Source organism: Pan paniscus, chromosome 1 (assembly GCF_029289425.2).
Source record: "Pan paniscus chromosome 1, NHGRI_mPanPan1-v2.0_pri, whole genome shotgun sequence".
Lineage (NCBI taxonomy): Eukaryota > Metazoa > Chordata > Mammalia > Primates > Hominidae > Pan > Pan paniscus.
This window is the reverse complement of record NC_073249.2, coordinates 191773580-191887871: the sequence shown is the minus strand read 5'-3', so window position 1 is coordinate 191887871 and position 114292 is coordinate 191773580. Positions and strand designations below refer to the sequence as shown.

General features: G+C 41.4%; 2 protein-coding genes and 1 long non-coding RNA gene across 13 annotated transcripts; 1 reads left to right on the top strand and 2 right to left on the bottom strand.

Moving 5' to 3' along the window:
• Window positions 1-15993: 15993 nt before the first annotated feature.
• Window positions 15994-25466, bottom strand: TMEM35B (transmembrane protein 35B). The gene is made up of 3 exons (XM_008965012.6): window positions 25153-25466; window positions 23722-23902; window positions 15994-22077 (listed from the first exon to the last, which is right to left on the bottom strand). The coding sequence occupies exons 1-3, from the start codon at window positions 25258-25260 to the stop codon at window positions 21902-21904; spliced, it is 465 nt and encodes a 154-aa protein (XP_008963260.1). The 5' UTR covers window positions 25261-25466; the 3' UTR covers window positions 15994-21901.
• LOC134728427 (uncharacterized) lies at window positions 25246-64773 on the top strand. Its single transcript, XR_010108794.1, has 3 exons — window positions 25246-25429; window positions 60265-60386; window positions 63318-64773. It is a non-coding gene; the product is annotated as an uncharacterized LOC134728427 (long non-coding RNA).
• On the bottom strand, window positions 26121-71639 carry ZMYM6 (zinc finger MYM-type containing 6). Of its 11 annotated transcripts, none has more exons than XM_063592957.1 (17): window positions 71313-71437; window positions 70227-70393; window positions 60057-60141; window positions 59025-59274; window positions 54611-54785; window positions 54320-54511; window positions 52053-52203; window positions 51512-51627; window positions 50380-50658; window positions 50070-50220; window positions 48520-48692; window positions 46717-46864; window positions 44897-45037; window positions 43730-43767; window positions 32202-32355; window positions 30173-30268; window positions 28764-28890 (listed from the first exon to the last, which is right to left on the bottom strand). In XM_063592957.1, the coding sequence occupies exons 2-16, from the start codon at window positions 70317-70319 to the stop codon at window positions 30213-30215; spliced, it is 2202 nt and encodes a 733-aa protein (XP_063449027.1). In that variant the 5' UTR covers window positions 70320-70393; window positions 71313-71437; the 3' UTR covers window positions 28764-28890; window positions 30173-30212. The 11 variants fall into 11 exon arrangements, with proteins under 11 accessions (XP_008963261.1, XP_008963262.1, XP_054951573.1 ...); XM_063592960.1 differs by having other exon boundaries at window positions 30173-30265; XM_008965013.4 differs by lacking the exons at window positions 30173-30268; window positions 71313-71437 and adding an exon at window positions 71497-71639 and having other exon boundaries at window positions 26121-28890.
• Between the last annotated feature and the right edge of the window lie 42653 nt (window positions 71640-114292).

The following is a 114292-nucleotide window of genomic DNA, read 5'->3' as shown; positions in this document are numbered from 1 at the left end:
ACACCGCATGTTCTCACTCATAGGTGGGAATTGAACAATGAGATCACATGGACACAGGAAGGGGAACATGACACTCTGGGGACTGTTGTGGGGTGGGGGGAGGGGGGAGGGATAGCATTGGGAGATATACCTAATGCTAGATGACGAGTTAATGGGTGCAGCGCACCAGCATGGCACATGTATACATATGTAACTAACCTGCACAATGTGCACATGTACCCTAAAACTTAAAGTATAATAATAAAAGAAAAAATAAATAAAATAAAATAAAATGAGTGGCACTTACATATACACCATGGAATACTTTGCAGCCATAAAAAAGGATGAGTCCATGTCCTTTGTAGGGACATGGATGAAGCTGGAAACCATCATTATCAGCAAACTATCGCAAGGACAAAAAACCAAGCACCACATGTTCTCACTCATAGGTGGGAATTGAACAATGAGAACACCTGGACACAGCAAGGGGAACATCACACACCGGGGCCTGTCGTGGGGTGGGGGAGGGGGGAGGGATAGCAGTAGAAGATATACCTAATGTAAATGACAAGTTAATGGGTGTAGCACACCAACATGGCACATGTATACATATGTAACAAACCTGCACGTTGTGCACATGTACCCTAGAACTTAAAGTATAATAAATAAAATAAAATAATAAAATAATAAAAGAAAAGAAAAAAAGCAATATGGTAAATTTAAAATCAACCATGTCAATAATTACATTAATTGTAAATAGTCAAAACACTCCAATAAAGTGCCAGAGATTGTCCACTTTATTTTTATTTTATTTATTCTTTATTTATTTATTTTTGGAGAGAGAATCTTGCTCTGTCACCCAGGCTGGAGTGCAGTGGTGTGATCTCGGTTCACTGCAACCTCCATCTCCTGGGTTCATGTGATTCTTGTGTCTCGGCCTCGAGTAGCTGGGACTACAGGCAGGCACCACCACTCCCTGCTATTTATTTTTATTTATTTATTTATTGTATTTTTAGTAGAAATGGGGTTTTGCCACGTTGCCCAGGGTGGTCTTGAACTCCTGAACTCAGGCAATCTGCCCGCCTTGGCCCCCCAAAGTGCTAGGATTACAGGCGTGAGCCATATTTATTTATTTATTGGAGCTTTGTCATCCAAGCTGGAGTGCAGTGGCACAATCATGGCTCACTGCAGCCTCAACTTTCCGAGGCTCAAGTGATCCTCCCATCTCAGCCTCCTGAGTAGCTGGGACTACAGGCACACGCCACCACACCTAGCTAGTTTTTGTATTTTTTGTAGAGATGAGTTTTGCCATGTTGCTGAGCCTGGTCTTGAACCCCTGGCCTCAAGTGATCCTCCCACCTCGGCCTCCCAAAGTGTGGGGATTACAGATGTGAGCCACTGAGCCCAGCCAATTGTCCATGCCTGGCGCAGTGGCTCATGCCTGTTAATTCCAACACTTTGGGAGGCCCAGGTGGGCAGATCACTTAAGGCTAGAAGTTTGGGACCAGCCTGGCTAACATGGCAAAACCCCATCTCTACTAAAAATACAAAAATTAGCCAGACATGGTGGTGACATCTGTAGTCTCAGCTACTTGGGAGGCTGAGGCACAAGAATCGCTTGAACCTGGGAGGCGGAAGCTGCAGTGAGCCGAGATCATACCACTATACTCCAGAAAGCGAGATCCTGTCTCAAAAAAAAAAAAAAAAAAAAAAAAAAGACAGGCTAAAAGTCAAAGGATTGAAAAGATACAGCATGCAACAAAATAAAGTGAAGTGACTATATTAGTATCTAACAAAGTAGACTTCAAAACAAGGACTATTACCAGCAATAAAGAGCTACATTTCATAATAGTAAGGAGTTGATTAAACAAGAGGGCATAATAACTCTAAATTTACATTCATCTAATAAAAGAGCTTTAAGCAGGATAAAGCAAAAACGGAGAGAAGAGAAAAACAATAGACATATCTGCAATTATAGTTAGAAATTTCAATACTCCTCTCTCAGTAATTGATAGAACAAGGAGACAAAAATTAGTAAATACGTAGAAGACTTGAAAATTATCAACCAACCTGACCTAATTAGCATTAATAGAAGACTCTACCAACACAGAAGAATAAATATTTTTCTCAAGTGCATAGGGAACGTACACCAAAATAAGACCATACACTGAGCCACAAAATAAATCTCAATAAATTCAAAAGGATTTCAATCATACAGAATGTGTTCTCTGGCCATAACAAAATTACATTAAAAGTAAAAAACAGCCATATATGAAAATAACTTGTGTCTAGGAATTAACATAGTTTTAAATAATTCATGGTCAAAGAAAATATCACAAGAGAAATTAGAAAATACTTAAAACTGAATAAAAATGAAAGCACAACATATCAAAATGTATAAGGGTATGGCTAAAGTAGTGCTTAGCAAAGAATGTGTACTTTTTTTTTTTTTTTGAGACAGAGTCTTGCCCTGCTGCCCAGGCTGGAGTGCAATGGCGTGATCTCAGCTCACTGCAACTTCCACCTCCTGGGTTCAAGCAATTCTCCTGCTTCAGTGCCTGGGATTACAGGCACCTGCCACCACGCCTGGCTAATTTTTGTATTTTTAGTACAGACAGGGTTTCACCATGCTGGCCAGGCTGCTATCGAACTCCCGACCTCAGGCGATCTGCCCGCCTCGGCCTCCCCAAGTGCTGGGATTACAGGCATGAGCCACCGAGCCCGGCCAAGGTATACTTCTAAACGCTTATATTAGAAAAGAATACAGGTCAAAAATCAATAATCTAAGACTCCACCTTCAGAAAAAAAAAGAAGCATATATTAAACTCAAAGAGAGTTTCCTTCTACTTATTAGTAGAAAGAAAGAAATAATGAAGATAAGAGTAAAATTTAAAAAGTAGAAAACAAATAATAGAAAAATCGCCGGGCACGGTGGCATGTGCCTGTAATCCCAGCTACTCGGGAGGCTGAGGCAGGAGAATTATTTGAACTCAGGAGGCAGAGGTTGCAGTGAGCCGAGGCCAGCCACTCCAGCCTGGGTGACAGAGCAAGACTCTGTCTCAAAAAAAGGAAAAAGAAAAAAATCAATGAAATTTAAAGCTGTTCTTTAAAAGGTCAATAAAATTTATAAACCTTAATTACAAAAAGAAGACACAATTTATTGATGTCAAATATGAAAGGGGAAACATCATGATCCTACAGGGATTAAAATGATAACAAGATAATCTTATGGCGATTTTGTCTAATAAATTCAACAATTTGGACGTAATTGACAAATTCCATGGAAGAAACAAATAGCTAATACTGACTGGAGAAAAAATGGAAAACTTCAATAGCTCTATATTCTTGAAGCATTGGGCCAGGCACGGTGGCTCACACCTGTAATCCCAGCACCTTTGGGAGGCTGAGGTGGGAGAATCACTTGAGTTTGAGACCAGCCTGGGCAACACAGGGAGACCTCATCGCTACAAAAAATAAAAATAAAAATAAAAAAAAATCCAGGTGTGGTGACACATGCCTGTGGTCCCAGCTACTCAGGAGGCTGAGGTGGGAGCATCGCTTGAGCCTGGGGGTGTCGAGGCTGCAGTGAGCCATGATCGCAACACTGCACTCCAACCTGGGCAACAAAATGAGATCCCATTTAAAAAAAAAAAATTGATTTTCTAATTAAAAACCTTCCCACAAAGAAACCTCTCAACCCAGATGAATTCTGGTGAATTCTATCATTGTTCCATCCAGCTGAACCCATAGCTAGAGTTTCCCCAAAAGCAATGGCAGGGGAATTCCTTCAAGGGTCTACTCCAGACCTTCTGGATATGGGGCTGGTTCGAATTCCAAAGAAAAAGGCACTAAACACCAAGGTGATCAGTCCAAAACATGTATTAGGGCAATTTATAGCCTGATGCAGTGATCATTGCATTGAACAGTGAGAGAAAGAGAGGTTCTGCCTAAGTATGTCTGCAAGGAAGGGGATCAGGTTATGGAGTTGATATGAGGGTTTAAGGAATTTGGCTCAGAGTAAGAGCTAGTTTTTTCTACATGTTTAGCAATGTGTATTTCAGGCAACAACCTAAACAAGTTTATCAGTGTCTGGGCATATTCAAGACCCAGGTTTGGGTTCAAGCCTGCATATGATAAAACATGCAGCTGGCCAGGGCACAGAGCAGTCAAGGCACTCTGTGTTTCTCTGTCCGAACAAGAGGAAAAATGGGAAGAACTGAGGGACCCTAGAAATATCAAATAAGAAATAATACCTTCTACACAAAACATTTTCAGAAAATAGATAAAAACATTTCCCAACTTGTTTATAAGATCAGCATTACTGTATTACCAAGGTCATACAAAAACCTCTCAAGAACAGAAAGCTATTGGTCAATATACCTCATGAATATAAATACAAAAAGTCTACAACAAATATTAGCAAACTGAATCAAGCATGAAATTTAAAATATGTCTTGATACCTGAAGTGTAAGTATTCCAAATTAGTTCTACTGTCAAGACTGCCTTGGCTATTCTAGGTCTTTTATATTTCTAATATGAATTTTCGAATCGGCTTGTCAATTTCCACAAAAATAACCCTGTTTGGATTGTTACTGGATTGTATTAAATCTATGGATCAATTTGAGGGGCACTGGCATTTTAAAAACATTGAGACTTCCAATTCATGAGCATGGTATACCCCTTCATTTATATAAATCTTCTTTAAGAATATCTTAAACATTTTGTAGTTTGCAGTTTATAAGTCAAGAACATCTTTCATTGGCTTTGTTCATAGGATTTGTGTGTGTGTGTGTGTGTTTGTGCGTATGAGTGTATACACTATAGTGACTGATACTATTTTATTTTATTTCCTAATTATATGCTTCAATACCATTGTTTTTGCACATTGATCTTATATCCAGTGGCCTTGGTAAATTCATTTTTAAATTCTAATAGTCAATTCTTTGGATTTGTACACAATTATCTACAAGTATTGATAGTTTTATTTCTTCCTTTCCAATCTTTTTAATATTTATTTCTTTTTCTTTCTTTATTGCACCAAGCAACGAAACTAAACCTCATAGGCACATAATAGTCAAACAGCTGAAATCCAAAGACAGTAGGAAGTCTTAAAATCATACAGAAGAAAAGACGCATTTCAGTCAAAGGAGTAATAAGACTGACAAATATTTTTCCAAAGGAAATATGCAAGCTAGAAGACAATATAATGACATCTTTAAAGTGTTGGGGGGGGGGGAAACTGGAAACCTAGAAAAAATTCTTCAAAAATAAAGGTAAAAATGTCAGGTGAGATGGTTCATGCTTGTAATCCCAACACTCTGGGAGGCTGAGGCAGGAGGACTGCTTGAGGCCAGGAGTTCAAGATCAATCTGGGAAACATAATGAGACCTCATCTCTATAGAAAATTTAAAAATTAGCCAGGGGGATAACATATACCTGTAGTCCCAGCTGCTCAGGAGGCTGAGGCAGAAGGATTGCTCCTGCCCAGGAGTTTGGGTGGGATTGGGCAATGATCACACCACTGCACTCCAGCCTGGGTAACACAGTGAGACTCTGTCTCTAAATAAATAAATAATTAAGGTGAAATAAGAAATTTTTCAGAGCTAGGCTGGGTGCTGTGGCTCACGCCTGTAATCCCAGCACTTTGGGAGGCTGAGGCAGGTGGATCACTTGAGGTCAGGGGTTCGAGACCAGCCTGGCCAACATGGTGAAACCCGCCTCTACTAAAAATACAAAAATTAGTCAGGCGTGGTGGCTCACACATAATCTCCACGACTCGGGAGGCGGAGGCAGGAGAATTGCTTGAACCAGGGAGGTTGCAGTGAGCTGAGATCGCACCACTGCAGCCCAGCCTGGGCAACAGACTCCGTCTCAAAACAAAAACAACAAACAAGCCACTCTCATGGTAATGGATCCAGTCCTGAGAGAGCTGCAGAGTCCCCAGGACCAAAACACCTCTTAAAGGTCCCACCACTTCTCAACACTGTTACACTGGGAACTAGGTCTTCAATACATACATTTTGGGAGACAAATCATATTAAACCATAGCAATGCCTTTTATCAGTTTTGAAAAGTTCTTGGCTTTCATTTCTTTAAATATGCCGTCTGCCCCATCTCTCCTCTCTTCTGGCACTACATTTACAAGCATAATGGCATTTTGATTGATCCCACATGTCTTTTATGACCTATTCTTTTAAAAAAATAATAATAATAATGCTTGGCTTGGCACGGTGGCTCACGCCTGTAATCCCAGCACTTTGGGAGGCCACAGCAGGCAGATCACTTGAGGCCAGGAGTTGGAGACCAGCCTGAACAACATGGCCAAACTCATCTATACAAACAATTAGCCAGTATTGGGTACTAGGCTTAATACCTGAATGATGAAGTAATCTGTACAACAAACTCCCGTGACATGAGTTTACCTATATAACAAACCTTCACATGTACCTCCAAACCTAAAATAAAAGTTAAAAAAAGAAATTAGCTGGGCATGGTAGCTCACACCTGTAGTCCCAGCTGCTCAGGAGGCTGAAGTGGGAGGATCGCCTGAGCCAGGAGGTCAAAGCTGCAGTGAGCTGTGATCGCACCACTGCACTCCAGCTAGGGGACCAGAGTGAGACCCTGTCTCAATAAATTAAATCAATAAATATAAAATAAACAAACAAATAAATAAATTTATTCTTAATTCTCTTTACATTCTGTTTGGATATTTTCTAATGACCCGTCTTCAAGTTGGCTAATTTTATTATTATCTACATTGAGTCCTCTCTTATATCCATTCAAGGAATTCCTAATTTCAGATATTGTACTTTTTAGTTCGAAATGTCCATTTGGTCCTTTTTTTTTTTTTTTTTTTTTTGGAAAAAGGAGAAACTCAGTCTTATTTTTTGTTTTCTTGGCAAATGGTGATACCTGGGGAGTTTAATCAGAGTTGGGCTGTAGGCTCAGTTTGGAAGCCCAACTCTGACCAGTCATTGCCAATCACAGTCTTTGCTAAGAAGTAGTGTTAGAAGGGGACCCTTCTGGCAAACACCATTCTCTGTTCCATTTGCAGTGGAAATCTGTAAGCATTTCTTTTAGCAGGGGTATAAGCTGCTGTTCCCATTTGCTCAAGTTTGTCCCACCTTGTGATAACAGCAGGCTTTTCAGAATGGTCATTCCTCTGAATTAGCCAGAGGAATCTATTTTTTCAGCACAGCCTCTTGTTTTAGTTAAAATTCACAATGCAGAAGATAAATTATAGCACAGAATTTCAAACGTCTCCGCTTCTGACATTTGTGCTGCTAATTAGTTTCTGCTCATTGTTACATTCCATCTTCTCTGTTTTACTTTGGAAAAAAATACATAAATGTAAATACATTTTCACATATTCAAATTTCCATTTCAATATTCAGAAGTAGATGTATAGTTTCAGAGTCTGTTCAGAGCATGTGACATGTGTTTAGATGCCACATTTCATATTCAATCATATTGTATTTTATTTATACCGCACCATAGAAGCAAATCTGCTCAAACAAAGCCCAATTAAAAACAAAATCTTACTTGGGAGGCTGAGGTGGGAGGATTGCTTGAGCCCAGGAGGTCAAGGCTGCAGTGAGCCATGATCACACACACCACTGTGCTCTGGCCTGGGCAACAGAGCGAGACAAAAAAAAAAAAAAATCCAGCATTCCATAACCTCCATTTTTTAACTGGAGGTTAAAAAAAAAACTCAAAATAATGAGTATTTTATCTCCAAATATCAGTTGCATCCCACTTGTAAGAATTATCACCACTACCAATTGACCCCTGATATATCCAAGCACTATATGAAATGTCTTATGGATGCTGCCTCCTCCTTTACACCTGGGAAAAACTGGGCATGTGGAAGGGCAACATTTTGCTAAGAGTCTATAGTTGGAGCATGATGGAGCTGAGATTTTATCCTAGGTCTCTCTAACTCCAGATCCCATGCTTTTTCCCATCTGTATTCCAGGCTTTCATCATGCCTTAATTTCCAAGCAGAATTTGACAATCCAAGCAAAATGATTTTAATTAATTGGAATATTAGACTTTCCATTTTCTTTCAAACCAAAATGATATCTAATTTTTTCTCAGCTGACATTTTTACAAAGACAGTTTTCTCCTGTGATTCCCCCTTGCCTCCGAAAACTGCTGCTGTACTTAGAGTGTTCAAGGGTAACCTACCCCACCTCTAACTTCCTCTAATGCCCCAGGATAAAAGCCCTGGCAGCTTACAGGATGTCGGGAGGACCTGGAACACTCATCCTCCTGAATGGCTGAAGCCAATAAAATATTTCATAGCAGACTTTTCTTACTTTGTTTCCATCAGTGTTGAAATGCTAGTGATTCCTTCTTCCCAGATATCTCTGGTGAAATTTTACCATGTAACATAAATTACTAATGTTTATTGATAGATTTGCTTCTGGCAAGAGGTCAATTAATTTGTTGTACTTTATAGGGTTTGGACTGAGAGAAATTATACAACATCGAATTCTGTTTATTAGCTGTTATTCTATTGTAAAAGAATCCCACATCCTGCTAATGTTATCTATAGTTGTCAAATCAATAATTTTATTCCTTTTTATGAATTCCAATTGTTAAAAAATATCCATTTTTCACTCATTTGTTAATATTTTCCTCTATTTTAAAATCACTTTAATTATCATTATATCATTACATTATTATAATTATTTAATTATAGTTTGGGTTTTTTTTTAATAGTTTGGGTTTTTTTTTTTTTTTTTTTTTTTTGGAGACTGTCTCTGTCTGTTGCCCAGGCTGGGGTGCCATGGTGCAACCCACCTCAGCTTCCTGAGTGGCTGGGACCACAGGCATGCACCACCACCACACCCAGCTAATTTTTAGATGTTTTTCATAGTGACAGGGATCTCACCATATCGCCCAGGCTGGTCTCAAACTCCTGGGTTCAAGTGATCCTCCCACCTTGGCCTCCTAAAGTGCTGGGATTATAGGTGTGAGCCACCACACCCAGCCTATAATTATTTAATTACAGTTACTGAAAGTCCGTGTCTTATTACTTCAACATCTGGATCATTTATGGGTCTATTTCTATTGTCTCTCTATTCTCTTGATTATCAGCCACATTTTCCTGCTTCTTTGGATATCTAGTGGCTTTTTATTTAAAAAGAGCTGCAGAGACCCGTATATGAAAGACCTGTAGAGGTTCTGCATGGTATCTCCCACCAAGTTCCACCTTTCTGTTAGGCAGATAGGTTGAGGGACTGATCACCTCAATCCAATCAGGAGTTAACTGAGGCAGAGCTGGGCTGCAGTTTTAATATGATGCAGTCCATGGCTGGGCGTGGTGGCTCACGCCTGTAATCCCAGCACTTTGGGAGGCCGAGGTGGGAGGATATCTTGAAGTCAGGAGTTCGAGACCAGCCTGGCCAACATGGTGAAGCCCTGTCTCTACAAAAAATACAAAAATTAGCCAGGCATGGTGGCGCACGCCTGCAGTCCCAACTCGAGAGGCTGAGGCAGGAGAACTGCTTGAATTGCTTGAACCCGGGAGACAGAGGTTGCAGAGTCAAGATCACACCACTGCATTCCATTCCAACCTGGGCAACAGAACGAGACTCTGTCTCAAAAAAAGATAGATAGATAGATAGATAGATAGATAGATAGATAGATAGATAGATAGATGCAGTCCACCTGCAATACATTCCTGTTTTCATGTGAGGGCTTCCTAGGCTTTTGATTAAAAGTCTTGTGGCTCTCTGTCTCCTCAGCCCTGTTAGACACAGGAGATTCCCTTGGAAGTTTCTGAGCTTAGCACTTTAGCCTTTTTCCCAAACTCCTCTTCACCCTCGGAGCTATAAACTGGCTACTTTTTTGAAGGGGATACCATCATGTTTTTGTATCAGGCCTCATTCCTCTAGTGGGACTTTGTGTTCTAAGCATTTCAAGATTAGTGGGGATATCACCCCAGCTTTTAGAAGCCCTCAACCTAGCTTCCCAGCCTTCCACACTCAATCTCAGGACCTGGAAAATGTCATACGGCTACAACCAGCTGTGTTGTTGTTGTTGTTGTTGTTGTTGTTGTTGTTGTTGTTGTTGCTGTTGCTGTTGTTGTTGTTTGAGATGGAGTTTCGCTCTCGTCTCCCAGGCTGGAGTACAATGGTGTGATCTCGGCTCACTGCAACCTCCGCCTCCCAGGTTCAAGCAATTCTCCTGCCTCAGCCTCCCAAGTAGCTGGGATTACAGGCATGTGCCACCACGTCTGGCTAATTTTTGTATTTTTAGTAGAGATGGGGTTTCGCCATGTTGCCCAGGCTGGTCTTGAACTCCTGACATCAATTGATCTGCCTGCCTCGGCCTCTCAAAGTGCTGGAATTACAGGCATGAACCACCATGCCCAGCAAGCTGTGTTTTTTGAGACCCCAACTTTTCGCAAAAGCCCCACTTAACTACCAAAAGTCTTGCAATTGTAGAAGCCCTCTGTACGAATTAAGCCCAATACTCAGTTCATACACAGAACAAGCAAATGTTCCCAGGAAGAAAACATCCCATGACCATCAGCTCAACTCAGAAGGGATACTCCCTGTCTGAATTCAAATTCTAGTCATTGTTGCTTCCACAGCTCTCCAGTATCTTAAACATATGATTTTTGTCATTTATTTGGCTTTTTCTCGTTATTGCAAACAAGAGTGCAGTGTTAGGGTGCTACCTCCTATACAAATCAGAATCTCAAAGTACAAGTATGATTTGAATGAGGAACTGAAAAAAAAAAAAACCCAGCTTTCAATTGTCAGCAATGATTTAAAGGATTGCCAATGACAAGCCTACAGTCATGATGCTAATGTGACGAACAAAGAAAGGTATGCCGGGCAAAATTCCGGCCAAAATTCTAGAAGTATTCTTTGGCCATGAAGACATAGTTTCAACTGTGCTAATACCAATGACATTTTTGGGTGTAATCCAGATTATACACAATATTTTCTGGATATACCCAAAGATGGAACATATTGATGAAACACATCAAATCTGACCTCGGAACTACTCTCAGACACATTATGGCAATTCCAACTAAATGCTGCTAAATAAATTAAATTGAATGTATTTAAGATATGAGATGTACTGAAAAAGTTAAATGAGACAACCAACATTCTCAAATAACAAATTATGGTCTTTGATGGAAAAACATATTAATTTTAGAGATGTATTATTGTTAGTTGATTTGCACTATTGTTTGCTATTTAAAATGTTAGTAAAAGCTTATGTAAACAATTGACTAATGCTGTCATTTGGATGTTTGTCCCCTAAGCCTCCTGTTGAAATTTGATCCCCAGTGTTGGAGGTGGGGCCTAATGGAAGGTATCTGGATCACGAGGGCAAATCCCTCATGAAAGGCTTGGTGCTGACCTTGCAATTACGAGTGAGTTCTCACTCTGTTAGCTCCTGCAACTGCTCGTTACAATGAGCCTGGCACCTCCCTGCTTCTCTCTCTTGCTTCTCCTCTCACCATGGGATATCTGCACAGCCAGCTCCCCTTCACCTGCCGCCATGAGTGGAAGCAGCCTGAGGCTTTCACCAGATGCCCTATCTTGAACCTTCTAGGCAGCAGAATCATAACCCAAATAAGCCTTTTTTCTTTATAAATCACTCAGTCTCAGATATTCCTTTATAGCAAAACAAACAGACTTAGACAACTAAGTTTAACTACTTTACTTTTAAAATTAAAAAATATTTCTGTAGGTATCAGAACATGGTTTTTCTAGTTTGGAAGAAAACTGCATATGAAATATACAACCAAAGTGAAATTTCAATGAAATATAAGGCAATTAGGACAATGAAAGGAAAATGTTTGCAAGACAGTGACTGAGTTCACAGTCAAATAGTCTCAAAACTAATTTCTACAGAGACTATTTTTTGACTGTTACAGATTAAGGTATTAATTGATTGAAGAGAAATTTGAACAAGTTTAACAACAAACTGTCATTATACAACAGTGAATTTCTGTTTTTTAAATTAATAGACCATCATTGAAGATTTTGAAAAAAATAAGAAATACTGTATGAATATAAATATGGCTTGAAGAAATAGTAAAAAAAATCACATTACGGATGATAGTAATTTATATGATGAAATTCAAATATTTTATATTTTCTGTGATAATCATGTATCATACATGACCCAAACACAAAGTTTAAACACAATATGTAAAATTGAAGGTAGTCGTCTTTGATAATTTGCTTACTTTCAGTCCTGAAAACCACAGCTTCCCACATATTTTTCTATTTTGTCATCACAAAGGTAGATTTGTCAATGCAGAAGGATGAAATGCATTTTATTCAGCAATGTGTTAGCTTGACTTATAATTTTTAAATATATAGACATAGAGTATGTGGGCCACCATTCATACTCTTGCCACAGATGCTACAGGTCAACATGAGTCCAGCATCCCAACCACAAATACATTTCAGAACTAGGCTGGTGAGCACTGAGAATAAGGGGTGAGGAAGCCTGATTTAATGACAATAGTTCCCTGTCAGGGCTAGGTGATTGGCACGTGCCATACCAAAGGCAAGAAAGGGCAGGCCTAAGAGAGGCCTAGGAATGGTTGATCAAGAAAGGAGGCTGCTGTCCCTGAAGCTGGAATATAGTTCAAGGAGGTGGTTTCAAGGTCAGCAAAGGACAGCTGCAGCCCAAGGGAGATCTGCAGGACCCAGAGGGGCAAACACTATCCTCCTCCTACGGCCAGAGGAGAGGGAGACAGATGTCAAGCAAAGAATCAGTTGCAGAGAATGCCTTGAGGCCCCAAGACAGAGATCAAGCTTGACTCTGGCAGGCTTCCCTACAGAGGCCTGGGGAGCAGGTGGCACGGGGGCTGGAAGTGAAGGTCCCAGCAGGAGCAGGCAGGGTCACAGAGGATGCATGGCTGGTGGAAGGGCCCAGGGGGGTGTGTGCACAGCCAAGGACCTGGGACAGTCCTGGCCAAGGTCAAGAACTGGGTTGGGCTGGGTTCAGAGACCTGGACTGTGACTGAGCTGAGGGAAAGAGTAGAGTCCAGTAGAGAAAGGGAATTTTGTTCTTTGTGTGCCAGGAGCAGCTTCCCTGGACCATGTCTGCACTTCACAGCCACAAGGTGTGGCCTGGGTGGGTAGGAGCATGGATAGGGTATTTCTGGCCCTGCAAGACTGTGGGGGAGTCTGGGGCAGACTAATTGGTAGCTACTGAGAACAGCTGCAGATGAGTTTTCCCTGAATCCTTGGAGAAAGTGGGTGTCCAGCATCTATCTAGTCAAGCTCCTTTCTTTTCTTTACTAGAGGAAGGGAGCTCCCTTCTCCAACCAACCTGAACAACCTGGACTCCATTCTCTTCCTTGCTAGATTGAGGAAGGATCTTAGGTCAAATTCGTGATGGTTTGAAATAAGTATAAAGACTGAGAGTACAAAAGGACTGCCAGTGCAAGGCAGTCTGTTCTCTCTCATTCCTCGGGTTCTTCACCTTTAGGTCCTCACCCAAGGTTCCTCCTTCCCTGAGTCAACGCAGAGGGAGGAGGGGACCCCCACACACTGTCACTCTAGACAGAGGCTTCTTTCCATCGTGTCTGACCTGCCAGAAGCAATCGACTCTCAGGCTCTTTTTCCCCAGGTAAGACACAAAAGACTAAGTTAGACATTTCCCAAAGGAAACTGACTACTAGGGGAAAAGTCACATCAAAAGCATGATAGTACAAGACTGCAGGGATGGGATGCGGCCATAAGGAATTATTTTTTATTTGGGTAGAACCAAATTCCGCCTCAGGAGATTCAGCTGGCTCTAGTGTGGATGCCAGGTTATTTCTCAAAGACCCAACCTTGCATGGCCCCTGGAGCTGAGCGACTCATTCCACCACAGCAAATGAATTCATGATGTGGGCCCAGGCTGCCTCCTGGCCTTGGGCTGAGATGCTGGTCAGTGCTGCATGGCATGAGCCAGCCTAATTCCCAATGAAGGGGAGGGAATTAATTATTAAGGACCTACCAGTTTGCATTTGGGTTTTCATTTAATCCCTTCAACAAGCAAGACAGCTAAGATTTGGCTGGTATGATATCTTAGTTTGACCCAGTCAGGTTTCAAATAGCTATGGAGGAAACTGAGAAGTCTTCTAGGAAAAAGAAACAAATTGACCATGCTCACAATTAGAATGCAGATATATTCAGATACATCTAGAGGAACTAGGGCACCAACAGAAGTCCAGACTCAAGAAGGGGCAGGTGATAATGCCCAGTGCTGGTGAGGGACCATTACATGCTTTTGATGTGTATAATTTGGTGCAGTGTTTTTTTTGCTATTGTTGTTGTTTGTTTGTTTGTTTTGAGACGGAGTCTTGCTCTGTCGCCCGGGTTAGAGTGCAGTGACACGATCTTGGCTCACTGCAACCTCTGCCTCCTGGGTTCAAGCGACCCCAGCCTCCCGAGTAGCTGGGATTACAGGTGCCTGCCACCGTGCCCGGGTAATTTTTTTGTACTTTTAGTAGAGATGAGGTTTCACCATCTTGGCCAGGCTGGTCTTGAACTCCTGACCTCGTAATCTACCCACCTCGGCCTCCCAAAGTGCTGGGATTACAGGCATGAGCCACCGTGCCTGGCCTGGTGCAGTGTTCTTGAAGGCAATTTGCTGTCATTAAACATTTGCACACAGATACTCTTTGACAGCAGTTTCGTTGCCAGGAATTTATTCTACAGATTTACAAGTACGCAAACATTTGTGAACAAGAGCATTCACTGAAGCATTGTTTATAACAGTAAAATAATGGCAACAAATGCCCATCAGTAGGGGACCAATTGAGTAAAATGAATACTCTGCATCTATTGAAAAAACGAGATGAATCTATCTATATGTGCTAATATGGAACGATATATAAGAAACAATGAGAAAAGTAAATTGCAGAAGAACCTTGCAATACTATCCCATTTGTAGGTTTTTAAAGAAAACTGATGACATGTGGACTTACAGTGGAATCGAAAATATCTGGAAAGCTACACAAATGAGAAGCTGTGAATAGTGGCTATCACTAGGGGACTTTTATTTTCTTTTTATTTCTTTTTTGACATAGGGTCTCCCCTGTCTCCAAGGCTGAAGTGCAGTGGCGCCATCACAGCTCACTGCAGCCTTGACCTCCTGGGCTCAAGCAAGTCTTCCACTTCAGTCTCCCGAGTAGCTAGGACCACGCCCGGCTAATTTTTGTATTTTTTGTAGAGACAGGGTTTCGCCACGTTGCCCAGGCTAGTACTTCCTATCTTACATTTTTCTCTACTGCTTTGAATTTACTTTTATGAACCTATATTGCTTTTAAAATGGAAAAGAAAAAAGTTAAAGAAGGAATTAGGGACCAATAAGACGTAATTCATCAAGAAAAAAAGGAATTTACCAAATGTATCCTTAGAAGTCAAACTCAGCAACAGGACCTAAAGGCAGGTAAGACATGGTGGCTGATTGATGGACCCTTCCTGACAGGCTGACATGGCCAAATGAAGAGGGTTTGCTCTCATTCATTAAGCTCGATTTCCTTGAGACCCAAGCAGTCTTGCTGTGGGGCCCCAATAATGTGGCTGAGGAGAGTGGTGCCCTTTCCCATTAGAAGCAGACTGCAGAGTTGTCAAAGCACAGAAGGGGAAGCACTGGTAGCCGGAGCCCCTGGCAGAGATTGGCGCTCATGAAAGAGTCTGGAGGCAGCAGGCATTGGATATCCAGCAGCCTGGATCTCCAGCTTACTTCCCACCAAGTCTTGGTACAGTGGAGGTGATGGCAGAACTGCAAGTATCCAGCAACAGCAGAAGGAGACAGTCATCAGGACTGGGCTAGGAATGCATGGTCGGGGGTGGGTAAGACAAGCTTGGAGAATCTCAGAAACACTTGAGGAAAAGCTATCAGAGACTGGAATGTCTGAGTGAGTACTTAAGCAATTTAAATTAATGATATTCAGTTTTCACTCACGCATCTGATACACTGAGCTCTTATTATATGCAAGGCACAGTACCAACCACAGGAGATACAGCAGTGAGCAAGGTAAACACAGAATTTATTAAGTTGAATTGGGTGGAAATAAAATTTCCAATATTCAACTTTTGGGGACTTATAAAAATGATAATGTCTTATGGGTCAACATGAATACATTCTGGCAAGAGAGAAAGAAAACAACAACAACGCATTACCCAATTAATTGCTTGATTACAATTATGAAAAGAGCTATCAAAGAGCAATCCGATCTGATTCAGTCGTGTGTGTATGTGTGTGTGTGTGTGTGTTGCCAGCCAAGAAAGGCTTCCCTATAAGGAGTTACTTTAGAGGAAGTGAGGGTGAAGAAGAACTAACTTAGTGAAAGAGAGGAACAGAGATCATTCCTGGCCAAGTCAGGTACAAAGGCCGTGAAGAGTAGGAGACCGGCATTTTCCCGGGCCTAAGAAGGTGACTGCCTGCAGGGAGACGCAGGGGTGGTGGGTTAAGGTCTGGAGAGAAAGGGGAGCCAAATCAGACAGGGCCTTGTAGGCCATGATAAGGACTTTGGGTTTTATCCCAAGAGGTTTAAAAAAAACACAGTGGTATATTATTTGTATCCAAAAGCTGGCAACATCCAGGGAACATTCGGGTTACAAAGAATGTTCTATGTCCTTGGTACAGATGAGCCCGGAGGTTCACAGCTACAGAGGTAGTATGTGGTTGCGTCAGGATTAGAATCTAGGTCTTTCCAAAGAGCTTTCTCCACCCTGGATGCCACTGGGAGGGTGACAGGGGGGTGACACAGGAGGGGAGGCCAGGAGACTCTCCAAGAGGAGGCCAAGGAGGCCCCATGCGCCCTGGGCGCCCCCTTCACCAGGCGGCAGCTCAGTGCCCAGCAGCAGTCCTGGTGGAAGCGGCGCACGAAGAAGCAGCAGATGAGTGGGTCCAGGCAGCTGTTGAGGCTCAGCAGCGCCAGGCTGAGGGTGTGCAGGATGTCGAGCGTGGAGGCGGCGCGACACCGGTCTCCGTTGTCTTCCCCCCTAGCCACCTAGGGCGCCAGCAGCAGGTGGTAGGGCGCCAGACTGAGGGCGAAGACCAGCAGGAACCCCAGGACCATGGTCTTGGCCGCGCGCCGGTGCGCGCCGGCGGTTGCAGGGCCCGGGCCCGGGCCCGGGCCAGAGGGCGCCTTGAGCGCCCGCGCCAGGCTCACGTTGGCCGCGAGCACCAGCAGGAAGGCGGCCGCGAAGGCCACCGTGGCGGAGGCCAGCCCCGAGCTTGCCCAGCGGTGCTCCAGGCAGGGAGGGGCCAGGCCCCCAGCCAGGCGAAGGCGCAGGCAGCGCGCGCGGGGCGCCGTAGGCACCCGGCCAGGCGGGCAGCCGCCCTGGGCCCGGAGCCGCGTACGAAGCCGCAGCGGCACACGCTGATGAGCGCGGCGAAGACCACCGCCGCATAGGTGGACACGTAGTAGGTGGCCCCGGCCGCGTGGCAGGCGGCCTCCGGGCCAGGCCCAGGTAGTAGGTGAGCCACAGCTGCAGCGTGAGCGTGAAGAACTCATCAACCAGAGCCAGGTTGAACAGGTAGAGAAGCAGGGCCTGGCCCAGGCGCCCGCCGCTGCGGATGAACATTGCCAGGGCCGCCACGTTGGCTGGCAGCCCCAGGCCCAGTGCCAAGGCATAGGCCGCGGGCACCACGATGAAGCGAGCAGGGTCATCCCAGAGGCTGCAGGCGCCAACACCCAGGTCCCCAACACTGCTGTTCATCTCTGACCTTGAAGTGGCAGAAGAAAGTTTACTGCGGAGGCTAGAGACAAAGGCAGCCCCCATTCCACCTTCTCCCACCCCAGTCTCCTCTTCTTCAGCCCTTGCTGGGAGGGGACACTAGAGGCAGAGTCCATGTGAGAGGGAATGAAGACCGAACCTGGCCAGCAGCTGCTGAGAGGAGGGTATGGACTCCAGAGTTTTTGGTGACAAGCTGTGGGAAGCGAGGAAGAGGCAGGAGTCCTAGATAACTTGGAAATTTCCAACCTTAGTGACTGAGAGGGTAGAGATGCCCCTCACAGATGGAGTATGGTTCATACATGTTGGGCCACAGACCTGTGCAGTAAACCCACATAGGACTGAGCCAACAGGGAGTTCTGGAGAAACAGGCTGAAATATAAAGAAGAGGCCTTTCCAGAAAAAGCCCCAACACCCGCCCCCCCCTCCCCGCCCCCATCCCTGTGCCACCCAGATGAGAAGCATGGATGGAGGAATGGGCTTGCGGTGCAGTGCCTATGCACACTGACCTCGGACTTGCCTTGGTGAAGGTCCTCTCCCAGAGAGGTGCCCCAGCGCTTGCCTGGAGCACCCTTGGCTGGGCTGAAAAGCTTTTGCCACTCTCAAGCCTTTCATCCTGTTTCCTCCCCCCTCACTTTTTGACCACAAAGAGGTCCTGGGTCAGACTCAAACCTCTGGACAGAAAAGCAAAAAGTGCACAGACCCAGCAATCAGGCAGATTCTAGATAACACACATCTATTTGCCATGTGACCTTGGGCAAATTACTCAGCTTCACTGAGCCTGTCTTTGCTGCAGTAAAATGGAGATGAAAATACCTACCTCACAGGGTTGTTGGGAGGATTATGAGAAAACCTAAGTAAAACTGAGCCCTGTGGCTGACACTGGGGAGATACTTCATTACTGTTAGTTCCCTTCCCTTCTAGGCAGCACATAGATAAATGTGTACACTCACACAGGCACACACAGTGTGTCAGAGACACAGACACCCCAGGCACACAAAACAACACAAAAACATCTGGGCATATTCCTACCCTCTTCCCAAGGGAGTAAGTGCACAAACCAATGTCCTGTTACTATTTGTGACACACTTACACACTCCTATGATGTCCTAAAACTCAGTTCTTCCAAAATCTGCATTTTTGCCTTTGAGCATCTCAGGCTCCAATCCTTTCTGAGACCCTGGGTAACTGTATTTCCTTTCCCACCTTCTTCTATTCTGTTCTCCATGCCTGTAGCCCCACCCTGACCCATCCCCTGCCATCCTACCAGACTGTTCCTTTCTTGCCTCTTGCTATAATGGCTGCTGGAGTTCTCTCTGGGGTCCTGACTTTAAGGATCTGAGACAGGGGAGAATCCCCTCCCACCCACACATCCCAGACCCTCCTATCGCCAGCTAATCCCAAGAAACGACATGAAGAATGGGTCCGACAGCTGGAAGGGCTGGAGCCCACCTGTGGCAGCTATGAGCTGGGTTTTTGGGGCTGCAGTAGGGCCCCAAGGGAAGGGAGTGTCATCGGAGGACAAGAAAGCCTTCAGCACAGGGAGGGAGATAAAAATGTATTAGGAAGGGCAGGCAGCTGAACGTCATCGTGCTGAGCTGACCTAGATTTAGGCTGTAGTTTGGGGGGCACGTTTCCTGAGGCCTGGCTTCTCCTTGGGCTGCTAAGGAGGCACTGCTTGGGCTCAAGATCCTCCTGCTGCTGTCAATCCCAACTGCTCGTACACACCAGCTGCCCAGCCTACTCCTCTAGCACCCTGACTTTCCTGCAGCTGCTGGGCAGTCCTACAGCCAAGCTTGGGGGGCCCAGTAGCTGCTTATCAGCCTACAGACCCAGACTTGGTAAACAGGAGCCCTCAATCTAATGCTAGCTGCGAGAGGTTTTACTCAAAGTCCATCCTGGCAGGAGACGGGCTGGCGGTGGCATCCTGGAAGGGGTGGAGAAAGAATAAGGCCAGGATCCTCGGGGCTCCAGGCTCTACTTTCAGGGTCTTCAAAATTTTCAAGCAAGATGGGCACAGTGGCTAATGCCTGTAACCCCAGCACTTTGGGAGGCCAAGGCAGGTGGATCACCTGAGGTCAGGAGTTCGAGACCAGCCTGGCCAACATGGTGAAACCCCATCTCAAAAAAAAAAAAATTCCAATCAGAGGGGAAATGCTGGGAAAGCAGGGCAGATTTCATCACCCCAGACAGGTCATCCCATCTACCCTCAGATTGAAGAGAGCAGGGGTGCCATGCCTGTCCATTTTCAGCTTTGGCAGCTGGTGCAGTGAAAAGTTTGAGTTCTGGAATCAATTAGGACTTAGTTCTAGTTCCAGGTCTGATATATAGGCACTCAAGCTTTCCAAATGCATTTTCTCATCTGTAAAACAAATCAATATTTAATAATGACTAGCATTTACTGAACATTTACTATGTGCCAGGCTATGAAATAGTTACTATCATTATCCATAGTTTTCAAATAAGCTAGTAAGTGACAGAAACCATTGTCTACCCCCTCTTCTTCCTTGCTGACCAGTGTGGGTAAATCTTAGTCTAAGTCCATCATGGGAATTTCATTCTCCTGCCAGTCATTAGTCTAGGAATGGAAATGGGACATAGCTCTGCCCAGTGAGATCTATGTGAAAATCTAGGGTCTTCTAAGGCACCCTTCCTCTCTTTTCACCTTTCAATATTATAGCAAATGCACTGTCTGGAGCTGCTGCAGCTATTTCGCAATTCTGAGGGCAATAGCCAATACACTGAAAGCAGCAGAGCAGAAAGTTTAAAGAATGTTGATTCTTGATGCCATCATTAGGCAAACTGACCAACACTGAAACTGAAGTGGTTATCTCTGGACCTCTTACATGAGAGAAAAGGTTTCCTTATTGTTTTGACACTACCATTTATTTAGTGTAATCTATCTATCCTTACTATAGGCAGACTACACCACTATGCTTTCAGACTCAGAAGAAAAAAATCCAACTGAGAGTGTCACCTTGCCTGAGGTTCACACTAGTCAGAATGGGAATTAGCATTTTGTAGTGAACATGAAATGGAGTAACAGAGACTTCTTTTCCACCCTCAAAGCAATCTGTAGGCTGATAGCTAGAATATTTGCATAAATAAGTGAACTGTTTCTCACTATAGTCCCTCATGGGAGGTACATCACTTCCCAAAAGCCCACAGCCCTGCCAACCTAAGATAAAGATGGTGGTGACATAATAGCAGGTGCCCTAACGTGTTGTCCACTTTTCCCCCGAGAACTGTCACACATATGCACCCTTCCTACCCCCAAGGACCTCTGGGATTCCTCCCAGGCTTTGGGCCCTGCTGTACCATTCAGCATTTCATGGAGTTGGCTGTCCCTCATCTCCACGTAGGTGTCAAGGAGCACTGGACTGGGTGCCACAGATCACCACCAGAGCTTGATTTCAGGTCCTGTCAAATGACTCAATGCCTACCTGTTAGCTCTGCACATCTAATATGTCAGAGAAAAAAAGGAGTGGGAGGGAATCTCTAATGTGTCTCAAAGGGCATAGGCAGAAGCAAGTACTTAAGCTCTGCATACAGAACCTGTACGTTTTAATTATGTATTAAAAACCTTAAAAACATGCATGTGTTTTGAACCAGCACCCTCACTTCTAGGGGAAGAAAATAAGTATGCAAAAGTGATTTACTGTGAGGCTTACAAGAGCAAAAAATTGAGAATAACCCAAATGTTCCTCATGGGGGATTAAATACATTATAGTACATCCTTGCAATGGAATACTATGCAGCCATTAACAGCAATGAGGCAAAAGAGACATGAAACAGCGTTATAGTTTATAAGGTTTTAAAAGGAGGAAATAAAATAGGATATATGGTTTTATTTTCATTTAAAAAAATATATATCTGTTTAAAGGCACAGAAAAAAGTTCAGAGGTATACTTACACCAAGGCATTAAAAGTGGTTATTTGGGGCATCAGAATTTTGGTTGATTTAAATTTCTTTTCTGCTTATTTTGTATTTTCATATGACATGAGGAATGTTAATATGCATAACATGTACTCCTCACAAGAGTAGTAAAGCTAAAAAGAGAAAGCAGTGCCAGGTAGACAAACTGTCTCTTTCAACACTGGCTGACCCTGGATATTATACTGGTAACAAGATGATAGACTCTGTGTTCTACCATGTTCCTGCTGTGACAGCTGCATGGCATAAAGAGACAGAGATGCTCTACTTCCAGGATTCCTTGAATGTACTTAGAGTCTTCTTCCTAGTGGGTCTGACCACCTTCTTAGTCTGGGCTAAGAGCTGGCCGACATTCAGCAGCAGCAGGAACCCCAGGCAGACAATGGCCGGGATACAGGTGCTTAGTGACTCTTTCAGAGCTGCCAAGGTGAAGATAGCCCCTGGAATGGAAAGTGAGGTCCCTGAGGCTCCTTGGAAGAACCCAGGAGATCCAGGAGCTCAGGGCTCTCTAGTTTAGGCTGACCCACTCCAGCCCAAGCCCTCCCATTAAACACCCCCACCACTCCTAACGCACATTCCCAAAACTAGCGGCATTCATCTCTAGCCTCCTGGAGAAAGCAGGACCAGGAAATTAGAAGCCTCTTGAACAACAGCAGCAGTGGCAACAGTTGCCCCTCTCAGAGGACAAGAAAGAAACGGGAATGACCCAGCCAAATAGGGCAGTGGCTAGAGTGGATAGATTTTAGAAAAAAAAATCTCCCTGATCCTTCTCCTTTCCTTTTTTTTTTTTTTTTTTGAGGCAGAGGCTTGCTCTGTCACCCAGGCTGGAGTGCAATGGCGTGATCTCCTGCCAGCCTTCTGAGTAGCTGGGCTACTGGGTTCTGGGTACTGGCTTCAAGCGATTCTCCTGCCTCAGCCTCCTGAGTAGCTGGGATTACAGGCGCGCACCACCACGCCTGGCTAATGTTTGTATTTTTAGTAGAGACGGGGTTTCATCATGTTGGTCAGGCTGGTCTTGAACTCCTGACCTTGTGATCCGCCCGCCTCGGCCTCCCAAAGTGCTGGGATTACAGGCGTGAGCCACCGTGTCTGGCCCCTTCTCCTTTCTTAATCCTACATCTACTAAGATTAAGATGGAGGGAAGGACTAGCCCAGGGGCTGTTGGTTGGAGGTATGGGAAAGATCTGAAAATGGGAGAAGCTCCAGAGATGGAAGCAAGCCTGGTAGCAGTGGCAGCAATGGTAACAGATGCCAGGGCATATAGAAGAGCCTGAAGATATCTGGCCTTTGAAGCAACAGCTGTCTTTGTACATCAGCAGTTCCTGTGGGCAGAGCTACTTGAGGGGGACTCCCTAGGGAAATTCTCTGCCTTCCTGTTCAAGGTTCTCCAGCTTCCCTGCTCTCTACACCAATCTGCCAGACACATGCATCAAATGGCAGCTGCTCCTCCATCCCCTCATCCCAGGAGTGGATGTGTGGAGGAAGGAGCAGAGGCGCTGAGCTTGCAATATATCTTCACAAGGCAATACTATGCAGCCATTAGAATTGAGGAGGTAGAAGGTACACTTAACATGTGATAATGTTCTAGCACATTAAGTTTAAAAAGTACCTGTGCTAGGCCGGGCACAGTGGCTCACGCCTGCAATCCTAGCACTTTGGGAGGCCAAGGCGGGCAGATCACGAGTTCAGGAGATCGAGACCATCCTGGCTAACATGGTGAAACCCTGTCTCTATTAAAAATACAAAAAAATCAGTCGGGCGCTGTGGCAGGCGCCTGTAGTCCCAGCTACTCGGGAGGCTGAGGCAGGAGAATGGTGTGAACCCAGGAGGCGGAGGTTGCAGTGAGCAGAGATAGTGCCACTGCAGTCCAGCCTGGGCGAAAGAGCGAGACTCCATCTCAAAATAAATAAATAAATAAATAAATACCTGTGCTAGTTTGAAGACCATGGAAACTGTGGTAGAGCAGGAAGTGCTCTTGATCCCAGAGAAAAAAGAAGGGTGGCAACAGTAAGGGGGAACAGCCAGGTCTTTCCATAATCCTCCCCCAGAAGACCCCATTTTCTCAAGCCAGTTGGCCCCCTTACCCATCATGAGCAGAATCAAGAACAAGTTACTGATCTCTTGCAGCATCGGTGGGCCCATGACCAGCAGCAACCCAGCCAGCAGTTCCAGAAAGCCCACAGCTATTTGGTAGTTCAGGGGATCTGGCTGGTAGCCAAATACCTTCAGCGGGAACACCTCAGCAAACTGCACGAACAGGGCATTCTAGGGGTGGCAAGGAATGCCTGTTAGCCTCATTGTTCAACAAGGATGAGCTCCCCAGATGCTCCATGGCATATCTATGCGTGTGCCCTCAACTTCCCAGAGAAAAGAACTACTACTCTAGGTCAGGTCCAGGGCTGAGGTCAGCCTGAAGAGGAGAGGGCTGCCCTGTGGCGCTGAGCTTTGGAATCAGGAAACAGGCTCCATGCTCCAAGTGGTACAGAGATTGATTTTCTCACTAGACCTCTCAAGAGATTACAACCCAGCCCCAAATCCCAGGAGGAGGGGGCTGGGCTTGGCTCCCTAGTGCCAAGGCCTGGGGAATTCCACAGTTTCCTTCTTTGTGCCTGGCCTGGTTTCTCTTAAGGCTGCTGTACAGGGAATATTTGGAGGTGAGGCAGAGTTAGGTGGGCTCAAAGTGACTCTTCTTGTCAAGGCAGGCCCTCCCCTGAGTCAAATGACAACTTCATCCTTACTTTCGGGGATACTTTTTCCTGTTCCCACTCCTCAGCTCTACCTCCCCTCCTCAGCTCTGCTGGGAAGCAGCTCTAAGCTGTCTGTCTCTGGGGATTTATCCAGGCCTTGGAGAGAGATGCCAGCAGAGGTCTACAAGTCTGGCTCTTTTGAGGGACTGGGGAGATTGGTGAACAGGATATGAAAGCTTTCCCATGAGTCTGGAACTAGACAGAAGGCTGAAAGACGACTTCAGGGCATCCCTCTCAGGCTTCCGAGAGAGGCTTCCCTCTCTGGGTTCCGAGTTAGGAGTGTCTAGCTTGTGTCCTGCTTCCTGACTAGATGTGCAATCTTTAGCAGATATACCTGCCCTTCAGGGCGGGCTTCCTTCCCTGCAAAGCCAGGATTACTACACCCCAACCCCACGAACCTCCCAAAAACTGAAGCAAACGGCGAAAAGAGGGAAGAGAGCGGGGAGTGAGCTCATTTTCCCACCGCATCATCCTCCCCCAGGGTCCGGGGGGGTGGGAGGGACCTCCTAAGGCTCTAGATTTGCCTGGGGCCACCAATATTCTGCAGGAAGGGGAGGTTCTGTCCCCTTCCGTCTAGGGAAGATCCAGAGAACTCGAGGAACTCCCCAGGCAGGACCTGCGCCTCAGTCGAAAGCCAGGCGCGTTCCCCCAGCTCCAGCTGAGCCTCGGAAGCCCGAAGGCTGCCTGCCGGGCCGGGGGCGAGGAGCGGCAGGGCGGAGCACACGCCGCCGCGGGCCCGATCCCCTGCCGCCCGCCCGCGCCGCTCACCATCCGCTCCGAAACTGGAGCCGAGATCTCCTCCGAGAGCTTGGCCAACCCCACGAGCGCGAAGAAGCCGCCCAGCAGTACACGCAGCACCGAAAGCAGGAGCGCCATGGCCGCGCTCCCCCCACCGTGGGTTGGCCCCGCCGAAAACCCGCCCCTGCCGCCGGCTCATTTCCTCCCTCCCCGGGGCAGCCGGAAGACTCTCGCCTGAGCTACCGTCCCCCACCCTCCAGGGGGTCGCGAGGCTGCAGTACTGGGGCAGGGCGCCCCCATCTTACAGGTGGGGACACTTGAGGACCACTGGCTGGTAACTGACTAAACCGGCACCTTTGGATTCAGGGAGTGTTTCCCAGCCAATACGGAGTGCTAGCAGACACGGGTGGGTGTCTGGGTGCGGTTCAGCTACCATCAAAAGACCCCGGGCTTCGTTCCTGCCTGTGCCACACTAGCTGTGGGATCTGAGCTGTCACCCACCCCAAAGGGCCTCAGTATCTGCATCTGTATATGGGGATAACTCAGTTCTCCAGAGTTTGTAACAGGCCTAGCACAGTGCCTGCACATGTTAAGAGCTCAGAAAGTTATTTGTAAATTAGTAAATTAATTTATAAAATTGTAATAAATCAATAACCATTAATTATTAAATAAGTCTCTTTGCCTGAGATATCTTTTCCCTCTAATTTATCTCGGCTGACAATGAAATGTGAAAGGTGTTTGAAAATTCAGATACTTGCATGGATAGAGAGGCTTTCACTGAACCAAGCCCTACAGTCCACTCCTGGCCCATTTGCTCTTACCTGGAAATCTGTCTAAAGCTGGGATGGGCAAACCATGGGCCAAATTTGGCCAGATGTCTGATTTTTTTCCATGCTTCTCCCCTTCCCCCAAGCTAATAATGTTTGTTTACATTTTTTATGATAAAAACATTTTTTAAAGAAGCTTGTGTGACATAGGAAAATTATATGAAATTCATATTTCAGTGTTCACGAATAAGTTTTATTTAAAAACAGCCACACTTATCTGCATATTGTCTATGGCTGCTTTTGCACTGCAACTGCAGAATTGAGTAGTTGTGACAGTATGGCCTGCAAAGCTGAAAATATTTACTATCTGGCTCTTTATTTAAAAAGTTTGCTAAGCCCTGGTATATTGGGCCAGAAAGCCCCAAGCAGGGGTCTCAAATCCCCCTGCTGCTTCCATTTATAGTTACCCAAGCTGCTTAGATCTATCTTTTTCCAGCTGGGCACGGTGGCTCACACTTGTAATCCCAGCACTTTGGGAGGCCGAGGCAGGTGGATCACTTGAGGTCAGGAGATAGAGACCAGCCTGACCAATATGGTGAAACCCCGTCTCTACTAAAAAAAAATACAATAGACGGGCATGGTGGCACATGCCTGTAACCCCAGCTACTTGGAAGGCTGAGGCAGGAGAATTGTTTGAACCTAGGAGGCAGAGGTTCCAGTGAGCCGAGATCACGCCATTGCACTCCAGCCTGGGCAACAAGAGCAAAACTCCATCTCAAAAAAAAGATCTATTTTTCCACCTACTCACAACCTTGCAGGGGTAAGTAGCTGGTTGGCTAGAAGACTGAAATGTTCCACTTGCTTCTAAAGGCCAAGCTGTTTCAACATCCAGGTTGTGCTGTTACATTATAAACTGGGCTTCTCATTACCTGCAGTCTTTGTCACTAATCCAAATTTAATGAAATAACTAAATTTTCTACCCTAGATTATAATTATACATAATTATTTATAACAATCATAATTATTAAATTCCTCAACAAAAAGGGAAAAATTATTAAAACATTTAATAACTGAAAACACAAATCCACATTAGGAAATTATCTTTTAGGATACTTATACAAAACTTAACACAAGATTATTGACTTCACTGTTAAGCAATGTGCATATTGCTACTCTTTCTCCTTCACTAATTTTTCTATCCTTGGAATTAAAGATGTGACTGCAAGTCTTAGGGCAGGGCCAGAACCCAACAGATTTTTTTGTTTTGACTCAGTCAAAGCTGAAAAGGCAGCATCACATAAATAAACAGTTGAAAAGGGTAATAAAAATTTCATTGCCCTTTCATGGAGTTCTGGGTAACTTGTCTTTGCATTTATCCAAAACTGAGTTACAGACACTGATTTAAATAGTGCTTGTAATCCTAAATCTGAAGATAGCTGTGTTAGCTTTTCTTCTTCGAAGTCGGTGAGATTATTATTTTGGTGATTCATAAAAGGGTGAATTATCCACAAATTTCCTGAACGCAAGTCTTGTTCTGGTGGAAAACAGTCACTGAACACTTGAGAAAGTCCTTCCAGGTGCTCAAAAATAATCCTTGTGATGTCTGTCATATTTAAGCCTGATGAATTTGAGAATTCAGAAAATGAAGGGAACATGTCATAATCATTCTCTTGTGTGCGCTTCAACCACATTTTTAACTTTCTCTTAAATACATCAATTTTATTACACAAATTGAAGAAAGTAGTCAAAGTTCCTTGGAGACTTAAATTTAATTCATTTATAAGTGAAAATATATCTGATAAGTAGGCCAGCTTTCCAACCCATTCCTCATCATGAAAATACTTGGCCAAATCTGAATGCTTTTGACTTAAAAATATTTCAATCTCATGTCGTAATTCAAATAATCTTTTTAACATCCTCCCTCTTGATATCCAACGTACTTCAGCATGAAGCGGTAAACTCACATGCTCAGATCCCATCTCTTCACACAAAATTGTTAACATACGTGAATTTAATGCATTGCTCTTTATAAAACTTAAAATTTGTGCTGACTGCAAAAGAATTTTATGTAAACATGGAGACAACTTTTCTGCCACTAAACGTTCACGGTGAATAAAACAATGTGTAAATGCCGCTGTATTCATGGCAACTTCTTGAATTTTTGCTTTTAAACCAGAATACCTGCCAGTCATGCTTGCAGCCCCATCGGTACAGAGACCAACACAATGTTTCCAATTCAGAGATTTACTATCAATATATTTATTTATTAGTTCAAATATTTCAAAGCCAGTTATTTGAGTAGGCATTTCAATGCAAAATAATAATTCTTCTTTTACATCACGACAATCATAATCAATGAAACGAATATAGCACAAAAGAAGTGTGATATTTGAGATTTCTGATGACTCATCTATCTGAAGGGCAAACCACTTTGACTCTCTGACCTTTTGAATCAGCTGGTCTTCAATGTCTGCAGATAGTTCATCAATCCTGTGTTGAATTGTAACATTAGAAAGTGGAATAGTTTTCATTTTGTCTCCAGCACTTGAACCCAAAACTTCTGAACACATTTCTACTAAATATGGTTTAATTAATTCTTCAGCAATGGAGAATGGCTTCTTGCTTGCAGCAGTTTGGAAAGCAATTAAATAAGAAGCTTTCACAAGTGACTTTTCAACTAGTAAACACTTTTTTAAAGAACTATTTTGACATTCCATTTCTAAAGATTTTTGTTCAAAAAAATCTACTGGTTTGTTTTCTAATTCTGAATGTTTTGTCTTCAAATGATGAGAAAGATTTGCTGGCTTCATGTTTTCACTGGATAAGATCTCTCCACAAATGACACACTGTGGCCTTGGTGAACTTTCTTTTGATCCAGGACAGATAATAAAACCAACTTTTAAATATTCTGTATCATAAGTCTGGAAAAAACCTAATCTTTTTTTCTTTGAAGGTGGAGAATCAAGTTCTGCATCATTTTTTTCATTAGGCATAGGTAAATCTAAATGAAATATTTGAATCACTGTTATTTTCAAGAACAAATAAGCAATGTTCTTTATGTATCTCCCCACATATTTAAAATTCATATTTTGTTACTATTTCTATTTATCAAAAGAATGCACTGGTAAAAGTTTAAGCACAAGTCATAATACTTCCAATGATGCTACTGAAAACTGAATTTCTCCTTTGCCCAAAGCTTGATCACTAGGTATAATAAAACTGTAGGATGTGGTACATGTACAAGTAATCCCAAGCACCCAATAGGTTATTGAAATTAGGGCTGAAGACCATGATACACATCAAATTAACAATAAACTTTTTGGCTGAGCAGGGTGGCTCACACCTATAATCCCAGTGCTTTGGGACGCCAAGGTGGGTGGGTCACTTGAGCCCTGGAGTTAGAGACCAGCCTGGGCAACATGGCGAAACTCCATCTCTACATTTTAAAAAAAAAAAAGAAGAAAAAAAATTGGCTGGATGCAATGGCACACACCTATAGTCCCAGCTACGTGGGAAGCTAAAGCAAGAGGATTGCCTGAGCCCAGGAGGTTAAGCCTGCAGAGAGCCATGATCACACCACTGCACTCTTGAGACTACGTCTCAAAAAAAACAAAAAGAATAAATTTTTTATTGGTGAGTGACACTGGTGTCAAAAAAATTTTTTAAAGAAAAAGAAAAAAAAGGCCAGGCATGGGGCTCACACCTGTAATCCGAGCACTTTGGGAGGCCAAGGCAGGCAGATCACCTGAGGTCAGGAGTTCGAGACCAGCCAGGCCAACGTGGTGAAACCCCGTCTCTACTAAAAACACAAAATTAGCCAGGCATGGTGGTACATGCCTATAATCTCAGCTACTTGAGAGGCTGAGGCAGGAGAATCGCTTGAACCCGGGAGGCGGAGGTTGCAATGTGCCGAGATCATGTCATTGCACTCCGGCCTGGGAGACAAGAGTGAAACTCCATCTCAAAAAAAAAAGAAAGAAAAGGAAGAAAAAGAGACAGAAAAATAATGTTTTACTTTCAAACAATCCAGAAAAAAAAAGAAAATAAATATTGCAAAAAGTTAACATTTCATTAATCTGGATGAAGAGTATACTAGTGTTGACTGTACTGTATATTCAACCTTTCTGAATTTTGATACTCAGTGTCAGTGAGGTTGTAGAGAAATGGATCCTCCTGAACACTGCTGGTTGGAGCATACATTGATGTAACTTTTCAGGAGGGCAATTTAGGCAACAGGTATCAAAATACTTAAGAATAGATGATAGGCCGGCGCGGTGGCTCACGCTTGTAATCCCAGCACTTTGGGAGGCTGAGGCGGGCGGATCATGAGGTCACGAGTTCGAGACCAGCGCTGCCAACACTGTGAAATCCCGTCTCTACTAAAAATACAAAAGAAAATTAGCTGGGCATGGTGGCGGATGCCTGTAATCCCAGCTACTCAGGAGGCTGAGGTAGGAGAATCGCTTGAACCTGGCAGGTGGAGGTTGCAGTGAGCCAAGATCGCGCCACTACACTCTAGCCTGGGCGACAGAGATAGACTCTGTCTCAAAAAAAAAAACAAACAAACAAACAAAAAAAAACGATGATAGTCTTTGAATCAATACTTCCACTGATTAGGATTTATCCTAAGGACATAATTAGGCAAGTGGACAAAGATCCATTAACATAGCTTAACCCAACATTGCTTATAATGCAAATATCTAAATTTCCAATCTTACGGAGTTGGTTATATTATATACACTGAAATCTATGTTAAGAATCTCATACCCAGGTAACAAATCTGCACATGTACCCCCTGAATAAAATAAAATAAACATAATAAAATAAAAATTGGAAAAAAATAATCTCAATGTATATTTAAATTTATATTGTTGTGGAATAATGTTTCCAATGCAATGTCAAATGAAAAAGTAATTTCGATTGTTAGAAAACAATTCGAGATTTATTCTTTTAAAAGAGACGGAGTTTCACTCTTGTTGCCCAGGTTGGAGCACAATGGCGCGATCTCAGCTCACCGCAACCTCTACCTCCCAGGTTCAAGCGATTCTCCTTCCTCAGCCTCCTGAGTGGCTGGGATTACAGTCCTGTGCCACCATGCCCAGCTAATTTTGTATTTTTAGTAGAGATGGGGTTTCACCATATTGGTCAGGCTGGTCTCAAACTCCTGACCTCAGGTGATCCGCCCATGTTGGCTTGCCAAAGTGCTGGGATTATAGGCATGAGCCACCGCGTCTGACCAACAATTCAATATTTAATCTAGAACTCAAAACATAAGCACACACACACACACAAACATACACACACACATACACACATATAGATGCCCACAGATCCTTTAGTACTCTCCATGTGTGAACGTGTATATAATATAAATTCAGGTACAAATAATATATTGTTTTAATAGGAATATAAAATAAATTTCCTGAGGATGGAAAACAGGATTCTGCTTGACTTCTACCAAAATAAAGGTACCCTACATAAAAACTTACTACTTGTTGACAGACTAAGCTTTTAAATATAGTGTATTCTATGAAGTAAAATTATTATTAAAAACAAAAATCAGGCCAGGGGCGGTGGCTCATGCCTGTAATCCCAGCACTTTGGGAGGCCGAGGCAGGCAGATCACCTGAGGTCAGGAGTTCAAAACCAGCCTGGTCAAAGTGATGAAACCCCGTCTCTACTAAAAATACAAAAATTAGCCGGGCATGGTGGCAGGCACCGGTAATCCCAGCTGCTCAGGAGGCTGAGACAGGAGAATCGCTTGAACCCAAGAGGCAGAGGTTATAGGGAGCCAAGATCACGCTATTGCACTCCAGCCTGGGCAACAAGAGTGAAACTCCATCTCAAAAAAAACAAACAAACAAACAAACAAAAAAAAAACCAATGCTTTAGGCACAGTAGACTATTAAAGCAATTGAAAATCTAAGGGTAGTGGGATTAAAAGTAATACTTCACAACTTTTTCAAGTAAAGCTCAAACAATTTTCATCGTCACCAATACCTCAGGTAAATTAATTGTACTGTTAGCAACTGACAACTGAATTCGCAGTATTTAAAAAAAAAAACAGGTTAAATCATTAATGCTTTTAACTAAAACTGTATGTTAGTAATTATAATAGCTTGTTATGATAGCTGGTTATTAGTGTTAATAATTATGAAAGCAATAAATTAAGTATTCAAAGCATGTGATCCAAGAAAAGGAATGTTTTCACATTTAAGAATCTGTCAATTATTTTCTTTTCCTTTCTTAAAAAACAAAAACAAACAAGCCAGAAAACAAGCTTTGTACATGGGAACGCACAAGGATACTTACCTGTCTGACATTCTTTGTGCTGTGTATGTGGTTTGCAAGAAGTGGCCTTGGTCTGTGTGACGGGTTTGCATGATATGCCTTTGTTCTTTAAAAGCCTGGAAGGCTGGGAAGATTGGGAAGATGGAAATTTCATAGCATCTGCCTGTGTACTTTCCTAGTTAAAAGCAAATTCAGAAACCAAAGAAAGATTTTTTTTAGTACCTTATCACTGACTATAATTGCTATCAATTGAAAGTTCATATACATCAAGAGAAATATAATTCCTCTGAAAGAGTGGTTGCAATAAAAAAGTCACCTTGGAAAATACACAGATTCCTACTTCTCCCAATCAGTATTAGTTTAATTTACTGATTTTAAAAAACATTTATAAATATAAATATAAAAATATATGTATAAACTATAAATATAAAAATATATGTATAAACTATAAATATAAAAATATATTTATAAACTATATAAAAATTATACATATAATATATATTTTTAAAATAAGTATGATCAAAACAATGAAAACAATTGTTAATCTTGCTGATTAGGACAACTGGCTACTCAGAAAAATTAGATCCAACCTCAGACCATACACAAAAATATATTCCACATCAATTAAAGATCTCAGGAAAAAAAAAAAGAACTAAAGTCACTAGAGAACTTTCAAATAAACAGATCACAAAGTATTCTTTTCTTTTTTCTTTTTTTTTTTTTGAGACGGAGTCTCACTCTGTCAACTCAGGCTGGAGTACAGTGACACAATCTCAGCTCACTGCAACCTTCACCTCCCAGGTTCAAGCAATTCTTGTGCCTCAGCCTCCTGAGTAGCTGGGACCACAGGCGTGCGCCACCACGCCTGGCTAATTTTTTATATTTTTAGTAGAGATGGTGTTTCACCATGTTGGCCAGGCTGGTCTCAAACTCCTGACCTCGTGATCCGCCCACCTCGGCCTCCCAAAGTGCTGGGATTACAGGCGTGAGCCACCACTCCCGGCTGGGATCACAAAGTATTCTTAAATAAAACACAAAAGAGTAAATCAAAGTAGAAAAGACTGATACATTTGACTACCTCAAAATTTAAAACTGCTCAGATGATCCAGGATAATCTCCCTATTTTAAGGTTAGCTGATTAGGAACCCTAATGCCACTTGCCACCTTAATTCACCTTTGCCATGTAATGTAACATATTCACAGATTCTGTGGACAAGGACATGGACATCTTTGGGGGGCTACTATTCTGCCTATCATAATAAAGCTCTTAAAAAGTAAATTAATTTTTTTTTTTTTTTTGAGACGGAGTCTCGCTCTGTCACCCAGGCTGGAATGCAGTGGCATGATCTCAGCTCACTGCAACCTCTGCCTCCTGGGTTCATGCCATTCTCCTGCCTCAGCCTCCCGAGTAGCTGGGACTACAAGCACCCGCCACCACGCCCGGCTAATTTTTTTTGCATTTTTAGTAGAGATGGGATTTCACCGTGTTAGCCAGGATGGTCTCAATCTCCTGACCTCGTGATCCGCCCACCTTGGCCTCCCAAAGTGCTGGGATTACAGGCGTAAGCCACCGCGCCCGGCCAAAAAGTAAAGTTTTTTAATCCAAAAAAAAAAACTTCTGTAAACAAAGGTCTTTATAAAACAAAGTTATAGGGCAAACAACAGAGTGGAGGAATGTACTTAAAACATGTGTATTCACTCAATATTTATTTCCTGAATGTTTACTACAAGCCAGGCACTGTTCTAAGCCCTGGAGATACCGCAGAAAACAAGACAAAGTTCTGCTCGTATGAGCCTTACATTCTAGAGGAAGACACAAAAAATAAACAAGTAAAACAAATAATATATAATTCTAGGTAGTGATAAGTGCGATGAAGAAAATAAAGCAGCGTACAGGAATGGAGAGTGATGGCATGGAGGAGGGGCAATTCTGAAGTAAACATCTGAGCAGAGACCTTTTGAATTATTCAAAAGAGTAAGCCATGCAAAGGTCTAAGGTCTGAAGAGTCCAGGCAGGCAGACTATAGGTGCAAAAACCCTGAAGTGGGAGAAAGCTTGGCATGCTTTAGGAACATCAACAAGAACAAGGCTGAAAGACAGTAAGCAAGGGGAGAATGATACATTTGGAGAGGTAGGCAGAAACTAAATTGTATAGGATCTGGAAGGTCTCAGTCAAAAACAAAATTAGGATTGTATTTTAAATGTGATGGGAAGCCATTGGAGGTTATATTTAAATTTAATTTAAACAAAAGTAATACATGAACTCAGTGCAAAATTCAAAATGTATAGAAGTATTGCATTGGTACAAAAATAATTGTGGTTTTTGCAATTAAAGTAATATATACATGAATGACTGCCGTCCACCCAGACTCAACCTTGAACACAACCACTGTTCCCAGTTTCTTAGACAGTTGTTCCCCCTTATCTGCCGGGAATATGTTCCAAGACCCCCAGTGGTTACCTGAAACCATGGATCATACCAAACCCTATATACACATGTATATATGTGTGTATATATAGACATATATATATATGTATACATATATCCATAATATATCATAATATGGATATATACATATCTATATGTATATATGTATACATACTTACATACGTATATATAATATGTAATATATATACTTACGTATATATAATATGTAATATATATACTTATGTATATATGTATATACGTAAGTATATATGTATACATATACATATATACACACACACACACATACACACACACATATGTATGTGTGTATATATATATATAATTCCAGGTAGTGGTAAGTGCTAAGTGCTCTCTCTCTATATATATACATATGTATATATGTATATAGGGTTTGGTATGATTCATGGTTTCAGGCAACCACTGTGTTGCCTGAAATATGTCTACAGGATTGTATACACATATACAATATATGTATATACGTTGTATATGTATATATGTTGCCTATATATATATAGGGTTCTATATATATATACACACACACACTGTTTTTTCTATACATATATACCTATGATAAAGTTTTATTTATAAATTAGGCATAAGAGGTTAACAGTAACTACTAAATAGAACAATTATAACAATATACTATAATAAAAGTTATGTGAAGGTACTCTCTCTCAAAATATTTTAATGTGCTGTACTCATCCTTCTTCTTGTGACCTGATAACTGAGATGGCTACTGACTAGTGATGGGTAGTATACACAGTGTGGATATGCTAGACAGAGATGATTTACATCCCAGGCAGAATGGCATGAGATTTCATCGTGCTACTCAGAATGGCACACAATTTAAAACTTACGAATTGTTTATTTCCGGAATTTTCCATTTAATATTTTCAAGCCACAGATAAGTGGCACTACTATATATCCTTCTAGAGATGGTGTATGTAATTAAACAAAGTTGCTTCTGACTACAAAGTGTAGCCTATTATTACCAAGATTCAGAACCTTGCTCTTGTCACTTAGCAAACTATCTTGGAGGTCCATTTACATAACATTGTATAAAGCTGCCTAATAACAGCTTGAATAGTATTCCATTATTAAATGTACCATAAGTAATCTGAAGAATCCCTGATGAACATATCTAGGATGTTATAAATATTTTACTATTATAAACAATGCTACAATGAGTATATTTAGACATAAATTAATTCTACATGTGCTAGTTTATCTACAGAATAAAGTCTTAGAAGTGTTGTTGGTGGGTCCCAAATATATAATTTTAATTCTGATGGTACTGATAGACATTATATCAAATTATGTGACCATTATCAATAGATGTAGGCCTTTCCCAGTATCCTAGTCAATAGAGTATTACCATTTTGTTATTTCTCAATGAGTGAAAAATTATTTTACTTTAGTGTAGTTAGATATTTTTCACATGTAAGCATTATTTGTAGTCCCTCTTCTGTGAACTCTCTATTCATATTCATTACCACTTTCCTTTATCTTTTGAAAAAAAAATTCTATGAATGTTTCTTTAACAGATGTGCCAAAAAATTCAAAGATTCACGTAATACACAATGAAAAAATAATTTTCCCTTTTAAAATTCTCCCCTAGTCATTCAATTATCCTTAGAGGCAACCACTATTACCCATTTATTAGTTGTCTTCCAGGGATAGTCTATACATATATACAAGTGTGTGTGTGTGTGTGTGTGTGTGTAGCACAAATGGCACCATGTTACACAATTTTGTGTCTTTTTTCACTTATGATATTTGAGACTGCTCTATGTCTGTATATACTGAGCTGCCACATTCTTTTTTAACAACTGTGTAATATTCCATTGTTATGGATATATACCTTGTTCAGTTTTAACTACAGCCTGAACAAGGCCACTGTGTATGCCTGCACAGCAACTCTACTTGCCAGGCCATATAAATAGGTGTGAAATTCAAAAAGGGTACATTTCAGACCCTGCCCATGTAGAGCTATTTTTTTCTAATTCACACAATAACTCAGAGTGAATGCACCATGGCCCTGACCACTGGTGAAATTTTAATTAGGTTGTTTTCAAGCTTCTGCTACTATAAACAATGCTATGATTAAAATCCTTGTACATGCTTCATTTCATAAATGTACAAAATGTATCTGGAAGATAAATTCCTAAAAATGGAGTTCCTGGGTAAATGGAAGTTAAAATTTTAACAGGTTCTACTAAATTGCCCTCTGCAGCACTTTTATCAATTTACACTCCTACTGGCAATAAGAATACCTTAGCAGTGTTATCCATCGTTTTTCTTTGCCAATCTAATTAAGCCATAGTTCTAACCAGCATTTCTCTCATTTTGAAGTTAAATATCTTTGCATATGTTACTTTTGCCCATTTTCCTACTGGCATTTAAAATGATTCATAGAAGCTCCTTGGGGATTTTTTGTTTTTGTTTTGTTTTTTGAGACAGTCTCACTCTGTCACCCAGACTGGAGTGCAGTGGCGTGATCTCGGCTCACTGCAACCTCCGCCTCCCGGGATCAAGCAATTCCTCGTGCCTTAGCCACCTGAGTAGCTGGGATTACAGGCATGTGCCAACACATTCGGCTAATTTTTGTATTTTTAGTAGAGAGAGGGTTTCACCATGTTGGCCAGGCTGGTCTTGAACTCCTGCCCTTAAGAGATTTGCCCACCTCGGCCTCCCAAAGTGTTGGGATTACAGGCATGAGCCACCGCACCTGGCCCATAGAAGCTCTTTACATATTAAAAAACACTAGATTTTTGTAACATGAGTTGTATGTAACCTTTTCATTTTGTCATTTGTCTTTTGATTTTGAAATATGGTTGAATTTCCCCATTGATTCTTTTATGGCTTCCGGGTTTTGTGACATATTTAGAAAGACCTCTACACTGTTAAAATTTTTTTCTATATTTTTCTGAGTACATACTTACAATTTCTTAAGTCTTTCTCCATCTGAACTTTATTTTGGTCTAAATTGTGAGGTGCAAATCTATATTTTCTTCCATATGTCTACTCAGTTGTCACAGCATTATTTATTAAATAATCCATATTTTTCCTACTGATCTGAAATGCCACCTCTATCATTACTAAATTCCCATATATTAAATATATATTTGGGCCAGGTGCTGTGGCTCATGCCTGTAATCCCAGCACTTTGGGACACCGAGGCAGGCGGATCACAAGGTCAGGAGTTCAAGACCAACCTGGCCAAGATGGTGAAACCCTGTCTCTACTAAAAATACAAAAATTAGCCAGGCGTGGTGGCACGTGCCTGTAATCCCAGCTACTCAGGAGGCTGAGGCAGAGAACTGCTTGAACCCAGGAGGCGGAGGTTGAAATGAGCTGAGATTGTACCACTGCACTCCAGTCTGGGCAAGACTCCGTCTCAAAAATATATATATATGTTTGGACCTATTTCTGGATTTCTTTTCTACTGGGTTGTCTGTCTATTCGTGCACCAGTACCAATTGTTTTAACTACGTAGCTTTATATCTGTAGTTTTCCTATAATTTCAATATGTGGAAACTTGCTCTTTGCCTCCCTTATTCTTTTCAGAATGTCATTGAAGGTTTTTGAGTGGAGGAATGACATGATCTGATTTGGGTTTTTAAAAGATCATTCTGGTAACAGTGTAGAGAAAAAACTGCAAAGGACAAAAATGGAAGCAGGAAGACAGATAGGTCACTGCAATAATCCAAAAGAATGATGATGCTCAGACTAAGGAGGTGGTAATGGAGGTGGTAAGAAGTAGGGATCACTGAAGAGAAGTCTGGAGGGATAAAAGGGTTCTGTTTTAGATATATTATTTGAGATGGCTGTTAATCATATAAGTGTAAATGTCAAGTTGGCAGCTGGATACAGGAATCTGGAGCTCAAAGGTCAGGGTAAGAGAAATAAATCTAAATAAATCTAGAAGGAATCAATCACCATCTAGGTGGTATTTAAAACCACAGGACTGGGCCAAGAGAAATGGCTCACACCTGTATCCTAGCATTTTGGGAGGCTGAGGCGGGAGGATGGCTTGAGTCCAGAAGTTTGAGACCAGCCTGGGCAACACAGCGAGACCTCATCTCTACTAAAAATGTACAAAGTTAGCCAGACATAGTGGCGTGCCGCTGTGGTCCCAACTACCAGAAGGCTGAGGTGGGAGGGTCTCTCAATCCCAGAAGGTGGAGGTTGCAGTGAGCTGAGATCATGCCACTGCACTCAAGACCCTGTCTCAATCAGTAAATAAATAAAACCACAGGACTGCATGAATTCACTAAAAGTAATGTAGACTGAGAAAAGGGCCAAGTATGATGTCCTGGAAGTTGAATGAAGAAAGTATTTCAAGAAAGGAGGAAAGAGTGACTGTGTTAAATACAGTAAATTGACTACCAGATTTGGCAATATAAAGACTGATAGCAATATTGACAAGAACAGTTTCAATGCAGTGGTGCAGACAAAAGCCTGACTGGAATGACCTAAGGAGAGATTACAGATAAGGAGACAGAGGTGGCAAGAACAGGCTACCTTTAGAGGAGTTTTTCCATAAAGAGAGCAGAGAAAAGGGATAGTTGCTGGAGGGCCATGGTGTTAAAAAAGGATTATTCTCAGATAAGATGTAGGACTGCATATTTTTGTGTTGATGAAAATAATGAGTTGAAAAGGGGGAAAATCCAGATTATAGAGAGACCACCTAAAAATCATTAAGAAAAAGATAATTCAACACAAAAATAGGGAAAAATTAAAAACAGGAAATTCAAACAAAATTCAAATGACCAAAAAACAGAAATATAAGCAAACCTACTGGTAATCAGTGACACATAAAATAAGATAACAGTAAGATACCACCAAACAGATTAGCAAAAAAAGTTTAAATTTGACAACACTAAATGATGGTGAGGCTGTAATATATGGGTACAGTCATAACTGTTGGTAGGGATAAAAGTTGGAACAGCCCTAAAAATGAAAATGCTCTTTGACCTAACAATTCTACTCTCCCATTTCTACACATCTACACACACAGGAGACATATACAAGGATATTCACTGTAGCGGATATTTTTATTTATTTATTTATTTAGAGACAGGGTCTCACTCTGTCACCCAGGTTGGAGTGCAATGGTGTGATCTCAGCTCACCGCGGCCTTGACCTACCTTCTAGGCTCAAGCAACCCTCCCACCTCAGCCTCCCAAGTAGCTGAGACTATAGGCGTGCACCACCATACCCAGCTAATTTTTTGGTATTTTTTTATAGAGATGAGGTTTCATCATGTTGCCCAGGCTGGTCTCAAACTCCTGGACTCAAGTGATCCTTGGCGTCCCAAAGTGCTGGGATTACAGGCGTGAGCCACCACACTTCGCCCCAGAGATTTTTTTTTTCTTTTTTTTGTTTTTGAGACAGGGTCTCTGTCACCCAAGCTGGAGTGCAGTGGTGCAATCAAGGCTCACTACAGCCTTGAACTCCTGGATTCAGGTGATTCTCTCATCTCAGCCTCCCAAGTAGCTGGGACTAGAGGCACTTGCCACCACCTAGCTAATTTTTTGTATTTTCAGTAGAGATGGGGTTTTGCCATGTTGTCTAGGCTGGTCTCAAACCCCTGAGCTCAAGAGATCTACCTACCTTGGCCTCCCAAAGTGCTGGGATTACAGACGTGAGCCACCGCGCCTAACTGCAAAGATTTTTAATAGCAAAAACCTGGAAACGATCTAATGTTCATCAGTAGGACAATGGATAAATAAAATGTGGTACCTATAGGCAAAACATTACTATAATCAACAGGAATGTACCAAACCTACTCAGTATCAACATGGATAGATATTTTTTAAAACAATATTAAATATTTTCCATTTAATATTAAATATTAAAGATTGTCTAAAAGAACACATGCTAAACTCATAATAGCAGTTGCTTCCAGGGATGTAAAAGGGAAACTAACTGGTAGTAGTGGTTAATTTTTTTAAAAAGAAGAAAAAGGTAGGGGAAAGAAACTGAGCAAATAAACCAAATCTAACAATGGTTAATTCTGGATAGTGGGAATATCATAGAGCAGGGGTTGCCAAACTATGGCCTGTGCACCACGTCCAGCCCACCATCTGTTTTTGTAAATAAAATTTTACTGGAACACAGCCACACTCACTCTTTCATGTATTATTTATGGCAGCTTTTCACTACAATGGCAGAGGTGACAGAGTCTACAATTGCAACCATAGAGCCTGCAAAGCTTAAAATATTTACTATCTAGACTTTTATAGAAAAAGTTTGCTGAGTTTTACAGATTTTCCTCTTTGTAATTTTCTGTATTTTTCACCTTTCCCAAAAATTTAAAATCATTTAAGTAACTTGAGGGAGATTCACAACAAAGTTCTCAGAGAAACCAAGAAAAGATTCTAAAACTGTCAGGTGTTTTTTTTTTTTTTCACATTGTAAGAGCACTACATTATTTATTATACTTTTTATAGACTAAAGTAAAAATATTAATCAAAACTATTCTGTAACATAGTTTAAATGACTGGTGAATTATAGAAATACTCCACATAGGGAAAACATATATAGGGCAGCTACATGAAATATGAGGTATATGTTCCTAAAGAACTAAATAATTCAAAACTAACATAATTCAAGACTAATTATCTCATATATACAGAGGAAAGAAGCATTCTCAGAGTACATAAATCTACAACTAATATAGAATGTTTTTATGAATACATGTTAATACTTACTAATATATAATAATACATTAATACCTTGATTATACAATTGTGTGGTTAATAATTAATGTACAACACAGTGATTTATTATGTAATTTTAAAATATAATTTAATGCACAATACATAATATTCAAATAAATACCAAGTTAACTTAATGACAGTTAATTATCTAATGTGGTATACTGCTTGAAAATAATTAAGGAGAAATTACTATCATCTTTCAATAACACAAATAATGAGAGAGTTACGAGACACTAAATTAGGATAAGCTACCTCTCCACATTACAGTGAAGGCTGGTCTGATTCCTTGGAAGATTTTTGCTAAAGAATGACTCTAATGTGGTTTGAGAGCTTTTTCTTTCTTTTTTTTATCACTGAGGATTTCTTGGTATGCAGACACATTTTTCATCTTTAGACTTGCCACCACGAACAGCAATCCACATTTAGATCACCTTCAAAAATAGTAATTGCTGCTAAAATATGGTCAAAAGCCTATGGCAGTCACTTTACTGTTAGTTGTGCCCAAGGCCCGGATTGACTGCAAAGCAACTCTTCCAGCTGCTTTTGTTCTTCTAATTCTAGCAAGACTTCCTTTATTAATCCATGGGGGACAACCCAAGCAAATATTCAATATCCTCTTCAGGAACTCTGTGCAAATCTACCTTCTGTTCTACTTACACAGATTCCCTATTAGCAGGTGTTATGTTGTCTTCCAAGTTAAAGCCTCTTTAAATTATGGTAAAGCTGAAATGTTTTCATAGCTTTGGAGTTAGCAGATACAGCTTGCCAGCGCATTTTTATATTCCTAAAACCTTGGTGGGCTTTAAAATTGGAGAACCAGCCATAACTTGTAGTAAACCTTTTGTCTCATTGTCATCTCTTTTCAAATCAAAATCAAAATACTGATGCCTTAGCATAGATGATAGATTGCCCTCAGGGGTGCATTATGGCAGCACTGATCTTGCAACTTGTGTTACCAGAATTTTTTTCCATTTATTCCATTATCATTGCCTGGTTATAATTTTTGTGAACTAAGAGGCATACCTGCTTTAATACTGCTTTCAGTTTTTTGAGCACTACTGCTAATATTCTGCTGGGTACACTCTCCTAAATTAATAGCATGAGATATCACAGCAGTGGTTTGGTCATCTTCATAGATTTTTTTATCACATCTAACTTTTGTTCTAAAGTTATTAAATTTGGGGCACATTTTTTAGCACTAGCACCACCACTTAATATAACACTTAAATGGCATTGTTCTACGATATAAAAAAAGTTTTAATTATATCAAGAGCAAATGTTAGGACAGCAGCACAAGCTGGGCGCCATCGGCTCATGCCTGTAATCACAACAGCTTGGGAGGTTGAGGCGGGAGGATCACTTGAGGCTAGGAGTTTGAGACTAGCCTGGGCAACATAGCAAGACTGAGACCCTATCTCAACAAAAGAAAAAAAAACAAAATAAGCTGTGTGTGGTGGCAGACACCTGTGGTCCTAGCTCCTCAGGAAGCTGAGGTAGGGGACTGCTTGAGCCCAGGATTTCGAGGTTGCAGTGAGCTATGATCATGCCACCGCACTCCAGCCTGGGCAACAGAGCAAGACCCTGTCTCAAAAAAAAAAAAAAAAAAAAAAGGCATAACAGTCATCAAAAACATTAACCCAAGACCTGATACAGTATCATGTGATACTAATAAAGGATGATGGGAATTTTGTTTTCCTGCTAAAGTGATGCTGATACAGGGCAACAATGCCATAATTTGCAATCAGCCGGCCAGACTTGGAAGTATGCATTTCTTGAACGTTTCTTTTAATTTTGAGAAGTCTCACAATATTTCAAATTTGAGACATAAAGTGAAAGTCTAAATATATTTTTACTTTGCACTATTTTCAGTCTCACATAATTCAAAGTTGCATAAAACAGGACTACACTGAACTTTCAAAACTTAAAGGAAAATACTTGAATATAGTAAAAGAGAAAAATAATGTAGTTTTGTTATTTCCAACCAGGTGGAATTAACAAGAATTTAAATAAATTAAAGAACCTGAATACAAATAATAAAATAAATCAAGAATGCATTCTTACTAATGATCTAAGATTAAACTGTAAGATTCAAAACAAAAGCACACCATCTATTACTCCACTTTTTTAAAGACTAAGCTTGCCACTATGAACAGCAATCCACATTTACGTCATCTTCAAAAACAGTAATTGCTGCCGAAATATGGTCAAAAGCCTATGCCAGTCACTTTACTGTTAGTTGTGCCCAAGACCTAGATTAATGACTAGGACCCTCTTCCAGCAAAAAGAAAAGTATTCAGATATATAAGAATGCCATATCCAAAGTGAAAATAAGCCCAAGTGGCATTATCAAGAAAAGTATTAACAATTAAACTCACATCTTGAATGATCTTTGCTGCCTCTTTAGTAACTGCACCTGTTGTAAATTAAAACAAATATTATTATCCTTAGAATATACAGAAGTAAACACTGAAATCAAGAAGTTACTTTCCTCCCATTAAGCTGGGCTAGAGTCTAAATCAGAGTTTCTCAGAAAAATGGTACAAGGAAACTGCATCAGTATCACCCAGGGTGCTTAATAACGGTAAGGATTCCTGGGCCCCAATCCCATCCAACTGTATTAGAATCTCTGGCAGTAAAGGAGTAGGTATATTAAAATCATGTGGGCTCCTAAAAAAATATCACTTCCCAGGGAGTATCTCTGAGCCTTCTATGGCTCAAGAGCCTGCCTGATTAAAAAGAAAACAAACAAATTAGCCCAGTGTGGTGGCCTGTAATCCCAGCACTTTGGGAGGCCAAGGCGGGAGGCCAGGAGCTCTAGACCAGCCTGGCCAACATGGTGAAACCGCATCTCTACCAAAAATATAAAATTAGCTGAGTGTAGTGGCAGGCACTTGTAAACCCAACTATTCAAGAGGCTGAGACAGAAGAATCGCTTGAACTCGGGAGGCGGAGGTTGCAGTGAGCCCAGATTGCGCCACTGCACTCCAGCCTGGGTGACACAGTGAGACTCCGTCTCAAAAAAAAAAAATTTAAAATTGAAAAAACAAAAATAAAAACACTTCCTTTCCCATCCACACCACCTTGCTTGCTACCCACTCCCCTGAGGCGGGGGTGGGGAGGCGGTGGGAGGGGGTGCATGTTCCCCTACATCACGTAAAGAAAGATATTACCAGTAAGAACTACTGGCCAGGCACGGTGGCTCACACCTGTAATCCCAGCACTTTGGGAGGCCGAGGCAGGTGGATCACCTGAGGTCAGGAGTTTGAGATCACCCTAGCCAACACGGTGAAATCCCGTCTCTACTAAAAATATCAAAATTAGCTGGGCGTGGTGGCAGGCACCTGTAATCCCAGCTACTCGGGAGGCTGAGGCAGGAGAATTGCTTGAACCCAGGAGGCGGTGGTTGCAGTGAGTTGAGATCACGCCATTGCACTCCAGCCTGGGCAACAAGAGTGAAACTCTGTCTCAAAAAGAGAGAACTACTTAGGCTAGACAACACTCACTTCTATGGCTTAGCCAAATGCCATTATATCAAGTCATACCTTTTAAAACACTGTTAGTGTTCCCTGTAGATAAGGTAGCAGGTATTTTTGCCAATGACATCACACTGGTTATAACTGGTGTTGTATCTGTCCTTGCAGAAGGGAGCTCCGTCACAGCAGTTTTTGCTTTAGAAATATTTACTGATTAAAATAAAAAGTTAAGATCTGGAATAAGCAAAAGGGTCTCTCTCTCATACACACTCACACTCACACACAAAACCCTGTTTAGTAACTAGGTTTTCAAGAAGCAATATAAATATCTGATTCTGTATCATGTTAGGTTGGGTGACTCTGGTCAGATTAGTGTTCTTTAGGACTTAAAGAGAGTCCAATTATATAAAGTCATAAACCTCAAATGACATTTAACAGGTAAAAATACAGGTGTTGGATACAGTGGCACCAGCCTGTAATCCCAGCTACTTGTGAGGCTGAAACAGGGGGATCACTTAAGCCCAGGAGTTCAAGACCAACCTGGGCAACATAGCAAAACCTAGTCTCAAAAAAAAAAAAAAAAAAAAAAAGACAGGTATTAGCTTCAGGATTCACTGGACTGTTCTATTAGTGACTATTAAAACTCCTAGACCTAAGCATGCATCGGATAAAAACTTAACATGACAATTTTTATAAATAAGTTAATGAGGGAGCTGTCCAACCCCATAACACTAGTTTTCTTAACCCATATTATAAAATGAATATTCTACTACCAGCCTGACTGGTTCTGGGGAATGGAGGGCTAACACGAAAGATTAGCACAAGGCATTTATAATTAAGGTAATCATTAATAAGACTGCAGAGGTAGGCAATGGCCAGACTGCAAAGAGCCAAAGCTCTGTCAATCAGGTAGCACTCCAGGCTTTGATCAGAGAACATAATAGCAAGTGGCTTTTTTTTCTGAGAGAGAGAATATCGTTCTGTAGTCCAGGCTGGAGTGCCATGGCACGATCTCGGCTCACTGTAACCTCCATCTCTTGGGTTCCAGTAATTCTCGTGCCTCAGCCTCCTGAGCAGCTGAGCTTACAGGCACACACCACCACACCTGGCTAATTTTTGTATTTTTAGTAGAGATGGGGTTTCACCATGTTTACCAGTCTGGTCTCGAACTCCTGGCCTCAAGTAATTTGCCCATCTCAGCCTTCCAAAGTGCTGGGATTACAGGTGCGAGCTACTGCACCCGGCTACCAAATGTTTTTAATCTAATACTTAGAAAGAAATACTTAGGAGAGCTACTTTATGAATATATCATGGATCTATCTACTCACCTGGATATTCTGACCACATTAGCTGTCCTACTTGCAAAATTATTTTATTCTTAGCTAGGATAAACTTTGCTACCCATGAAGAACTGTTCCATTTTATATTTTCTGAGATAATTAACGTGTTGTCCTTTTCTCCTTGCCTATAAGCAAGCTCTGAAACAAATTTTACACTAGTCACAGCAACTATATTAACTATACTCTCCCTTTGTTTGCCCTGATTTTCTGTTTTTATTTCTGGTTTATTAACTAAATAGTATATATCCCTAGTTTAAGTTATTTATGTACAGATACATTCAATCAAAAAGCAATCAAATCTAAGTTTCCTATAAAAATTAGTGCATATACATTATTGGCCTTTTGGTGTGCTTGACTATCAGAGCAAAAAGTATTAGAATTACTTTTCCCTCAAGGGGAAATCTTAAAGACTTCTTAAAGAAAAATTTAAGGAAATTCAGGCTATTTGAATCCAATGAAATTTTGTTTTTATTATATTATTTATAACTGTATATGCTGATAGTGTCCTAGCACTGACATAAAAATCCCATTAGCTAAGTTTAATTTTACCTTTATTTTGTGGAAGACAGTCATTCATAATTTGCTGATGACAAAACTCCAAGACACAAAATAGGTTACAGAAATGTTTAATGTTGCCTCGCCACTTTATGGACTCGCTTAGTTTACCCTGTCGTTTACAACCATCACACTTGGCCATCTGAGAAAGAAATGTTAGACAAGATAGGCTTAAAACTATAAAATAATGAAAAGATAACATTAATCATAAAAAGAGGCACTACGAAAACAGGATATATGAGTCAGTTGAGACTACAAAATGTAAGGTTCTTACCTTAAAATACTGATTTTATTTAATTATTTGTTTTATATAGATGCCCTAAATCAAGATAATATAAAAATTGTGGCCAGGCACAGTAATTGTGGGATCACGCCTGTAATCCCAGCATTTTAGGAGGCTGAGGTGGGCGGATCATGAGGTCAGGAGTTCAAGACCAGCCTGACCAACATGGTGAAACCCCGTATCTACTAAAGTACAAAAATTAGCCAGGTGTGGTGGCGCACGCCTGTAATCCCAGCTACTTAGAAGGCTGAGGTAAGAGAATCGCTTGAATCCAGGAGGCAGAGGTTGCAGTGAGCCGAGATCGCGTCACTGCACTCCAGCCTGGGTGACAGAGTAAGACTCTGTCTCAATAGAAAAAAAAAAAAAAATGCTCTTCTGTTTTCAAAATTACCAATAAGGGAATCTATCTAAAGATAGGTTCATAACTGGGCATGGTGGTGCCCACCTCTCCTGGTTACTTGGGAGGCTGAGGCAGGAGAATCACTTGAACCCAGGAGGCGGAGGCTACAGGGAGCCAACATCGCCCACTGATCACGCCACTGCACACCAGCCTGAGCAATAGAACAAGATTCTGTCTGGCTGGGGGATGGGGGGTGGGCAGGTGGGATGGGGGAAGAAAAGATACACAATGAAAAAAATAAGTAAAAAAAAAATAAAGATAGGTTCAACTTCTAAAAAATTAAGAAGCAGCTTACAGTAGTTGATATAATATGGGCTTTGGAGTCATAAAGATTTTGATTCATTCAGCAAATATTTAATTAGACATCCTTTGTCTTAAGCACTGTGATTGGCCCTAATTGTATAATCATGAAAAATATATGACCCTCCCCCAACAATAAAATTCTATTTTTTTAGAGGTAGAAAAACAAACAGTGATTTACCAGAGTGTTATAGATGCTGTCTTGCTGTCACCTACCAGCTTCCTCAAGAGCATATTACTTAACTTCCCTGGACCTCTCTCCTTTTCCTTATTTATAAAATGGCAGTAATATACTTACCTCTTGGGACTATGGTAAGGATTAAATGAAATGACACTTACAGAGCACCAGACATGTATTAGTGGTTCAATTAACCGTAGCTACCATTGTTAGCCTTTCAAAAAGTTAATCTTTTTAAAAATGAGGTAGGAATGGTTGCCAGCTATTGTCCTTTGACCTATGAAGTGAGACAAGGTCTAACTTCAAATTCCTCAGAGTAACCTGAATGAGAGAGCCACTTCAGGCAACATTATGTGAAGTTCTAACCTGAAAGAAGTCAAATAAGGGCAAAGTGCCTCATAAGAAGGCAAAAATAAAAGGAACATATCCAACCAACAACAAAGTCTGCAGAAATCCTATACTTTTTATCCCGAAGATTTCATGTTTATATTCAATTGAATTTTTCTATTATAGCCCATAACTTATTTTATCCAGTGCTAAACACCAAATTTTTCTTCACATAATTTGAATACATTTTAAATAAAAACAATTTGCACTGATTTCAGAAAGCCAAAAAAAGTATATTATCACATTTACCTGATAAAACAGAACTGTAAATTTGGACATACAATCTTCACAACAAAACTCTTCTAACTTGCCCTCCAATCGATTTTCTACCAAATTTGGGGATGTCTGTGAACAGTAGCTGCACATCTTACAGTAGTTTCCCCATCGTTCTCCAAAGTCACGGGCAGAGAGGAATTTGCAAACTGAGGATCAGAGGGATGAAAGGAAGAAAAATCAAATTTACATTAACTTGAGGAGGTATAATAAGTTTCTGTGGTCTTAGATATGAAACTTTAAGCTAATTTCTAATACACAATTATTTGCCTCTAGATTACAGGACAGTCTCTATATTCACAAAGCAAACTCATACCACCTTTTATTTTATTTTATTTTTTGAGACAGAGTCTCACTCGTTTTGCCCAGGCTGGAGTGCAGTGGCACAATCTCAGCTCACTGCAACCTCTGCCTCCCAGGTTCAAACGATTCTCCTGCCTCAGCCTCCCGAGTAGAGCAGCTGGGATTACAGGTACCTGCCACCACACCCAGCTAATTTTTGTATTTTTAGTAGAGATGGCATTTCGCCATGTTGGCCAGGCTGGTCTCAAACTCCTGACCTCAGGTGATCTGGCTCGCCTTGGCCTCCCAAAGTGCTGGGAATACAGGCGGGAGCCACTGCGCCCTGCCACCACCTTTTAAATATACTCTAAATATTAGGCCATTTATATTCAGAAACATTAGAGGTATAAAAGTTTTTTAAGCCAAGAAGCAGCAACTGTTTTAAGTTCCTCTTCACAAATGAGTGCAAGAACAAAAAGATCTCTGATGTCATAGCTAAACTTATGAAGAGATTTTCTTTATTAATACCACTGATGTAATCATTTTTACAGTTTTTTATTGCAATTACTGCAACATTTAAAAAGACTGACTTTCAGCCAGGCACAGTCGCTCACGCCTATAATCCCAGCACTTTGGGAGGCCGAGGCAGGAGTACCACCTGAGCTCAGGAGTTCAAGACCAGCCTGGGAAACATGGTGAAACCCCCCGTCTCTACCAAAAATTAAAAAAATTAGCCAGGCATGGTGGCACGCTCCTGTAGCTTCAGCTATTTGGGAGGCTGAAGTGGGAGGATCCCTTAAACCGGGGAGGCAGAGACTGCAATAAGCCAAGATCATGCCACCACACTCCAGCCTGAGTGACAGGGCAAGACCTTGTCTCAAAAAAATAAACAAACAAAAATAATAAATAAAAAGATTGACTTTAAAGTGAATTAACTATAAACACAATTCAAAAAAACCTTTTTTTTTTTTGGAGACAGAGTTTCGCTCGTCGCCCAGGCTGGAGTGCAATGGCATGATCTCAGCTCACTGCAACCTCTGCCTCTGAGGTTCATGCAATTCTCCTGCCTCAGGCTCCCAAGTAGCTGGGATTACAGGCGTGAGCCTCCATGCCCGGCCTCCAAAATACTTCTAATTACACCTTGTAAGACAAAAAGAATGTGAAAACTAATCATGGCTTAATTGCCCAGGTCGTCATGAATTATAACCACCCATGCTCTGTGAATAAAACAACTTTGTCTTTACCTTCACTACAGAATGGCTTATCAACCCCTGAGAATCGCACAGTCTCCTTTATAATTTTCTGCAGTTTACAGTAGTCACACATTGCCACAACTTTATTTTTCTTCTTGTATTCATCAGAGCAATTCTTGCCACAAAACAGAAACATTTTACCCTGCAGAGAAACAACAGTCATTAAGAGCCAACTAAACAGTTGCTTTATCTTTAAGAACTCCTTTTCATGTCAAAGCAAATTGAGTGATCAAAATTGAAAACACAAAAGTGTTTCTACTGGATGAGTTTATATACAATCCCTTTCATGATCTCTCTTTACCTTGTAAAAAAGAAGTTCTGGTTTTGTGGCAAACAGATGGTTACAGTGCTGACACTTGAGTTTAACAACTGTATGGGTTAAAGCAACTTGCTGGGATTGTTCAGCAAGAGGTTGGAGGCTGGCTGCAGCAGAGCCACGGATGGAGCTGGGGGAAACGGCAGAGGTGTTACCTCCTCCTATTGACACTGCTGACCTGGAGGAGGGCGGACTTACAACCACTTGGCCCTGAGACAGGGGCACCGCCGAAGAGTTTGTTCCTTTTGGCTTGCTAAATACATTCTGAATGAAAACAAATAAGGTAAAGATTTTATCAACTGAGAAATAAGATAACTTTGTACTTTTCATTTCCTCATTTTAATAAATCAAGTCTCCCACAAACATTTTTTAAAATTTTCTATCTCACAGAAAGAGTTTAAATGGTATACTTCCAGAATAAAAGGACTGAGAAATACAACATTAAAAGGTCAAGGACTGGAATTCAGGCTTTCCTGACAAAGACCTCCAGTATATGCCTCTAATAAATTAGAGCAGGCCTCTCCTTCCCCCTAAAACTTCCCCCTACCTGCACTCCCATCATCAACCAGCTTCTGATGGCTACTAAGACACAATAGCTACCAGCAGTCTCTTTCTCCCTAATGCCAGGGATACTACATCAGGCATGTTCCTACCCTGGAGATTACTAAACTCTACTCTTTGTGTGTGTATTGCAGAGAGGGAGGAGAAAATGGGACAAGTGGATGCTTACAATTCCATGCCAGGAGTCACTATGTTTCTGACATAGGATGAGAGGAAGGGGTATGTGAATCCCATCAGGCTACTGTTCTTCACCATACCACCTACCCAAACCACAATCCTAGCTTCCATCTTTTTGAAGGGGAGAGACCCAAGGGAGAAAGTGGGAGGGAATGACAGTTTAGGCTAGGATCCTAAATAAAGAAGAAACTGCTGAGACCCAATATCTGGGTTCAGATATTTTGTAGAAATGAACTGGTTGGGCCCCTGGATGAAACAAATTTTTTTCTTTTTAATTCAAATTTAAACTTTCATAAGAACAGGCCTTCGGCAGTTAACACTGTGCCACAGATCGATGCCTAACAGAACCACATGCCTGATGTGCTACCTTAGATCGTACCTGGAAAGCGACCACACAACTGGAGCTGCAGAAGCTGTATATAGTTCCATTTGACATGGCTAGGTGATACTGAGGGATTGCTGAGGTTTTACAACTATGACATGAAACCTGGACACCTTGGTGACAAAAAATTAAAAACAATGATTAAGTTATACCAATGAACAAACAATACAAAAATGTATTGGGAGAATGAAAAAATTAAATAATCAATAATATACCAAAAAAATCAAGGTACTTTATAAAAATCTGAAATCTAACCACAACTAACCTCTATTAAGTCCCACTTACACAAAAACTAACTTGGAAATTTTAAGTGTTTTTTCTTTCCTCTCACATATGAAATTATAAAATACCGTATATATTGCAACCAAGAAAATCGGGGAAAAACTATTTTCACATAAAAGTCAGTTATTTAAAAGTCAATCTTGGGTTTTTATTTAACTAAATAGATAAATTTAGCTTGTAACAAAATCAGAGAAAAGCAGTTACGTTTTTCTTCAATAGTTATTAAATCTATAAATTTATCAAATTTAAACATTACCTGAAGAAGTAACAGTCTTAACTCTGTAAGCAGATAAGCAATTAATAGAGCAGAAAAGCTCTGTTTTTCCTGAATCATTTGTAGTCTCAATCATTTCAGCTGAGGGCCTCAATGACTTCCCCAGGGCATATGGAGGAATTTGGGCAGAATTCTATTAAAATAAAATAACATTAGATACCTAGTACAAGCATACATATTTACTTATTGTTCAAAAAAGTAAAAAGAAAAGCTACCTACAACCACGGTCCTTGGTTGAAATATTTGAGCATGATGATGAAACCACACTATTGGGAGGTGGGAAAATAAGTTCTTCCAGACAATAATAAAATAGAAACTGAAGAAAATTAGTAACTATTCAGATAGAGATCTTAGCAAACAAAACACATGAATTCAAACACAAGTAATGAACTAAATAGTCATTACATACTTTTTAATCACCAATAACCAGAGAAGACCAGCTAACCCATGAACCAAAGGGCCATTCTTGGTATAGTCTTGTACATCAATCTAGAAGAGTCTACCACCTTTAAGGTTACTTAATTTGTGAGATTCTTTAGCAGGAGATAGAAATGATACTTAATGTATATTAATAGAGATACTACACAACTACCTATTTTTCAAGCTGAGTTTCATAATAAAATCTGCTTATAAGTTTATTCATGTTTTAAGAAATAATAAAAATAGCTACCATTTACATAACCAATATTATAACTTACTGAATGCTTACCATGAGTCAGGCCCCAGGCTAAGAAATTTGTATATAGTGTATCACAGAATCCTTTCAACGACAGAGTGAGGCGCTCTCAAAAATTACATTAACAAAAAGTTTAAATTAACAGATGAGCAGAAGAAGTAGGAAATTAAACTCATTTCATCAGGCTCCAAAGTTCAGGCTCCTAACCACTACACTATGCTGTCAGTGATACATTATAAGGTCTCTCGATATGAAAAGAAATTGTAGGAAAATATAAATTGTGAGGTTTCACTACATAATCTTCCTAGTAAAAAGACAGAGTACAATACTAGTAACAAAATTAGAAATGGAACTGATTTTGGGATCATATATAAAATAACATGGATTCTTTTCCTGTGAAAGTAGAACCAGACTGCCAAAAATGGCAAATCTTAAAAAAAGAGATTCTTTTCAGTGATGAATGTCCATATGTCCATTACCAACTGCTCAAAGGAAGCAACAAATCAAACTTGCTAACTGAAAAAAAGTTTAATTATCATTTACAAGATACGTCTTTGTTTTTTTTGTTTGTTTGTTTGTTTGTTTTTGAGACAGAGTCTTGCTCTGTCACCCAGGCTGGAGCGCAGTGGCACAATCTCAGCTCACTGCAACCTCCACTTCCCGGGTTCAAGCAATTCTCCTGCCTCAGCCTCCTGAGTAGCTGGGATTACAGGCGCCCGCCACCACGCCCAGCTAATTTTTGTATTTTCAGTACAGACAGGGTTTCACCATGTTGGTCAGGCTGGTCTCGAACCCCTGACATCGTGATCCACCCGCCTTGGCCTCCCAAAGTGCTGGGATTACAGGCGTGAGCCACCGCGCCGGCCTTACAAGATACTTCTTTAAGAAAAACTTTTTAAAACCACAAATCAGTAATAATTAAATTGACACAAGGTGATATATTTAGTAACCAGCTTAATCCATTATTCATTACAATAAATAAAATTACTTGAAGTATTCTCATGAGACAGTGTTGACCAAATAATTACAATTCATTCCCAAACACATTTTGAAATGAAAAAGACAAGCTTTGTTTAGATTCATTGATTTTATCATCTTAACTCTTGCTTATGGTTTATTTATAATATGGTTTTCTTGCTATCAATACATCACAAAATATTTCATGCTCACAGAAAATCATGAAACTACATTTATGAGGCTGAGGTGTGATTGCTCATGCCTGTAATCCCGGCACTTTGGGAGGCTGAGGCGAGTGGATGGCTTGAGCTCAGGAGTTCAAGACCGGCCTGAGCAACATGGCAAAACCCTATCTCGATTTCAAAAAAAGAAAAGAAATCATATTTGTAAATTCTTAGCTATGAAGGCAGCCTTAAAAAAGGGACCTATTTTACCTATATCAACTTACCACCACAATCATCCCTCACACCATCAGAATCTATCCCATTTTCTGGAAGGGAAATCACATATCAGGATGGACTAATGGGAGGAGCTCACTCTCATTTTGTAGTTCATCCCTGTGCAGCGAAATCAGAAGGAGTGGGCCTAAGTACATGCAACAAATAGATATTCATACCTGCTTGTATGCCGTGACACTTGTTGAACTAAAAACCTTCTGGGATTGGCAAGGACCAGAGCTACTATAGCAATAGCTCCCACAGTTCTCACAACAGTTCATGGTGAGGTTGTTTGTAGAGTGAAATTTTGAAAAACAGGCATCACTACAAAGACCATGTACCACATTTTGATATTTAACTTCAAATCGAGTCTAGGAAATAAACACACACATACACACACAAAATAAGCAGAGCCAGTTTAAAAAAAATCTCTTTCAGCAGAATCCCAATAAAAGTAAAATGTAACTTACATCAGCATTCTTCTGACACATACTGCACTTAGTTGAAATGCTTTTGGTATATATGGTAACAACAGGTTTTTTCTTTAGCTCATAAGATGACAAGCATGATTGGCTGCAGAAATCTTTGCTAGGATAGGAATTCTCAAAGCGAGTTGTGATCACATCCTTAGGATTTAAAATGTCTCTAAAAATAAATAACAAAGGTAAAAATGAAATGTATTCTTCACAACTGTAACTTCCTCCTCTTTGTGAGCTGAAATAACACTTACTAAGGGCAGGTACTGTATGGTAGAAAAAGGATAAGGCATCTGCAAACCTGGGTTTGATGAGTTCTGCTATTTATCAGGTGAGTGACAATGAATGATGCAATTACTATCTCAATTTCTTCATGTATAAAATGGGGCTTATAATATCTAATTCACAAATTTGTCAAGAGTGAATTATATTTAAAATATAGCCAGCCAGGGCCAGGTGCGGTGGTTCATGCATGTAATCCCATCACTTTGGGAGGCCAAGGTGGGCAGATCATGAGGTCAGGAGTTCGAGACCAGCCTGGCCAACATGGTGAAACCTCGTCTCTACTAAAAATACAAAAACTAGATGGGCGTGGTGGTGGGCGCCTGTAATCCCAGCTACTCGGGAGGCTGAGGCAGGAGAATCGCTTGAACCCGGGAGGTGGAGGTTGCAGTGAGCCGAGATTGTGCCACTGCACCCCAGCCTTGGCAACAGAGCTAGACTCCGTCTCAAAAAAAAAAAAAAAAACAAAATATATATATATATATATATATATATATATATATATATATATATACATGACCAGCCAGATGCTGAAGACAAAAATAGGAAGGCTTCCAGCCCCAACCAAGTTTCATCTGCTATAGCCAATGGGACCAATCAGTGTCCATCCCACAACTCCAGACCACAAGACACTGGTTCTCTCATTAACCAGAGGCTGCCCAAAGTAGAACTGAAATGAGACAATAAATGAATTTTTTCTTTTTTCTTTTTTTTTTTTTTTTTGTGAGACGGAGTCTCGCTCTGCTGCCCAGGCTGGAGTGCAGTGTCATGATCTCGGCTCACTGCAACCTCCACCTCCTGGGTTCAAGCGATCCTCCTGTCTCAGCCTCCGGTTCGAGTAGCTGGGACACCAGCACGTGCCACCATGCCAGGCTAATTTTTGTATTTTTAGTACAGACGGGGTTTCGCCATATTGGCCAGGCTGGTCTCAAATTCCTGACCTCGCGATCCGCCTGCGTCAGCCTCCCAAAGTGTTGGGATTACAGGCATAAGCCACCGTGTCCAGCCAAGACAATAAATGAATGTTTAAAAATTAAAAGTGCAAGATTTTGAGAAACAAATGAGCTAACAGAAGACAAAAAATAAGCATGATATATGACAAAAGGGCTGTTAAGGCTTTGTATCAGAGGACAGATGGAAACAAGAACGAGACAGGAAGAACAAAAATAATTGGGTGGTTCTGTGAGATTCCTAGAGCCAATTTGTAAGAGCTAATTATTGCAATAAGCACAAATAGCAATACCCTGGTAAAACAGAGGTTAAGTATTGCCATTCTTCTGACAAGTATAAAAACTAAAGGAAATAGTCACTAATTATAAACACTAGTGCAGGCCACAAAGTAAATAATAATGGCAATAATATATACTACAATAAGTGTGTTGAGTAATTACTATGTGCCAAGCATTATTCTCTTTACTCAAATTACCCAATTTAAATACCACAAAAATGATGGAGTGCAGTGGCTCACCCCCATAATCCTAGCACTTTGGAAGGCCAAGGCAGAAGGATTGCTTGAGCCCAGGGAGTTCAAGACTCCAATGAGCCATGATCACGCCACTGCACTCCAGCCTGGGCAACAGAGCAAGACCCGATCTCTACAAAAAAAAATGTTTTAATTAGCAGGGCATGCTGGCTCATGCCCATGGTCTCAGTTACTCAGGATGCTGAGGTGGGAGGATTGCTTGAGCCCGGGAGGTAGAGGCTGCAGTGAGCTGGGATCACACCACTGCACTCCAGCCTGGGTGACAGAGTGAGACCCTGTCTCAAAAAAAAAAAAAAAACAATCCCCAAACCACTATGAGGTTAAGTATTACTGTAACTGCCACTTTACAGATGAGGAAACTGAATGAGAGGTTAAATAGCTTGTCAAAGTCATATTGCTAGTAGGCAATAAAGCTGAAATACTAATCCAGGCAATCTGATTCTAGTCTATGGAATTAATTATTCCACTATCCTGCCTCCCATCCTGCACCTTTATTATACAGGTGTATTCAATGGTAAACCATGAGAAAATAACAACAACAAAAATTATTATAATTCTTTAAAACTCAACTGTAAAAATATGACAGCAAATCTTAGAAACCAAAAGAATATGCTTATACACAGATGAAGTATTAATTTTGAAAAGTGATTTTTCTACTGAAAACAGAGCAATAAAGAGTTTCACTTAATAAGGTGAATCTGCCAGTGGCATAATAAGTACAAAAATAGCAAGTAAAAATATGTAAATCAAAGAGAATGACTTTATAATGAAAATCTGTGCACATAAATTATAAATGTACTCTGAACCTTACACATGCAAATGAGTGTTATATCGTAACATTTACTATAGAAAAACCACACCTTCCAACAATAACATAGCTCAAAACATTTTTCTAATTTTTTTAAGATAAAACTTAAGATAAACCCTTAGACTATTTTTTAACTTTTAATTTTATAAATATCATGTTTTAACAGTATGACTTAATTTAATTAGCTAATATACTGGCCTGATTAAGGTATCAAGCAGCCTTTGAAAATTTGTAAAAATCAAATGCATGCTGAAAAGATAAGAATCTGTCTCCTAACCTTATGCTAAAAAGTCATTGACGGGGGTGACTACTTTTACGAAAACAATAGGCATTTGGATGTATAAGTTGTGTTATGTTCTTTAAAATTATTTAATTTTATTTTGGTATTTGGTATGTTGAAACAATATCTAAAAATAGAAAACTAAGTTTACTCTTTCAGATTAGTTTCATGAGAATGACATAAAAGCATTAATTAGGAGGGTATTTTGCAACAAACTAATTTAGAGCATATAAATATTTTAAAATTCCTCTCTCCTGGCCACATGTGATGGCTCACACCAATAGTCCCAGCACTTTGGGAGGCTGAGGCAAGCTAATTGCTTGAGCCCAGGAGTTTGAGACCAGCCTGGGCAACATAGCAAAACCATCTCTACGAAAAAATACAAAAATTAGTCGGGCATGGTGGTATGCGCCTGTGGTCCCAGCTATTTGAAAGGCTGAGGTGGGAGGATCATCTGAGCCCGGGGAGTTCAAGGCTGCAGTGAGCTGTGATCACGCCACCGCACTCCACCATGGGCAACAAAGAAAAAAAAAATCCTCTCTCCTCTTTACTTGGAAATTTCCATACAGCAGGATCTACTTTTAGATAGTTTAAGTCAAGACACAAAGCAGATAAACACGGCCAAAGACAAAATAGGGGCCTACAAGTGATATGTTAAGTATACATAGTAATATGTATTATATACACATATATTTATTATATTTATTTATGTTAATTATAAATAGTAACACGATATAATTTTTATTATTAATAATAACAGGATTCCATTTTTTAAGTACTTGCTATGTGCTAGGCCATTTGCTAACACTGTCTCATTAAAGTCCTAGGAAGCAACTATTATTTACTGATGAGAAATGGAGGCTTAGAAAGTTAAACATCTAGCCCGAAGTCACAGAGATAAATGACAGAGCCACAATTTAAAAGCAAGCTCTTACTGTTTTTTGCCTGTAGTGACTATTAACAACACACTGTATTCCTCAAATTACACTACCACAGAAATAGGCAAAATATGCCAAATCCTTCAAATGTACTAAGGCAGGGAAAGATTTATGTGACTTTGTTGCTGTTTTTTCCTCTCTCTGCATCTAAGCATTATTGTAAAGCAACAATGACCCCACAAGGACATTAGAAATAAACACATTTTTGTGACCATGTAGAGTTTTTACTTTTTAAAGAATTAAATAGCTTTTGTATACTATTAAAAGAGTGATATTATTTTATGCTGTACCAAATAGCTTTCAAGATAACTGTTAAATAAATTTAAATGGTGGGTGTCTACAATTACAGGATAGTCCTGCAATTCCCACATGTCATTTGTTATTTCTTTCCATAGTAAAATTTAAAGTGATAGAAAACTGGTTTAGGCAATATTCTAACACCAAGTCACTTATTTAATGTTGCAAAACTTTAAAATTGGTGAATTCTTCCATTAACTAAAAAGTTATTTCTACAGATACATGCTAAAGAGATTTAAAGTATCAACAGTATGTTTGAACTAAACAATATACACACTAAAAAAAAGGTAAAGTAAAAAGGGATGTTAAGAATTTTATACTTCGAGCAGTTTGTGCAGGTTTTCTTGGGAGGAGGTGGCAGGCAGGCAGGTGAAGAATGTCTGGTGATGCATCGTGTGGAGCAGAAGAGCTGAGTAGATCCTGTCTTATGATATGCAGTTTGGCCCTTATAAAGCATTTTTTTACAACCAGAACAAAAAACCTTAATAGCAACAGCTGGAACTGAAGGAAGCAACACACTTGGGCCAGATGATGCAAAAGAAAGCTGAAAGCCTGGGTTCAACTGCTGGGCTATCAAAACAAAATAAAAAAAGTTTTAGTATCAATACTAATGCATATATAGTCTCAGTCTCTCTCTCTCTCTCTCTCTCTTCTTTTTCTGAGACAGGGTCTCACTGTCACCCAGGCTGGAGTGCAGTGGTGCAATCAAGGCTCACTGAAGCCTCAAACTCCCAGGATTAACCAATCCTCCCGCCTCAGTCTCTTGAGTAGCTAGGACTACAGGCACATGCCACCACACCCAGCTAATTTTTTTTTAATTTTTAGCAAAGATAAGGTATGTTGCCCAGACTGGTCTCAAACACCTGAGCTCAAGCGATCCTCCTGCCTCAGCCTCCCAAGTTGCTGAGATTACAGGTGTTAGCCACTAAACCCAGCCCAGTCTCTCTTTTTTAGGACAAATTCCCAATCTTGAAATCCAGTTAATGAGGCAATAAGAGCTCTAAAACAGAGGTTTCAATTTTTTTTTAACCATTACTCAACGCAAGAAATACATTTAATATTATAACCCAGTTCTCACATACATATGTTTGTAAATGTGGGGATGTATGTACAATTTAATCACTGAAACAGAAGTTTTATGAAACAATATGTTTCCTTACTACACATATCATATTCTGATATAATCTTACTCTATTTTTTAAAACGCTGCTGAAAACCAGCTACTCACAGTTTGAAAAAACACAGCTCTAAAGAAAGAGAAAGACATACATGAAAAGATGCTTTCCCTCAATTTTAAAAGTCAGAATAAGCAAATACTAATTGTAATTAACTTATACAGTTCCATTTCTTACCAATAGGTCTCTCATTAACTGAAGACACACCACCAATTTTCAATTTACTTTCTTGAGTTTTTGGCTGTTGGACACATCCATACTCCTTTAAAAAAAAAAGAAAAGAAAAAAGAGCAATGAATACAATGTATGTAAGTAAACTAGAAATTCAAGCAAAAAAAAATTATTCTATCCTATTCATCTCTTTTTTTTTTTTTTTTTTTTTGAGATGGAGTCTCACTTGGGCGCCCAGGCTGAAGTGCAGTGGCGTGATCTCAGCTCGTTGCAACCTCTGCCTCCCAGGTTCAAGTGATTCTTCTGCCTCAGCCACCCGAGTAGCTGGGACTACAGGTATGTGCTACCACACCCAACTATTTTTTGTATTTTTAGTAGAGACAGGGTTTCACCATATTGGCCAGGCTGGTCTCGAACTCCTGACCTTGTGATCTACCCACCTCAGCCTCCCAAAGTGCTGGGATTACAGGCGTGAGCCACCACACCCGGCCCTATTCATCTCTTAAACAGTCTAATCATAAATACCTTCACAAACACCTCAAAAGTCAAAATTTACAAGTTATTACACTAATCTTTACAAAGACAATCTTTCAGAATTAGAGAATCTTTTAAAATACTTTTATCTACTTTTCAAATGGAATTTTGATATATGGGAGTAATACATAGCTATTCCAAATGCTGAGCACTACCTATTTTTTAGGTAGTGCGTTTAAAAGGGGGTAATAAATGAGAAAAAAAAAATTTTTTTTTTTTTTTTTTTGACATGGAGTCTCATTCTGTCACCCAGGCTGGAGTTTCATTCTGTCACCCAGGCTGGAGTGCAATGGCGTGATCTTGGCTTACTGCAACCTCCAACACCCAGGTTCAAGCGATTCTCCTGCCTCAGCCTCCCAAGTAGCTGGGAATACAGGCTTGCGCTACCACACCTGGCGAATTTTTGTGTTTTTTTCCAGCAGAGAAGGGGTTTTGCTGTGTTAGCCAGGCTGGTCTGAACTCCTGACCTCAGGTGATCCGCCCACTTTGGCCTCCCAAAGTGCTGGGATTACAGGTGTGAGCCACTGCACCCGGCAAAAAGGAGCAATAAATGAAATTAAATCTGGCTGGGTGTGGTGGCTCACACCTATAGTCCCAGCTACCCAGGAGGCTGAGGCAGGAGAATCACTTGAACCCGGGAGAAGGAGGCTGCAGTAAGCCAAGATTGTGCCACTGCACTCCAGCCTGGGCAACAGAGCGAGCCTCTGTCTCAAAAAAAAAAAGAAAAAGAAAAAAAGAAAAGTTAAATCTGAATGATTTAGAGTTTGGATTTCAATCATTTTAGATTTACAAGCTGCCTTTTCTGTTAATGGCAGAAAAGATACAAGAGTGTCAATGCAATCTGCTCATTATACATAAAATCATCACAGACAAAATCCTATTTATTCTTACCACATTCTTTAAAACGTTTTAAAACAAAATGTAATCATGAAACACTTTTAAAATGTAAATGCCTATCTTTATTCTGAAATTGCAACCATCCTTTTTTTAATGTTAAAATACCCTTACATATTTCAAAACAGGAAGTTTTTTAAAGTCTTACTTTTCTGAATCAATGATGGTAATAAATGGCAGTTGTATTTTTAATCTCTCCACACATAGCAAAATAAATGAGTAGCTATGTTAGTTCCAAAGTTACTTTAGAAATTTCTTTAGACTATTAAATGCCAAAAACTAGGAACCATTGCATTAATTCACCACTTCCCATGATATGTATTATGAGCACCCAAAGAGGTGCTCTCTGTAAGATATGCCTTCTTTATAGATGAGGAAAGTGAAGCTAAGAGATGTTCAGCAACTTGCCCAAGGTCACAAAGAGACTTACGTGCACAGATGGGAATCAAACCCAGTCTCTCTGTTTTTTTTTTTTTTCTTTTTGAGACGGAGTCTCGCTCTGTAGCCCAGGCTGGAGTGCAATGGTGCCATCTCGGCTCACTGCAACCTCTGCCTCCCGGGTTCAAGTGATCCTCAGCCTCCTGAGTAGCTGGGATTACAGGCACTCACCACCATGCCCAGCTAATTTTTGTATTTTTAGTAGTGACAGAGTTTCACCATGTTGGTCAGGCTGGTCTTGAACTCCTGACCTCAGGTGACCCTCCCACCTCCACCTCCCAAAGTGCTGGGATTACAGGCATGAGCCACCGCACCCAGCCAGTCTCTCTGTTCTAAAACCCAAGATAGCACTGTCATAGATGTGAAAATATAAAGTAATTACTACAATGAATTCAAACTCTGGTCCAACTGAAATTAAGTTCCCCTGTTGTAGTAGTCTCTCCCATCTCCTTTCTCTCACAGCAGTTACCACAGTAAATCATTTCATTGCTTATTTGGATAATTTGATTAATGCTTAACATTCATCCTTCCCCCTACACACACATTAGACTAAAAAGATCACATCCATTATGGACAATATCTGTTTTTCTCACCCCTGTATACCCAATCGCCCAACACAGTCAACATAACAGTAATGACTATAGGTTCTAACAGCAGACAGAAACAGATATGATCTTGACTCCTAAACAAGCTATTTAATCTTTCTTAGTTTCAATTTCTTTATCTGTAAAATAAAGATAATATTACCTAACCCATAGGGCCAACAGGGAGGGAGGGGGCAAATGACTTAATATAAATAAGGTATACAGAATGACATCTTACAGTTAGTCAAAAGCAAGCACGATATGTACACAAAATGCTAGTTCTTTTTTTTTTTTCTTTTGAGATGGAGTTTCGCTCTTGTTGCCCAGGCTGGAGTGCAATGGCGGATCTCAGCTCACCACAACCTCCACCTCCAGGGTTCAATCGATTCTCCTCCCTCGGCCTCCCCAGTAGCTGGGATTATAGGCATGCGCCACCACGCCTGGCTAATTTTGTATTTTTAGTAGAGACGGGGTTTCTCCATGTTGGTCAGGCTGGTCTCGAACTCCTGACCTCAGGTGATCTACCCGCCTTGGCCTCCCAGAGTGCTGGGAGTACAGGCGTGAGCCACTGCACCTGGCCAAAATGCTAGTTCTCATACTTATTTATTAGTTTCATAACTGGCATTTAATGAATACTTGCTAAATGAAGGAATCTAAGTCTATTCAATCCAAAGTGCATGTTCTTAAACATTATACTTAAATAACAATATTTATTGACACTTGCAAAATGAAGAGGACATTAAAAATATTATATACATCTTCAAATTACCAAAATGAGCGTTTAAGATTCAATAAAATTTTTTTTTTTTTTTTGGAGATGGAATCTCGCTCTGTCACCCATGCTGGAATGCAGTGGACGATCTCGGCTCACTACAAGCTCCGCCTCCCAGGTTCACGACATTCTCCTGCCTCAGCCTCCGGAGTAGCTGGGACTACAGGCGCCCACCACCACGCCTGGCTAATTTTTTTGTATTTTTAGTAGAGACGGGGTTTCACCATGTTAGCCAGGATGGTCTCGATCTCCTGACCTCGTGATCTGCCCGTCTCGGCCTCCCAAAGTGCTGGGATTATAGGCATGAGCCACCGCGCCCGGCCAGGTTCAATAAAAATTTCTTTGCCTTATCAACTTGATTTCTAAAATTTTTCTAGTATTTCTGTTATATTTCCCTGACCAGTTTCTTTCACCTCACAAAGTAATTTTTCTAAACCTTCATAGCTCACGAGTCCCAACTCTACATCTTTCCTGCTCATTGATGTTTCAATTTCACCAGGTAAAAACAAGTAACTAAGAACTCCCTCAACATCCCTCAACCCCCTCCACCTTACCTACAAATTGCTCAGCAAACTGTCCTGCTATCTTACAGGAAAAGGAAACCTTCTTTTTAGCTATAGCTGAAATAGTGCTATTTTAGAATAATTATGTTCCAAGTATTGCAAGCAATACACTTATAGTAAAAATCACCATTGTTTATTTGATAGTCAAATTTAACCTGGCATCCTGTATTTTATCTGGAAGCCCTACATCTCCAAGTAGATAACTTTCCAATCTCAAATCCCAGATTTTTATGTGCAAATGCCTCCTTGTGCAGTTTACCACTTGAATGTCCCACAAGCCCTTTAAACACAACAGACCTCAAACTGCACTTAGTACTTCCTCCAAAATCCTGTTCTAACCCCTCAGTAAATGGTATCACCATAAACCCCAAAACCTGTAAGTATCCTTGGACTCCTCTTTGACCTTCACACCCATAAACAATCTCTAAATTTGATCAATCCTACCTAACCATTTTTAAATCTATTATCTTTTCCCACTTTATTATTGATACTCAACTATTAAACACACCACATTCTCTCACCCCTCCATGACGTGGCTATTTTCTCTGCTATATTTTCTCTGTCTGAAACTCTTAGTCAATTTTTATAATTCAATTGCTACCTGCTATGTGAAACCTTCCTCTCCTTCCCATATAGATTTAGGGCTCCTTCCCCTATGCTCCCAATGCACCTCACACAATTTTAAAGCACTTACATAAGACTGTGATTTTGTATTTTTTTTTTTCAGATGGAATATTGCTCTGTTGCCCAGGCTGGAGTGCAGTGGAGCAATCTCTGTTCGCTGCAGCCTCTGCCTCCTGGGTTCAAGTGATTCTTCTGCTTCAGCCTCCCCAGTAGCTGAGATCACAGGCATGTGCCACGAAGCCCGGCTAATTTTTTTGTATTTTTAGTAGAGATGTGGTTTCACCGTGTTGGCCAGGCTGGTCTTGAACTCCTGACCTCAAGTGAGCCACCTACCTCGGCCTCCCAAAGTGCTGGGATTACAGGTATGAGCCACCACTCATGGCCTTGATTTTGTATTTGCACAAAAGGTGGCACAGGCCAGGCGCGATGGCTCACGCCTGTAACCCCAGCACTTTGGGAGGCCGAGGCAGGTAGAGTTCGAGACCAGCCGGCCAACATGGTGAAACCCCGTCTCCATTAAAAATACAAAAATTAGCCAGGTGTGGTGGTGGGCACCTGTAATCCCAGCTACTCGGCAGGCTGAGGCAGGAGAACTGCGTGAACCCAGGAGGTGGAGGTTGCAGTGAGCCGAGATGGCGCCACTGCACTTCAGCCTGGGCTACAAAGCAAGACTCCATCCCAAAAAAAAAAAAAAAAAAAAAAAGAAAGGAAAAAAAAAAGGTGGCACAAAGCTGCAGAAAGCATACAAGTTTGAAGACAATTAGGTTTAAATGAGAATGCATAAGATATGCTTAGCATAGCTTCTCACAAGGCACAGTCACTCAACAAATATTACTTCTCTCATTCTCATAACTTTTCTCTCCATTACACTATCAATTACCTTGAGAGCAGAAGTCCTATCTTTTCATCTCTGTAGCCTTTCTGAAAACAAAGTAACTAATACAGTTTACCATCCTGGTTAAGGGTTTGGGCTCTTGAATCAGACTGCTGGAGTCCAAATCCTGACTCAACCATTTATTAATTATGTGACTTTTAATGGGTTACTATCTAGGACTCAGCTTCCTCATGGGTAAAGTGGGAAGAGAAACAGTACTTAACTCAGGGTTGTGAGCATCGAATGGATTAAGGTATGTAAACTGCTCACAACAATGTTCAAGTATTATGGATTACAGTAGGCAAGAATAAAAACTCACTGAATGAATATGAATACTCAACATATATGAATATAAGGACTAAACTGCAACTTTTTTTTTTTAGATGGAGTCTCCCTTTGTCGTCCAGATTGGAGTGCAGTGGCACAATCTCAGTTCACTGCAACCTCCGCCTCCCAGGTTCAAGTGATTCTCATGCCTCAGCCTCCTGAGTAGCTGGGATGACAGGCGCCCACCACCGCACCCGGCTAATTGTTGTATTTTTAGTAGAGACAGGGTTTCACCAGGTTGGCCAGGCTGGTCTTGAACTCCTGACCTCAAGGGATCTGCCCACCTCAGCCTCCCAAACTGCTGGGGTTACAGGCACAAGCCACCGCGCCTGGCCTTCAACTATAATTTTAATATCCAGAACAAACTCTTAGAAAATCAGAAAATAAAAAACATTTTTATTTATCTCTTATTTTCCAATATTCAAAGGAGATTCATCAATGCAACATAGAAAATAATACACAATTTGTTCAATTGGCTTTTCAATCATAGTCTATACCCTCGATCATGAAAAAGTATAGCCTATTCACCTGAAAACATTAATATAAACCAAAGACAACTGAGCAGTTCCTACCCTCTTAAATATACAATCTAAGCTGCTAGGGAGATTTCCATTATCACAATTTTTATATTCAGAAAGAACATTGAATTAACTTAAAGCACATTATTTGTTAAGTGTATAGGCAAGGTATAATGAAAGAAATATTGCATCTGGAGTAACAACAAACTGGTTTGTATCCCAGTTTTACCATGAGACACTGGTGAAGTCACTTATTCCTTCAGGTTCAGCTTCCTTATATGTGAAACAGGCTCTTTTATTCCAATTATTGAACATGTACTTTGTGCCAAATCCTGTGCTAGGAATTGGAGATTCAGGTCAATAAGACCAATTTCTGACTTCAGAGAGACTGCAGTCTAGTGTGTCAATGAAAGATGAGGAGGAGATGGCCAGATTAGTATAATCAGTATGAAGACAAAATTCATTGACCTGTAGATACCATAATAAAAGTGATTGCACTATACAATTAAAAAAAAGAGAGAGAGAACAGCTCATTCTACTTGTGAGTGAGAAACTTCATCTTAAAAGAGGACAAAATTTTGCCAGCCTACCTAGCTTATTTCTTCTTCCACCGGCACAAGAAATGGCAGGTGCAAAGGCAGGGAAATAAAATGCAACCGAGTTTTAGAAGATAGTTTTGAGTGAACTGCAAATAGTTGGCAGCAGCATAGATTAGAAAAGGTGGAAACAATGAATGATGACACTGGAGAGGGAAACAAAGGCCTAAACATGGATGGTTTGGATGTCACATTGAAAGATCTTTGCTTCATCACACTGGAGGAAACAGGGTCTTTAAAGGGAGAAATATCACTCGATCTATACAGTACAATGGCATCACTGTAGAGTGTTTTGATGGGATATGTGACTGAAGGAAGGAGAATAGGTAGGAAACTATTATAAAAGTCCAAATGAAAAATAATGAAATAGTTCAGGCATGATGGCTCATGCCTGTAATCCCAGCACTTTGGGAGGCCAAGGCAGGAGGATTGCTTGAGGTCAGGAGTTCAGGACCAGCCTGGGCAACATAAGGAGACCCCATCTCTACAAAAACTAGCTGGGTGTGGTGGAGCATGTTTGTGGTCAGCTACCTGGGAGGCTGAGATGGCAGGATCGTTTAGAGTGCAGTGGCCATACTCACACCACTGCACTCCAGTATGGGCAACAAAGTGAGACCCTGTCTCAAAAAAAGGAAACAAAAAAAAGAGAGAGAGAAATAATGAAATATAGAAGAACATCATGGGTCAGATACAAAAAATATTTAAAAGCTAAAAACCACAAAACCTGGCAAAGAAATGGTTACTTTAGGCAGAGAAAGAGTAAGAATTTACCATCTGGAGGGAAAACAAGTAGCATGGATGCCACCATCCCCCACTCCACATCTAACAGACACTACCTCAGAACTCTTCTTAGCCCAGCACTCTAGCAAGGCATAGAGTTCATGAGTGAAACAAAACCTACCTGACATCCCTGTCTTCTTATGATACTGCCTGTGGCTGGGCATGGTGGCTTACAACCATAATCCCAGCACTTTGAGAAGCCGAGGTGGGCAGAGCACTTGAGGTCAGGAGTTTTGAGACCAATCTGGCCAACATGGCAAAACCCAGTCTCTAACAAAAATATAAAAAATTAGCCAGGCGTGGTGGTGCACACCTGTAATCCCAGCTACTCAGGAGGCTGAGGCAGGAGAATCGCTTGAACCTGGGAGGCGGAGGTTGCAGTGAGCCAAGATCGCGCCACTGCACTCCAGCCTGGGAGTGACAGAGCAAGACTCCATCTCAAAAAAAAAAAGGAATGATACTGCCTGTGAGATGGTGTGAAAAATAAAATTGTTTTTTATTATTTTAAAATATAATTGCTTTGCTTATACAATAAAGTCAATAACTATGAGTGTAAAGCAAAAGAACTGTCCCAGAAGAAAAATTCCTTGCCAAAACAACTAACTCATCTCTCCCATTGATTTTTTTTTTTTTTTTTTTTTTTGAGACGGAGTCTCACTCTGTCGCCCAGGCTAGAGTGCAGTGGCGCAATCTTGGCTCACTGCAAGCTCCGCCTCCTGGGTTCACGCCATTCTCCTGCCTCAGCCTCCCAAGTAGCTGGGACTACAGGCGCCCGCCACCACGCCCAGCTAATTTTTTGTATTTTTTGTAGAGACGGGGTTTCACCGTGTTAGCCAGGATGGTCTCGATCTCCTGACCTCGTGATCTGCCTGCCTTGGCCTCCCAAAGTGCTAGGATTACAGACGTGAGCCACTGTGCCCAGCCTCCACATTGATTTCCGTGCTCTCCATTCTGGGTCCCTATGGGGTAGCCAGAATGATCTTTCCAAACACAAATCTGTTTCATCTTACTTTCTCACTTAAAACCCTACAATTGGCCAGGTGTGGTGGCTCACGCCTGTAATCCTAGCACTTTGGGAGGCTGAGGTGGGTGGATCACCTGAGGTCAGGAGTTTGAAACCAGCCTAGCCAACATGGTGAAACCCCGTCTCTACTAAAAATACAAAAAATTAGCCAGGCGTGGTGGCAGGCGCCTGTAATCCCAGCTACTGGGGAGGCTGAGGCAGGAGAATCACTTGAACCCGGGATATGGAAGTTGCAGTGAGCCACCAAGATTACAACATTGCAGCAAAACTCCATCTCAAAACAAAAACAAAAAACCCTATAATGGCTATCGACTGCTCTTAGGATAAAAACCAAAATTTATAACAAGGTCCGCTACGTCCTACATAATCCAGCCTTAAACTATATATACAGCCTTATCATAGAGAAGCAGAATAGCACAAGTTCTGGAGTCTGACCACCTGGATTTGAATCCAGTCTTTGTCATTTACTACTAACTGTGATCTGTGGTAAACTATTTGGCTTTTTTGAGCTTTGGTCTCCTCATCTGTAAAATGGGGATAATAATATGGTGGTAAGAATGGTGCCTGACACACTCTTAAGCATATATAAATATTAAGTTAATAATGTCACATATGATTATGATATAATATATACTACATACTGATATACTAATGCCAGCTATTTTTATTGTTGTTGTTTTAATCATTATCATCATCACCATTTTCATACCTTTTCTGTTCCAAGCTCACTGTTCCTGCAGGTCTTAAAAAGAACCATGCATCTTTCCAACTCAGGGCTTTCCTATTCACAGTTCCCTCTGTCTGTAATACTCTTCTCCATACCCTTTGCCTAATCAATTCATTCTTCATAATTCAGCTTACACATCCTTCCCTTAGAGAGGCCTTCCCTAGCCATCCCCAGGCAGACCACAACCAAAACTAGGTCAGATTCCCCATTTTAGGCTTTTCTTCCAGAGTACTTGTCATAGTTTGTAATTATATATATTACTTGACCAATATTTTTGTAATCTCTGCCTCCTCTACTAACATATAAGCTCTACAAGGGAAGGGACTAAGCTGACTTTGCTCAATCCTGGATCCCCAGAGACTAGCACAGACCACAAATTCTTAACAGAATAAAGGAAAGTACTACCAGATACAAGAGAATTTTTTTTAAGTGACAAGTATGGAAAAATGGTAAATATATTACTTTCCTTCCACACACAAAAAAATCATGTAGTTATAGCTTTCATTCAAAGAGCAAAAAACCAGCCAGGAATGGTGGCTCATGCCTGTCATCCCAGAACTTTGGGAGGCCAAGGTGGGTGGATTGCTTGAGCTCAGGAGTTTGAGACCAGCCTGGGAAACGTGGCCAAACCCCGTCTCTACCAAAAATACAAAAAAATAGTTGAGCATGTTGGTGTGTGCCCTGTGGTCCCAGCTACACAGGAGGCTGAGGTGGGAAGATCACTTGAGCCTGGGAGGTGCAGGCTGCAGTGAGCTAAGGAGATCGCACCACTGCACTACACCCTCAGCGACAGCGAGAGCCTGTCTCAGTTCGGGTTATTTTAAACTTACAAACCAGAAACCGTTTAACTAAAATTTTTCCGTTGACCAGATGGAAAAGAAGGAATTTTTTTAAATTTTTAAATCAAGATGAAATGCTTACTTGAGCATTGTCTGGTTCTTCTTTAATTTTGTCCAGAAGCTTCTGCTGTGGTACCACTGCTTTGCCACATTCACCATCCAAAGGTTCTTTCATTCTAATTTTTTACCTCAAAGAGTGTCTCAGGCTCAAACGAATAGATTTCTTCTTGGTAATGGATAGCTGGACACCTAAAATACATACTCAGGCTTACTCTTTTTTTTTTCAGGCTTATCTATATGAAAGAAAAACTTTGTGTTGAGTGCATGAGGCTTCACGGCTCGGCATTTGAAAAACAACTCTTCTGGGGCCACAACTAACTTTTTTCTTTCTTCCTGCTTTCTGTTCCTTCAGTAGCTACATAAGAAAACAGTTTTGGGGCAACAGCTCCCACTTCTCTAATATCTTTAAAGACACACAACACACTCTGGTTTTTTCCTATGTTGAAGGTTATTGAAGGAAATTAGACCAGCAGACCAAAACGTGGGAGGAAGTAATAAACTCTGAGAAGAACGGACTCAAGAAATAGTTTCTGACCCCATAAGAATCAGTACTTAGAGGCCCACGTCGGCTTTTATTTCTCAAAGAGGGGCACAACAACCTCCCGGCCCTGACCTAATAACTCAACCTTCACTGGAAGCCTCCCTAAGGGCCCCATTTCTCGGCCTAACGCTAGATGTGAGCTCAAGATGCCATCCATCGCAGGCCAACAACAGGAACGCCCTTACTGAAAGTGAGTCACCTGCCTCTTTCAAGGTCTCCGTGTGAGGGGTGGGGGGCATCAAGCCCCTCAGAGCCCCGCTTCACAATCGCCTTCCTGTAGAAAAGAAACTCAATTGGCCATTCAGTAAATTCCCTTCCCCTGAAAGTCAAAGAACTAAACGGGACGAATTAAACCTAAAACAAAAAGCTCTTCAAAGTTGTCTTTATCCGAATAGTCAGGGATGGAAACGGACAACTGGTTGAAAAGCCTGTTTCAAAGAAGAAATGAGAACTTTTGCGCACTCGCCACAAAATATCTACGGGCGCTCATCCCTCCTCTGAGAACCGCACGCTTTCCGAAATTCTCCTTCCCACCAAGAATTCCCACTCCCATCATTGAGGACTAACGAGGCAATGTGGTCTCCGACTGAGAGCGGTGGACTAGCCAGTGAGTGTCAACGCGTCCCTAAGGCGACATCCGCAGCCGCCCCAGCCGCGCAGCCCACCTGGCACCGCCCCCGCCGCAACGCCTCGTCACGTGGCGTGGCCTCCGCCCCGCCGTCCCGCCCACTACCACTGCGGTCGCACCCACCTTCTGTCGCCTCCCTGCTACCGGAGGAGCACTGGACGGGAAATTTGCGAATAGGAACCAAGTCCTCCGCGTCTAGAAACCAAGTCCTCCGCGTCTAGACAGGGATTATTTTCTCTTCTGGAATTCCGCCTGATCCATCCCAACGCAACAGCCGGCCAACCACGCCTGCGCAGCCTTGGTCTCCGCCCTCTTTTCCCGTCAGGCTCCGGACCTGAGCTGAGTAGAACTTCCCAGCATTCCTCTTTCCTCAATTATGGTTCACTTCTTAAAGAGACCGAGGCTCAATAGTGAAAAGGGGGAGATGGCGTTAGAAGGCGCTGTAAGTGCTCTATAGCATTCTTTTTTTTTTTTTTTTTTTTTTTGGAGACAAGAGTATCACGGTGTTGCCCAGGCTGGGGTGCAGTGGCACAATCTCGGCTAACTGCAACCTCCGCCTCCTGGGTTGAAGCGATTCTCCTGCCTCAGCCTCCCGAGTAGCTGGGCTTACGGGCACGTGCCACCACACCTAGCTAATCTGTAGCATCCTTTAGTGCCCATTTCCTGAAAGGTGGCCTACTGAGAGAGCATGATATTAAATAATACTTGGCTTGCTGAGCACTTCACATGCACCATCCCACTTAATCCTCACCATTTAACCCTAAGAGGTATAATTTTTTAATCTCTTGAGATATAAATGAAAAAACTTGCTCAAAATTGAGATTTGGTTTTTTTAATTCAACATTGTTTCACGATACATGTATGATTTGTGACTGTTCATTCATTTTGACTGCTGTATAGTATTCTATTTTATGAATATGATACAATTTTAATCATCTACTATTGATGGACATTTGAGTTGTTTCCAATTTGTGGCTATTAGGAATAATGCTTCTGTGAACATTCTTGTCATTGGTGATGTTAAAAGACAAAATTACAACAAATTTAATTTAAATATCTCAATTAGCTTTATTTGTGATTCTAGAATCTGGCAACACTTCATTCCATAAAATAGAACAAGTGTTCCAATGAGCTGAGCAGAAGAGGTAGGTTTTATAGACAGAGAAGGGCTGGAGAAAGCAGAAATAAAGAACAAAAAACAGATTGGTTCATTTCAAAGTAACTTTCCAAAAAATAAATAAATAAGTTAATTTCCTTGTAAAGCAGAACCAAGAAACAAAACAATAGAGAAATAACTGATTGGTTAACATCAGGTAACTTCAGTTTATCTTTTTTTGGTAACGATTAAAGCAGAAGAAATTTCATGATTATGCTAATTGAAACTGGCACTCAGGGGAAATTAGACTCTTATCATCTCTTTTTCCTGACTTTTCAGAACTTCAAATAACAACGTAGTTTCCATTTGATGACATGGAACCTCAGTGTGAGTGACTCCATTTTGATTTTTAGTCTGGTTCATTGAGACCTACTGCAGGAGCTTAGCCCGAAACAATGGCCTACAAGTTTTATTTAACAGTGATACATATGCACACATTTCTGTTGGGTTCATACCTAAAAGTGAAATTGCTTGTTATGTATATGTAAAATTTAGGTAGATAATCTCAGGCAATTTTAGAAAATGGTGGTTTCAGTTTATACTCCCTTCAGCCATGTATGAGAGTTTCAGTTTCCCAACATCCTTGCCAATAATTACTACTGCATATCTTTTTAATTATAACCATTCTGATGGGGGCATAGTGGTATCTCACTGTGGTTTTAATTTGCATTTCCCAGATTATTAATGAGGATGAGCCCATTTTCTTGTTCCTTGGGTATCTGGATATCCCCCATAAGTGCCTGTTCAAGTCTCTTGCTCATTTTTGTATTGGATTGACATTTTCTTATGGGCATATATTTTAGATATGAATCCTGCTATGGTTTGAATGTATGTGTCCCTTCAAAATTCATATATTGGAACTTAAACATTAAGGCAATGGTATAAGAAGTGGAGCCTTTGGGAGGGGTTAGGCTATGAGGACTCCATCCTCTTGAATGGGATTCATAACCTTACAAAAGAGGGCATTCATGCTCTTCACAAAGATTCATTCCTTTTGCCCTTTTAACCCCTCACTGTATGATAACAATGTTCCTCCCAGCAAGAGGACAACAACAAAGTTTCATCTTGGAATTAGAGAGTAATTCCAAGACAACAAATCTGCCAGTGCCTTGATCTTGGACTTGCCAACCTCCAGAACTGTGAGAAATAAATTTCTACTATTTATAAATTACACAGTCTGTGGCATTTTCTTTTGGCAATCAGGAATACACTAAGATAAGTCTTTTTTGAATATACACTAGCCCCCCTCATCCACGGTTTTGCTTTCTGAAGTCATAGTTACCCACACTCAACCACGGTCTGAAAATCTTAAATGGAAAATTCCAGTAACAAATAATTCATAAGTTTTAAACAACTTTCATTAAAGTCTATTGTTATAATTGTTCTATTGTTAGTTGTTAGTCTCTTTCTGTGCCTGATTTATAAATTAAACTTTATCATAGGTATGTATGTATAGGAAAAAACATAGCATATATAGGGTTTGATACTACTGGAGGTTTCAGGCATCTGTGGAACATCTTCGAACATATCCCCATGGATAAGGGAGGGACTACTGTATATATTGCAAATATCTTCTCCCACTCAGTGCTTGCCTTTTCACTCTGTTATTGGTGTCTTTCGATGAACTTAAAAGACCTTTGTGGCCGGGTACGGTGGCTCATGCCTATAATAGCAGCACTTTGGGAGGCTGAGGCGGGCGGAACTCTTGAGGCCAGGGGTTTGAGACCAGCCTGGCCAACATGAGGAAACCCTGTCTCTACTAAAAATACAAAAATTAGCTGGGCATGGTGGGCACCTGTAATCCTAGCTACTAGGGAGGCTGAGGCAGGGGAATCACTTGAACCCCGGAGGCAGGGGTTGCAGTGAGCCAAGATCGCACCACTGCACTGCAGCCTGGGTGGCAGAGCAAGACTCTGCCTCAGGAAAAAAAAAAAAATTAGCCGGGTATGGTGGTGTGCACTTATAGTCCCAGCTGCTCGGGAGGCTGAAGCAGGAGAATCACGTGAACCAGGAAGCGAAGGTTGCAATGAGCTGAGGTCATGCCACTGCACTCCAGCCTGGGTGACAGAGCAAGACTCCATCCAAAAAACAAACAAACAACAACAAAAAAAAAAACCCTTTGTGCTTAGTGCTTATTGTATTCTCTTAAGAAATATTTTCCTACCAAATGAAGAAAATTTCTAGAAGTGTTATTAGTCTTTCACATTTAGTTTTATAATCCATCTGTGGTTGGGTTATGTGTATAGTGTAAGGTAAGTCAGATTTCAACCTTTCCATGTGAATTTTGCATGGATTAAGCACTATTTTTTAAAAAGACTGTCCTTTTCCCCACTGTTCTGCATTGACACCTTTGTCATGTATCAGTTGTCTATATATGTGTGGGTTTGTTTCAGGACTATGAAGGCTGTTCCTTTTGTTTCTCCTTGTGGAAATACCATACTGTCTTAATTTCTGTAATAGCTTTATAATAAATCTTAGTATATGATAGAAAAAGTCCTCCCTCATATTATGTCCTTCAGGATTATCTTGGCTTTCCTTGGTCCTTTGCATCTTCATGTAAATTTTTGAATCAGCTTGTCAGTTGTGACAAAACTTTCCTTACAAATTTTAGAATCCGTTGGGATTTTGTTTAGTATTATACTGAAGTGGTGTGCCTGTTTTGGAGAATTGGTGTTTGTTATTCATTATGTTGAATTGTGTCACCTAAAAAGATATGTTGAAGTCCTAACCCTTAGAATGGGACCTTATTTAGTCATATAGGATTGTTGCAGATGTAATTAGTTAAGATGAGGCCACGCTGAAGGAAGGTGGGCGCTTCATCCATTATGACTGGTGTCCTTAAGAGAGGGGAAGATATGAAGACATACACATTGGAGGAGAACCCCATGCAATGATGGAAACAGAGATTGAAGTACTGCAGTTGCAAGCCAAGGAATGCTAAGGATTGTTGATAACACCAAAAGCTAAGAGAGGCAAGGAAAGATTCTCCCATAAAAGTTTCAGAGAAAGCATGACCCTACCGATCTTTAATTTTAGACTTCTAGCCCCAAGAATGGCGATATAAATTCTGTTTGTTTTTTTTAAACCTAGTTTGTGGTACTTTATTAAAGCAGCCTTAGGAAACTAATAACAGCATTCTGTGGGGTTGAATCTTTCAATCCATAAAAATGATATATTCCTCCATTTATTTTGGTGTCTGTAATTTATCTTGATGCTTTGTAGTTTTTAAGTGTAGATATTGCACACCTCTTTGTTAGATTTATTCTAGGCATTTAATATTTCATGTCATTTTAAATGTAAATTTTTATTTTCTAATTGTTTTCAGTGTAAATATAGAAATACAATAATTTTTGTATGTTGGTCTTGAAGCTAGCACTCTTGCTGAATTATTAATTAAACTAATTCTAATAGTCTAGCCATTTTTCTTACTTACTGTTTCCAGCTATGTAGAGAATAATGACCATTTTATTTCTTTCCAATTATATAACTTATTTCTTTTTCTTGCCTATTGCAGTGGCTAAAACCTGTAGTAATGTGTTGAATGGAAATGGTGATATTGGGCATCTATATCTTGTTCCTGTTATGTTGCTTTCAACATAAAATTATTGAATATTATATTTACTTTAAGATGTTTGTAGTTACCTGTGGAAGGTTAAATATGGCCATAAAGTTGTTACAACTTTTCCCATCGAGAGGAGTCTTTAGTGTGCAGATGGCAGATTTAAAAACAAAGAGAGAGAGAGAGGGAGTCTGTGATAGTTAATTTCTTGTGTCAACTTGAATCTGTAGGCTCAGTAAAATAGAATGTCCTCCCAATATAGAAAAGCATTATCCAATCCACTGAAGGCCAGGCCAGAATAGAACAAAAGGTGGAGGAAGGAGGAATTTGCCCTCTCTCTCGCTCTTTTTTTTTTTTCCTGCCTCACTGTCGGAGCTGAAACATCCCCTCTTATCTTCTCCTGCCCTTGTACTAGGATTTATACCATCAGCTCCCTTGCTTCTCAGACCTTTAGACTCAAATTGAATTACACCACTGGTTTCCCTGGGTCTCCAGCTTGCAGACAGCAGATTGTGGGACTTCTTCGCCTCCGTATCATGTGAGTCAATTCTTCATAATAATAAATCTTCGCATCCTATTAGATCTATTTCTCTGGAAAACCCTGACTAATACATAGTCTTTTTTCCTACCTGTTGTTTCTTGACTGGGCTTGTGAATTATTTTGACTGACAAAATGTTATAGAAGTGATACCAAAAGAGTTCCTAAGCATAGGCCTCTATTGTTCTTGGGGCTTCTGCTTACGCTATCATAGAACACTCCTACCACCATGTCAAAGTTAAATGGGATAACTGCTGACTGATGAGAAATCACATATGGAGAGTGACCCCATGGCCAGCACCAAGGCCCCATACATATGAGTGAAGCCATCTTATATCCTCCAGATTACTAGATGATTACAGCATCTGTTGTTACATAACAAAACACCCCTTTGTAGATAACTGTTAGAGAACTGATATCTAGAAATGGGATACTGCCATAACTAAAACATAAAACGTGTGGCATTGATGTTGGGACCAGGCAGCAGGCAGAGCCTGGAAAGACAGCAAGGAGGCTTTGAGTGGAGGTTAGAAGAGCAGTGAGGAAACTTATTAAAGCCTGGAGAGAGAACAACCAGTGTGATGCGTTGGCAGAATGTTTGGCAGCACTGTCATCTGTGATAACTTAGAAGCTAGGAGACATACTTAATGACCTTCTGGATCTGCCTTAGGAGATTCCCATGCAGAATGTTAAAAGCGTTTGCTGATTTCTTTTAACCACATAGGATGTTGTATTGCAAAAGAGAAATAAGCCAAAGAAGAAATTATTCAATTTTCAAGCAGAAATGAGACAAAATGTAAAGGACTTAGTGAGTAAAGGACTAAGGACTTAGCAAAAGATCACCAAAATAAGAAATGGCTTCAGAGCAAAGATCAAATTTAGGAAATTGCAAGTTAAATGAGGCCTCAGATCAAATCAAGAGTGCAGCTGTAAGACTTCATAAGGAATTAGGCAGTGCCTTGTAGACCATCTCACCTAGACAGAAGGACTTCGGAGAAACATAAGGGCATTGCACTACAGCAATCAGACACATCCAAAGTAGAGAGACTTCTGTCTCAGAAAGAAGTATGGATGTGGTTTGGGGGGTATGGTGTGAATCCAAGTAATATTCATAAAATACCCACAAAGTTTTAAAGAGAAGTATATTGGCAAAAGTGAAACTATAGATTATAAGGGGCAAAGACAGTTTGAAACAAAAAGGATCCCTGGGCCCTCAACTTTCTGTGGGTGGAAAGAAACTGAAAAAGCTACTCAACTACAAATATGGGCCGTTTCTTATGGAAAATGCTTTCTCAGGGTGTGAAGCCAAGATCTCAGAGGGCAAAAGGCAGAATTAAAAGCTTCTGAAAATAAAATGGATCATGAAACCATTCCTGCCAGGGGCAGTGGCTCATACCAGTAATCCTAGCAGTTTGGGAGGCCAAGGTGGGCAGATCACATGAGTCCAGGAGTTCGAGACCAGCCTGGGAAACATGGTGAGACCCTGTCTCTACAAAAAAAATACAAAACTTAGCTCGGCGTGGTGGCACGTGCCTACAGTCCCAGCTGCTCAGGAGACTGAGGTGGGAGGATCACCTGAGCCCAGTGGCCAAGATCATGCCACTGCACTCCAGCCTGGGCAACAAAGTGAGACTCAGTCTCAAAAAAAAAAAAAAAAAAAGCCATTCAATAAAACAAATCAAAGAACAATTCCTATCCTCAGAGTAGGAGAACAGGTGTCCAGGTAAATTTCAGAATTATTATGAATCAATAACTATTAATGTGCCTTCTATTCTTCCCCTTTTTGAATAGGAGTATTCGGTGGAGTCATTATGTCTCTATCTTTGCAAGTGTGTTGGTGTGTGGGTGTGGGGAGTGAGGAATAAGGGGAGCAGGTAAGTCATCTATTTAGTTCACAGGTCTCTGGGTTGAAGAAGTTGTACCTGTACACCCAATAAACTATACCACAGGAACTTCTTCTTCATGGGCCTTATTTAGATAGTGAAATGCTGGACTTTGATCCAAGGCCATAATGGTTTGAGACTTTTGGTGGAGTGGATGAGTGTGTTTTGATTGGGAAAGGATGTGGATTGCTGTGGCCAGAAGGTGAACGATGAAAGATTGTTTCTGGGCTGGGTGTGGTGGCTTAACACCTATAATCCCAGCACTTTGGGAGGCCGAGGCAGGAGGATCACTTGAGCTCAGGAGTTTCAGACCAGCTTGGGCAACATAGTAAGATCCCCATCTCTACAAAAAATACAAAATTTAACCAAGCATGGTGGCATGTGCCCGTGGTCCCAGCTACTCAGCAAATGGAGGCAGGAGGATCCTTTGAGCCCAGGAGGTTGAGGCTGCAGTGAGTCAAGGCTACAGTGAGCTATGATTGTGCCATTGCACTCCAGCCTGGGTGACAGAGTGAGACACTGAAAGAGAGAAGAAAGAAAAGAAAGAAGGAAAGAGACAGAAAAAAAGAAAGAAAGAAAAGATTATTTCCAAAGATGCTGTCAATAATCCCATCTTTGATGTGCATGATGCTTCTCCCATCAAGAGGTGGAATTAACTACAGGCCAATATCTCTGATGAATATTGATGCAAAAGTCCTCAATAAAATACTTGCAAAAAGAATTCAATAATACATTAAAAAGAACATTTACTATGACCAAGTGGGATTTATCTCTGGGATCCAAGGATGGTTCAACATGTGCAAATCAATCATTGTGATATATCAACAGAATGAAGGACAAAAACCATATAATCATTTCAGATTGATGCTGAAAAAGCATTTGATAAAATTCAACATCCTTCAAGATGAAAACCCTTAAAACACAGTATAGAAGGAACATACCTGAGCATAATGAAATCTGTATCCAACAGACCCACAGCTAGTATCATATTGAATGAGGAAAAACTGAAAGACTTTCCTCTAAGATCTGGAACATGACAAGGATGCCCATTTTCACCACTGTTATTCACCATAGTAATGAAGTCCTAGCTAGAGCAGTCAGACAAGAGAAAAAAATAAAGGGTATCACTGGGCACAGTGGCTCATGCCTGTAATCCCAGCACTTTGGGAGGTCGAGGTGGGTGGATCACCTGCAGTCAGGAGTTCAAGGCCGGCCTGGCCAACATGGTGAAACCCCGTCTCTACTAAACATACAAAAATTAGCTGGGCATGGTGGCACACACCTGTAGTCCCAGCTATTCCGGAGGCTGAGGCAGGAGAATTGCTTGAACCCAGGAGGTGGAGGTTACAGTGAACCAAGATCATGCCACTGCACTCCAGCCTGGGTGACACAGTGAGACTCCATCTCAAAAAAATAAAAATAAAAATAAAAAGGGTATCCAAATTGGAAAGGAAGAAGTCCAATTATCTTTGCTTGCAGATGATAGGACCTTATATTTGAAAAAACCTAAAGAGTCCACCAAAAAATTATTGGAAATGATAAATTCCTCTGGGCATGGTGGCTCACACCTGTAATCCCAGCACTTTGGGAGGCCAAGGCGGATGGATCACCTGAGATCAGGAGTTCGACACCAGCCTGGCCAACATGGCAAAACTCCATCTCTACTAAAAATACAAAAATTAGCTAGGCATTGTGGCGCGCACCTGTAATCCCAGCTACTCGGGAAGCTGAGGCAGGAGAATTACTTGAACACGGGAGGCAGAGGTTGCAGGAAGCAGTAAGCCGAGATCGCACCACTCTGCACTCTAGCCTGGGCAACAAAGCAAGACTGTCTCAAAAAAAAAAAAAAGTGATAAATTGCTAGCTACGGTGACTCACCTGTAGTCCCAGCACTTTGGGAAGCCAAGGTGGGAAGATTGCTTGAGCTCAGCAGTTCAAGACCAGCCTGGGCAACAGGGTGAAACCCCATCTCTACCAAAAAGACAAAAAATTAGCCAGGTGTGGTGGTGTGCACCTGTGGTCCCAGCTACCTGGGAGGCTGCAGTAGGAGGATTGCTTGGGCCTGGGAGGTGGAGCTTGCAGTGAGCCAAGATCATGCCACTGCACTCCACCCTGGGTGACAGAGTGAGCCCCCATCTCAAAAAAAAAAAATCGATAAATTCAGTAAAGTCGTAGAATACAAAATCAATATACAAAAATCGGCAGGATTTCTATATGCCAGCAGTGAATAATCTGAAAAAGAAATTTAAAAAAGTAATCCCACTTACAGTAACAACAAATAAAATTAAATACCTAGGAATTAATCAAAGAAGTGAAAGATCTCTGTAATGAAAACTATAAAATACAGATGAAAGAAATTGAAGAGGACATCATAAAATGGTAAGCTATTCCACGTTCATGAATTGGAAAACTCAATATTGTTAAAATGTTCATACTACCCAAGGCAAGCTACAGATTCAATGCAATTTCTATCAAAATGCCAATGATATTCTTCATAGAAATAGAAAAAACAATCCTAAAATGTATATAGAACTGGCCAGGCACAATGGCTCACACCTGTAATCCCAGCACTTTGGGAGGCAAAGATGGGAGGATTGCTTGAGGTCAGGAATTCGAGACCAGCCTGGCCAACATGGTGAAACCTCGTCTCTACTAAAAACACACAAAAAATTAGCTGGGTGTGGTGGTACCTGCCTGTAGTCCCAGCTACTTGGAGGCTGAGGCACAAGAACCACTTGAAACCAGGAGGCAGAGGTTGCAGTAAGACGATGCACTCCAAACCTCAAAAAAAAAAAATTTTTTTTTACATAGAACTACAAAAGACCCAGAATAGCCAAAGCTATCTTAAGCAAAAAGAACAAAACTGGAGGAATCACATTACCTGACTTCAAATTATACTACAGAGCTATAGTAACCAAAACAGCATGATATTGGCATAAAAACAAACACATAAATCAATACAACAGAATAGAGCAACCAGAAACAAACCCACACACCTACAGTGATCTCATTTTCCACAAAGGGGCCGATAACATACACTAGGGAAAAGACAGTCACTTCAATAAATGGTTCAGGGAAAACTGGACATCCAAACCCTGAAGAATGAAACTTGAAACTTGACCCCCTTCTCTCGCCATATACAGAAATCAAATCATAATCCCAGCACTCTAAGAGGCCAGGGCAGGAAGATCACTTGAGCCCAGGAGTTCAAGACCAGCACGGGCAACATGGCAAAACCTCGTCTCTACAAAAAATACAAAAATTAGCCAGGTGTGGTGGTGCTTACCTGTGGTCCCAGCTACTTGGGAGGCTGAAGTGAGAGGATGGCTTGAGCCCAGGAGTCAGAGGTTGCAGTGAGCTAAGGTCGTGCCACTGCCCTCCAGCTTGGGCAACGGAACCATACTTTATCTCAAAAACAACAAAAAAGAAGTCAAAAGATTTGAATAGACATTTCTGAAAAGAAGGCATACAAATGGCAGTCACATGAAAAGGTGGACATGAAAAGGCAAAAAGATTAACATCATCGATCATCAGAGAAATGCAAATAAAAACTACAATGAGATATCATCTCACCCCAGTTAAAATGGCTTTTATCCAAAAGACAGGCAATAACAAATGCTGGCGAAAATGTGGAGAAAAGGGATCCCTCATACACTATTGGTGGGAATGTAAATTAATACAACCACGGTGGAGAACAGTTTGGAGGTCCATCAATAAACTGCAACTAGAGCCACCATATGATCTAGCAATCCCACTGCTGGGTTTATACCCAAAAGAAAGGAGATCAGTATATCGAAGAGATATCTGCACTCCCATGTTTGTTGCAGCACTGTTTACAACAGCCGAGATTTGGAAGCAACCTAAGCACCCATCAACAGATGAATGGATAAAGAAAATGTGATATTTATACACAATGGAGTACTATTCAGTCATAAAAAAGAACGAGATCCTGTCATTTGCAACAACATGGATGGAATGGAGGTTATTATGTTAAATGAAATAAGCCAGGCACTGAAAGACAAACATAAGATGTTCTCACTTATTTGTGAGATCTAAAAATCAAAACAATTGACTTCTTGGAGATAGAGAGTAATGGTTACCAGAGGATGGGAAGGATAGTTGGGTGGTGGGAAAGTAGGGATTGTTAATGGGTACCAAAAAAATAATTAGAAAGAATGAATAAGACATAACATTTGTTAACACAACAGGGTGACTATAGTCAATAATAATTGTACATTTTACAATAACTAAAAGTATAATTGGATTGTTTGTAACACAAAGGATAAATGCTTGAGGCAATAGATACTCCATTTTCCATGATATGATTACTACACATTGCATGCCTGTCTCAAAACATCTCATGTATCTCATAAGTATATATACTTGCTATGTACCCACAAAAATTAAAAATAAAAATAATTTTTAAAAGAGGTGGGAAGGCCAGGCCTGGCGGCTCACACCTGTAATCCTAGCACTTTGGGAGGCCTAGGCAGGTGGATTGCCTGAGCCCAGGAGTTCAAGACCAGCCTGGGCAAGATACCTCAAAAATTAGCCGGGCCTGGTAGTACATGCCTGTGGTCCCAGCTACTCAGGAGGCTGGGAGGCTGAGGTGGGAGGATTGCTTGAGCCCCAGGAGGTGGAGGTTGCAGTGAACCGAGATCACACTGCTACACTCCATCCTGGGCAACAGAGTGAGACCCTGTCTCAAAAAAAAAAAAAAAAAAAAAGAGAGAAAAGAAAGTGGAATTAGTTTCCCACCGCTTGAATCTGGGCTGGACTGTGACTTACCTTGACCAATCAATTGCAAGGGAAGTGACCCTGTGACAGTTACAAGTGTAGGTTTTAAGAGGATTGGCAACTTCTGCCACCACATAAATAGGTCTGGCCAACCTGCTGGAGAGACCGCATGGAGAGAGAGGGAAAAAAAAGTCCCAGAACCTCCCTGCCAATGTCCCAGGCTCATGAGTGAAGCCATTCTGGATGTTCCAGCAAGCTCCTAGAAGAATGTAGCCACAGAAATAACCCCAGTCAACATGAAGTGGAACAGAACTCCCACGTTGAGCCCAGCCAATCACAGAATCGTGAGAAATAACAAATTATCATCTTAAGTCACGAAGTTTTGGGGTACTTTGCTATATAACAACAGACAACTGACACACTAAAATAGTTTGCAGCTTTTAGTCTGATGTTATTAACAATTTCCTCTCAGTATGCGTGTTCAGTTTCAAGAATGTTTTCTTTGTCCTTCTATGAAAAATTCCCAGTTGCAATGTTATGTTGTATTTAGATTTCACTGTATAGATTACAGATTTATTATTACTCTTTCTTTTTATTTTCTCCTACCTTGAAAACTAGTTAGAGTACTCTTTCAATTACTTTTCTCAGATAAAGTTATGGATGATATACTGCCTGAATCCCTGATTATTAGTTAATGACTAAATTTCTATAACAAAGAAACCCCAAAATGCAATAGCTCAAGCAAAATTGAAGTTTATTTTTCTCTCATGTTGCATTTCAGAGCATTGTTTTAGGACATTCGCAGTTATGCTGCTACACAATCATTTATGGACATAGTATTCCCCCATCTTGTTTCTTTATCATTGAAACTGAGTCACAGGCACATCTTCCTGAGAGTGTGAAGAGGGCACACACTGGTCTTAAGTCACTGGGCTCAGAAATGGCACATAACACTTCTGATCACATTCTATTAGAGACAGCTTAGTCCACGTAGCCACGTCTAACTACAGTGGGGGCTGGGAAATAGAATGTCATGTTTGAGGCTACAATTATAATCCCACAGGAAAGGAGAAGATTGAATTTTACTGGAAGGCTAGCAATCTCCCTAACATCTTGTACAGTATTCCCAAAACTGTCATCAATTTGCCCAAGAATGATAGCTACGCATAAAATTCTTGGATTTTAGTTTCTATCACAGTACTGTAGAAGAGAAATGCAAAGCTAGTCTAATTCTCTTTCCTTTATAAGTAAAATGTTCTTTTTAATGCCTGGAATCATATAAGCCTTTTTTCTTTATCCTTGTTTCAGTTAGGATTTTCCCCAGTTACTACTCACCCACCCTGCACTATGCTCAGTAACTGGAGAGTTGCCTATCACTTTCCAGCAACTCTTTTTTTTTTTTTTTTTTTTTTTTTTTTTGAGATGGAGTCTCGCTCTGTGGCCCAGGCTGAAGTGCAGTGGCACGATCTTGGCTCACTGCAACCTCCACCTCCCGGGTTGAAGCGATTCTCCTCCCTCAGCCTCCCAAGTAGCTGGGACTACAGGCACATGCCACCACGCTCAGCTAAGTTTTGTATTTTTAGCAGAGACGGGGTTTCACCATATTGGTCAGGCTGGTCTTGAACTCCTGACCTCAAATGATCCGCCTGCCTTGGCTTCCCTAAGTGTTGGGATTACAGGCGTGAGCCATGGCACTTGGCCTCCAGCAACATTTTAAAAACATTTCATAACCCAATATATTATTTTTTCAGCAAAACTTAGTGATTATTTCTCCTAAATAGAGTAAATAAAACTAAACATAGCCTCACATCAGTTCTGGTCAGGCTTTGCTGCTAAAAGAGTTCAGGTCTAGTCATATTATGCCAACTGAATTATGAAAAACTTTCATTTTTAGAGCCTTTCAAATTTCAAGATTGTTAAGTAAGAGACTGTGGACCCATAAATTTAAGTTTAAACTTTTCCTACTTTCTCATGAAGTTTCTGTTTATGATGGTAAGAATCAAGGAAAAGGTTTTGTTTTGTTTTTGTTTTTGTTTTTTGAGATGGAATTTCACTCTTGTTGCCCAGGCTGGAGTGCAATGGCATGATCTCAGCTAACTGCAACCTCTGCTTCCCAGGTTCAAGTGATTATCCTGCCTCAACCTCCCAAGTAGCTGGGATTACAGGCATGCGCTACCATGCCCGGTTAATTTTGTATTTTTAGTAGAGACAGGGTTTCTCCATGTTGGTCAGGCTGGTCTTGAACTCCCGACCTCAGGTGATCCACCTGCCTTGGCCTCCCAAAGTGCTGGCATTACAGGCATGAGGTTTTTGTTAATATGCACTTTACATCACCCCTTTTCTGGCGATTTGGGAGCACTACCTTGGTCTGCATATGTGGCTTAAACAAGATGGAAATTTATTTCTCTTTTACATACATAGAAGTTCACAGGTTGTTGGTATGGCAGATCCATAAACATAAAAAAGTACAAATTATAAGTGTAAAACTCCATGAATTTTTTTATTATTATTATTATTACTGTTATTATTGAGACAAGGTCTGACTCTGTCACCCAGGCTGGAATGCAGTGGCACAATCTCAGCTCACTGCAACCTCTGCCTCCTGGGCTCAAGTGATCCTCCTGCCTCCGCCTCCTGAGTAGCTGGGACTACAAGCATGCACTACCATGCCTAGCTAATTTTTGTATTTTTATAGAGACAGGGTCTCACTATGTTGCTCAGGCTGGTCTTGAACTCCTGAGCTCAAGCGATCCATCTGCCTCAGTCTCCCAAAGTGCTGGGATTACAGGTGTGAGCCACCATACCTGGCCAGGTCCATGAATTATTACAAAGCAAATATAGTATTTTAACCATTAACCAGACCAAGATATAGGACATTACTAGCCCTCCAGAAGGCCTACTTCTGAGGAAATGAACTTTGGAATCCTTCTGTGAGTGCCTTATTTTATTTTATTTTATTTATTTGAGACAGGGTCTTGCTCTGTCACCCAGGCTGGAGTGCAGTGGTGCAGTCATAGCTCACTGAAGTCTTGAGCTCCTGGGTTCAAGCAATCCTCCCACCCCAGCCTCCTGAGCAGCTGGAACTATAGGGACACCCTACCATGACCAGCTAATTTTTTTAAAAAATTTTTGTAGCAATAAGGACTCACAATCTTTTCCAGGCTGGTAATGATAAATTTTAAATTGGGAGGATAAATAGTCTTCTGGCAACCAGATGAGGGGGTGGACTTAGGGGAAAATTGGGGGAACAATGGTGCCAACACGAAGTCACATGACCTATAGCAAGACCAAACAAGAACCTGCAAATAGAGGTAAAAGGGCCCAGTTCATCGTGCCAAAACCAACTCCAACACCAAGCTTCTGGGTTCAGGGCAGAAAAACAAGTCAATGCAAGGGCTGTACCCAGAGGCATCTGGAGAAGAGTCAGACAGTGAATATGAACTATCCCAGGAACGTGAGCCCACACAGGATAGTGTTCAGCCAATATTCTCAGCATGCCTCCGCTGTAGGTTTATTTCAACCTTCAGAGATTTGATGCAAAGTCCCTTCCTCAACCCAGAATGAGGACAAATGCATCCATGGAATTACGTGGACTGAAGCCCTGGTTTGGCCTTGACCACATGCTGGTCCCAGACCTGAGAAAAACTCTCTTGCTACACCTCAGCAGCTACCATCTGACTGCCTTGGGCTCCCCCTCTCTCCAGCAGAGAGAACAATACTCAATCACTGCCCCCACCCACAAACACTCTGGTTATGCCCTAATTCTGTGGGGCCAGAACTGGTTCAGGCTCTAATCCAGAAACTGCTGCTTCCCAGAGACCATAGAAATATTCTCACTCTCTCACTCTCCCTCAGCCTTGATCATAGATCTCCCACCCATGGCCAGAGCTGACCCAGCTCCTCAGCTCTGCACACACCTGCACACACTGGCCCTGCATCCTCTGACTGGACCCACTCTGGCCTCGATTCTCACCCTCACCTCCAGCTGTTGCTCCACAGGCCTCAGAAGTGAGGTCTCTTTCATTTTTCTTCCTTTACGTCAAGGCTTGACGCACTCTGTCTGCTGGGCTTCTCTGCACTTGGCATTTCCTTTTTCTCTGGTTATAGGAGGAGGAAGACGATTTCTCCCATGGGTCCCAGAATTCCTTTGTGGGATTAAATTGTCCTTATGTGACTCAGAAACCACCAGCTTGCCTCTGTTATCTGACCTCTAGGAATGGAACTTCTTTTTTGTAACTCTGCTGGCCAGAAAGGGTCTCAGGAGGCTCTCTCTGGGACTTCCCCTTCTGGTACTCTGGTGCTTTACCTGCCTCTAAATTGAGCATGTCCTGTAAATGGCTCTCGTGGAATGGTTTTCTTCTTTGAAAAATAAGTTTATAACAGCTTTTTTGAGATACATTTCACATACCATACAATTCACCCATTTAAAGGGTACAATTCAATGGATTTGTTTATTCACAGAATTGTGCAACCATTACCACAATTGATATTACAACATTTTCATTGCTAAAAAAAAAAAAAAAAAAGGCCAGGCACGGTGGCTTATGCCTGTAATCCCAGCATTTTGGGAGGCCGAGGCGGGCGGATCATGAGGTCAAGAGATCGAGACCATCCTGGCCAACATGGTGAAACCCTGTCTCTACTAAAAATACAAAAATTAGCTGGGCATGGTGGCGTGCGCCTGTAGTCCCAGCTACTTGGGAGGCTGAGGCAGGAGAATCACTTGAACCCAGGAGGTGGAGGTTGCAGTGAGCCGAGATTGCGCCACTGCACTCTAGCCTGGCAAGAGAGCAAGACTCCATCTCAAAAAACCAAAAAAAAAACCAAAAAAACCCTGCCCATTAGCAGTCACTCCCCATTTCCCACTGACCCCTAGGAAACTATCAGTCCACTTTCTGTCTCAATGGAATTGTTTGTTCTGAACATTTTGTATGAGTGGATTCATACAATATGCGGTTCTTTGCGACTAGCTTTTTTCACTTAGTATAATACTTTCAAGGTTCATCCATGTTGTAGCAAATATTACTATTCCTTTTTTTCCTTTTTTTTTTTTTTTTTGAGATGGAGTCTCACTCTGTCACCCAGGCTGGAGTGCAGTGGCGCAATCTTGGCTCACTGCAACCTCTGCCTCCCAGGTTCAAGCGATTCTCCTGCCTCAGCCTCCAGAGTTGCTGAGATTACAGGAGCATGCCACCATGCCCGACTAGTTTTTGTATTTTTAGTAGAGATGCAGTTTCGCCATGGTGGCCAGGCTGGTCCAGAACTCCTGACCTCCAGTGATCCACCCGCCTCAGCCTCCCAAAGTGCTGGGATTACAGGCATGAGCCACCATGCCAAGCCTCTTTTTATTGCCAAATAATATGGATGGATTACCATATTTTATTTATCCCTTGTATGGCTATACCACATTTTATTTATCCATTCACCAATTGATGGACATTTGGGTTGTGTCTACCTTCTGGCTATTATGAAAAATGCTGCTATGAACAGTCATGTACAAGCTTTTGTGTGGACATGTTTTCATTTCTCTTAGCTATATACCCACGAGTGGCATTGCTGGGTTATATGGTAACTCTATGTTTAACCATTTGAGAAACTGCCATACTGTTTTCCAAAGTGGATGCACCCATTTGACATTCCCTCTAGCAGTGTATGAGAGTTCCATTTTCTCCTTGCCCTCAAAAACATTTGTTGTTATCTCTGTTTTTTATTATAGCTATCTTGGCACAAAGAGGTATCGCTCTCTCTCCATGATTTTGATTTGCATTTCTTTGTGACTAATGACGTTGAGCATCTTTTCTTTTCTTTTTTTTTTTTTTTTTTTTTTTTTTGAGGCGGAGTCTTGCTCTGTCACCCAGGCTGGAGTGCAGTGGCGCGACCTCGGCTCACTGCAAGCTCCGCCTCCCGGGTTTCACGCCATTCTCCTGCCTCAGCCTTCCGAGTAGCTGGGACTACAGGCGCCCACCACCACGCCCAGCTAATTTTTTTGTGTTTTTAGTAGAGACGGGGTTTCACCATGTTACCCAGGATGGTCTCGATCTCCTGACCTCTTGATCCGCCCGCCTCGGCCTCCCAAAGTGCTGGGATTACAGGCGTGAGCCACTGCGCCTGGCCGATGTTGAGCATCTTTTCATATGCTCATTGGCCAACTGTGTATGTTCTTTGAGGAAATGTCTATTTAGATTCTTTGTCCATTTTTATTGGTTTAATTGTCCTTTTATTATTGAGATGTAAGACTTCTTTTTTTTTTTTTTTTTTTTGAGATGGAGTCTCACTCTGTCACCCAGGCTGGAGTGCAATAATGCCATCTCGGCTCACTGCAACCTCCGCCTCCTGGGTTCAAGCCATTCTCTTGCCTCAGCCTCCCAAGTAGCTGGGATTACAGGGACGTGCCACCATGCCTGGCTAATTTTTGTATATTTCGTGGAGACGGGTTTCATCATGTTGACCAGGCTGGTCACAAACTCATGACCTCAAGTGATCCTCCCACCTTGGCCTCCCAAAGTGCTGAGATTACAGGCGTGAGCCACCACGCCCAGCGGAGATGTAAGAGTTCTTTGTATATTCTATATACAAGTCCCGTATCAGATATAGAATTTGCAAAACTTTTATCCCATTCTTTGGGTTGTCTTTTCGCTTTCTTAATGGTGTCCTTTATTAAAGCACAAAAGTTGGCTGGGCAATCCCCTGACCTCTGCCTCCCAAAGTGCTAGGATTACAAGTGTGAGCCACTGCAACCAGCCTATTCTATTAAATTTCTAATATTAACTACTGTATTTTTAATTTCCAAGAGCTCTTTCTTACTCCCTTATTCTGTTTTTTTTTTTTTTCATAGCATTGCTTCTTGTTTTATCCATATGAAAAGTATAGTAACTCTTCAGGTATATTAACTAATGTTGGTGAGCTTTTTAAGTAATTTTCTTTCTTTTTTTTTTTTTTTTTTTTTGAGACGGAGTCTCACTCTGTCCTCTGTCTCCCAGGCTGGAGTGCAGTGGCACGATCTTGGCTCACTGCAACCTCCGCTCCCGGATTCACACCATTCTCCTGTCTCAGCCTCCCGAGTAGCTGGGACTACAGGTGCCTGCCACCATGCCCAGCTGATTTTTTTTGTATTTTTAGTAGAGACGGGGTTTCACTGTGTTAGCCAGGATGGTCTCGATCTCCTGACCTTGTGATCCGCCTGCCTCAGCCTCCCAAAGTGCTAGGATTACAGACGTGAGCCCCTGCGCCTGGCTTAAGTAATTTTCTTAAATAATTTTCTGTTTCTTGTATTGTCCTTATTTACTCCAGGTTTCTTTTTCCTGCTTCTTATTAATAATTGTAGTCTCTCTTTCACCTTTAAAGTTTCCTCAAATGTCTATGATCCCTGCTGCTTTACTCATTTTTTAGTAAAGCACATGGAGAAGTGGGCTCCACTGGCTTTTTCATTGAGGGATCACCAAATGGCCCATCTAAAGATCTTTACTCTAGAGTCATTCGGTTTCTCCAAAGAAAAATCCTTCAAGTTCTTGCCTTATGACCACGGATCTGAGAACAACATGGAGGAAGAGGGCTGCAAGCCCTATCACTCTGTAGACTTCCACTCTTTTCATTCCCTATTCCCCCCATTTTCATCGTCTCTACTCTACATCGTGCCAGATATCCCCAAACATGAAGTCTCTCTGGTTGTTTCTCCAAAATGAAAGAGTCTGGTCTGGGTTGTTGTCTGGCTGTAATGGATGCTGGAGAGATTACTAGGGGATCTAGCTGATCCACATTTAGAGTTTCTACCAATTCCTATGTTTTCATCCCGATGTCACCACTCACCCTCTGAGACGCCAAATGCCTCTGCACCTTGAGCCCTTCTGGAGTTCTGTGGAATGGATTGACTTCCTTCTAAGGTACCTACCTCTGCAGGTACATAGTAGTTTTCACCTTCTGTAAGTTTTCGGTCTTCAAAAATGTGTTGAACTCTTTCATTCTTTGGTATCTCCTTTCCCATTCTTCTTGCCCTTCTGTAGCTTTAAAAAAAAAAATTCCTTTAATGTCATTTTACTCAGGTTTCAGGAGGAAGACATTTTGTTTTTGTTTTGTTTTTTTCTTAGATGGAGTCTCGCTCTGTCGTCCAGGCTGGAGTGGCGTAATCTCAGCTCACTGCAGCCTCCAGTTCCTGAGTTCAAGTGATTCTTTTGCCTCAGCCTCCCTAGTAGCTGGGACTACAGACGCATGCCACCACGCCTGGCTACTTTTTGTATTTTTAGTAGAGACGGGGTTTCATCATGTTGGCCAGGCTGGTCTGGAACTCCTGACCTCAGGTGATCCACTCGCCCTTGGCCTCCCAAAGTGCTGGGATTACAGGCGTGAGCCACCTCACCCAGCCAGGAAGACATTTTAAATCAGAATTTAGTTCTTGTCAATTCTACTATCAAATACTTATCACTATTTTTATTTTACTTTTTGTTTTTCTTTTGTTTTTTTTGTTTGTTTGTTTGTTTGTTTTGAGACAAAGTCCCACTCTGTCACTCAAGCTGGAGTGCAGTGGTGCTATCACAGCTCACTGCATCCTCAACATTCCTGGCTCAAATGATCCTCCCACCTCAGCCTCCCAAATATCTGGGACCACAGGCATGTGCCACCATATCCAGCTGATTTTTTTTTTTTGTAGGGTCTCACTGTGCTACCTAGGCTGGTCTTGAACTCCTGGGCTCAAACAGTCCTCCTGCTTCAGTCGCCTAAAGTGCTGGGATTACAGATGTGAACCATCACACCCAGCCTATTTTACTTTCTGAAGGGAGCCAAAGAATCTGTGTAGAAGACATCATCTCCTGCCATTCTGCCAAACCAGAAAATAGGCCTGTCACTACTGAGAGCTGGGGATCCCAGGAGGAATGTTGACCCTATGCCTGATGAAACTCAAGGTTCCAGGCAATTTGTGAGTCCTGTATACTATTTCTACTATTCCTATACACTCCCAGGATGCTTCCCATGGAGGGGCAGGAAGGGCTCTGGGGAGGGCTGAAGAGGGCCCAGACCCTCCTAACACCCTGTTTTAGTGGATGATGGGAGGCTTTCTTTCCAGGGCTTCTCCATTTCCTCTTGGAAAGAAAGATTCTGTGGCACTAGCTAGGTGTATCTGCCTTCCTGCCTACCTGCCTACTGGTTTTCCTTCTGGCCTAAAAAGTTCTGTCTGTGCCACTCTTCCTAAGTCCCTCTCCATTTCTAGGATATTGGTCTGGGCCTCAGAGCCCCCTCCCTCCCTCAGCTATATCAGCCGTGCTGGCTTAGGGGTGATTAAGAATTTAATTATTTTGTTTCTTCATCTTAGAAGATTAATCCTATCCATCACAGGCAGGCCATGCCTTCTCCTCTTGTTCCTTTCTCAGGGCTACCTAGCCAATTCCAAGAGGAAGAAACTCCATGGCTCTCTAGGTCTAGAAACAATGGATGAAGTTTTAGTTAGGGTGAGGGGGTGTGTATCAATGTAGACAAGTGAGTGTTTGTTTAGTGTTGAGTATAGGTTTTAACATGTTTGCCTGTGAAGACATTCAAGCCTTTTGGTTTTCTGCTCAGAGGAGGCCAAGGTGCAACTTGCTTTTTTTTTTTTTTTTTGAGATGGAGTCTCACTCTATTGCCCAGGCTGGAGTGCATTGGCACAATCTTGGCTCACTGCAACCTCCGCTTCCTGAGTTCAAGCAATTCTCCTCCCTCTACCTCCTGAGTAGCTGGGCTTACAGGTGTGTGCCACCACGCCTGGCTAATTTTTTGTATTTTTAGTAGAGACAGGGTTTTACCATGTTAGTCAGGCTGGTCTTGAACTCCTGACCTTCTGATCCACCCACCTCAGCCTCCTAAAGTGATGAGATTACAGGCATGAGCCACCATGCCTGGCCTAAGGTGCAACTTTCTTCCGTCATCTCACATCTGGGTACATCTGACACCAGCCACCTCCACCGTACTGCCTAAGTTCAACCCCAACAAGATTAATGTTGCAAACCTGAGGTGTACCGATGGGGAAGTCAGTGCCATTTCTGCCCCGGCTCCTAAGATCAAGCCCCTGGGTCCATCTCCAAAAATGGTTGGCAATGACATCACCAAGTTAATGGGTGACTAGAAGGGTTTCAGGATTACAGTGACATTGACCCTTCAGAATAGACAGACTCAGGTTGAACTGGGACCTTTTGCCTCTGTCCTGATGTTACAGTAGGTAGCTAGCCTGGTATGAGCAGAGCAAGAAAGGGCTCACACACACACCAGGAGTGCAGGGCAACCATCAGGTGATGGTCAGGCAGCTGTTAACTGTTTCTCTAAATAATTGGTCACAGCCAGTGCTGGGGAAAGGCAGTCTCCTAATAGACAGAAAACGCCTGAAAATTGATCATCAGCTTCCCAATAAGATCTCAGGGGTGGGGAGAAGTAAGGCACGATCCCAGAAGTATGCCAATGTATAAAACCCCAAGTCAAGAAGTCAAGCTGCACACTTGATTTCTCAAGTCGCCCGTTTGCCCTATTCCAAGTTGTACTTTCCTTCTTTTCTTTCCTTTTGTTAGATGTGAGTTCTAAATTTCTTTTCAAAGAATTAATATGTCAGTATGTTCAATTCTTTGCCTTCTACTTTTTTTTTTCTTTTTATTTGTTTATTTATTTTACTTTAAGTTCTAGGGTAGATGTGCACAACGTGCAAGTTTGTTACATATGTATACATGTGCCATGTTGATGTGCTGCACCCGTTAACTCATCATTTACATTAGGTATATCTCCTAATGCTATCCCTCTCCCCTCCCCCCACCCCCCAGCAGGCCCCAGTGTGTGATGTTCCCCACCCTGTGTCCATGTGTTCTTATTGTTCAATTCCCACCTATGAGTGAGAACATGCAGTGTTTGGTTTTCTGTCCTTGAGATAGTTTGCTCAGAATGATGGTTTCCAGCTTCATCCATGTCCCTATAAAGGACATGAACTCATCCTTTTTTATGGCTGCGTAGTATTCCATGGTGTATATGTGACACGTTTTCTTAATCCAGTCTATTATTGATGGACATTTGGGTTGGTTCCAAGTCTGCTATTGTGAATAGTGCCACAATAAACATATGTGTGCATGTGTCTTTATAGCAGCATGATTTATAATCCTTTGGGTATATGCCCAGTAATGGGATGGCTGGGTCAAATGGTATTTCTAGTTCTAGATCCTTGAGGAATCGCCACACTGTCTTCCACAATGGTTGAACTAGTTTACAGTCCCACCAACAGTGTAAAAGCATTCCTATTTCTCCACATCCTCTCCAGCACCTGTTGTTTCCTGACTTTTTAATGATCGCCATTCTAACTGGTGTGAGATGGTATCTCGTTGTGGTTTTGATTTGCATTTCTCTGATGCCCAGTGATGATAAGCATTTTTTCATGTGTCTGTTGGCTGCATAAATGTCTTCTTTTGAGAAGTGTCTGTTCATATCCTTCCCCCACTTTTTGATGGGGTTGATTTTTTCTTGTAAATTTGTTTAAGTTCTTTGTAGATTCTGGAGATTAGCCCTTTGTCAGATGGGTAGATTGTAAAAATTTTCTCCCATTCTGTAGGTTGCCTGTTCACTCTGATGGTAGTTTCTTTTGCTGTGCAGAAGCTCTTTAGTTTAATTAGATCCCATTTGTCAATTTTGGCTTTTGTTGCCATTGCTTTTGGTGTTTTAGTCATGAAGTCCTTGCCCATGCTATGGCCTGAGTGATATTGCCTAGGTTTTCTTCTAGGGTTTTTATGGCTTTAGTCTAACATTTAAGTCTTTAATCCATCTTGAATTGATTTTTGTATAAGGTGTAAGGAAGGGATCCAGTTTCAGCTTTCTACATATGGCTAGCCAGTTTTCCCAGCACCATTTATTAAATAGGGAATACTTTCCCCATTGCTTGTTTTTCTCAGGTTTGTCAAAGATCAGGTGGTTGTAGATGTGTGGTATTCTTCCGAGGGCTCTATTCTGTTCCATTGGTCTATATCTCTGTTTTGGTACCAGTACCATGCTGTTTTGGTTACTGTAGCCTTGTAGTTTATTTTGAAGTCAGGTAGCATGATGCCTCCAGCCTTGTTCTTTTGGCTTAGGATTGACTTGGCCATGTGGGCTCTTTTTTGGTTCCATATGAACTTTAAAGTAGTTTTTTCCAATTCTGTGAAGAATGTCATTGGTAGCTTGATGGGGACAGCATTGAATCTATAAATTACCTTGAGCAGTATGGCCATTTTCATGATATTGATTCTTCCTATCCATGAGCATGGAATGTTCTTCCATTTGTTTGTGTCCTCTTTTATTTCGCTGAGCAGTGGTTTGTAGTTCTCCTTAAAGAGGTCCTTCACATCTGTTGTAAGTTGGATTCCTAGGTATTTTATTCTCTTTGAAGCAATTGTGAATGGGAGTTCATTCATGATTTGGCTCTCTGTTTGTCTGTTATTGGTGTATAGGAATGCTTGTGATTTTTGCACATTGATTTTGTATCCTGAGACTGCTGAAGTTGCTTATCAGCTTAAGGAGATTTTGGGCTGAGACGATGGGGTTTTCTAAATATACAATCATGTCATCTGCAAACAGGGACAATTTGACTTCCTCTTTTCCTAATTGAATACCCTTTATTTCTTTCTCCTGCCTGATTGCCCTGGCCAGAACTTCCAACACTTTGTTGAATAGGAGTGGTGAGAGAGGGCATCCCTGTCTTGTGCCAGTTTTCAAAGGGAATGCTTCCAATTTTTGCCCATTCAGTATGATATTGGCTGTGGTTTTGTCATAAATAGCTCTTATTACTTTGAGATACATCCCATCGATACCTAGTTTATTGAGAGTTTTTAGCATGAAGGGCTGTTGAATTTTGTCAAAGGCCTTTTCTGCGCCTATTGAGATAATCATGCGGTTTTTGTCTTTGGTTCTGTTTATAGGATGGATTACGTTTATTGATTTGTGTATGTTGAACCAGCCTTGCATCCCAGGGATGAAGCCAACTTGATTGTGGTGGATTAGCTTTATGATATGCTGCTGGATACGGCTTGCCAGTATATTATTGAGGATTTTTGCATCAATGTTCATCAGGGATATTGGTCTAAAATTATCTTTTTTTGTTGTGTCTCTGCCAGGCTTTGGTATCAGGATGATGTTGGCCTCATAAAATGAATTAGGGAGGATTCCCTCTTTTTCTATTGATTGGAATAGTTTCAGAAGGAATGGAACCAGCTCCTCTTTGTACCTCTGGTAGAATTCAGCTGTGAATCCGTCTGGTCCTAGACTTTTTTTGGTTGGTAGGCTATTAATTATTGCCTCAATTTCAGAACCCGTTATTGGTCTATTCAGGGATTCAACTTCTTCCTGGTTTAGTCTTGGGAGGGTGTATGTGTCCAGGAATTTATCCATTTCTTCTAGATTTTCTAGTTTATTTGCATAGAGGTGTTTATAGTATTCTCTGATGGTAGTTTGTATTTCTGTGGGATTGGTGGTGATATCCCCTTTATCATTTTTTATTGTGTCTATTTGATTCTTCTCTCTTTTCTTCTTTATTAGTCTTGCTAGCAGTCTATCAATTTGTTGATCTTTTCAAAAAACCAGCTCCTGGATTCATTGATTTTTTGAAGGGTTTTTTGTGTCTCTATCACCTTCATTTCTGCTCTGATCTTTGTTATTTCTTGCCTTCTGCTAGCTTTTGAATGTGTTTGCTCTTGCTTCTCTAGTTCTTTTAATTGTGATGTTAGGGTGTCAATTTTAGATCTTTCCTGCTTTCTCTTGTGGGCATTTAGTGCTATAAATTTCCCTCTACACACTGCTTTAAATGTGTCCCAGAGATTCTGGTATGTTGTGTCTTTGTTCTCATTCGTTTCAAAGAACATCTTTATTTCTGCCTTCATTTCGTTATGTACCCAGTAGTCATTCAGGAGCAGGTTGTTCAGTTTCCATGTAGTTGAGCGGTTTTGAGTGAGTTTCTTAATCCTGAGTTCTAGTTTGATTGCCCTGTGGTCTGAGAGACAGTTTGTTATAATTTCTGTTCTTTTACATTTGCTGAGGAGTGCTTTACTTCCAACTTTGTGGTCAATTTTGGAATAAGTGCGATGTGGTGCTGAGAAGAATGTATATTCTGTTGATGTGGGGTGGAGAGTTCTGTAGATGCCTATTAGGTCCGCTTGGTGCAGAGCTGAGTTCAATTCCTGGATATCCTTCTTAACTTTCTGTCTCTTTGATCTGTCTAATGTTGACAGTGGGGTGTTAAAGTCTCCCATTATTATTGTGTGGGAGTCTCAGTCTCTTTGTAAGGACTTGCTTTATGAATCTGGGTGCTCCTGTATTGGGTGCATATATATTTAGGATAGTTGATCTTTGCAAAAAACCAGCTCCTGGATTCATTGATTTTTTGAAGGGTTTTTTGTGTCTCTATCTCCTTCATTTCTGCTCTGATCTTAGTTATTTCTTGCCTTCTGCTAGCTTTTGAATGTGTTTGCTCTTGTGTCTCTAGTTCTTTTAATTGTGATGTTAGGGTGTCAATTTTAGATCTCTCCTGCTTTCTCTTGTGGGCATTTAGTGCTATAAATTTCCCTCTACACACTGCTTTAAATGTGACCCTCCGAGCCAGGTGCAGGATATAATCTCCTGGTGTGCCGTTTGCTAAGGCCGTTGGAAAAGTGCAGTATTAGGGTGGGAGTGTCCCGATTTTCCAGGTGACGTCTGTCACGGCTTCCCTTTGCTAGGAAAGGGAATTCCCCAACCCCTTGTGCTTCCTGGGTGAGTCGATGCCCTGCCCTGCTCCGTGGGCTGCACCCACTTGTCTGGCAAGCCCCACTGAGATGAACCCAGTACCTCAGTTAGAAATGCAGAAATCACCCATCTTCTGTGTCATTCACGCTGGGAGCCACAGACTGGAGCTGTTCCTATTCGGCCATCTTGGTGCCACCCCCCTGCCTTCTACTTTTAAACTTAACTTCCTTGTAAAGCAACCTTTTCCGATTACCTGCTCCACCCTGACTCATTCCGATCACCTGCTCCACCTGCACTCATTACCTGCTACCTGCTCTGCCCTGACTCCTACCAAAGCACTCACCCTGTCATTCTCTTTAAATTAGCCAATAGGAATTAGTTTAGCCTGTGCAGTCTAACCCTAGCCAATAGGGGAACAACACAGCAGCAGGGGCCACGTGTGTCAGGGATAAGAACCCCTTCCGCTCCCTTGTCCAGGTGTGCGCTCACCATTGTTCCATCTGTAAGGGCGCACCCTTCTATATAGAAGTAACTTGACTTGCTGAGAATTAAAAAGAAATTTTTATATTCGAGTGCTATTTCTTTTGCGGCACCAAAACTTTATAACACTTTTCTTCCTTTCCTTGCTGTTCCAAAGCTTTTTAAGAAAGTTTCACTCCTGCTCTGAAACCTTGTCTCAGTCTCTCCTTCTGCCTTATGCCCCTCAGTTGAATTCTTTCTTCTGAGGAGGCAAGGACTGAAGTTGCTGCAGACCTGTACGGATTTGCTGCCGGCATAACTCGGATACCTGCCACCAGTAACACTGATCCTCTAAGCCCTCAAGGAACCTCCAAGAGATAGAAACAAAAATATTAAACACAGTGGAAATGTCACTTTTGATGAGATAATCAACATTGCCCAACAGGTGTGGCACCAGTCTTTGGCCAGAACCATTAAAGAGATCTTGGGGATTGCCCAGTCTGTGGGCTGCAATGTTGATTGTCACCCGCCCTCATGACATCATAGATGACATCAACAATGGTGCAGCGGAATGTTCCACTAGTTAAAATGTACAAAAAAGATGTTCAATAAAAAATAATTTGACAGCCCAAAAAAATTTATTGCAACATGTATATACAGGCAGGTGATTATGTAAGTTTTACGTGACTTTTTTTTTTTTTTTTTTTTTTTAGAGACTTAAAGACTTTAGAGACTTTAGAGTCCTACTATGTTGCCCAGGCTGGTCTTGAACTCCTGGCCTCAAGCAGTCCTCACACCTTGGCCTCCCAAAGTACCGGAATTACAAGCGTGAGCCACTATACCCAGCCAGTTTTTTTGTTATTTAAATTGTTGTGAATATGTATTTGCATGCAAGGGATAGAAAGAGTAGAGGCTGATGAGCCTGTGACATTATCCTGAGTGTCCTCCCAGCAACCTTAACCTTGACAAAACAGATATGTAATCTTCTGAGTCTTTGCATCTCTGGGACTAGTCTTGTATTCAGACTAGTGTATTCAGAGTTGCAATGCACCTTGGTGGTTACATGATCTCAGGTTTGTGTCGTACCTGAATCCCCACGGCAGCATTCTTATAGGAGTCTCCAGCCTCTCTTTGCAGTTTTCAAGACAGGAAGTTGACTTCTTCCTTGCAGCTCCTTCCACAGTGAACAACTTGGCTGTCAGAGAGGTTCTGATTACAAAACCTAGTCCAGCCACAAAAAGGTATTTCCTTTCTCTCTCTTGCCCTCACCCTTACTTATATAATTCATCTCTAGGGTGCCACCTTTCCTTTTCTAGATCACTGAGTCTCAAGTCATTGAGTATCATTGAGCCAGAGCCAGTGCTGAGCACTAGATACATATAGATGGATGAAATAAATGTTGGCCTTTAAAGTTTACACCCTAGTAGAGAGACAAACATGGGGGAAATACTATTTGTTGTTATTATTATTATTATTATTATTATTATTCTGAGACAGAGTTTCGCTCTTGTTGCCCAGGCTAGAATGCAATAGCGCGATCTCGGCTCACTGCAACCTCTGTCTCCCCAGTTCTCCTGCCTCAGCCTCCCGAGTAGCTGGGATTACAGGCATGCACCACCATGCCCGGCTAATTTTCTATTTTTAGTAGAGACGGGGTTTCTCCATGTTGGTCAGGCTGGTCTCAAACTCCCGACCTCTGGTGATCGACCCCCCCTCGGCCTCCCAAAGTGCTGGGATTACAGGCGTGAGCCACTGCGCCCGGCCAGAAAAAATCTATTAACAAGAATAGAGGAGGGATTGATTAACTTGGCCTAGGGGAAAGAGAGGTGGCTTTCAGGAGGAATTCCTGGAGGAAGGAAGACCTCTGAACTAAGTCAGAGGGCAAAGGCAGGCAGAGGTAGCTCTCAGTCTGTGCTGCCTCCTTCGCCCCTCCTCTCCTGCTGTGTCCTCAGCTCCCACATTTCTTTTCTCCTGCTAAGTCCAGAAATCTACAAAGGAGGGCAGGGGCTTGGACATCCCTGAGGCTGGAGCAAGATCAGGCAGAGTTTCAGGCAGAGCTGAGGTGGCACCACATTAACCCAGCAGTCAGCCAACCAGCCAGCCTTTGTGGGACCTCATAGGATCCAGCCCTATGCCTGACTGTCCTATGAGAGAGGCCCAGAAGGAGACTGGCCCTGGTGCTTGAAACTCCTGTCCTAGCTCACACAGAGAGCTCACAGGACAGTGTGCTAACCCAGGAGGCAGTCCCAAGCTCTGGGCCCACCTGGAACAGGGTAGGAAAGGCCATGAGCCTGGCTAGGCTGAACAGCTCCTCCCCAGTGGACACCTGCCATGGCCTTGAGCCCCTAACTACTCTTCTCTGGCAGTCCTGCCAGGCCTAAGTCTGTCAGCACCCCCAAAAGCCAGGACACACCTTGGATTCTATGGTCACATCGGCCTAGTCTAACACTAGTCATGGATTCTTAGACTACAGAAGGCTCTGGGACACTAGAAAGGAAGAAAGGAAGCAAGTGAGTTCCTCCTGTACCAGGCACCATGCTGGGTGCTTCACACAGATTAATCTTTTAATCCTCACCATAACTCAACTTCAGCATGTTCATAAAGAAGGACACATACTACTAAACTGTTAATAACATTTAAATGTGATGGGGAGAATGTTAGGGGATTTTGTTTCAATGTTTAACCCAATCATGTATCATCAGAAATAAAGTATTTCTAGCAGCCAAAACATTATCTGTCAATCAAGATAGATAGATATAGATAGATAGATACATAGATAGATAGAAATATAGACATCTTGGCTGGGTGCGGTGGCTCACGCCTGTAATCCTAGCACTTTGGAAGGCCGAGGCGGGCGGATCACAAGGTCAGGAGATCAAGACCATCCTGGCTAACACGGTGAAACCCCGTCTCTAGTAAAAATACAAAAAATTAGCCGGGCATGGTGGCAGGCGCCTGTAGTCCCAGCTACTTGGGAGGCTGAGGCAGGAGAATGGCATGAACCCAGGAGGCAGAGCTTGCAGTGAGCCGAGATCACACCACTGCACTCCAGCCTGGGTGACAGAGCAAGACTCCGTGTCAAAAAAAGAAAAAAAGAAATATAGACATCTTATTTCCCTTTTATTTTTATTTATTTATTTATTTATTTGAGATGGAGTCTCACTCTGTCACCCAGGCTGGAGTGCAGTGGCACAATCTCAGCTCACTGCAACCTCCACCTCCCAGGTTCAAGTGATCCTCCTGCCTTAGCCTCCCAAGTAGCTGGGACTACAAGCACGCGTCACCATGCCTGGCTAATATTTTGGATTTTTAATAGAGATGGGGTTTCACCATGTTGGCCAAGCTGGCCTCGAACTCTTGACCTCGTGATCTGCCCATCTCAGCCTCCCAAAGTGCTGGGATTACAGGCATGAGCCACTGCGCCCAGCCTTATTTCCCATTTTTTTTATGTAAAGTGTCAATTATTCGCATTCTAGTCCTGACTCCTGTCCACCCTCTCATTCTTACCCAGTTGAGGTAGTGACTTCTCTAAATGGAAACTTTGGAAGGAGAAACTCATTGTGTGCAGTCCAGCCTCTTCCTCTTTTCTTTCTACTTAGAAGCAAGTTGTCAACAGAGAACACTAGTTATTCTTTGCTCTTTTCTGCCTTAAATCTCACAGGAGCAGACCTGTCATGTAAGGAGGTTCTACCCTCCAACCTAGCTTTTTCCAGTAATGAAGGTGATACTATCTTTTATTTGCCATTTCTATTGACTCTTATTTCTCAATTGGTTTAGAAGTGAGTGGGGAAGAGCAGTGTTAATTATTGGGCTCCCTTCGAATTCCCAGTAGTACAGTAGAAAGTACACTGAAGCAGGAGATACCAGGCACAGGTTTGTAATCCTAAATCTGCCACTTAACCAGTTGTGCCCTTGGGCAAATCACTTGCCATTTAAGGCCTTAAATTCTTATCTAATAAATACATCTAAATTATTGGTTATAGCAACAGAAACCGGGTCTGGTTACTTTAAGCCAAAAAGGGGAAATGTGTAATAAGGATACTGATGGCTTACAAAACGATGAGAAGCTAAGATAAAAGGTTTAGACAATAGGCAGAACCAGGGACCTCCCAAGATCTGTCAGTAAGAACAGCTTGATCCACATCACTGCTAATGCTAAAATAAACCTTATGCCAAACATTCTGTCTTTTAATCTGGGTAAGAACAAATGCTAAAATAACCTTCCAAATCACAGAGGTTTTACACAACGGAAGTTTATTTCTGTCTCACACAACAGTCCAGCATGGGTGCTTCTGGTCTAGTGGCTTTCTTGGCAGCTCTCCTCCAGGCAGTGACTCAGGGACCCAGACTCCTTCCATCTTCTCTTGGAGAGGAAAAGAGAGGGCAAAGATCAAATGTGGGAGGTTTTAATAGGTCAGGCCTTTTTTTTTTTTTTTTAAGAGACAGGGCCTCACTTTATCACCCAGGTTGGAGTGCAGTGGTGCCATCATAACTCACTGCAGCCTCAGATTCCTGGGCTCCAGTGGTTCTTCAGCCTCAGCCTCTAGAGTAGCTGGGACTACAGGAACGTGCCACCACATTCAGCTAAGTTTTGCTGTGTTTCCTTTTGTTTTGTTTTAAGAGACAGGGTCTTGCTCTGTCACCCAGGCTAGAGTGCAGTGGCATGATCCTGGGTCACCACAGCCTCAGACTCCTGGGTTCAAGCAATCCTCCCACTTTAGCCTCCCGAGTATCTGGGACCACAAGCACAAACCAATGGCTAATTTTTAAATTTTTTTTAGAGATGGGATCTCACCATGTTGCCCAGGCTGGTTCTAGAACTCCTGGCCTCAAGCAGTCCTTCCACCACAGCCTCCTAAGTAACTGGGATTACAGTCACAAGCCACTGAACCTAGCTTCTATCTAAATTCTATCGTCCGGAACCCAAGACATAAGGCCGCAGCTAACAAAAAAAAAAAAAAAAAAAAAAAAAAAATGTAGTCCATCTGTATGCCCAAGAAGATAAGGAAATAGGGTTTGCTGAACATTTGACGATCTCTATCACAATATTACGTGAACAAGATTCAAAGTTCTGAGAAGGATCACCTGATTGGACAAGTTTAGGTCACATGCTAACCTACTAGTTCTATCAGGAAAGAAATATAGGAAGGATCTGTCCCTCTTTACTTCCACTGTGAGAGGTGGCACTAAAAGAGAAGGCAGAAGAATTGCCCTCACTCATAATGAAGAATTTCCCTAAAAGGGAGATCAAGGTGTTTACAGATAGGTGGAGAGATAGATGCTAGATAGCCCGAAATGACAGATATCCAGTACATCTGTAATCTGCATGGATTTAAAAAAAGAAAGTTTCAGCCAGGCGCAGTGGCTCACGCCTGTAATCCCAGCACTTTGGGAGGCCGAGGCTGGTGGATCACGAGGTCAGGAGTTCAAGACCAGCCTGACCAACATGGTGAAACCCCGTCTCTACTAAAAATATAAAAATCAGCCGGGCGTGGTTGTGCACATCTGTAATCCCAGCTACTCAGGAGGCTGAGGCGGGAGAATTGCTTGACCCCAGGAGTTCAAGGCCAGCCTGGGAAACACGGTGAGATCCTGTCTCAAAAAAAAAAAAAAACAAAAAAAAAAAACACTGAAAGGAGAAATAGACAAATCCACAATTATAGTTGGAAACTTCAACACTCCTCTCAAAGTAGTTGATAGAAACAGTAGACAGAAAATGAGCAAGGAAATAGAAAAATTGAATAACATCAAACAATTGGATCTAATTTACATTTATAGGACACTCCACCCAACAACAGTAGAACATACATTCTTTCAAGTACATGAGGAACATTTACCGAAATAGACAATATCCTGGGTTATAAAACAAACCATAACAAATTTAAAATAATTAAGGTAATAAACATTTTCCCTGGTCATACAGAAATTAAATTAGAAATCAATAACAGAAAGATAGCAGGAAATCTCCAAACACACGGAAATTAAACAGTATATTTCTTTTTTTTTTGAGACAGAGTCTCTGTCGCCCAGGCTGGAGTGCAGTGGCGTGATCTCGGCTCACTGCAGGCTCCACCTCCCGGGTTCACGCCATTCTCCTGCCTCAGCCTCTCCGAGTAGCTGGGACTACAGGCGCCCGCCACCACACCCGGCTAATTTTTTGTATTTTTAGTAGAGACAGGGTTTCACCGTGGTCTCTATCTCCTGACCGCGTGATCCGCCTGCCTCGGCCTCCCAAAGTGCTGGGATTACAAGCGTGAGCCACTGCGCCCGGCCTAAACAACGTATTTCTAAAACTTCTAAACACACTGACCATGGATTAAAGAAGACTCAAATAAAATTAGAATATTTTAATTGAACAAAAAAATACAATTTATCGAAATTTGTGGGATACAACTAAAGCAGTACAATTGACCCTTCAACAATATGAGTTTGAACTGCATGGGTCCACTTTTATATGTAGGTTTTCTCCCCGCTGCCACCCCTGAGATAGCTAGACCATTGTCTTCCCTTCCTCCTCCTCCACAACCTACTCTGCCTGAAGATGAGGAGGATGAAGACATTTATGACTGGTTCATTCCCGGCTTTCGGCACCAAAAAAAAAAAAATGACTTTTATGACCCATTTACACATAATGAATAATAAATATATATTCCCTTCCTTTTGATTTTTTTAATACCATCTTCTTTTCTGTAGCTTACTTTATTGTAAGAATATAATATATAATACATATAGAAAATATAGTTAATTGACGTTTATGTTATTGGTAAGGCTTCTGGTCAACAGTAGGCTGTTAGTAATTAGGTTTTGGGGGATTCAAAAGTTACACATGAATTTTCGACTGTGCAGGGTGGTTGGCCAAGAGTCAACTGTATTTAAAGGGAAATTTATGGCATTAATTCGTTAGAAAAGAAGAATGATCTCAAATAAATAATCTAAGCTTCCATCTTAAGAAGTTAGAAAAAGAAAAGGAAAATAATTCCAAAGCAAGCAGAAGGAAGGAAATAAAGAGCAGAAATCAATGAAATTAAAATAGGGAAAACTGATAAAACCAAAACTTGGCTCTTTGGAAAGATCAGTAAGATGGATAAACCTCTAGCAAGACTGGTAAAGAAAAATTAGAGTAACCACAACTTATTAATATCAGGAATGAAAGAGGGGATATTGCTACAGGGCACACAAACATTAAAAGAACAAAAATACCACTAACAACTCTACCCATAAAAATTCAACAATTTAGGTGAAATGGACCAAGAGTTCAGAAAACAAAAACTAGCAAAACCCATCCAAGATAAACCAGATAAGCTGTTCTATACAAATTAAATAAATTGAATTCGTAGTTTAACATTTTCTAAAATAGAAATTTCCAGGCCCAGATGATTTCACTGGTAAATCTTACCAAATATTTAACGAAAAAAATGACATTAAATCTTCAGAGTAGCCTCCAGAAGACAGAAGAAAAGGAAACAGTTCTCATCTCATTTTATATAGCAGAATTATCCTGATTCTGAAGCAAGACAAAGACAGATAAGAAACTGCAAGCCAGCCAGGCGCAGTAGCTCACACCTGTAATACCAGCACTTTGGGAGGCCAAGGCGGTCGGATTGCCTGAGCTCAGGAGTTCGAGACCAGCCTGGGCAACATAATGAAAACCCGTCTCTACTAAAAATACAAAAAAAAATTAGCCTGGCATGGTGAAGGGCGCTTGTAATCCCAGCTACTCGGGAGGCTGAGGCAGAGAATTGCTTGAACCCGGGAGGCAGAGGTTGCAGTGAGCCGAGATCGCGCCACTGCACTCCAGCCTGAGCAACACAGCGAGACTCCATCTCAAAGAAAAAAAAAAAAAGAAACTACAAGCCAATATCTGTCATCAATATAGACACAAAAATCCTCAACAAAAATATGAGATTTACCAATAATCTAATATTAGTAAGTCTTCAAAATATTATTAAATTTAATATATAAAAAGAATAACACACCATGACTAAGTCACCATGACTAAGTGGGGTTTACTCCAGGAAGTCTGGTTTTATATAATTTTATGTAATTTATATAATTATGTGTTATATATATTTATATATAAATGTGTGTGTGTGTGTGTGTATTTTTTATTTTATTTTATTTTTTAAAGAGAGAGGATCTTAGGCCGGGCGTGGTGGCTCACGCCTGTAATCCCAGCACTTTGAGAGGCTGAGGCGGGCGGATCACAAGGTCATGAGATCGAGACCATCCTGGCCAACACGGTGAAACCCCGTCTCTACTAAAAATAAAAAAAAAAAATTAGCCAGGCATGGTGGTGGGCGCCTGTAGTCCCAGCTACTAGGGAGGCTGAGGCAGGAGAATGGCGTAAACCCGGGAGGCAGAGCTTGCAGTGAGCCGAGATCGCGCCACTGCACTCCAGCCTGGGCGACCGACCGAGACTCCATCTCAAAAAAGAAAAAAAAAAAAAAAGAGAGAGGATCTCACTCTGTCACCTGGACTGGAGTAAAGTGGTGCAACCATAGCTAGCTCACTGCAGCTTTAAACTCCTGTGCTCAAGCCATCCTCCATGTCATCCTCGGGATTATAGGTGTGAGCCATCGCACCTAATGTGGTTCAATATTTGAAAATCAATCAGCATAATCACATATTAATAATCTAAAGACAAACCACATGATCATATCCATTTCCACAGTTGATATTCTGCATCAGATACCTTTCTAGGTATCTGACAAAACTCAGCATCCATAATTTTAAAAAAGAAAAATAACTCTCAGAATAGCAGGATAAAGAGGCACTTCCTCAGCCTGATAATAGAGATCTGCAAAAACCTGTAGCTAACATGATGCCTAGTGGCAAAAGGCTGAATGCTTTTCCCCCTAACGTCAATAAGCCAAGATTGTCTACTCTCACCACTCCAATTCAACATTGTACTGCAAGTCCTAGCCAATATAAAAGGCATACAGATTGGAAAGAAATAAATACAACTTTTCTTTCCTTTTTTTTTTTTTTTTTTTTTTTTTGAGATGGAGTCTTGCTGTTGCCCAGGCTGGAGTGCAGTGGCGCAGTCTTGGCTAACTGCAACCTCTGCCTCCCGGGTTCAAGCAATTCTCCTGCCTCGGTCTCCCGAGTAGCTGGGATTACAGGTGCCTGCCACCGCACCCAGCTAATTTTTGTATTTTTAGTAGAGACGGGGTTTCACCATGTTGGCCAGATTGGTCTCGAACTCCTGACCTTGTGATCTGCCTGCCTCAGCCTCCCAAAGTGCTGAGATTACAGGTGTGAGCCACTGCGCCCCGCCACTTTTCTTTTTTTCAAATCAAGCAGCCTCCTGAGCCATAATAGGCACAGAGAGACTCCCACGTGACATGATTTTATATGCACATAATCCCAAGGAATCTATAAAAAAAACCTCCTACAACTAATAAATATGTTTAGTAAGGTTGCAAGGTTAACACACAAAAACCAATTGTATTTTTATATACTGGCAATGAACAATTAGAAAATAATTTTTTGGTTTTTTGAGACGGAGTCTCTCTCTTGTTGCCCAGGCTGGAGTGCAGTGGCCTGATCTCGGCTCACTGCAACCTCCAACTCCTGGGTTCAAGCAATTCTCCTGCCTCAGCCTCCCAAGTAGCTGGGATTACAGGCACACGCCACCACGCCCAGCTAATTTTTGCATTTTTAGTAGAGATGGGGTTTCACCATGTTGGCCAGGCTGGTCCTGAACTCCTGATCTCAGGTGATCCACCTGCGTGGGCATCCCAAAGTGCTGGGATTACAGGCATGAGCCACTGCGCCTGGCCAAAAATAAAAATTTTTAAATGGCATTCACAATAGCTCAAAATATGAAATAATTAGATATAAATCTAATAAAACATGTTCTGTGTTGTATGCTGAAAAGAATAATGAAAGAAATTAAAAGAAGATTTAAATAAATGGTGAGCTATAGGTGTTCATGATTGAAAGACTTAATGTAGTAAAGACACTGATTCTTCCCAAATTGATCCATAAATTTCACACAATCAAAATCTCAGCAAAGGTGGTAATTGCACCTGTTGCACCTGTAGTTCCAACTACTGAGGAAGCTAAGGTAGGAGGATCACTGGAGCCCAGGAGTTCAAGGCCAGCCTGGGCAACATAGCAAGACCCCATCTCAAAAAAAAAATCTCAGCAGAATTTTTTTGTAAATATAGACAAGCTGATTCTAAAATATTATGTAAAATCAAGGGAACTAAAATAGTCAAAACAATTTTGAAAAACATCAAAGTATTTAAATATTTTTATTTACTTATTTAATTATTTTGAGACAGGGGCTCACTCTGTCACCCATGCTGGAGTGCAGTGGTGCAATCTCGGCTCACTGCAACCTCTGCCTCCCGGGTTCAGGTGATTCTCTTGCCTCAGCCTCCTGAGTAGCTGGGATTACAGGAACACGCCACCACGCCTGGCTAATTTTTGTATTTTTAGTAGAGATGGGATTTCACCATGTTGACCAGGTTGGTCTTGAACTCCTGACCTCAAGTGATCTGTCCACCTTGGCCTCTCAAAGTGCTGGGATTACAGGCATGAGCCACCGCGCTCAGCCTAAATATTTTTATTTAAATAAAAATAAAACTCAAGGTCTCCTTCTGTTGCCCAGGCTGGAATGCAGTGGTGTGTCACAGCTCACTGCAACCTCTAACTCCTGTGCTCAAGCAATCCTTCCACTGCAGCCTCCCAAGTAGCTGGGACTACAGGCACGCACCACCATGCCTGGCTAATTTTTTTTTTAATTTTGTAGAGGGGAAGGTTGGCAGTGGGGGTGAGGGATAAAAGACTACAAATAGGGTTGCAGTGTATACTGCTCAGGTGATGGGTTCACCAAAATCTCACAAATCACCACTAAAGAACTTACTCATGGCCGGATGCAGTGGCTCACTCCTGTGGTCCTGGCATTTTGGGAGGCCGAGGTGGGTGGATCACCTGAAGTCGGGAATTCGAGAGCAGCCTGGCCAATATGGTGAAACCCCATTTCTGCTAGGGATGCAGAAATTAGCCAGGCATGGTGGTGCGCGCCTGTGGTCCCAGCTGCTTGGGAGGCTAGGGAAGGAGAGTAACTTGGATCCGGAAGGCGGAGGTTGCAGTGAGCTGAGGTTGCACCATTGCACTCCAGTCTAGGCGACAAGAGCAAAGTTCTGTCCAAAAAAAACAAAAAAACAAAAAACCTTATTCATGTAACCAAACACCACCTGTACCCCCGATAACCTATGGAAAAATGAAAAAATTTTTTAAATTGTAGAGACAGGGTCTCGCTATTTTGCTAGGCTGGTCTTGGACTCATGGTCTCAAGTGATCCTCCCTGCTTGGCCTCCCAAAGTGCTGGGATTACAGGCGTGAGCCACAGCACTCAGCCTAAAATTTTTAAGACTTACTGTATAGCTACTGTAATCAAGAAATTGTGTTGGCCAGGTGCAGTGGCTCATGCCTGTAATCCAAGCACTTTGAGAGACCAAGATGGGAGGATCATTTGAGGCCAGGAGTTCAAGAGCAGCCTGGCAAACATGGCAAAACTCCGTCTCTACTAAAAATACAAAAATTATCCAGGTGTGGTGTCAGGCGCCTGTAGTCCCAGCTACTCAGGAGGCTGAGACACAAGAATTGCTTGAACCCGGGAGGCAGAGGTTGCAGTGAGCCAAGATCACACCGTTGCACTCCAGCCTGGGCAACAGAGTGAAACTCTGCCTCAAAAAAAAAAAAAAGAAAAGAAAAAAGAAGAAGAAGAAAAGAAACTGTGGTATTTGCAAAGGGATAGACACATAGATTCATGTAACAGAGGGTAGACAGTCAAGGAGAAATGCAGGCGAATATGGCCAATTGATTTTTGACAAAGGTAAAAGGGAAATTCCATGAAGAGACAGCAGACTTTTCAACATATGGTGTTGGAACAACTGGAAATCCATATGCAAAAAAAAAAAAATATATATATATATATATATAAAACTACACCTCTCATCTCACACAAAAATTAGCTCAAAATGGATCCTAGATCTAAATGTAAAATATAAAACTATAAAATTTTTGGAATAAAGAGTATGAGAAAAATCTTCATAACATGGGATTAAGCAAGAATTCTTAGACGTGACATCAAATGGAAGTCCTTTTTTTCTTTTCTTTTCTTTTTTGAGATGGAGTCTTGCTCTGTCACCCATGCTGGAGGGCAATGGCATGACGTTGGCTCACTGCAATCTCCGCCTCCTAGGTTCCAGCGATTCTCCTGCCTCAGCCTCCCAAGTAGCTGGGACTACAGGTGCGCCCGGCTAATTTTAGAGACGGGGTTTTTTAGTAGAGATGGGATTTCACCATGTAGGCCAGGCTGATCTCAGACTCCTGACCTCAGGTGATCTGCCTGCCTCAGCCTCCCAAAGTGCTGGGATTACAGGCATGAGCCACTGCACCTGGCCTGGAAGTTCTATTTTTAATATTTTGAGGAACTTCTATCCATTTTTCTATAGTGGCTGTACTAGTTTATAATTTCACCACAGTGTGTAAGTGTTCCCTTTTCTCCATATCCTCATTGACACCTGTCTTTTTGTCTTTTTGATTATAGTCATTCTAACTGAAGTGAGGTGTTATCTCATTGTGATTTTGATTTGCATTTCCCTGATATGTGATGTTGAGTATTTTTTCATGTACCTGTTGGCCATTTGAATTAATTCTTTTGAGAAATGTCTCTTAAGTTATCTTGTCCATTTTAAAATCAGATTATCTGTTTTTTTGTTGTTGAGTTAACTTCCTTATATATTCTGGATATTAACCTTTTGTCAGATGTATAGTTTGCAAATATTTTCTCCCATTCTATAGATTGTCTTTCTTCACTCTATTGTTTCCTTTGCTGCACAAAAACTTTTTAGTTTGATGTAGTTCCATTTGTCTATTTTTGTTTTTGTTGCCTGTGCTTTTGAGGACTTATTTTTTTAAAAAAATTGCCCAGTCCAATGTTATTAAGCATTTTCCCTGTGTTTTCTTCTAGTAATTTAATGGTTTCAGGTTTTACATTTAAGTCTTTAATTCATTTTGAATTGAATTTTGTATATGGTGAGAGGTAGGAGTCTAGCTTCATTCTTGTGCATATGCATATCCAATTTTCCCAGCATTGTTTATTGAAGAAACTGTCTTTTACCCAATGTGTGCTCTTGGCACCTTTGTTGAAAATCAGTTAGCTGTAGGTGCATGACTTTATTTCTGGGCTTTCTATTCTGTTCTGTTGGTCTATGTGTGTGTGTTTGTGCCAGTACCATGCTGTTTTGGTTACTATAGCTTGATAGTATATTTTGAAGTCTGATAGAATAATGCTTCCAGCTTTGTTCTTTTTGCTCAGGATTGCTTAGGCAATTTGAAGTTGTTTGTGGTTCCATTTGAATTTTTAGATTTTTTTTATATTTCTGTGAATAATGTCATTGGTATTTTTGTAGAGATTGCATTAAATCTATAGATTGCTTTGGGTAGTGTGGGGATTTCAACAATATCAATTCTTCCAATTTGTGAATATGGGATATCTTTCCATTTATTTGGGTATTTTTCAATTTCTTTCACTAATGTTTTATGGTTTTCCATGTAGAGATCTTCCACCACCTTAATTAAGTTGGTTCCTAGGTATCTTTTTTGTAGCGATTATAAATAGAATTGTTTTCTTGATTTACTTTTCTAACAGTTCACTATTAATATATAGAAACACTGCTGATTTTTCTATGTTGATTTTGTATCCTGCAACTTTACTGAATTTGTTTATTGGTTCTAACAGATTTTTGTGGAGTCTTTAGATTTTCTATATATAAGATTATGTTGTTTAAAATAAAAACATTATGCTGTCTTCAAACAGAGACAATTTGACTTCCTCCTTTCCAATTTAGATGTTTCTTATTCCTTTCATTTGCTTAATTCTTCTGGCTAGGACTTCCAGTACTATGATGAATAGGAGTGGTGAAAGTGGGCATCCTTGTCTTCTTCCTGTTCTTACAAGAAAAGCTAATATTAGCTGTGGGTTTGTGATATATGATAATGTTAGCGACAGGTTTGTCATATATGGCCTTTATTGTGTTGAGTTACATACCTTCTATGCCTAACTTCTTGAGGGTTTTTTTTTTTAATCATGAAGCGATGTTGAATTTTGTCAAATCCTTTTTCTGCATATATTGAAATAATGGGTTTTTGTTTTTTGGGTTTTTTTGAGATGGAGTCTCACTCTGTTGCCCAGGTTGGAGTGCAGTGGCATGATCTTGGCTCACTGCAACCTCCACCTCTCAGGTTGAAGCAATTCTCATGCTTCAGCCTCCCAAGTAGCTGAGATTACAGGTGTGCGCCACCACACCCAGCAATTTTTTTAATATTTTTAGTAGAGATGGGGTTTCGCCACGTTGGCCAGGCTGTTCTCAAACTCCTGACCTCAGATGATCTGCCTACCTCAGCCTCCCAAAGTACTGGGAATACAGGCATGAGCCACTGTGCCCAGCCTTCTATTTGTTAATGTGATATATCATATTGATGTGAATATGTTGAACCATACTTGCATCCCTAGGATGAATCCCACTTGTTCATGGTGAATGATATTTTTGATGTGCTTTTGAATTTAGTTTGCTGCCATTTATTTATTTATTTATTTATTTTGGAGTCAGGGTCAGGTCTCACTCTATCACCAAGGCTGGAATGGAATGGCGCAATCATGGCTCACTACAGCTTTGACTTCCCAGGCTCAAGTGATCCTTCCACCTCAGCCTCCTGAGTTGTTGGGACTGCAGGTGCATGCCATCATGCCTGGCTAACTTTTCTAATTTTTTGTAGAGACAAAGTCTCAGTATGTTGCCCAGGCTGATCTCTAACTCCTGGGCCCCAGCAATCCTCCCACCTCAGCCTCCCAAAGTGCTGGAATTATAGTCATGAGCCACTGCACCCAGCCTTCCAGTTTGCTAGTATCTTCTTGAGAATTTTGCATTTATGTTCATCAGGGATATTGAACTGTAGTTTTGTTGTTGTTTTGTCTTTGTATGGTTTGGAATCAAGGTAATGCTGGCATCTTAAAATGAGTTTGGAAGTATTCCTTTCTTTTCAATTTGCAGGAATGGTTTGAGAATAATTGACATTAGTTCTTCTTTAAATGTTTGGTAGAATTCAGCAGTGAAAACTGGGCGCAGTGGCTCATGCCGGTAATCCCAGCACTTTGGGAGGCTAAGGCGGGCAGATCATCTGAGGTCAGGAGTTCGAACCAGCCTGACCAACATGGTGAAACCCTGTCTCTACTAAAACTATCAAATAAGCCAGTGGTGGTGCATGCCTGTAATCCCAGCTACTTGGGAGGCTGAGGCAGGAGAATTCCTTGAACCCAGGAGGTGGAGGTTGCAGTGAGCCGAGATCACACCATTGCATTCCAGCCTGGGCAATAAGAGAGAAACTCCATGTCAAAAAATAAAATAAAATAAAATTCAGCAGTGAAGCCATTGGGTCCTGGATGTGTTTATGTTTTGGAGTTTTTTTGATGGCAGACTTTTTATTACAGTTTCAATTTCCTCACTCATTTTTGCTCTGTTCAGATTTTCTATTTCTTCATCATATAATCTTGGCAGGTTGTATTTGTCCAGGAATTTAATCTTCTAAAGTTTATTGGCATATAGTTATTCATGATAGTCTCTTATGGTCCTTTGAATTCCTGTGATATCAGTTGCAGTGTCTTCTTTTTCATCTGTCATTTTATTTATTTGGGTCTTTTCTCTTTTTTGCTTGGTTAGTCTAGCTAAAAGTTTGTTAATTTTTTTTTCAGAAAACCAACTCTTCATTTTATTGATCTTTTGAATTTTTTTTTAGCCTCTATGTTTTTATTTCTGCTCTGAGCTTTATTATTTCCTCCCTTCTATCAATTTCAGGTTTAGTTTTTTCTTGTTTTTCTAGTTTCT

Coding starts and splice junctions, on each gene's coding strand:
- TMEM35B (XM_008965012.6), bottom strand. CDS start 25,260: ATGGCGCTCCTGCTTTCGGTGCTGCGTGTACTGCTGGGCGGCTTCTTC. Junction 23,903..25,152: donor CTCCAGTTTCGGAGCGGATG/GTGAGCGGCGCG, acceptor TGCCACCCCTAG/AATGCCCTGTTCGTGCAGTT. Junction 22,078..23,721: donor CTTGATTCTGCTCATGATGG/GTAAGGGGGCCA, acceptor TTTCCATTCCAG/GGGCTATCTTCACCTTGGCA.
- ZMYM6 (XM_008965013.4), bottom strand. CDS start 70,319: ATGAAAGAACCTTTGGATGGTGAATGTGGCAAAGCAGTGGTACCACAG. Junction 54,512..54,610: donor TGTGTCAGAAGAATGCTGAT/GTAAGTTACATT, acceptor TTTATTTCCTAG/ACTCGATTTGAAGTTAAATA. Junction 52,204..54,319: donor GTGTCACGGCATACAAGCAG/GTATGAATATCT, acceptor TTATTTTAATAG/AATTCTGCCCAAATTCCTCC.